The sequence below is a fragment of the Bufo gargarizans genome, chromosome 2, assembly GCF_014858855.1.
Source record: "Bufo gargarizans isolate SCDJY-AF-19 chromosome 2, ASM1485885v1, whole genome shotgun sequence".
Lineage (NCBI taxonomy): Eukaryota > Metazoa > Chordata > Amphibia > Anura > Bufonidae > Bufo > Bufo gargarizans.
This window is the reverse complement of record NC_058081.1, coordinates 718,988,079-719,132,257: the sequence shown is the minus strand read 5'-3', so window position 1 is coordinate 719,132,257 and position 144,179 is coordinate 718,988,079. Positions and strand designations below refer to the sequence as shown.

Genomic DNA, 144,179 nt, shown 5'->3' with positions numbered 1-144,179 from the left:
ACTCGTGAGAAAAATCGGCATTGGCGGCATGGTGATGGATCATGTGACAGACCATGTGATGAGCACAGTGACGTCACCACTGGTATTTTTCCTCCTGCACAGCAAAGAAGAAGAAAGAAGAGAAGCCGGGCTGCGCGAACAAGTGGATGAGGTGAGTTAATTTTTATTTATTTTTTTAACCCCTCCAGCCCTATTGTACTATGCATTCTGTAGTAAGAATGCTATTATTTTCCCTTATAACCATGTTATAAGGGAAAATAATAATGATCGGGTCCCCATCCCGATCATCTCCTAGCAACCATGCGTGAAAATCCCACCCCATCCGCACTTGCTTGCGGATGCTTGCGATTTTTACGCAGCCCCATTCACTTCTATGGGGCCTGCGTTGCGTGAAAAACAAACAAAATAGAGCATGCTGCGATTTTCACGCAACACACAAGCGATGCGTGAAAATCACCGCTCATGTGCACAGCCCTATAGAAATTAATGGGTCTGGATTCAGTGGGGGTGCAATGCGTTCACCTCAGGCATTGCACCCACGCGGAAATCTCGCCCGTGTGAAAGAGGCCTAAAAGATTTGAGGTGCGGGCCTGCTGGTGAGCTGAGGTGGAACCGACAAACCCAACTCGAATTTGATGGCTGCATTAATCTGTAGGTGACCGTCATACAGCTCTACAGATTGTTGCCATCTGCATCTTTCTAAGCAATCGGTGGCCTTAGTCTTTTTTCCAGACTCAGTCATTGTGCCACTATGTGGCCTCCTCATGCTGCCATCCCCACACCATGTCACCTTGCCACTCATTTTTATCACCATGCTGCTGCTGATGCTGCTTAAAAGGCCTTAAACTGATCACCAGGCCCACAATTTAATTAGGGTTTTGTAATTGATAAACCCAACTTGCTTTTGTGGGCTGCATCAGTGGCGTAGCTAGAATTGACTGGGCTTCACAGCAAATTTTTGAATGGGGCTGCATCCCACAGTAATTTTTAAGCGACCCCCCCCTTTCATGCCACCCCCATTCCTGTGGCTAGTAAAGATCGCGCTCTCAGACCAGGGCCGGCTGCTGTTCCATCAGTTTTATAGGCTGTCTATACTGTCACTGTATCTAATTTTATTGTGTAATACTGTTGAGGGGGCGTTGAGGGGGCCCTGACCAAATCCTTTAGTCCTCCTACTCCTCGATGGGCCCCTTCTGGTTCAGGGCCCCAAATCTGCAGCCTCCCCTGCTTCCCCTATAGCTACGGCTCTGGTCTGCATTACTCTGCAGGTAACCGTGATACAGCTCCACAGATTGTTTCAATCTGCATCTTTCTAAGCAATCTGTGGCCTTAGTCTTTTATCCAGACTCAGTCATTGTGCCACTATGTGGCCTCCTCATGCTGCCATCTCCACACCTTGCCACTCATTTTTATCACCATGCTGCTGCTGCTGCAGCTTGAAAGGGCTTAAAGTGATCACTAGGCCCACAATCTAATTAAGGTTTTATGCACAAAACCAAAGTAAAAAAAAAAATTTTTATAGGAAAAATTTAATTCAAACATTCTTTCATGTATATTTACTTGTATATAAAGTGGAAGTGCTGCCAAAAATTACAATGAAGAGGCACTCCGATACAACCTGTATATCACATAAAGGAGGGCCTCATTCACATTGAGTTGCGGGCCTGCAGGCGAGCTGACCAAGTAAATGATTTTAGGTGTGGGCCTGCTGCTGAGCTGACCCTCTAAAAAATTAGGGGCGAGGGCCTGCTGCTGAGCTGACCCTCTAAAACATTAGGGGCGAGATCCTGCTGCTGAGCTGATGCTCTAAAACATTATATGCGATGGCCTGCTGCTGAGCTGACCCTCTAAAACATTATGGGCGAGGGCCTGCTGCTGAACTGACCCTCTAAAACAGGCATGCTCAACCTGCGGCCCTCCAGCTGTTGCAAAACTACAACTCCCAGCATGCCTGGACAGCTTACAGCTATCAGCCTACAGCAGGGCATTGTGGGAGTTGTAGTTTTACAACAGCTGGAGGGCCGCAGGTTGAGCATGCCTGCTCTAAAACATTAGGGGCGAGGGCCTGCTGGTGAGCTGACGCTCTAAAACATTATGGGTGAGGGCCTGCTGCTGAGCTGACCATCTAAAACATTAGGGGCGAGGGCCTGCTGCTGAGCTGACCCTCTAAAACATTATATGTGATGGCCTGCTGCTGAGCTGACCCTCTAAAACATTATGGGCGAGGGCCTGCTGCTGAGCTGACCCTCTAAAACATTATATACGATGGCCTGCTGCTGAGCTGACCCTCTAAAACATTATGGGCGAGAGCCGGCTGCTGAGCTGACCCTCTAAAACATTAGGGGCAAGGGCCTGCTGCTGAGCTGACCCTCTAAAACATTATATACGATGGCCTGCTGCTGAGCTGACCCTCTAAAACATTAGGGGCGTGGGCCTGCTGCTGAGCTGATCCTCTCAAACATTATGGGTGAGGGCCTGCTGCTGAGCTGACCCTCTAAAACATTAGGGGCGAGGGCCTGCTGCTGAGCTGACCCTCTAAAACATTATATACGATGGCCTGCTGCTGAGCTGACCCTCTAAAACATTATGGGCGAGAGCCGGCTGCTGAGCTGACCCTCTAAAACATTAGGGGCAAGGGCCTGCTGCTGAGCTGACCCTCTAAAACATTATATACGATGGCCTGCTGCTGAGCTGACCCTCTAAAACATTAGGGGCGTGGGCCTGCTGCTGAGCTGATCCTCTCAAACATTATGGGTGAGGGCCTGCTGCTGAGCTGACCCTCTAAAACATTAGGGGCGAGGGCCTGCTGCTGAGCTCACCATATAAAACATTTTAGGGGCGAGGGCCTGCTGCTGAGCTGACCCTCTAAAACAATATGGGCGAGGGCCTGCTGCTGAGCTGATGCTCTAAAACATTATATGCCATGGCCTGCTGCTGAGCTGACCCTCTAAAACATTAGGGGCAAGGGCCTGCTGCTGAGCTGACCATATAAAACATTTTAGGGGCGAGGGCCTGCTGCTGAACTGACCCTCTAAAACAATATGGGCGAGGGCCTGCTGCTGAGCTGATGCTCTAAAACATTATATGCGATGGCCTGCTGCTGAGCTGACCCTCTAAAACATTATCGACGAGGGCCTGCTGCTGAACTGACCCTCTAAAACATTAGGGGCGATGGCCTGCAGTTGAGCTGACCCTATTAAAAAAATTTAAGTGGAGGGACTCTAGACAATCTGGATGAGGACGAGGAGAAAAGAATATTCAACCATATACTCTTTTTTGTGGTGGAAAAGGTGCATGGGAATACACTACAGTAGATTGAGTACATTATAAATGATAGATTGAAGTTACCTTTATGTTCATTAGCTGAATGTTCCTCTTGTGGAGTTGAGAAATCTGGGGCAATACAGGCCTTGTTCATTTTTATCTGAGTCAACCTGTCAGCAATGCTAGTGGACAAGCAGATAACTGTTATAATGCCCCCAGCAGCACTAAATACACGCTCAGACAAAATGCTGGTGGCAGGGCAGACCAGCACCTCCATGGCATAGAGCGCAAGTTCATGCCACGTGTCCAGCTTGGACACCCAGTAGTTGTAAGGCACTGAGGGATCATTTAGGATGCTGACACGGTCTGCTATGTATTCCTTCACCATCTTCCAAAAACTTTTCCCTAATTGTACCACTAGGCCACGCTTTAGGGTAAGATTGCTGGCGGGGTGTCATGAAAGTGTCCCATGCCTTGGAGATTGTTGCCCTGCCTTTGTTGGAACTGCTGTGTATTCCCCTTGTCTCCCTTCCTCGGTTGCCTAAGGAAGTACGGACTCTGCCACCAGCGCTGTCAGATGGAAAATTTTGGAGCAATTTTTCAACAAGTACCTTCTGGTATTGCACCATTTTGCTCATCCTCTCCACCAGAGAAATGAGAGATGAGAAGTTCTTTTTGTAGCGGGGGTCGAGAAGGGTGAACACCCAGTAATCCGTGTTATCTAAAATGCGTATAACGCGAGGGTCGCGGGAAAGGCAGCCAAAAATGAAGTCAGCCATGTGTGCCAAGAGGCAAGATGTCGATGTCAACATCAGAATGACTCTCTATCTCCTCATCCTCCTCCTCTTCGGCCCATCCACGCTGAACAGATGGAATTAAAGTTCCATGGGTACTACCTTCTGTAGCAGAGGCAACTGTCTCCAGCTCCTCCTCCTCCTGAGAAGACAAACTGTGGGTGGTCTGGGTATGACCCTGTGTGATGTCCTCCCCTATTTCCTCATCTGCCACATTCAGAGCGTCATTCTAAATTGTGAGCAGCGATCGTTTGAGTAGACACAGCAGTGAGATGGTTAAGCTGATAATAGCATTATCGCCATTAACCATCTGTGTGGATTCATCAAAGTTTTTTAAAACCTCAGAGGTCTAACATCAATGTCCACTCCTCGCTTGTGAATAGTGGCAGCTGACTTGAAAGGTGACGACCATGTTGCAGCTGGTATTCCATAACTGCCCTCTGCTGCTCACAAAGTCTGGCCAACATGTAGAACGTAGAGTTCCAGTGTGTGCTCATGTCGCACAACAGTTGGTGAGCTGAAAGCAGTTGCTGCAGCGTTGACAGACCGGGTGAAGCTGTGGACGACTTGCGGAAATGGACACACACGCGGCACGCCTTCACTAGTCGCTCTGGTAAATTGGGGTAGGTTTTGATAAACCGCTGAACCACTAAGTTTAAGACATAGGCTAGGCATGGGATGTGTGTCAGGTTGCCGAGCTCCAAAGCTGCCACCAAGTTACGGTCATTGTCAGACACAACCATGCCTGGTTGTAGGTTGAGTGGAGGTGGAAGTGGAGGAGGAGGCGGTGGAGGAGGAAAAGTAGGGATTAGAGCCAGTAATATAGCTGCTGGCAGAGACCCTGATGGATGTAGGGCCCGCAATCCTGGGCGTGGGTAGCACCTATGCCATCCCAGGGTACGACTCACTCCCGGCCTCCACAACATTCACCCAGGAAAATGTAGCGTCCTTGGCCTCCAGTACTTGTCCATGTGTCAGTGGTGAAGTGGACCTTCCCAGTAACTGCGCTGGTCGGGGCACGGGTGATGTTCTGGGACACATGCTGGTGTAAGGCGGGCACGGCACACCATGAAAAATAGTGGCGTCTGGGGACTGCGTACTGAGTGACTGCCGCCGACATCAGGCTGCGGAAGGTCTCAGTGTCCACAAGCCTAAATGGCAACATTTCAAGGGCCAGTAATTTTGAAAGTTGCGCATTTAGTGCTATTGCCTGTGGGTGGGTATTTGCATTGTGTTATGGACATTTGGACGCTGCGCTAAGACAGGGAAGTGGATGTTGTTGCTGATGGTTCATGCGAAGGTCCAGGTGCAGGGCGAGGGGAATACGGGCTTGCGCCTTCTGCAGGGGATTGGCCAGCAGTGCGTAACACAGGGGAAGAAAGGGCAGTGGTGTGACCTGCAGACCCAGATTGTGGACCCAGGCTTTTGGCCCACTTATTAGCGTGCTTGGATGCCATGTGGTGGATCATGCTGGTGGTGGTGAGGTTACTAGTGTTCATGCCCGGCTCATTTTTGTATGGCACAGGTTGCAAACTACCACTCTTTTGTCGTCTGCACTTTCCTCAAAAAAGCACCATACTGCGGAACACCTACCCCTTGGCAAGGTAGATTTATGCATTGGGGTTCTCAGTGTAACGGTTGTGGGCCTGTTTGGTGTGGGCCGACTTCTCCCTTTTGCAACCCCACTGCCTCTTCCAGCCTGTTGTGGTGCTGCGGATCCCTCCCCCTCTGTACTGTCCTCGCTCGGCTTTTCACCTTCCCATGTTGGGTCAGTGACCTCATCATCAACCACCTCCTCTTCCACTTCCTAACTCTGCTCATCCTCCTGACTTGACCTAACCACATCCTCAGTGATTGGTAACTGTGTCTCATCATCATCCACCTCGTGAACGAATGATTGCCGTTCACCACTGTCATCTTCTTGAGACTGTGAAGGCGCAAGAGGTTGGGAATCAGGTCCCTCTTCAAGCATGCTGGGCGCGATGGCCAAATGTAATAGTGGCGCTGGATAGAGCTCCTGGGAATATCCGAGTGTGGGATCACTCGTTTGGCAAGCCTCTCCATGGTGGGAGGAAGAATGACCAGAGAGTGTTTTTGGTTGACCAGACTCTTGGCTACAGAGACTGGACTTGGTGGAAGAGAGGGTGGTGCTTAACCAACTGGAAGCATTATCTTCATCAATCCAACCGACCAACTGTTTGCACTGGTCAGACTTGGACAGTGTTGTCCTGCGCCGCCCAGCTAAGTTGGACATGAAGCTGGGTCCAGTGGATGTTTTATTTTTTTCTGGTTTACCTGCAGCAGGCACAGTTTCATTGCGCCCAGGGCCACGGCCTCTGCATGCACCATCAGCATCACACCCAGTTCCCCGTCCCTTAATGCTCGCCTTCTTCATGTTAATTGTTTTGTCACTAGATGTGGCGCAGAATTTTTTTACAGTCCGCTAAAGACACAGTTTTCTGATGCCGGACAGTATATGTCACAGAAACACACAAAATATGGACACTAGATTAGGCACAGATTTTTGGATTTTGCTCTAAAGAAACAGTTTTCTGATGCAGGACAGTATATGTCACAGAAACACACAGAATATGGACACTATTTTAGGCCCAGATTATTGGAATCTGCAGTACAGACATTATTTTCTGATGTAGTTTATATTTATATTTTTCACCGTATCTGGCCCTGACAACCACACAATGTATTGAAGCGCAGATCACTGATTGCACCGTTGACAGCAAAAATGTGAATAGATTATGCGGGGAAAAAAGTGTTTTCTGTATTCTAATTTGTTCCCTACATCTGGCCCTGACAAGCACAACATGTATTGAAGCGCAGATTACACAATTCACGGATTGCACCGTTGACAGTAAAAATGTGGATAGATTATGGGTAGAGTTGAGCGAACACCTGGATGTTCGGGTTCGAGAAGTTCGGCCGAACATCCCGGAAATGTTCGGGTTCGGGATCCGAACCCGATCCGAACTTCGTCCCGAACCCGAACCCCATTGAAGTCAATGGGGACCCGAACTTTTCGGCACTAAAAAGGCTGTAAAACAGCCCAGGAAAGAGCTAGAGGGCTGCAAAAGGCAGCAACATGTAGGTAAATCCCCTGCAAACAAATGTGGATAGGGAAATGAATTAAAATAAAAATTAAATAAATAAAAATTAACCAAAATCAATTGGAGAGAGGTTCCATAGCAGAGAATCTGGCTTCCCGTCACCCACCACTGGAACAGTCCATTCTCAGATATTTAGGCCCCGGCACCCAGGCAGAGGAGAGAGGTCCCGTAACAGAGAATCTGTCTTCATGTCAGCAGAGAATTAGTCTGCATGTCATAGCAGAGAATGAGGCTTCACGTCAGCCACCACTGCAACAGTCCATTGGCATATATTTAGGCCCAGCACCCAGGCAGAGGAGGGAGGTCCCGTAACAGAGAATCTGTCTTCATGTCAGCAGAGAATTAGTCTGCATGTCATAGCAGAGAATGAGGCTTCACGTCAGCCACCACTGCAACAGTCCATTGGCATATATTTAGGCCCAGCACACACACAGGCAGAGGAGAGAGGTCCCGTAACAGAGAATCTGGCTTCATGTCAGCAGAGAATCAGTCTGCATGTCATAGCAGAGAATGAGGCTTCACGTCAGCCACCACTGCAACAGTCCATTGGCATATATTTAGGCCCAGCACACACACAGGCAGAGGAGAGAGGTCCCGTAACAGAGAATCTGGCTTCATGTCAGCAGAGAATCAGTCTGCATGTCATAGCAGAGAATGAGGCTTCACGTCAGCCACCACTGTAACAGTCCATTGGCATATATTTAGGCCCAGCACCCAGGCAGAGGAGGGAGGTCCCGTAACAGAGAATCTGTCTTCATGTCAGCAGAGAATCAGTCTGCATGTCATAGCAGAGAATGAGGCTTCACGTCACCCACCACTGCAACAGTCCATTGTCATAAATTTAGGCCCAGCACTAGTGTTGAGCGGCATGTCCCATATTCGAATTCGCGAAATTTTGTGAATATTCGAAAGAATATTCGTAAAATATTCGCCATTATTCAAATTCGTTATTATTTCGCATATGCGATAATTCGAATTTTCGCATCGCATAATACATATGCTATGCAAAATTCACATGTGCGCTAATGAAATCGCCTTACGAAGATTCGCAACTCAATTCAATCACTAATGTATGAATGCAATGGCCTTTGCCTCTGTTCTGGGACAAGTGTAGATATTCGCATGTGCGCTAATAAAATCGCCTTACGAAGATTCGCACCTCAATCACTTTCTAGGGAATGTAAGACTTTTGGGAATCAATCGAGATACAGTGGGGGGTGATGACAGTAGTTGACAGAGTACAGATCAATGTAATCTGTAAGGTGGAAAGTAAAATAAAAAATACGAATATTCGTAAATCGAATTTTACGAAGTTCTACGTATTCGCGAATATGGTGCTATACTATATGAATGCACAGGCCTTTGCCTCTCTGTTCTGGGGACAAGTGTAGATATTTGCATTTGCGTTAATAAAATCGCCTTACGAAGATTCGCAGCTCAATTCAATCACTAATGTATGAATGCAAAGCCCTTTGCCTCTGTTCTGGGACAAGTGTAGATATTCGCATGTGCGCTAATAAAATCGCCTTACGAAGATTCGCAACTCAATTCACTAATGTATGAATGCAAAGCCCTTTGCCTCTGTTCTGGGACGTGCCGATATTCGCATGTGCGCTAATAAAATCGCCTTACGAAGATTCGCAACTCAATTCACTAATGTATGAATGCAAAGCCCTTTGCCTCTGTTCTGGGACGTGCCGATATTCGCATGTGCGCTAATAAAATCGCCTTACGAAGATTCGCAACTCAATTCACTAATGTATGAATGCAAAGCCCTTTGCCTCTGTTCTGGGACGTGCCGATATTCGCATGTGCGCTAATAAAATCGCCTTACGAAGATTCGCGCCTCAATCACTTTCTAGGCAATGTGAGTAAGATCTGAGCTGTTGGACCTTTGGGAAACAATCAATTATATGTGTACTGTAATTTTGTGGGGGGGGGGAAAAAAACAAAAAACGAATATTCGTTTTTACGAATATATAGCACTATATTCGAAATATTCGCGAAATCGCGAAGTTGCGATATTCGCGAAAAAAAATTTGCTTTTCGAATATTCGCGCTCAACACTACCCAGCACCCAGGCAGAGGAGAGAGGTCCCGTAACAGACAATCTGGCTTCATGTCAGCAGAGAATCAGTCTGCATGTCATAGCAGAGAATGAGGCTTCACGTCAGCCACCACTGCAACAGTCCATTGGCATATATTTAGGCCCAGCACCCAGGCAGAGGAGAGAGGTCCCGTAACAGACAATCTGGCTTCATGTCAGCAGAGAATCAGTCTTCATATCATAGCAGAGAATCAGGCTTCACGTCACCCACCACTGTAAGAGTCCATTTTCATAAATTTAGGCCCAGCACACAGGCAGAGGAGAGAGGTCCCGTAACAGAGGATCTGGCTTCATGTCAGCAGAGAATTAGTCTGCATGTCATAGCAGAGAATGAGGCTTCACGTCACCCACCACTGCAACAGTCCATTGGCATATATTTAGGCCCAGCACCCAGGCAGAGGAGGGAGGTCCCGTAACAGAGAATCTGTCTTCATGTCAGCAGAGAATTAGTCTGCATGTCATAGCAGAGAATGAGGCTTCACGTCAGCCACCACTGCAACAGTCCATTGGCATATATTTAGGCCCAGCACACACACAGGCAGAGGAGAGAGGTCCCGTAACAGAGAATCTGGCTTCATGTCAGCAGAGAATCAGTCTGCATGTCATAGCAGAGAATGAGGCTTCACGTCAGCCACCACTGCAACAGTCCATTGGCATATATTTAGGCCCAGCACACACACAGGCAGAGGAGAGAGGTCCCGTAACAGAGGATCTGGCTTCATGTCAGCAGAGAATCAGTCTGCATGTCATAGCAGAGAATGAGGCTTCACGTCAGCCACCACTGCAACAGTCCATTGGCATATATTTAGGCCTAGCACACAGGCAGAGGAGAGAGGTCCCGTAACAGACAATCTGGCTTCATGTCAGCAGAGAATCAGTCTGCATGTCATAGCAGAGAATGAGGCTTCACGTCAGCCACCACTGCAACAGTCCATTGGCATATATTTAGGCCTAGCACACAGGCAGAGCAGAGAGGTCCCGTAACAGACAATCTGGCTTCATGACAGCAGAGAATCAGTCTGCATGTCATAGCAGAGAATGAGGCTTCACGTCAGCCACCACTGCAACAGTCCATTGGCATATATTTAGGCCCAGCACCCAGGCAGAGGAGGGAGGTCCCGTAACAGAGAATCTGTCTTCATGTCAGCAGAGAATTAGTCTGCATGTCATAGCAGAGAATGAGGCTTCACGTCAGCCACCACTGCAACAGTCCATTGGCATATATTTAGGCCCAGCACACACACAGGCAGAGGAGAGAGGTCCCGTAACAGAGAATCTGGCTTCATGTCAGCAGAGAATCAGTCTGCATGTCATAGCAGAGAATGAGGCTTCACGTCAGCCACCACTGCAACAGTCCATTGGCATATATTTAGGCCCAGCACCCAGGCAGAGGAGGGAGGTCCCGTAACAGAGAATCTGTCTTCATGTCAGCAGAGAATTAGTCTGCATGTCATAGCAGAGAATGAGGCTTCACGTCAGCCACCACTGCAACAGTCCATTGGCATATATTTAGGCCCAGCACACACACAGGCAGAGGAGAGAGGTCCCGTAACAGAGAATCTGTCTTCATGTCAGCAGAGAATTAGTCTGCATGTCATAGCAGAGAATCAGGCTTCACGTCAGCCACCACTGCAACAGTCCATTGGCATATATTTAGGCCCAGCACACACACAGGCAGAGGAGAGAGGTCCCGTAACAGAGAATCTGTCTTCATGTCAGCAGAGAATCAGTCTGCATGTCATAGCAGAGAATGAGGCTTCACGTCAGCCACCACTGCAACAGTCCATTGGCATATATTTAGGCCCAGCACCCAGGCAGAGGAGGGAGGTCCCGTAACAGAGAATCTGTCTTCATGTCAGCAGAGAATTAGTCTGCATGTCATAGCAGAGAATCAGGCTTCACGTCAGCCACCACTGCAACAGTCCATTGGCATATATTTAGGCCCAGCACCCAGGCAGAGGAGGGAGGTCCCGTAACAGAGAATCTGTCTTCATGTCAGCAGAGAATTAGTCTGCATGTCATAGCAGAGAATGAGGCTTCACGTCACCCACCACTGCAACAGTCCATTGGCATATATTTAGGCCTAGCACACAGGCAGAGGAGAGGTTCATTCAACTTTGGGTAGCCTCGCAATATAATGGTAAAATGAAAATAAAAATAGGATTGAATGAGGAAGTGCCCTGGAGTCCAATAATATATGGTTATGGGGAGGTAGTTAATGTCTAATCTGGACAAGGGACGGACAGGTCCTGTGGGATCCATGCCTGGTTCATTTTTATGAACGTCAGCTTGTCCACATTGGCTGTAGACAGGCGGCTGCGTTTGTCTGTAATGACGCCCCCTGCCGTGCTGAATACACGTTCAGACAAAACGCTGGCTGCCGGGCAGGCCAGCACCTCCAAGGCATAAAAGGCTAGCTCTGGCCACGTGGACAATTTAGAGACCCAGAAGTTGAATGGGGCCGAACCATCAGTCAGTACGTGGAGGGGTGTGCACACGTACTGTTCCACCATGTTAGTGAAATGTTGCCTCCTGCTAACACGTTGCGTATCAGGTGGTGGTGCAGTTAGCTGTGGCGTGTTGACAAAAGTTTTCCACATCTCTGCCATGCTAACCCTGCCCTCAGAGGAGCTGGCCGTGACACAGCTGCCTTGGCGACCTCTTGCTCCTCCTCTGCCTTGGCCTTGGGCTTCCACTTGTTCCCCTGTGACATTTGGGAATGCTCTCAGTAGCGCGTCTACCAACGTGCGCTTGTACTCGCGCATCTTCCTATCACGCTCCAGTGCAGGAAGTAAGGTGGGCACATTGTCTTTGTAGCGTGGATCCAGCAGGGTGGCAACCCAGTAGTCCACACAGGTTAAAATGTGGGCAACTCTGCTGTCGTTGCGCAGGCACTGCAGCATGTAGTCGCTCATGTGTGCCAGGCTGCCCAGGGGTAAGGACAAGCTGTCCTCTGTGGGAGGCGTATCGTCATCGTCCTGCCTTTCCCCCCAGCCACGCACCAGTGATGGACCCGAGCTGCGTTGGGTGCCACCCCGCTGTGACCATGCTTCATCCTCATCCTCCTCCACCTCCTCCTCATCCTCGTCCTCCTCGTCCTCCAGTAGTGGGCCCTGGCTGGCCACATTTGTACCTGGCCTCTGCTGTTGCCAAAAACCTCCCTCTGAGTCACTTCGAAGAGACTGGCCTGAAAGTGCTAAAAATGACCCCTCTTCCTCATCCTCCTCCTCCTCCTCCTGGGCCACCTCCTCTTCCATCATCGCCCTAAGTGTTTTCTCAAGGAGACATAGAAGTGGTATTGTAACGCTGATAACGGTGTCATCGCCACTGGCCATGTTGGTGGAGTACTCGAAACAGCGCAACAGGGCACACAGGTCTCGCATGGAGGCCCAGTCATTGGTGGTGAAGTGGTGCTGTTCTGTAGTGCGACTGACCCGTGCGTGCTGCAGCTGAAACTCCACTATGGCCTGCTGCTGCTCGCACAGTCTGTCCAGCATGTGCAAGGTGGAGTTCCACCTGGTGGGCACGTCGCATATGAGGCGGTGAGCGGGAAGGCCGAAGTTACGCTGTAGCGCAGACAGGCGAGCAGCGGCAGGATGTGAACGCCGGAAGCGCGAACAGACGGCCCGCACTTTATGCAGCAGCTCTGACATGTCGGGGTAGTTGTGAATGAACTTCTGCACCACCAAATTCAGCACATGCGCCAAGCAAGGGATGTGCGTCAAATTGGCTAGTCCCAGAGCTGCAACGAGATTTCGCCCATTATCACACACCACCAGGCCGGGCTTGAGGCTCACCGGCAGCAACCACTCGTCGGTCTGTTGTTCAATACCCCGCCACAACTCCTGTGCGGTGTGGGGCCTGTCCCCCAAACATATGAGTTTCAGAATGGCCTGCTGACGTTTACCCCGGGCTGTGCTGAAGTTGGTGGTGAAGGTGTGTGGCTGACTGGATGAGCAGGTGGAAGAAGAGGAGGAGGAAGCCGAGAAGGAGGAGGTGGCAACAGGAGGCAAAGAATGTTGCCCTGCGATCCTTGGCGGCGGCAGGACGTGCGCCAAACAGCTCTCCGCCTGGGGCCCAGCTGCCACTACATTTACCCAGTGTGCAGTTAGGGAGATATAGCGTCCCTGGCCGTGCTTACTGGTCCACGTATCTGTGGTTAGGTGGACCTTGCTACAGATGGCGTTGCGCAGTGCACACTTGATTTTATCGGATACTTGGTTGTGCAGGGAAGGCACGGCTCTCTTGGAGAAGTAGTGCCGGCTGGGAACAACATACTGTGGGACAGCAAGCGACATGAGCTGTTTGAAGCTGTCTGTGTCCACCAGCCTAAATGACAGCATTTCATAGGCCAGTAGTTTAGAAATGCTGGCATTCAGGGCCAGGGATCGAGGGTGGCTAGGTGGGAATTTACGCTTTCTATCAAATGTTTGTGAGATGGAGAGCTGAACGCTGGCGTGTGACATGGTTGAGACGCTTGGTGACGGAGGTGGTGGTGGTGGTGTTGGTGGTACATCCCCTGTTTGCTGGGCGGCAGGTGCCAACGTTCCTCCAGAGGCGGAGGAAGAGGCCGAGGCGGCAGCAGCAGAATAGGCCGAGGCGGCAGCAGCAGAAGAGGTAGCAGGGGGAGCCTGAGTGACTTCCTTGGTTTTAAGGTGTTTACTCCACTGCAGTTCATGCTTTGCATGCAGGTGCCTGGTCATGCAGGTTGTGCTCAGGTTCAGAACGTTAATGCCTCGCTTCAGGCTCTGATGGCACAGCGTGCAAACCACTCGGGTCTTGTCGTCAGCACATTGTTTGAAGAAGTGCCATGCCAGGGAACTCCTTGAAGCTGCCTTTGGGGTGCTCGGTCCCAGATGGCGGCGGTCAGTAGCAGGCGGAGTCTCTTGGCGGCGGGTGTTCTGCTTTTGCCCACTGCTCCCTCTTTTGCTACGCTGTTGGCTCGGTCTCACCACTGCCTCTTCCTCCGAACTGTGAAAGTCAGTGGCACGACCTTCATTCCATGTGGGGTCTAGGACCTCATCGTCCCCTGCATCGTCTTCCACCCAGTCTTGATCCCTGACCTCCTGTTCAGTCTGCACACTGCAGAAAGACGCAGCAGTTGGCACCTGTGTTTCGTCATCATCAGAGACATGCTGAGGTGGTATTCCCATGTCCTCATCATCAGGAAACATAAGTGGTTGTGCGTCAGTGCATTCTATGTCTTTCACCGCTGGGGAAGGGCTAGGTGGATGCCCTTGGGAAACCCTGCCAGCGGAGTCTTCAAACAGCATAAGAGACTGCTGCATAACTTGAGGCTGAGACAGTTTCCCTGGTATGCATGGGGGTGATGTGACAGACTGATGGGGTTGGTTTTCAGGCGCCATCTGTGCGCTTTCTGCAGAAGACTGGGTGGGAGATAATGTGAACGTGCTGGATCCACTGTCGGCCACCCAATTGACTAATGCCTGTACCTGCTCAGGCCTTACCATCCTTAGAACGGCATTGGGCCCCACCATATATCGCTGTAAATTCTGGCGGCTACTGGGACCTGAGGTAGTTGGTACACTAGGACGTGTGGATGTGGCAGAACGGCCACGTCCTCTCCCAGCACCAGAGGGTCCACTAACACCACCACGACCATGTCCACGTCCGCGTCCCTTACTAGATGTTTTTCTCATTGTTATGGTTCACCACAACAACAAATATATTATTTGGCCCAATGTATTGTATTCAAATTCAGCGGGATATAAATTTGAGGCCTAGTATTTAGGCGCTGGGTGACCGGTATGGATTTAGTGACAGAATTAGACTTGGAAATGCACAGAAGCGTGTGTGTGAAGTTATTCTGAATGACCCAATGTGCACCTTGAATATTATATACCCTTTTTGGGATAGATTTCAAATAGCTCTGATATAGCAGGAACCACTAAATTATGAAATTGCTAAATTGGGAATTGTACTTCAACCCAGAACAAAAAATGTGCTTTGACGGGCACTAAATAACTTTCCCAGCCACAACAGGACAGCGGTAACGAGAGATTTAGCGGGATATAAATTTGAGGCCTAGTATTTAGGCGCTGGGTCACCGGTATGGATTTAGTGACAGAATTAGACTTGGAAATGCACAGAAGCGTGTGTGTGAAGTTATTCTGAATGACCCTATGTGCACCTTCAATATTATATACCCTTTTAGGGATAGATTTCAAATAGCTCTGATATAGCAGAAACCACTAAATTATGAAATTGCTAAATTGGGAATTGTACTTCAACCCAGAACAAAAAATGTGCTTTGACGGACACTAAATATCTTGCCCAGCAACAACAGTACAGCGGTGGGTAACGAGAGATTTAGAGGGATTTAAATTTGAGGCCTAGTATTTAGGCGCTGGGTCACCGGTATGGATTTAGTGACAGAATTAGACTTGGAAATGCACAGAAGCGTGTGTGTGAAGTTATTCTGAATGACCCTATGTGCACCTTCAATATTATATACCCTTTTAGGGATAGATTTCAAATAGCTCTGATATAGCAGAAACCACTAAATTATGAAATTGCTAAATTGGGAATTGTACTTCAACCCAGAACAAAAAATGTGCTTTGACGGACACTAAATATCTTGCCCAGCAACAACAGTACAGCGGTGGGTAACGAGAGATTTAGAGGGATTTAAATTTGAGGCCTAGTATTTAGGCGCTGGGTCACCGGTATGGATTTAGTGACAGAATTAGACTTGGAAATGCACAGAAGCGTGTGTGTGAAGTTATTCTGAATGACCCTATGTGCACCTTCAATATTATATACCCTTTTAGGGATAGATTTCAAATAGCTCTGATATAGCAGAAACCACTAAATTATGAAATTGCTAAATTGGGAATTGTACTTCAACCCAGAACAAAAAATGTGCTTTGACGGACACTAAATATCTTGCCCAGCAACAACAGTACAGCGGTGGGTAACGAGAGATTTAGAGGGATTTAAATTTGAGGCCTAGTATTTAGGCGCTGGGTCACCGGTATGGATTTAGTGACAGAATTAGACTTGGAAATGCACAGAAGCGTGTGTGTGAAGTTATTCTGAATGACCCTATGTGCACCTTCAATATTATATACCCTTTTAGGGATAGATTTCAAATAGCTCTGATATAGCAGAAACCACTAAATTATGAAATTGCTAAATTGGGAATTGTACTTCAACCCAGAACAAAAAATGTGCTTTGACGGACACTAAATATCTTGCCCAGCAACAACAGTACAGCGGTGGGTAACGAGAGATTTAGAGGGATTTAAATTTGAGGCCTAGTATTTAGGCGCTGGGTCACCGGTATGGATTTAGTGACAGAATTAGACTTGGAAATGCACAGAAGCGTGTGTGTGAAGTTATTCTGAATGACCCTATGTGCACCTTCAATATTATATACCCTTTTAGGGATAGATTTCAAATAGCTCTGATATAGCAGAAACCACTAAATTATGAAATTGCTAAATTGGGAATTGTACTTCAACCCAGAACAAAAAATGTGCTTTGACGGACACTAAATATCTTGCCCAGCAACAACAGTACAGCGGTGGGTAACGAGAGATTTAGAGGGATTTAAATTTGAGGCCTAGTATTTAGGCGCTGGGTCACCGGTATGGATTTAGTGACAGAATTAGACTTGGAAATGCACAGAAGCGTGTGTGTGAAGTTATTCTGAATGACCCTATGTGCACCTTCAATATTATATACCCTTTTAGGGATAGATTTCAAATAGCTCTGATATAGCAGAAACCACTAAATTATGAAATTGCTAAATTGGGAATTGTACTTCAACCCAGAACAAAAAATGTGCTTTGACGGGCACTAAATAACTTGCCCAGCAACAACAGTACAGCGGTAACGAGAGATTTAGCGGGATATAAATTTGAGGCCTAGTATTTAGGCGCTGGGTCACCGGTATGGATTTAGTGACAGAATTAGACTTGGAAATGCACAGAAGCGTGTGTGTGAAGTTATTCTGAATGACCCTATGTGCACCTTCAATATTATATACCCTTTTAGGGATAGATTTCAAATAGCTCTGATATAGCAGAAACCACTAAATTATGAAATTGCTAAATTGGGAATTGTACTTCAACCCAGAACAAAAAATGTGCTTTGACGGACACTAAATATCTTGCCCAGCAACAACAGTACAGCGGTGGGTAACGAGAGATTTAGAGGGATTTAAATTTGAGGCCTAGTATTTAGGCGCTGGGTCACCGGTATGGATTTAGTGACAGAATTAGACTTGGAAATGCACAGAAGCGTGTGTGTGAAGTTATTCTGAATGACCCTATGTGCACCTTCAATATTATATACCCTTTTAGGGATAGATTTCAAATAGCTCTGATATAGCAGAAACCACTAAATTATGAAATTGCTAAATTGGGAATTGTACTTCAACCCAGAACAAAAAATGTGCTTTGACGGACACTAAATATCTTGCCCAGCAACAACAGTACAGCGGTGGGTAACGAGAGATTTAGAGGGATTTAAATTTGAGGCCTAGTATTTAGGCGCTGGGTCACCGGTATGGATTTAGTGACAGAATTAGACTTGGAAATGCACAGAAGCGTGTGTGTGAAGTTATTCTGAATGACCCTATGTGCACCTTCAATATTATATACCCTTTTAGGGATAGATTTCAAATAGCTCTGATATAGCAGAAACCACTAAATTATGAAATTGCTAAATTGGGAATTGTACTTCAACCCAGAACAAAAAATGTGCTTTGACGGACACTAAATATCTTGCCCAGCAACAACAGTACAGCGGTGGGTAACGAGAGATTTAGAGGGATTTAAATTTGAGGCCTAGTATTTAGGCGCTGGGTCACCGGTATGGATTTAGTGACAGAATTAGACTTGGAAATGCACAGAAGCGTGTGTGTGAAGTTATTCTGAATGACCCTATGTGCACCTTCAATATTATATACCCTTTTAGGGATAGATTTCAAATAGCTCTGATATAGCAGAAACCACTAAATTATGAAATTGCTAAATTGGGAATTGTACTTCAACCCAGAACAAAAAATGTGCTTTGACGGACACTAAATATCTTGCCCAGCAACAACAGTACAGCGGTGGGTAACGAGAGATTTAGAGGGATTTAAATTTGAGGCCTAGTATTTAGGCGCTGGGTCACCGGTATGGATTTAGTGACAGAATTAGACTTGGAAATGCACAGAAGCGTGTGTGTGAAGTTATTCTGAATGACCCTATGTGCACCTTCAATATTATATACCCTTTTAGGGATAGATTTCAAATAGCTCTGATATAGCAGAAACCACTAAATTATGAAATTGCTAAATTGGGAATTGTACTTCAACCCAGAACAAAAAATGTGCTTTGACGGACACTAAATATCTTGCCCAGCAACAACAGTACAGCGGTGGGTAACGAGAGATTTAGAGGGATTTAAATTTGAGGCCTAGTATTTAGGCGCTGGGTCACCGGTATGGATTTAGTGACAGAATTAGACTTGGAAATGCACAGAAGCGTGTGTGTGAAGTTATTCTGAATGACCCAATGTGCACCTTCAATATTATATACCCTTTTAGGGATAGATTTCAAATAGCTCTGATATAGCAGAAACCACTAAATTATGAAATTGCTAAATTGGGAATTGTACTTCAACCCAGAACAAAAAATGTGCTTTGACGGACACTAAATATCTTGCCCAGCAACAACAGTACAGCGGTAACGAGAGATTTAGAGGGATTTAAATTTGAGGCCTAGTATTTAGGCGCTGGGTGACAGGTATGGGTTTAGTGACAGAATTAGACTTGGAAATACACAGTAGCGGGTGTGTGTGAAGTTATTCTGAATGACCCAATGTGCACCTTCAATATTATATACCCTTTTTGGGATAGATTTCAAATAGCTCTGATATAGCAGGAACCACTAAATTATGAAATTGCTAAATTGGGAATTGTACTTCAACCCAGAACAAAAAATGTGCTTTGACGGACACTAAATATCTTGCCCAGCAACAACAGTACAGCGGTAACGAGAGATTTAGAGGGATTTAAATTTGAGGCCTAGTATTTAGGCGCTGGGTGACAGGTATGGGTTTAGTGACAGAATTAGACTTGGAAATACACAGTAGCGGGTGTGTGTGAAGTTATTCTGAATGACCCAATGTGCACCTTCAATATTATATACCCTTTTTGGGATAGATTTCAAATAGCTCTGATATAGCAGGAACCACTAAATTATGAAATTGCTAAATTGGGAATTGTATTTCAACCCAGAACAAGAAATGTGCTTGAACGGACACTAAATAACTCGCCCAGCTACAGCACTAGGGACAGATTTAGCTGGATATAAATTTGAGGCCTAGTATTTAGGCGCTGGGTGACCGGTATGGATTTAGTGACAGAATTAGACTGGGATATGGCCAAAAAATAAACAGACTATTGCTGGTTAAATGCACTTGGTGTGACAGCTTCACCCTGATGTAGGCTTTAGCCAAAAAACAACCACACCATTGAGGGTTAAATGCACTTGGTGACAGGCGCAGCTTGCCCCTGATTTTGTATATGGCCAAAAAATGAACAGACTATTGCTGGTTAAATGCACTTGGTGTGACAGCTTCACCCTGATGTAGGCTTTAGCCAAAAAACAACCACACCATTGAGGGTTAAATGCACTTGGTGACAGGCGCAGCTTGCCCCTGATTTTGTATATGGCCAAAAAATGAACAGACTATTGCTGGTTAAATGCACTTGGTGTCACAGCTTCACCCTGATGTAGGCTTTAGCCAAAAAACAACCACACCATTGAGGGTTAAATGCACTTGGTGACAGGCGCAGCTTGCCCCTGATTTTGTATATGGCCAAAAAATGAACAGACTATTGCTGGTTAAATGCACTTGGTGTGACAGCTTCACCCTGATGTAGGCTTTAGCCAAAAAACAACCACACCATTGAGGGTTAAATGCACTTGGTCGCAGCTTGTGCTGGCGCACCACAAGACACAAAATGGCCGCCGATCACCCCAGAAAAATGAGACTGACAAACGGTCTGTGCAGCCTAAAAACAGTGAGCAATTGAGGATCAGCAGCTCAATGATCCACAGCTGCAGATCGATCAGTTAATCAAGTCCTTTGGAGGAGTTAATCTGCCTAATCTCGCCCTACTGTCGCAGCCGCAACCTCTCCCTACGCTAATCAGAGCAGAGTGACGGGCGGCGCTATGTGACTCCAGCTTAAATAGAGGCTGGGTCACATGGTGCTCTGGCCAATCACAGCCATGCCAATAGTAGGCATGGCTGTGATGGCCTCTTGGGGCAAGTAGTATGACGCTTGTTGATTGGCTGCTTTGCAGCCTTTCAAAAAGCGCCAAGAAAGCGTCACAAAAGCGCGAAGAAAGCGACGAACACCGAACCCGAACCCGGACTTTTACGAAAATGTCCGGGTTCGGGTCCGTGTCACGGACACCCCAAAATTCGGTACGAACCCGAACTATACAGTTCGAGTTCGCTCATCCCTAATTATGGGGAAAAAAATTGTGTTTTCTGTATTATAATTTTTTCCCTATATCTGGCCCTGACAAATACACAAGGTATTGCAGCGCAGATCTGACAACTCACGGATGACACCATTTACAGCAAAAATGCTGATATATTATGGGAAAAAAAGGTATTGTTTTCACTATTATTCTTCCTATCTCTGCCCGTGACACACAGAAGGTATTGTTGCACAGATGTCACAAGTCACTGCAGACACCTTCTATATAGCAACAGAATCGCTATTTTGCAAAGTATGCAAAAAAAAATTTGAGTACAACTTTGCTAAAATAAATTGCTGCCACCACACACAATAGTCCTTAAAATGACTTTGGGTCTTTGAAAAATTATTCACTTGAATAAAATACGATCACAAACTCCCTACACTATCTGTCCCTTCCGAAGCGCAGCTCTCCTTGACTCGCAATGAGCCGAACCCGTTCCGGCCAGCCAATCACAGTAATGCCAGTAGCCAAAATGGCTACTGCCATTACAATGATGGCAGTACTTACCTGCACTTTTATTGGCTGCTTAGCAGCCGCAAAACGTGCTGGGAGGAAACTCGAGCATGGCGCTCGAGCACATGTGGTACTCGGCTGAGTACCGCCATGTGCCGAGCATAGCGATGCTCGAGCCGAACAAGTATTAGGCCGAGCATGCTCACTTATCACTAGTCACTATTAGTAATAAATTCCAAACAGGACACTTCTATATCACTGAAGTTGGTAGATATGTTAAAGGCAAAAGGATTAGGTGTAACACGGGTCTTTCCTTATTTTACAGCACAAGGTTTTTCTGGTACATCTTTAAACATCTTATAGAGATATAATTTGCGTATAGCCTTGAACATATCTATATCAAAGGTAACAGGGTCAAATTGCTCAACGAGGCTGTATACGAGGCCCTGAGAGAGGACCCGGATACATCCTGGAGGCAATTCGCAACCTGTAAGGATTAATCACCAAATTTTCAGTCCCAGAGGAATATTCTGTCTCTGAGGCAGGAGTCACCATCTCCATGAGACCTGTTTTCTCCTGCGTAATGACTTTCTTGTGTCTCTTTTTCTTTCCCATTCCCCTTTTGATCCTCCTTCTAAAGGGATCCTGGGTATGGGCCATTTCTGCAGGTGCAGCCTGATTACTTGACTCCTCTGAGAGGCTAGTATCTGAGTCTGTTGTCCAGAAATCACTCCTACTACGGCGTTGATATCTCTTTTTACCACGTTGTTTCTTCTTGTTCCAATAGAACACTCTACCAGTGTCATAGTCCTGTTTATCTCTGAGGAACTTATCTTTTTTCCTTTCTTTTACCTCTGCTTGGGTAATTACAATTTTGCTGTTAGATTTCTTATTGAAATCACATAACTGACTCTCGCTTAGTCTTGTTTGCAGCTCATTTTTAGCTTTGTTCAGTTCCTCTTTTATTTGATTATATTCTATTTCATCTCTATGCAAGACCATATCTAGTATTTTTAAGGAGAGACTCGCATGCAGCTCCTGCCACTCCGCCATGAAGATGGTGTCACATTCATATTGTATGGGTTCGTTGTAAACTCTAAGTCCTTTGGGAACCCTGCTGCTCTCTTTGTATGACTTCTGAGAGTTGAACAGTCCAGAAGAGGCGAACCACTTTATCTGCAAGTTGCGATACTTTAGTTTCCAGTGGCTTTGTGCTCAAATTCTGCAATGTGTCTTTACTGTTGCATTGTATAAAGAATACGTCCGCCCCTTTTCTGCCCTCGTCCAGACTTCTGACATCTTTTATAATATAATGTGTTCACGGTGTAAAAGCAAGGAGTGAACAATCAGCGTGCTCAGCCCAAAAACAAGAATCAATAGTGTGCACATAGTAGAGGGACCGGGCGGCACAGCTATACACTCCCTTTTCAACACTTCATGCACTGGATACAAACACAGACATCTAGAGGACCACCCCGTCTTACACTGCAGTCCTATGGTGCAACGTCACTCCAGACATGTAAGTATAGATTCCAACAGTAGAAAAGGATAATGAGGCGGCACTCACCAGCAGAATTAACAGGGGCGGACACCAGAAGGGTGATAGTGTGTTATACGTTGGCATGACAACCTCCCCCTGGGTGTGTTAAAAGTCAACGCGTTCATACGTGCTCACGTCAGCGGCCTTAGGAAGGGCATTTTTTCGCGAAACAGCCGTTGCCGCTATGCATGGAAGATTCGCTGTCCGCCACTGTTAATCCTGCTGGTTATTGTTACTCGCATCCCGGATCAATAAAGGATCATTTTATGAATTACTGCTGGGTGAGTGCCGCCTCATTATCCTTTTCTACTGTTGGAATCTATACTTAAATGTCTGGAGTGGATTTGCATCATAGGACTGCAGTGTAAGACGGGATGGTGTGCTAGATTTCTGTGTTTGTGTAACACCCCAGAGTTGTGTTACGAAACTCTTTTTACGCCGCTTCAACCTGTTAAAAGCATTCACCTTGTCATCTTGTGTAATTTTACATAACATCCTCACAAATGTGCATTGAAAGCCTTGATAAATGTATATTGCTGTAATTTCTATGTTCACCAGCAGGTGGCAGCAATGCATTAGCATGGACTTAATTCAGTTTAGTGTCTTTGAACTGGAATAGTTCATTCCAGTTCAGCTCCCCCCTCTATGAGCAGAGTGGCTGCGCCCATTTCCTGCTTCATGGGAAGAGAAGGAAGTTAAGTTAGAGTGTAACCCACCCTCTGCTAGGAGTAGGATGTGCATGCTAGGAGCTCCCAGATATAGGGATCCAAGCCAGGATCTTGTCTCAGCTGAGACAGTGATCATCATCCCCAGCCTGCGCCTTGCAGCCTCAGCTGGATGAAGCAAGCAGACAACTCCAGTTCCAGGAAGAAGCATACCCTGAGACAATAGCTGTGAGTATAGTCCAGAGACCCAGGAGAAGCCATATTCCTCCTCAGCTAGTCAGTCCCCAGACAGCAGAAGATAGAAAGCGCAGAAGCCAAATTCCTGCCACAGTTTAGAGATACTAAGCAGACGTCCTTTCCTGCAAAGCTCCAGGTACATGATAGAGCAGAAGCATAAATTCCTGCCAACCATTGCCAATACCTGCTGGGACCAAAGACTAATGCTCTATCTTGCTTGGATGAAAATCACTATCAGTAAAGACAAGTTTGAACTTTACCCAAGGTCTGGATCTCAATATCTGCTGCAAATTCCTCTATTACTCCTACTAGCACTACACTCATTTTATTGCAAGTGAGCCAGGATCCAGGAGTCCAGCCGTACTCAGGTAGGAGACACCGTTGACACTATTACCACTACCATACAGAGACATTACACCACTCTGGCATTCCTAACCTGGTACGTGAGTTACAACACCTTAAAGGGCCCTGCAACAGTACCCTGCGCACGCTGCAATTGGCGTCACAAACAAAACTATAGACTATCACTTACACCTGACCCAGCCATTGCATATTTTGGTGTCAAAGTGCATACCCCGGTCCAGCTCTATTGCATTTGGATCCGGTGCATGAAGTGTTGAAAAGAGAATGTATATCTGTGCCGCCCGGTCCCTCTACTACGTGCACAATATGGGGGCATCTAATGAGGCCACAAAGAAGGAGTATTTTATATGGGGGGCTCTGTATAGGTGCATTTTATACTGGTATACATTATGCTGGGTACTATGGAGAAGGGGGGAGAGGAGTACTATGGGGTCATCTACAGGGGCACTAAGAAGGGGTATTTTATACTGCAAATTATGGGGGAAACTGAGGGTATCTACTGGGGCATTTTAAACTGGTACATTATGGGGTCACTAGGAGGAAGGGGGCAGAGGAGCACTATGGGGGCATTTACTTGGGGCACTATATAGGGGTATTTTATACTGGCACATTATGGGGGCACTATGGGGACATTAGTTCAACTGGGGGCATTAAAAGGGGGTATTTTTTTGCACTGTCACATTCTAAGGAGAATTATTACTACTAGGGGCATTATGATGGGCTTTATTACTACTGGGGGTCTATGTGGAACATGATTACTACTATAGGCACTATGGAAGCATTATTACTTCTGGGGGACAGTGGGGACATGTTGCGGGCACTGTAGGAGCACTATTACTACCATGTGTGCTCTAGCAGAGAATTATTCCTATTGGTGGGACTTTTGGGAGAACTATTGCTGTTGGGGGCCCCTTGGCACAGTATCAGCTTACCACTATTATTTTTTGGGGAAGTTATGTTGGCACTATTAGTGTCAGGGGCACTATTTGCTGGGCGCAGTTATATTAGGGCATTGTGTGCCAATAATTATTGGAGGACACTATCTGCATTGTACTATTATTATCAGAGGGTTTATCTGTTTCTGCAGTTAAGTATTGGGGAGCACAGCAGGCAGAATATTGGGGGTGGTAGGAAGATTTGTCCAGAAGATGGGAGAATGATAGAAAAGTTGTAAACTAAGATTTTTTTTGTCAAACTGCAAAGACGAGAAGTGGCTGAAAAATGGTGGATAGTCTGAAGGTCTGAAGGAGAAGATGAGGAAAGAAATATGTACATCAAAGGAGACATCACTGGATGTAAGAGTTATCGGGTGCTGTATTACCCTGTATGTTCTGCAGTGATGGGAGGGTAGATATAGAATTTTCGCCCACACTATAGCAGCCTGGCCCCAGACTTCAGGTCACACTGTGTGTGTTCTGAAATCTGGGACCTCACACCCATCTACTACATTATCTGTACACAGAGAGTTATTACTGTGTTATCTGTGGTGTTACATAGGACTGCAGGTGATATCTACTACATTATCTGTAAAAAGGTGCGTGGCCACAGGATGGGGGGGGGGGGGTCAATTCTTGGCTTGCCCCGGTTGCTGGCAACTCACGCTATGCCACTGGACACAAGGCACACTGCAGAGGAATAAATCATACAGTTTTTTATGTACTGTAGCTAAGCAACCATTCTGGCTCCATACACTGTACAGTTTGCGGCTCCAGTGGTTGTTTAAAACCGCTGATCATGGCATTGTGGTGTGTCGGACCCCAGAAATATGATATTGATGATTGTTCTGTTATAATGGCCTTTCACTTATTGTAGCAGGCACAGCACTATGAAGTGCCTTTTGCGCTGTGGCATTAGAAGAATTTTTATATCTCTGACTTTTAGTTTAACCAGACTGTATATTACTCTGCAATTCCTCTAGCGCCGTTCTATGGAAACAGTAGGTTTAAAGAGCACACCAAATGCTTCAAATAACTTCTTTATTAACTTCAACTTTTCTTCATATCTAACACTGCCGCCTCCACAGCAGATAGTCCATGTACAAAACACATGTTGAAAAGAGATCACAAAATGGCGGTATGCATAAGATGGGGGTTCAACTGTTCAATCTTGTCATTTAACATAAAATGGTGGATATATTTCTCTCTTGAGTATCTGTACTCTCACTTTAAGTTATTTAAGCACTTTATGATCTCTCTGAGAGGTATATCTGAGGTCTAACTAATAGTTCTACTTGCAGTATGCAGTTAGCAGTGACTATTTGCAGATTGGTTGAGTATGATCTGGTATGGTTGTATGCAATTTGGATTGCAATATGGAATCTAAATGCTTGCAATTTGAAACTTGCAATTGAGTTTGTATGGTATTTGTAGGAGTTCACAGTTTGCAACTGTAGCTTGCAATTTGCAATTTGTATTTGTACTTTGCAATTGGTGGAACTGTAAGTAAACACATATATATCTAGTTCAGTATACAGTTCTAAACACAATACTAACAATATGAACATTATATAACTTGTGTTAAATACCTACATTGGCCTCTTGTTCCCATAAAACTCAGCTCTCGTGGAGTGAATTTCTCTGTGTCCAGAAGAAACAGGCCGTCTTACCCTGACTCCTAGTCCAGGGACCGGTCAGAGGGTGAGTTAGGGATCTGAGGTTCCTGAGCATGGGTCCTCCTACCTTAAAGGTCGGCCCATGCAGCTAGGAGTTAGGGTCAGATTAGGGATGCGATTAGGAGGTGACCTGCTCCCTAATTCTGTCGTCCTGGCCGAGCAGGGGTTAACATCATCTGGCATCGCACGGCTGAGGATTTTCCCCGTCCTCAGCCGTGACAGTATGACCAGAGTGACTCCTCACGTGGCCCTCCCTCGAAAGAGGGTGAAGCATGTACCGCCATCTGCGGAAGGGGTGCATGCGCGTTCTCCGGAGGGAGAGCGTTGTGGGGGTTTCGACGCGGACGGCGCGGTGAGTGGCTTTTCCCCGCCATTCCTTCACCGTGTTCGCTCTTGGTGTCCCCTGATTTTTTTATTGCACCGTGTTGTTTGTTTGGTGTGCGGGTGCACACCTTTGAAAGAGGGTGCAGCATGCAGTGCCATCCTCTTGTGGCCTGCATGCGCGTTCTCCGGAGGGAGAGCGTTCCGGGGGGATCACCGTTAACGGCACGGTTGGTGGCTTATTCCCCGCCACCTTACCTTCTGTGTCCGTGTTGGTGATCCCTCGTCCCTCTCCATTTTCCCATCTCTGGTCGTTTGCTGGCAGCATTCCGTTAGTGGTCCGGCTGCATGCTGGTTAGGAGTGTCTGCTGGCAGCGACTGGAGTGGGGACGTGAGTGGAGAGTCCCCTCGTCCATTCTCAGTGGTTCTCTTCCCGTGTCGGTGTGGCTGGCTGCAGGCCTCTTGGACTGGCTTAGTGTGTGCTGGGAGAGGATGCAGCTGGCAGCGACTTTCTGGGAACCATTTCTTGGGAGTGGACATTCCCTTCTCCTATCCGCTTGTGTTAGTCCCTCACTAGTTTTCTTTTTTTTGGTGGGGGGGGGGCTTTAAAGGGTCATGTTCATGTTTATGGCCGTGACTCCTTGGGAGCCGCATACAGTTGCCCGCGGTTTGGGTTGTTGTGTCAACCGCAGCTGGAGGCATTTTGCTGTTTGCCTCAGGTGCGGTTGCCGCGGACAACAGGAATATGTGCGGTTGCCTTGGAGTTTGTGTGCGTGTATGTATTCACTTTTGTATGTCTGTGTGCACTCTGTTTTATGTTTGGTGTGCACTGACATCTTCCCTTCTCTGTGGTTGCCCGTGGCAACGTTTGGTTTCCATGTGTACATGTGGCGGCAGTGTCCCGGCCTATGGGCTGACTCCCAGGACATGGTTGCCACCCATGTCGTTGCCAGCGGCAACAGCCACAGTGTGTTCTTTAGTTGGACACTTTCCCTTTAAGTTGTGTTTTCCCTTCTTTGGTATTGGAAGGGTTAACTCCCTTTCTGTGTGTGTGAGTCACGGGGTGTGTCTGACTGTTGGGTGTGGCTTCTTGGCCCTATAAAGCCTCAGTTGAAGGCAGTAGTCAGGATGGGTGCTTCAGCCATGCTTGCTGGAGACATCCTCCTGGCTATTTACCAACTGCCAGTGGGGGCCTCCCTTTTGGTCATAAAAATAATGTTTTTTGGTGTTTAGAAGATGTGTTTGTCTTTATGCTTCTTTATTGCAGCTTATGGATCTGAGTTCCTGTGCGTGGATGTGTGGTTGCTGGGTTCATCTCAGGTTGTGTGGACATCAGATTGCCAGCACAGGGATCCAGTCCGCAAGGCTGTGGCAGGTAGGTGGAACTAGTTTGGTTCACCTGCCATATCCGTAAGACTGTTTGTGTTTCCCCTTTTCCCTGCAGCTTGGCCAGTGAGACCCCTGTTCCTCCATGTCCAGAAGGAACAGGCCATCTTACCCTAACTCCTAGTCCAGGGACCGGTCGGAGGGTGAGTTAGGGATCCGAGGTTCCTGAGCATGGGTCCTCCTACCTTAAAGGTCGGCCCATGCAGCTAGGAGTTAGGGTCAGATTAGGGATGCGATTAGAAGGTGACCTGCTCCCTAATTCTGTCGTCCTGGCCGAGCAGGGGTTAACATCATCTGGCATCGCATGGCTGAGGATTTTCCCTGTCCTCAGCCGTGACACAACCAAGAACAGGTCTTAGCTGGCCAGCTACACTCCCACCAAAATTACCTATAATTCTAATTTCTTAGTGGTTAGGACTTGAACATGAATTTGAGGAAATTTCCATCAGGTTCTCAACTTCCAGGTGTCTTTTATCACTCTCAAGTAAAACAACTAACTTCTGTATAGGATGTTCCAACTTGAGTAGAGTAGCGAGGCATTTTCCTTTTTTGTCAAGTTTTGAGTCTCCTATTTGTAACAACACTCTTCTTACTAGTTTGTCTGCATCCTTTTGAACCTCTAGAACTTTGGCCAATTTCAATTGACTTCTAGGTAAATCTTCTTTCACTAACGCTATGTCACCAACTTGGACATTTTGTCATGGAACCATGAACCAGACGTACAACAAGAGATAAGTGGAAATAAGAAGGCTTTATTGAAAATCAAGCTGTGAGGCAAAAGTCCAAACGGATGGCTAAACCGAAGCAGGGTCTTGCAAAGCCAGAGGTCAGGAACCAGAAGGGTAGTCAGACGAAGCCTGGATCAGGAACCAGCAGGGTAGTCAGACGAAGCCTGGATCAGGAATCAGCAGGGTAGTCAGACGAAGCCTGGATCAGGAACCAGCAGGGTAGTCAGACGAAGCCAGGATCAGGAACCAGAAGCAGCAGCAGTCTTGGAAGCATGTGAACACAGGAGGACCAAGCAAGGAACTGAAGCCACAGACCTCCTATATATATGAGCTAGGCATCCAGCTCCTCCCAGTGGGAAGGAGAAGCCGCAGGGTAGGAGGCTACAAGAAACCCAGAAACCAAGATGGCCGCCAGCACATGTCAAACGAAGGAGAACAGCCAGAAGGTAAGACCATGACAGTACCTCCCCCTCAAGGACCCCTCCTCCGCGGAGTAAAGAACGGTTTCTGAGGGAAGCGTGCGTGGAAGGCTCGGAGCAAGGCAGGAGCATGGACATCTGCGGAGGGAACCCAGGAACGCTCCTCTGGACCATAACCACGCCAATGGACCAAAAACTGCACCCGACCGCGGACCAGGCGTGAGTCCAGGATATTGCTCACCTCATACTCCTCACGATTGCCCACTTGGACCGGACGAGGCCGAGGAACCGAGGAAGTGAAACGATTACACACCAGTGGCTTCAACAGGGAGACATGAAACACGTTGGAGATCCGCATGCCAGGAGGAAGCGCAAGGGCATAGGCTACCGGGTTTACCCTGCGAAGCACTCGGAAGGGACCAACAAAGCGAGGCGCCAGCTTGGGAGTGGGCACTCGAAGGTTGAGGTTGCGGGTGGACAACCATACGCGGTCTCCGACCTGGTAGGAAGGAGCGGGCGCTCGTCTGCGATCAGCCTGGAGTCTCTGGCGCTGCGCAGAGACCTCAAGGTACCTCTGGATCTGTACCCAAGAAGCACGTAGGACGGAAAGGTGATCCTCCACGGCCGGAATATCCTGGGGAGAGAATACCTCCGGTAACACGGCAGGTTGGAACCCATAATTGGCCATGAAGGGAGACGTCCCAGAGGAAGAGTTCACCGCCGTGTTCCTGGCAAACTCAGCCCAAAGCAGGAGGTCAACCCAATTGTCTTGGTGATCGGAGACATAGCAACGAAGGAATTGCTCCAAGGCCTGATTGGATCGTTCTGCGGCCCCATTGGACTGAGGGTGGTAGGCCGAGGAGAAAGAGAGATGAATCCCCAACTGGGAGCAAAAGGAGCGCCAGAACCTGGACACAAACTGACTCCCCCGATCCGACACAATCTCCCTGGGCAAACCGTGCAACCGGAAGACCTCCCTGGCAAAAATCGTGGCCAACTCTTGTGCAGAGGGTAACTTCTTGAGAGGAACACAGTGGCACATTTTGGAAAACCGATCCACAATCATGAGAATGACCGTATGGCCTCGGGATGCAGGGAGGTCCACAATGAAATCCATCCCCAGGTGTGACCATGGACGCTCCCCGGTGGCTATGGGTTGCAAAAGGCCCAACGGACGGTGCCGAGGGGACTTACTCTGGGCACAAACGGAGCATGCCGCTACATATGCGGTGATGTCGGAACGTAGAGAAGGCCACCAGAACAGACGTGAAACAGCCCAGGACAGCTGATTCTTTCCAGGATGCCCCGCGGCCTTGGAGTTATGGTAGGTTCGCAACAACCGAGTGCGCAACTCCTCAGGCACAAAACATCTGCCGTTGGGTCTCCCAGAAGGAGCACCAGATTGAGCCGCCAAAATCTGCTCACCCAGGGGAGAAGTCAGGCTGGTGCGAATGGCGGCCAGGATCTGATTCGGAGGTATGACCGAAGTCGGAATCGACTCCTCCCCGGACAGCTCGGAGTACTGCCGTGATAAGGCATCCGCTCTGATGTTCTTGGAACCGGGTAGGTAGGAGACCACGTAATTAAAACGTGACAAGAACAGAGCCCATCTGGCCTGACGTGGTGTCAATCTCTTGGCCTCAGAGAGGTAGGTCAGATTCTTGTGGTCCGTCAGGATGAGAACCGGAACCACCGAGCCCTCGAGCAAGTGCCTCCATTCTTTAAGGGCCTGCACGATGGCCAATAACTCCCTGTCACCAATCTGATAGTTGCACTCCGCGGACGACAGTTTCCGGGAGTAAAACCCACAAGTAAGCAGAGGGCCCTCTGGTGTTCTACGCTGAGACAGAAGGGCGCCTACTCCCGTCTCAGACAGACGCGTCCACCTCGAGGACGAAAGGCAACCCAGGGTTGGGGTGCGACAGAATCGGAGCCGACACAAAGGCGGACTTTAGAGCCTCAAAAGCTCGGATGGCCTCGAGCGGCCAGACCTGGGGATTACTGCCCCTCCTGGTCAGATCCGTGAGAGGCTTGGCTAGCATGGAAAAGTCCCTGATGAACTTCCGATAATAATTGGCGAAGCCCAAAAAGCGCTGGAGGGCACGAAGTCCACTGGGCTGGGGCCACTGTAAGACAGCCGAAACCTTCTCAGGATCCATGGAGAACCCCTCAGCGGAAATGATGTAACCTAAGAAGGTTACCTGGGATCGGTGAAATTCACATTTCTCAAGCTTACCGAACAGCTTGTTCTCTCGTAACCGTTGCAACACTCGTCTGACATCCAGAATGTGGGCCTCCATGGATTCAGAATATACCAAGATGTCATTCAAATAGACCACCACACACTGCTGCAACAGGTCACGGAAAACATCGTTGATGAATTCCTGGAAGACTGCGGGCGCATTGCACAACCCAAAGGGCATAACCAAGGATTCATAATGACCGGTCCTGGTGTTAAACGCGGTCTTCCACTCATCGCCCGCCTTGATCCTTACCAGGTTATATGCCGCCCTCAGGTCGAGTTTGGTAAAGACCGTGGCCCCTTTGAGGCGATCGAACAGCTCGGAAATCAATGGTATCGGGTAAGCGTTCTTGATCGTGATGCGATTGAGACCCCTGTAATCGATGCAAGGCCTCAACTCACCGCCCTTCTTTTTCACAAAGAAAAATCCAGCCCCTGCCGGGGACGAGGATTTGCGAATGTGTCCGCGTGAAAGCGCCTCCCTCACGTACTCCTCCATGGCCTCATTCTCCGCTACCGACAGTGGATAGACTTTGCCACGAGGAGGAACGGCACCAGATTGTAACTCTATGGCACAATCGTATGGGCGGTGCGGAGGTAGGGCAACCGCACGCACCTTATCGAATACATCCCGGTACTCCTCGTATTCAGGAGGCAACAGAGAGTCCGAGGAAGTACACAGCAACTTGACAGACCCATGGATGCAACTGGCCCCACACTGCGGTGACCACGAGAGGATCTCGGCCGATCTCCAATCGAAAGTCGGATTATGCTTCTGGAGCCAGGGGTACCCCAAGACCACCGAGTAGTGTGGAGACGAAATAACCTGGAGACAGACCGACTCTCTGTGAACGGCACCAATGGCCATCCCCACTGGAAGGGTCTCATGAGTCACGTGTGGCGGCAGAAGGGGTCTGCCGTCTATCGCCTCAAGAGACAGTGGGGAACCTCGAGGCTGCAGAGGAATGGAATTGGCGGCAGCGAACACACTATCAATGAACAAACCACCAGCACCAGAGTCCACCAACGCCTGGGTCGTCACCGAGGCCCCGACCCAGGAGAGGACAACAGTAATCAGTGGTTTGTCAACACGGGAAACCGGGGACGAGGAGACTCCACCCAAGATCTGCCCCCGACAGGATCTCAGGTGCGAGCGTTTCCCGGACGGTTCGGGCATGCCAACCGAAAATGCCCACCGAGACCACAGTATATGCATCGGCCCTCGCGTCTCCGGAGTGCCCTCTCCCCCTCGGACAGGCGAGCAAACCCCAGCTGCATGGGTTCACCCCCAGACAAGTCATCCCCAGGAGGCGTGGGAGGAGAGGGAGGCACGGGTGGGACAGCAAACGTAGGCGCCAATCTGTTAGAAGGCCTCCGCAGGCTCTCCTTAAAGGAAGGTCTCTCCCTGAGTCTGGTGTCAATCAAAATCAGGAAAGAAATAAGGGACTCGAGCTCCACTGGTAGGTCCTTAGCTGCAACCTCATCCTTCAAGGCATCCGAGAGACCATGAGAGAAAGCAGCGACCAGAGCCTCATTATTCCAGCCCACCTCTGCTGCCAGAGTACGAAACTCAATGGCGTATTCAGCTACGGATCGTGAACCCTGTCTGATGGACATAAGGAGCTTCGCAGCAGAGGCAGCACGAGCCGGCACATCGAATACCTTCCGAAGAGAAGCAACAAAACCGGAAAACTCGGCAACCACCGGATTGTTGTTCTCCCATAAAGGGCTGGCCCAGGCCAAGGCCTTGTCCGAGAGCAGCGAGATCAAGAAGCCCACCTTTGATCTCTCAGTGGGAAAGGCATGTGGCAGCAACTCGAAATAAATGCCCACCTGGTTAAGGAAACCTCGGCACTGGGTTGGCTCTCCCCCAAAGCGCTGTGGAAGGGGGGCAGAACCGGTCATACCCCGAAACACCGCAGGCGCAGCAACAGGTGTCGGGGTAGACTCTGGCGCAACAACCGGAGCGGCAGTAGGAGCGGGCCCAGGAGCGACAACCGACCCATCGGCAACGGAAGCTAAATGAGCCGTGCATTCAAGCAGGGTTTGCAACGCCACAGCGAACCGACCCAACAGGTGACCCTGCTGATCAAGTCTGGCAACCAGCGTAGGTAGCGAGGATGGCCCTGTACCGTCAGAATTCATGGCTTGGTCCTAATGTCATGGAACCATGAACCAGACGTACAACAAGAGATAAGTGGAAATAAGAAGGCTTTATTGAAAATCAAGCTGTGAGGCAAAAGTCCAAACGGATGGCTAAACCGAAGCAGGGTCTTGCGAAGCCAGAGGTCAGGAACCAGAAGGGTAGTCAGACGAAGCCTGGATCAGGAACCAGCAGGGTAGTCAGACGAAGCCTGGATCAGGAACCAGCAGGGTAGTCAGACGAAGCCTGGATCAGGAACCAGCAGGGTAGTCAGACGAAGCCAGGATCAGGAACCAGAAGCAGCAGCAGTCTTGGAAGCATGTGAACACAGGAGGACCAAGCAAGGAACTGAAGCCACAGACCTCCTATATATATGAGCTAGGCATCCAGCTCCTCCCAGTGGGAAGGAGAAGCCGCAGGGTAGGAGGCTACAAGAAACCCAGAAACCAATATGGCCGCCAGCACATGTCAAACGAAGGAGAACAGCCAGAAGGTAAGACCATGACACATTTCTTCTGGGTGTTTTCCATTTACTTCTTAGCATAAGATTGGCTAAGTACTTTTTCCTCCATCTATTCCAAAACTGTTCTGATAGATATTGAACTCTTCGCCATCTCCTTCTGGCATATAAATCCTCTTTGGTGAACTTGCTAGACGGTGGCTGTATGTAATCAGACATAAGGTGAAGTAGATGGTTGGGAGTTAAAGGGTCCAAACTTGTTGGGTTGTTGATATTATTAACTGTAAGTGGACGACTGTTAACAATAGACATTACTTCATAGAATAGGGTGCTAAGTGAAGCATTATCTATTCTTCCGGCGTTCATTTTCAACACTGAACTTAACACATTTCTCACAGTTCTGATTTGTCTTTCCCAAACTTCTCCTGTATAGCTTGCATGTGGAGCATTCATATGAAAATCACACTGTTTCTTTAACAAATACTCAGTTACTTTTTATTTATCAATCTGTTTTAGAGCTTTCTTCAATTCATTCTTTGCGTCGACAAAATTAGATCCTTGGTCAGATCTAAGCTCTCTGATGGTACCTCTAATGGCTATGAAACATCTTAAGGCGTTGATGAATGCGTCAGTTGACATATCCTCTAACATTTCCAGGTGTATTGCTCTGGAGCTCAGACATGTAAATATTAGTCCATATCTCTTGTACTCCTTGCGGTTCTGTTTGGTGATAAATTGGCCAAAACAATCCATTCTGCTATAAAGAAATGGTGGGGATGGGTTTACACGATCCACAGTAAATCTAACATTCTTAGTTCTTCTGTAGGTCTACGTGCCTTTCTGCAAACTACACATTTACTTATATAATTTTCTATAACTTTGCTTTCTTTCACAATCCAGTAACCACCTTCTCTCAAACAGCTTTGGGTAAAGCTTCTTCGTTGATGCAAGGATATGTTGTGGTAGTGATTAATAATCAATCTTGTGAAGGTAGAGTTTTTGGGTAGAATTGCTGGATGCTTCACTCTGCTAGGTAACGATGCATTTTCAAGTCTCCCTCCCACCTTCAGTATACCATCCTGCAGAACAAGATTAAGCTTGTACAATGGGTGGTTGTTTGGAAGCCTTTTAGGTTCACTGTAGAATCTCTGTTGAATGAGTCTTATGAATGTTTCTTCAGCTTTCATTCTTTCTTCTGTATTCAACAATTCCTTCTTTCTGATTCCCTTTAACAAACATTGAATTTGAGCTACTATGTTTATGACTGTATTCCATTTTGAACAGCTGGCTAGTCTTTCATGTATGTCATCTTGACACTTGGCAGCAGTGCTCAATGTTTGTACAACTTTTACTTCTGGATCACCCATAGACAATTCTGTGTAACCTTTACTGGGCTTGATTTCCATTTCCCAAAGGAACTCTGGACCGGTGAACCAGTTTGAATTTTTCAATTCTGTTACATTCATACCTCTTGAAGCATGATCTGCTGGGTTATGCTTTGAGTCAATGTGATGCCAATGTTCTGGATTTGTTATTTCCCGAATTTTCTCAACTCTGTTGGCGACAAAGATATGGAATCTTCGAGCTTCGTTGTTTATGTATCCTAGGACAACTTGTGAGTCTGTCCCAAAAAATTCTTAATCTATTTTCAATCCCAATTCTTCTCTCAGAAACTTGCTTACTGATGATGAAACTACAGCTGCTGTCAGTTCAAGTCTTGGTATTGTCTGAATACTGGTAGGTGCAACTCTGGCCTTCCCCATAACCAGGGCACAATGTATCTTTTCTTCTCTTATTACTCTGATGTAGGAGCACTGACCATAACCATAACTATTTGCATCTGAAAAGAGATAAAATTCTATTTTCTTGTACTTTCCGAAATCATGAGGTACAAAACATCTGAGTATTCAAACATCTCACTTATCCAACTCTCCCACCTTGGCCTTAAATTTTCAGGTATGGGCTCATCCCATCCCAACTTCTGTCTGCATAATTCTTGCAGTATTTCTTTTGCTCTGAGGATTACTGGGGCCAAGAATCCCAATGGATCAAATATAGAAGCCACTGAGGAAAGAATGGTTTGCGTAGTTGCAACTTTCTCTTCAATAGATACTTCAAAGAAAAACTTGTCGTTCTCTATATTCCATTCCAATCCAAGTACGTTCTCAACTGGAAGATGATCATAATTGAGATCTACTTTCTTTATTGTTGCTGCACGTTCAGAGTCACTGATAGATTTCAGTACCTCTCTGTTGTTTGAGATGAATTTGTGAAGGCGCAGGTTTCCTTTTGCACATAACTCTTGGCTTTCTTTCACTAGTTTGATTGCAGATTCTGTAGTCTCTAGAATTAAGAGACCATCATCTACATAAAAGATTTTCTTCAGAAAATTTGCTGCTGATGGGCAATCTTTTTCATTCTGATTAGCCAGGTACTTCATACCATAATTGGCGCAACATGGAGATGATGCTGCTCCAAACAAGTGTACTTTATTTCTGTATTCTGCTGGCTCTGTATCTGTTTCTCCATCCTCCTACCATAGAAACCTCAGGAAATCTCTATCTTCATTCTTCACATGAAACCGGCGGGTTGGCAATCCAAGGCCGTCGGCCGTGTGCACCCCGCATCACGGATGCGGACCCATTCACTTGAATGGGTCTGCAATTCCGGAGATGCGGAACGGAGTCACGGAACGGAACACCGGAAGCACTATGAAGTGCTTCCGTGGTGTTTCTTTCCGTTGTTCTGCACCGCAAAAAAATATGACATGTCACATTTTTTTGCCGTGCGGACTGACCACTGACCCATTCAAGTTGAATGGGTCCGGCCCACTGCACGGATGTTGCCCATGCACTGGGGACCGCATTGAGTACAAGACAATATTGTACTCAAGCCACCAAATAACGCGTATTTCCTCTACTTAGGCTTTGTATTTTTCAACCAATTCTGCTGCTCTCTCCTCTTTCCCTATTATTTGGGAGGCTCATAAAACATTTATAAGGGGTGAGTTTATGTTTGTGGTTTCCAATAGTGATGAGCGGCAGGGACAATATTCAAATTCGTAATATTTTGCTTATATTTTGGAGAATATTCATCATATATTCGCGAATTCGAGATTATAGTCTTGATTGCGAAAATCGGCAATGTATTATTTGCGTAATGTGCGCAAAATACCTGCGTGAGTCACTTATGCTACATTTTTCAAGCTGGTATACGTTTCCTGAGACTGGAGAAAATGGTTGGCACGGCAGAACATTAGAATAGCTTTATATGCAGACAGAGTGCTCCAATATATTTACGCTTGCGAATTTTCGTCAATTATTGATGCGCATAATTTTTCGAAACTGGAATCAGCTACACTATAGATCAATCTAACCTACACTGACTATCTCCCCCTAACTATCTGAATTATATACAGGTCCTTCTAAAAAAATTAGCATATTGTGATAATGTTCATTATTTTCTGTAATGTACTGATAAACATTAGACTTTCATATATTTTAGATTCATTACACACAACTGAACTAGTCCAAGCCGTTTATTGTTTTAATATTGATGATTTTGGCTACAGCTCATGAAAACCCAAAATTCCTATCTAAAAAAAATAGCATATTTCATCCGACCAATAAAAGAAAAGTGTTTTTAATACAAAAAAAGTCAACCTTCAAATAATTATGTTCAGTTCTGCACTCAATACTTGGTCGGGAATCCTTTTGCAGAAATTGACTGCTTCAATGCGGCGTGGCATGGAGGCAATCAGCCTGTGGCACTGCTGAGGTGTTATGGAGGCCCAGGATGCTTCGATAGCGGCCTTAAGCTCATCCAGAGTGTTGGGTCATTCGTCTCTCAACTTTCTCTTCCCAATATCCCACAGATTCTCTATGGGGTTCAGGTCAGGAGAGTTGGCAGGCCAATTGAGCACAGTAATACCATGGTCAGTAAACCATTTACCAGTGGTGTTGGCGCTGTGAGCAGGTGCCAGGTCGTGCTGAAAAATGAAATCTTCATCTCCATAAAGCTTTTCAGCAGATGGAAGCATGAAGTGCTCCAAAATCTCCTGATAGCTAGCTGCATTGACCCTACCCTTGATAAAACACAGTGGACCAACACCAGCAGCTGACATGGCACCCCAGACCATTACTGACTGTGGGTACTTGACACTGGACTTCAGACATTTTGGCATTTCCCTCTCCCCAGTCTTCCTCCAGACTCTGGCACCTTGATTTCCGAATGACATGCAACAGTCCAGTGCTGCTTCTCTGTAGCCCAGGTCAGGCGCTTCTGCCGCTGTTTCTGGGGAATGCGGCACCTGTAGCCCATTTCCTGCACACGCCTGTACACGGTGGCTCTGGATGTTTCTACTCCAGACTCAGTCCACTGCTTCCGCAGGTCCCCCAAGGTCTGGAATCGGTCCTTCTCCACAATCTTCCTCAGGGTCCGGTCACCTCTACTCGTTGTGCAGCGTTTTCTGCCACACTTTTTCCTTCCCACAGACTTCCCACTGAGGTGCCTTGATACAGCACTCTGGGAACAGCCTATTCCTTCAGAAATGTCTTTCTGTGTCTCACCCTCTTGCTTGAGGGTGTCAATGATGGCCTTCTGGACAGCAGTCAGGTCGGCAGTCTTACCCATGATTGCGGTTTTGAGTAATGAACCAGGCTGGGAGTTTTTAAAAGCCTCAGGAATCTTTTGCAGGTGTTTAGAGTTAATTAGTTGATTCAGATGATTACGTTAATAGCTCGTTTAGAGAACCTTTTCATGATATGCTAATTTTTTGAGATAGGAATTTTGGGTTTTCATGAGCTGTATGCCAAAATCATCAATATTAAAACAATAAAAGGCTTGAACTACTTCAGTTGGTGTGTAATGAATCTAAAATATATGAAAGTCTAATGTTTATCAGTACATTACAGAAAATAATGAACTTTATCACAATATGCTAATTTTTTTAGAAGGACCTGTATATATATATATATATATATAATCAGTTGTTGGCCCTTGTATTGCGAGCCTGTGATGCCAATAAATATAGCATGGAAAAGGAGTCGTACAGATGTGTCCTTGACATTTGCTCTTGACGCCATATACACTGAGGCATGTGGTGTGAGATAACCAATTTAACAACAAAAAATACATGATTTCTCAATATTTTGACAGCCTACATCTATCATCCTACAGAAGGACATCATGGGAGTTGTAGTTTTACAACAGCTGGAGGGCCATAGGTTGAGCATGCCTGCTTTAATATATCTGCCCTATTGTATGCTTTGCCTAGCTCTAATTTTTTGTGGTTTTTTTTGTTTGTTTTTTGTCCTACTACTGCCATTGTTCCTTTCTTTTCATTGGAGACAATTGTTATATGACTTCTGCACTTAGATATTTTCAAGCCAAGGTTTATTAAAAAAGTAACTGACAATGAAAGGAAATTAAGGAACAATATGAAACACACAACGATATATACATCTTTGTCATTTATTTTGGCCACATTCCTCCAAGAATCCTAGAAGAGCAATTTCAGCAGGAGACACACAATGGCTTAAGTCAAGACGACTTTATGGACACTCATGCTGCCTCTGTTGCTACCGCTGGTGCTGGCTCTCGTGCAGTTAATCATAACCTCAGTGAATAATCCGGTCTTATTTTGGGGCTGACTGCCAAGATCACACATAGACATTGTTGCGCACCCTCGAAAGGTTGTTGAGCCTGCAAAGATCCACAGAAGGACTTTCATTTAAAACAATATTAGACCTGAAATATGAAGACTTTCTAAACTAAATACATATATATATATATATATATATATATATATATATATTGTGGGGTTTCGCTCTGGTAGATAGGGTAAGCAGACGCAGTACAGAGGCAAAATACAAGTTCTTAACTCAAACTTCAGTGTTTATTCACACTTGCGGCAGGTGCACAAAACAACACGTCACTTTGCAGTCTTTGGTGTTAATTCACACTCAATGGAAATGTCATATTGCACAAGTCACCTTGTTGGCAGTTCTGCCTCCAGTAGTCCACAGCAGGCTTTAGGGGGCCTGTTCTCCCTGCACATGGGTCTCAGCCCTTCAGTCTGGCATCAAACCTCAGATCCCAAAACTGAACCCAGCTGCCAATTTAAGGACAGCCAGATGCGGCCAAAACCCGGACCGGCACTTAAACTCTGGTCCGGGATTTGACCTCACCCGGCTGTAAATCCTCCCAGAAGCAGATGCTGGGAGGAAAATACCTGCCTTCCCAGACAATATATATATATATTGAGGGGACTCGCTCTGCTAGACAGGATTAGCGGACGCAGTATAGAGGCAACAACAGGTTCTTGGTATCAAACAGTTCAGTATATTATTCACACTTTAGGCAAGTGACAAAATAAGCAGTCATATTCAAACAAAAAGTTACTTTGCGGTGTTGGTGGTAATTCACATCATGCGACAATTCTGCCTCAAAGAGTCCTTGCTGATAGCAGCACCAACATCCTGTTTTTACACCAAACAGGTAGCAAGCCTTCATCCAGACACAAGGCTTCCAGATCCCAAAACAGAGACCTGACTTCTTAACCCAGGTGCCTGTTTAAGGACAGCCAGGTCCTGCCAAAACCCGGACCGGCATTTAAAATCCAGTTCGGTATTTGACCTCACCTGGCTGTAAATTAGCCCAGCACCACATGCTGGGAGAAAAATACCTGTTTTCCCAAACCAAACCTCTCACTGTGTCACTATATATATATATATATATATATATAATCAGTTGTTGGCCCTTGTATTGCGAGCCTGTGATGCCAATAAATATAGCATGGAAAAGGAGTCGTACAGATGTATCCTTGAGATTTGCTCTTGACGCCATATACACTGAGGCATGTGGTGTGAGATAACCAATTTAACAGCAAAAAATACATGATTTCTCAATATTTTGACAGCCTACATCTATCATCCTACAGAAGGGCATCATGGGAGTTGTAGTTTTACAACAGCTGGAGGGCCATAGGTTGAGCATGCCTGCTTTAATATATTTGGCCTATTGTATGCTTTGCCTAGCTCTAATTTTTTGTGGTTTTTTTTGTTTGTTTTTTGTCCTACTACTGTCATTGTTCCTTTCTTTTCATTGGAGACAATTGTTATATGACTTCTGCACTTAGATATTTTCAAGCCAAGGTTTATTAAAAAAGTAACTGACAATGAAAGGAAATTAAGGAACAATATGAAACACACTACAATATATACATCTTTGTCATTTATTTTGACCACATTCCTCCAAGAATACTAGAAGAGCAATTTCAGCAGGAGACACACAATGGCTGAAGTCAAGACGACTTTATGGACACTCATGCTGCCTCTGTTGCTACCGCTGGTGCTGGCTCTCGTGCAGTTAATCTTAACCTCAGTGAATGATCCAGTCTTATTTTGGGACTGACTGCCAAGATCACACATAGACATTGTTGCGCACCCTCGAAAGGCTGTTGAAGTTGACATTGAGCCTGCAAAGATCCACAAAAGGACTTTTAATTAAAACAATATTAGACCTGAAATATGAAGACTTTCTAAACTAAATATATATATATATATATATATATATATATATTGTGGGGTTTCGCTCTGGTAGATAGGGTAAGTGGACGCAGTACAGAGGCAAAATACAAGTTCTTAACTCAAACTTCAGTGTTTATTCACACATGTGGCAGGTGCACAAAACAACACGTCACTTTGCAGTCTTTCGTGTTAATTCACACTCAATGGAAATTTCATATTGCACAAGTCACCTTGTTGGCAGTTCTGCCTCCAGTAGTCCACAGCAGGCTTTAGGGGGCCTGTTCTCCCTGCACATGGGTCTCAGCCCTTCAGTCCGGCACAAAACCTCAGATCCCAAAACTGAACCCAGCTGCCAATTTAAGGACAGCCAGATGAGGCCAAAACCCGGACCGGCACTTAAACTCTGTTCCGGGATTTGACCTCACCTGGCTGTAAATCCGCCCAGCAGCAGATGCTGGGAGGAAAATACCTGCCTTCCCAGACAATATATATATATTGAGGGGATTCGCTCTGCTAGACAGGATTAGCGGACGCAGTATAGAGGCAACAACAGGTTCTTGGTATCAAACAGTTCAGTATATTATTCACACAGGCGCGCGCGTTCACAGGATCGGAAGGTAAGCGAGTGGATCTCCAGCCTGCCAGCGGTGATCGTTCACTGGCAGGCAGGAGATACGATTTTTTTTAACCCCTAACAGGTATATTAGAAGCTGTTTTGATAACAGCGTCTAATATACCTGCTACCTGGTCCTCTGGTGGTCCCTTTTGCTTGGATCGACCACCAGAGGAAACAGGCAGCTGTGTAATAAGTAGCACCAAGCACCACACTACACTACACCCCCCCTGCTCACTTATTAACCCCTTATTAACCCCTGATCACCCCTGATCACCCCATATAGACTCCCTGATCACCCCCCTGTAAGGCTCCATTCAGACGTCCGTATGATTTTTACGGATCCACGGATACATGGATCGGATCCGCAAAACACATACGGACGTCTGAATGTAGCCTTACAGGGGGGTGATCAATGACAGGGGGGTGATCACCTCATATACACTCCCTGATCATTCCCTGTCATTGATCACCCCCCTGTAAGGCTCCATTCAGACGTCCGTATGATTTTTACGGATCCACGGATACATGGATCGGATCTGCAAAACACATACGGACGTCTGAATGGAGCCTTACAGAGGGGTAAACAATGACAGGGGGGTGATCACCCATATAGACTCCCTGATCACCCCTCTGTCATTGATCACCCCCCTGTCATTGATCACCCCCCTGTAAGGCTCCATTCAGACATTTTTTTGGCCCACATTAGCGGAAATTGTTTTTTTTTTTTTTTTTCTTACAAAGTCTCATATTCCACTAACTTGTGTCAAAATATAAAATCTCACATGAACTCGCCATACCCCTCACGGAATCCAAATGCGTAACATTTTTTAGACATTTACAGTCATGTGAAAAAATTAGGACACCCTTTGAAAGCATGTGGTTTTTTGTAACATTTTTAATAAAAGGTTATTTCATCTCCGTTTCAACAATACAGAGAGATTAAAGTAATCCGACTAAACAAAGAAAACTGAAGAAAAGTCTTTTCAAGATCTTCTGTAAATGTCATTCTACAAAAATGCCTATTCTAACTGAGGAAAAAGATAGGACACCCTTGCCCCTAATAGCGAGTGTTACCTCCTTTGGCTGAAATAACTGCAGTGAGACGGTTCTTGTAGCCATCTACCAGTCTTCGACATCGGTCTGAGGAAATTTTACCCCACTCCTCAATGCAGAACTTTTTCAGCTGTGAGATGTTTGAGGGGTTTCTTGCACGTACAGCCCTTTTCAAGTCACCCCACAGCATCTCAATGGGATTCAAATCTGGACTTTGACTTGGCCATTCCAGGACTCTCCATTTCTTCTTTTTCAGCCAATCTTTGGTTGATTTACTAGTATGTTTTGGGTCATTGTCATGTTGCATGGTCCAGTTCCGCTTCAGCTTTAATTTTCTAACTGATGGTCTCACATGTTCTTCAAGCACCTTCTGATACACAGTAGAATTCATCGTGGATTCTATGATGGTGAGCTGACCAGGTCCTGCTGCAGCAAAGCAGCCCCAAACCATGACACTTCCACCTCCATGCTTCACAGTTGGTATGAGGTTCTTTTCTTGGAATGCTGTGTTTGGTTTACGCCAAACATGTCCTCTGCTGTTGTGTCCAAATAATTCAATTTTGGACTCATCTGTCCAAAGAACATTATTCCAGAAGTCCTGGTCTTTGTCAACTTTATCTCTGGCAAATGTCAGTCTGGCCTCGATGTTTCTCTTGGAAAGCAAAGGTTTCCTCCTTGCACACCTCCCATGCAAGTTAAACTTGTACAGTCTCTTTCTGATTGTAGAGGCATGTACTTCTACATCAACAGTAGCCAGAGCCTGCTGTAGTTCTCGAGATGACACTTTAGGGTTTTTGGAGACCTCTTTTAGCATCTTGCGGTCTGCTCTTGGGGTGAACTTGCTGGGGCGACCAGTCCTGGGCATGTTGGCAGTTGTTTTGAAAGCCCTCCACTTGTAGACTATCTTCCGGACAGTGGAATGGCTGATTTCAAAATCTTTTGAGATCTTTTTAAATCCCTTCCCAGACTCATAGGCTGCTACAATCTTTTTTCTGAAGTCCTCTGACAGCTCTTTTGCTCTCACCATGGTGCTCACTCTCACTTCAACAGTCAGGAGCACACCAAACTAAATGTCTGAGGTTTAAATAGGGCAAGCCTCATTCAACATGCAGAGTAACGATCTACTAATTATGTGCACCTGGTGTGATATACCTGTGTGAGATCTGAGCCAATTTAAGAGGGAATACATGTGAGGGTGTCCTATCTTTTTCCTCAGTTAGAATAGGCATTTTTGTAGAATGACATTTACAGAAGATCTTGAAAAGACTTTTCTTCAGTTTTCTTTGTTTAGTCGGATTACTTTAATCTCTCTGTATTGTTGAAACGGAGATGAAATAAACTTTTATTAAAAATGTTACAAAAAACCACATGCTTTCAAAGGGTGTCCTAATTTTTTCACATGACTGTATATTCCAGACTTCTTCTCACACTTTAGGGCCCTTAAAATGCCAGGGCAGTATAAATACCCCACATGTGACCCCATTTCGGAAAAAAGACACCCCAAGGTATTCCGTGAGGGGCATATTGAGTCCACGAAAGATTGAAATTTTTGTCCCAAGTTAGCGGAAAGGGAGACTTTGTGAGAAAATACAAAACAAAATCAATTTCCGCTAACTTGTGCCAAAATTTTTTTTCTATGAACTCGCCATGCCCCTCATTGAATACCTTGGGTGTCTTCTTTCCAAAATGGGGTCACATGTGGGGTATTTATACTGCCCTGGCATTTTAGGGGACCGAAAGCGTGAGAAGAAGTCTGGGATCCAAATGTCTAAAAATGCCCTCCTAAAAGGAATTTGGGCCGCTTTGCGCATCTAGGCTGCAAAAAAGTGTCACACATGTGGTATCGCCGTACTCAGGAGAAGTTTGGCAATGTGTTTTGGGGTGTCATTTTACATATACCCATGCTGGGTGAGATAAATATCTTGGTCAAATGCCAACTTTGTATAAAAAAATGGGAAAAGTTGTCTTTTGCCAAGATATTTCTCTCACCTAGCATGGGCATATGTAAAATTACACCCCAAAACACATTCCCCAACTTCTCCTGAGTACGGCGATACCAGATGTGTGACACTTTTTTGCTGCCTAGGTGGGCAAAGGGGCACACATTCTAAAGAGCACCTTTAGGATTTCACAGGTAATTTTTTACACATTTTGATTTCAAACTACTTACCACACATTAGGGCCCCTAGAATGCCAGGGCAGTATAACTACCCCACAAGTCACCCCATTTCGAAAGAAGACACCCCAAGGTATTTTGTGATGGGCATAGTGAGCTCATGGAAGTTTTTATTTTTTGTCACAAGTTAGTGGAATATGAGACTTTGTAAAATAAAATAAATCATCATTTTCCGCTAGCTTGTGACAAAAAATAAAAAGTTCTATGCCCATCAGTGAATACCTTAGGGTGTCTACTTTCCGAAATGGGGTCATTTGTGGGTGTTTGTACTGTCTGGGCATTGTAGAACCTCAGGAAACATGACAGGTGCTCAGAAAGTCAGAGCTGCTTGAAAAAGCGGAAATTCACACTTTTTGCACCATAGTTTGTAAACGCTATAACTTTTTTTTTACCCAAACATTTTTTTTTTATCAAAGACATGTAGAACAATAAATTTAGTGAAAAATTTATATATGGATGTCGTTTTTTTTGCAACATTTTACAACTGAAAGTGCAAAAAAAATTGTTCAATTTAGATTATTAACAAAAAAAGTACAAATGTCAGCAGCAATGAAATACCACCAAATGAAAGCTCTATTAGTGAGAAGAAAAGGAGGTAACATTCATTTGGTTGGTAAGTTGCATGACCGAGCAATAAACTATGAAAGTAGTGTAGTGCAGAAGTGTAAAAAGTGGCCTGGTCATTAAGGGTGTTTCAGCTAAGGGGGGTTGAAGTGGTTAAGGACAGCCAGGTCCTGCCAAAACCCGGACCGGCATTTAAAATCCAGTTCGGTATTTGACCTCACCTGGCTGTAAATTAGCCCAGCACCACATGCTGGGAGAAAAATACCTGTTTTCCCAAACCAAACCTCTCACTGTGTCACTATATATATATATAATCAGTTGTTGGCCCTTGTATTGCGAGCCTGTGATGCCAATAAATATAGCATGGAAACGGAGTCATACAGATGTGTCCTTTACATTTGCTCTTGACTCCATATACACTGAGGCATGTGGTGTGAGATAACCAATTTAACAACAAAAAATACATGATTTCTCAATATTTTGTCGCAAGATCTCTAATTTTATATGTGCGAATACCCAATGGTTGTGGTATGCATTGCAGCCTGGTAAGGGTTTTGTTAGCATGTCACATTAATTAATCAAATTAAAACAAAGGTAAGATTGGACATATCTGCATGTTGGTCCGTCCTTATTTCTTAACACATTGTGCTCACTAGTTCAGGAGAGGATATTTCAATATTTGTCAATGGTTTTCTTTAAAGTAAAATAAAATAAATAATAACAAAATGATACCTGATTCTTGTGTTGTCTGCAGAAGAAGACACATAGTCTCATCCCCTCTGCACTGTAGGGTTTCATCAGTGTGACACCAGGTAGAGTTAACAGATAAGCAGGATGGGCAGCCCAGTCCATTGAGGGGAGAGTTTTCAGTTGGCACTAGAATCAGATTGGAGAAAGAGAAATGAAATGTTGTTAATACATGAACATATGCAGTTCTCTCATAAGCCACTATTCTCTTTGATAAAGGGGTGGTGCTTCTGTTAGAGCCTATTGAAAGCACAATCATTTAGTTTTGTCTAAAGAACTTGTTGGGCAGTGGTCATCTTTTCATCAGTGGTCATCTTTTCTGTGGATTGAAATCAGTGAATTTCCAAGCAATACATAGACAATACATCACAAAAAAAGTATCTGCTCTACCTATGAAATACTAGATAGGCCACCTTGTCAAGATCGGGGTTATGGGACCACTGTGCCAACCAACCAGTGTGGTTGGCTGATGAACTTTGGGAATCACAGACACCAGTGTGAAGTACCAAGAGATCAGGCTATAGTCGTACTCAGCAATCTGGTACAGATCAGAGCAATTCGAGTTTTTGCAAATCCATATTTCAGTTCAGAGGTCAGGGCAGACATCTCAGGATCATCACGGTGAACAGACATGGGTCGGGTCAGGCGCCAGAGAGGCAGAGTCCAGGAATCAGGCCCAAGTCGGTACACAGGAGGAGAAATGGATTATAGCTCTTTAGTATGGACTTGCAAACTAGCAGAATTAAACAGGCACTGGCAGGATCTATGGAGACATATTGCTTAGGCACAGGGTGGAGCAAACTGCCTAGTATATGTAGGAGGGCTGATAAGCACATTAAAAATCAAGATATAGATGTGGGAGGCACTCGGTATCCAGGTTGAATATGTGTGGTTTGTGGAAATATTAAGGGGTTGGTGGTAAAGGTGTGGGTTGTGTTCTTGAAGTGGTATATAACGGTATATAATGATCACACCATAATTGTTGCTATTAAAAATGTTAATTTATTAATAAAATTATAAAGATATAATAAAAATTAAAAAAATTAAAAAATCTAAGAATATAGAAAAATCGAAGAATATAGAGAAAAAGGAGAAAATTATCTTTGGTCCACTTAATGTGTTAGGTAGGGATGAGCGAACTCGAACTGTATAGTTCGGGTTCGTACCGAATTTTGGGGTGTCCGTGACACGGACCCGAACCCGGACATTTTCGTAAAAGTCCGGGTTCGGGTTCGGTGTTCGTCGCTTTCTTGGCGCTTTTGTGACGCTTTCTTGGCGCTTTTTGAAAGGCTGCAAAGCAGCCAATCAACAAGCGTCATACTACTTGCCCCAAGAGGCCGTCACAGCCATGCCTACTATTGGCATGGCTGTGATTGGCCAGAGCACCATGTGACCCAGCCTCTATTTAAGCTGGAGTCACATAGCGCCGCCCGTCACTCTGCTCTGATTAGCGTAGGGAGAGGTTGCAGCTGCGACAGTAGGGCGAGATTAGGCAGATTAACTCCTCCAAAGGACTTGATTAACTGATCGATCTGCAGCTGTGGATCATTGAGCTGCTGATCCTCAATTGCTCACTGTTTTTAGGCTGCCCAGACCGTTTGTCAGTCACATTTTTATGGGGTGATCGGCGGCCATTTTGTGTCTTGTGCGGTGCTGCGACCAAGTGCATCCAAGCTGCGACCAAGTGCATTTAACCCTCAATGGTGTGGTTGTTTTTTGGCTAAAGCCTACATCAGGGTGAAGCTGTCACACCAAGTGCATTTAACCAGCAATAGTCTGTTCATTTTTTGGCCATATACTAAATCAGGGGCAAGCTGCGCCTGTCACCAAGTGCATTTAACCCTCAATGGTGTGGTTGTTTTTTGGCTAAAGCCTACATCAGGGTGAAGCTGTCACACCAAGTGCATTTAACCAGCAATAGTCTGTTCATTTTTTGGCCATATACTACATCAGGGGCAAGCTGCGCCCGTCACCAAGTGCATTTAACCCTCAGTAGTGTGGTTGGTCAAGCTGTGACACCAAGTGCATTTAACCAGCAATAGTCTGTTCATTTTTTGGCCATATACTACATCAGGGGCAAGCTGCGCCCGTCACCAAGTGCATTTAACCAGCAATAGTGTGGTTATTTTTTGGCCATATCCCAGTCTAATTCTGTCACTAAATCCATACCGGTCACCCAGCGCCTAAATACTAGGCCTCAAATTTATATCCCGCTAAATCTCTCGTTACCGCTGTCCTGTTGTGGCTGGGAAAGTTATTTAGTGTCCGTCAAAGCACATTTTTTGTTCTGGGTTGAAGTACAATTCCCAATTTAGCAATTTCATAATTTAGTGGTTCCTGCTATATCAGAGCTATTTGAAATCTATCCCTAAAAGGGTATATAATATTCAAGGTGCACATAGGGTCATTCAGAATAACTTCACACACACCCGCTACTGTGCATTTCCAAGTCTAATTCTGTCACTAAACCCATACCTGTCACCCAGCGCCTAAATACTAGGCCTCAAATTTATATCCCGCTAAATCTCTCGTTACCGCTGTCCTGTTGTGGCTGGGAAAGTTATTTAGTGTCCGTCAAAGCACATTTTTTGTTCTGGGTTGAAATACAATTCCCAATTTAGCAATTTCATAATTTAGTGGTTCCTGCTATATCAGAGCTATTTGAAATCTATCCCAAAAAGGGTATATAATATTCAAGGTGCACATAGGGTCATTCAGAATAACTTCACACACACCCGCTACTGTGTATTTCCAAGTCTAATTCTGTCACTAAACCCATACCTGTCACCCAGCGCCTAAATACTAGGCCTCAAATTTATATCCTGCTAAATCTCTCGTTACCGCTGTCCTGTTGTAGCTGGGAAAGTTATTTAGTGTCCGTCAAAGCACATTTTTTGTTCTGGGTTGAAATACAATTCCCAATTTAGCAATTTCATAATTTAGTGGTTTCTGCTATATCAGAGCTATTTGAAATCTATCCCTAAAAGGGTATATAATATTCAAGGTGCACATTGGGTCATTCAGAATAACTTCACACACACCCGCTACTGTGTATTTCCAAGTCTAATTCTGTCACTAAACCCATACCTGTCACCCAGCGCCTAAATACTAGGCCTCAAATTTATATCCTGCTAAATCTCTCGTTACCGCTGTACTGTTGTTGCTGGGCAAGATATTTAGTGTCCGTCAAAGCACATTTTTTGTTCTGGGTTGAAATACAATTCCCAATTTAGCAATTTCATAATTTAGTGGTTCTGCTATATCAGAGCTATTTGAAATCTATCCCTAAAAGGGTATATAATATTCAAGGTGCACATAGGGTCATTCAGAATAACTTCACACACACCGCTTACTGTGTATTTCCAAGTCTAATTCTGTCACTAAACCCATACCTGTCACCCAGCGCCTAAATACTAGGCCTCAAATTTATATCCTGCTAAATCTCTCGTTACCGCTGTACTGTTGTTGCTGGGCAAGATATTTAGTGTCCGTCAAAGCACATTTTTTGTTCTGGGTTGAAATACAAATCCCAATTTAGCAATTTCATAATTTAGTGGTTTCTGCTATATCAGAGCTATTTGAAATCTATCCCTAAAAGGGTATATAATATTCAAGGTGCACATTGGGTCATTCAGAATAACTTCACACACACCCGCTACTGTGTATTTCCAAGTCTAATTCTGTCACTAAACCCATACCTGTCACCCAGCGCCTAAATACTAGGCCTCAAATTTATATCCTGCTAAATCTCTCGTTACCGCTGTCCTGTTGTTGCTGGGCAAGATATTTAGTGTCCGTCAAAGCACATTTTTTGTTCTGGGTTGAAATACAATTCCCAATTTAGCAATTTCATAATTTAGTGGTTCCTGCTATATCAGAGCTATTTGAAATCTATCCCAAAAAGGGTATATAATATTCAAGGTGCACATAGGGTCATTCAGAATAACTTCACACACACGCTACTGTGCATTTCCAAGTCTAATTCTGTCACTAAATCCATACCGGTCACCCAGCGCCTAAATACTAGGCCTCAAATTTATATCCCGCTAAATCTCTCGTTACCGCTGTCCTGTTGTAGCTGGGAAAGTTATTTAGTGTCCGTCAAAGCACATTTTTTGTTCTGGGTTGAAATACAATTCCCAATTTAGCAATTTCATAATTTAGTGGTTTCTGCTATATCAGAGCTATTTGAAATCTATCCCTAAAAGGGTATATAATATTCAAGGTGCACATAGGGTCATTCAGAATAACTTCACACACACGCTTCTGTGCATTTCCAAGTCTAATTCTGTCACTAAATCCATACCGGTCACCCAGCGCCTAAATACTAGGCCTCAAATTTATATCCCGCTGAATTTGAATACAATACATTGGGCCAAATAATATATTTGTTGTTGTGGTGAACCATAACAATGAGAAAAACATCTAGTAAGGGACGCGGACGTGGACATGGTCGTGGTGGTGTTAGTGGACCCTCTGGTGCTGGGAGAGGACGTGGCCGTTCTGCCACATCCACACGTCCTAGTGTACCAACTACCTCAGGTCCCAGTAGCCGCCAGAATTTACAGCGATATATGGTGGGGCCCAATGCCGTTCTAAGGATGGTAAGGCCTGAGCAGGTACAGGCATTAGTCAATTGGGTGGCCGACAGTGGATCCAGCACGTTCACATTATCTCCCACCCAGTCTTCTGCAGAAAGCGCACAGATGGCGCCTAAAAACCAACCCCATCAGTCTGTCACATCACCCCCATGCATACCAGGGAAACTGTCTCAGCCTCAAGTTATGCAGCAGTCTCTTATGCTGTTTGAAGACTCCGCTGGCAGGGTTTCCCAAGGGCATCCACCTAGCCCTTCCCCAGCGGTGAAAGACATAGAATGCACTGACGCACAACCACTTATGTTTCCTGATGATGAGGACATGGGAATACCACCTCAGCATGTCTCTGATGATGACGAAACACAGGTGCCAACTGCTGCGTCTTTCTGCAGTGTGCAGACTGAACAGGAGGTCAGGGATCAAGACTGGGTGGAAGACGATGCAGGGGACGATGAGGTCCTAGACCCCACATGGAATGAAGGTCGTGCCACTGACTTTCACAGTTCGGAGGAAGAGGCAGTGGTGAGACCGAGCCAACAGCGTAGCAAAAGAGGGAGCAGTGGGCAAAAGCAGAACACCCGCCGCCAAGAGACTCCGCCTGCTACTGCCCGCCGCCATCTGGGACCGAGCACCCCAAAGGCAGCTTCAAGGAGTTCCCTGGCATGGCACTTCTTCAAACAATGTGCTGACGACAAGACCCGAGTGGTTTGCACGCTGTGCCATCAGAGCCTGAAGCGAGGCATTAACGTTCTGAACCTGAGCACAACCTGCATGACCAGGCACCTGCATGCAAAGCATGAACTGCAGTGGAGTAAACACCTTAAAACCAAGGAAGTCACTCAGGCTCCCCCTGCTACCTCTTCTGCTGCTGCCGCCTCGGCCTATTCTGCTGCTGCCGCCTCGGCCTCTTCCTCCGCCTCTGGAGGAACGTTGGCACCTGCCGCCCAGCAAACAGGGGATGTACCACCAACACCACCACCACCACCTCCGTCACCAAGCGTCTCAACCATGTCACACGCCAGCGTTCAGCTCTCCATCTCACAAACATTTGATAGAAAGCGTAAATTCCCACCTAGCCACCCTCGATCCCTGGCCCTGAATGCCAGCATTTCTAAACTACTGGCCTATGAAATGCTGTCATTTAGGCTGGTGGACACAGACAGCTTCAAACAGCTCATGTCGCTTGCTGTCCCACAGTATGTTGTTCCCAGCCGGCACTACTTCTCCAAGAGAGCCGTGCCTTCCCTGCACAACCAAGTATCCGATAAAATCAAGTGTGCACTGCGCAACGCCATCTGTAGCAAGGTCCACCTAACCACAGATACGTGGACCAGTAAGCACGGCCAGGGACGCTATATCTCCCTAACTGCACACTGGGTAAATGTAGTGGCAGCTGGGCCCCAGGCGGAGAGCTGTTTGGCGCACGTCCTTCCGCCGCCAAGGATCGCAGGGCAACATTCTTTGCCTCCTGTTGCCACCTCCTCCTTCTCGGCTTCCTCCTCCTCTTCTTCCACCTGCTCATCCAGTCAGCCACACACCTTCACCACCAACTTCAGCACAGCCCGGGGTAAACGTCAGCAGGCCATTCTGAAACTCATATGTTTGGGGGACAGGCCCCACACCGCACAGGAGTTGTGGCGGGGTATTGAACAACAGACCGACGAGTGGTTGCTGCCGGTGAGCCTCAAGCCCGGCCTGGTGGTGTGTGATAATGGGCGAAATCTCGTTGCAGCTCTGGGACTAGCCAATTTGACGCACATCCCTTGCTTGGCGCATGTGCTGAATTTGGTGGTGCAGAAGTTCATTCACAACTACCCCGACATGTCAGAGCTGCTGCATAAAGTGCGGGCCGTCTGTTCGCGCTTCCGGCGTTCACATCCTGCTGCTGCTCGCCTGTCTGCGCTACAGCGTAACTTCGGCCTTCCCGCTCACCGCCTCATATGCGACGTGCCCACCAGGTGGAACTCCACCTTGCACATGCTGGACAGACTGTGCGAGCAGCAGCAGGCCATAGTGGAGTTTCAGCTGCAGCACGCACGGGTCAGTCGCACTACAGAACAGCACCACTTCACCACCAATGACTGGGCCTCCATGCGAGACCTGTGTGCCCTGTTGCGCTGTTTTGAGTACTCCACCAACATGGCCAGTGGCGATGACACCGTTATCAGCGTTACAATACCACTTCTATGTCTCCTTGAGAAAACACTTAGGGCGATGATGGAAGAGGAGGTGGCCCAGGAGGAGAAGGAGGAGGAGGAAGAGGGGTCATTTTTAGCACTTTCAGGCCAGTCTCTTCGAAGTGACTCAGAGGGAGGTTTTTTGCAACAGCAGAGGCCAGGTACAAATGTGGCCAGCCAGGGCCCACTACTGGAGGACGAGGAGGACGAGGATGAGGAGGAGGTGGAGGAGGATGAGGATGAAGCATGGTCACAGCGGGGTGGCACCCAACGCAGCTCGGGTCCATCACTGGTGCGTGGCTGGGGGGAAAGGCAGGACGATGACGATACGCCTCCCACAGAGGACAGCTTGTCCTTACCCCTGGGCAGCCTGGCACACATGAGCGACTACATGCCGCAGTGCCTGCGCAACGACAGCAGAGTTGCCCACATTTTAACCTGTGCGGACTACTGGGTTGCCACCCTGCTGGATCCACGCTACAAAGACAATGTGCCCACCTTACTTCCTGCACTGGAGCGTGATAGGAAGATGCGCGAGTACAAGCGCACGTTGGTAGACGCGCTACTGAGAGCATTCCCAAATGTCACAGGGGAACAAGTGGAAGCCCAAGGCCAAGGCAGAGGAGGAGCAAGAGGTCGCCAAGGCAGCTGTGTCACGGCCAGCTCCTCTGAGGGCAGGGTTAGCATGGCAGAGATGTGGAAAACTTTTGTCAACACGCCACAGCTAACTGCACCACCACCTGATACGCAACGTGTTAGCAGGAGGCAACATTTCACTAACATGGTGGAACAGTACGTGTGCACACCCCTCCACGTACTGACTGATGGTTCGGCCCCATTCAACTTCTGGGTCTCTAAATTGTCCACGTGGCCAGAGCTAGCCTTTTATGCCTTGGAGGTGCTGGCCTGCCCGGCAGCCAGCGTTTTGTCTGAACGTGTATTCAGCACGGCAGGGGGCGTCATTACAGACAAACGCAGCCGCCTGTCTACAGCCAATGTGGACAAGCTGACGTTCATAAAAATGAACCAGGCATGGATCCCACAGGACCTGTCCGTCCCTTGTCCAGATTAGACATTAACTACCTCCCCATAACCATATATTATTGGACTCCAGGGCACTTCCTCATTCAATCCTATTTTTATTTTCATTTTACCATTATATTGCAAGGCTACCCAAAGTTGAATGAACCTCTCCTCTGTCTGGGTGCCAGGGCTTAAATATATGCCAATGGACTGTTGCAGTGGTGGCTGACGTGAAGCCTGATTCTCTGCTATGACATGCAGACTAATTCTCTGCTGACATGAAGCCAGATTGTCTGTTACGGGACCACTCTCCTCTGCCTGTGTGCTGGGCCTAAATATATGCCAATGGACTGTTGCAGTGGTGGCTGACGTGAAGCCTCATTCTCTGCTATGACATGCAGACTGATTCTCTGCTGACATGAAGCCAGATTCTCTGTTACGGGACCTCCCTCCTCTGCCTGGGTGCTGGGCCTAAATATATGCCAATGGACTGTTGCAGTGGTGGCTGACGTGAAGCCTCATTCTCTGCTATGACATGCAGACTGATTCTCTGCTGACATGAAGCCAGATTCTCTGTTACGGGACCTCCCTCCTCTGCCTGGGTGCTGGGCCTAAATATATGCCAATGGACTGTTGCAGTGGTGGGTGACGTGAAGCCTGATTCTTTGCTATGACATGCAGACTGATTCTCTGGTGACATGAAGCCAGATCCTCTGTTACGGGACCTCTCTCCTCTGCCTGGGTGCTGGGCCTAAATTTATGACAATGGACTGTTGCAGTGGTGGCTGACGTGAAGCCTGATTCTCTGCTATGATATGAAGCCTGATTCTCTGCTGACATGAAGCCAGATTGTCTGTTACGGGACCTCTCTCCTCTGCCTGGGTGCTGGGCCTAAATTTATGACAATGGACTGTTGCAGTGGTGGCTGACGTGAAGCCTGATTCTCTGCTATGATATGAAGACTGATTCTCTGCTGACATGAAGCCAGATTGTCTGTTACGGGACCTCTCTCCTCTGCCTGGGTGCTGGGCCTGAATTTATGACAATGGACTGTTGCAGTGGTGGCTGACGTGAAGCCTGATTCTCTGCTATGACATGCAGACTGATTCTCTGCTGACATGAAGCCAGATTGTCTGTTACGGGACCTCTCTCCTCTGCCTGTGTGCTAGGCCTAAATATATGCCAATGGATTGTTGCAGTGGTGGCTGACGTGAAGCCTCATTCTCTGCTATGACATGCAGACTGATTCTCTGCTGACATGAAGCCATATTGTCTGTTACGGGACCTCTCTCCTCTGCCTGTGTGCTAGGCCTAAATATATGCCAATGGATTGTTGCAGTGGTGGCTGACGTGAAGCCTGATTCTCTGCTATGACATGCAGACTGATTCTCTGGTGACATGAAGCCAGATCCTCTGTTACGGGACCTCTCTCCTCTGCCTGGGTGCTGGGCCTAAATTTATGCCAATGGATTGTTGCAGTGGTGGCTGACGTGAAGCCTCATTCTCTGCTATGACATGCAGACTGATTCTCTGCTGACATGAAGCCAGATTGTCTGTTACGGGACCTCTCTCCTCTGCCTGTGTGCTAGGCCTAAATATATGCCAATGGATTGTTGCAGTGGTGGCTGACGTGAAGCCTGATTCTCTGCTATGACATGCAGACTGATTCTCTGGTGACATGAAGCCAGATCCTCTGTTACGGGACCTCTCTCCTCTGCCTGGGTGCTGGGCCTAAATTTATGAAAATGGACTGTTGCAGTGGTGGGTGACGTGAAGCCTGATTCTCTGCTATGACATGCAGACTGATTCTCTGGTGACATGAAGCCAGATCCTCTGTTACGGGACCTCTCTCCTCTGCCTGGGTGCTGGGCCTGAATTTATGACAATGGACTGTTGCAGTGGTGGCTGACGTGAAGCCTGATTCTCTGCTATGACATGCAGACTAATTCTCTGCTGACATGAAGCCAGATTGTCTGTACGGGACCTCTCTCCTCTGCCTGGGTGCTGGGCCTAAATTTATGACAATGGACTCTTACAGTGGTGGGTGACGTGAAGCCTGATTCTCTGCTATGACATGCAGACTGATTCTCTGCTGACATGAAGCCAGATTGTCTGTCACGGGACCTCTCTCCTCTGCCTGGGTGCTGGGCCTGAATTTATGACAATGGACTGTTGCAGTGGTGGCTGACGTGAAGCCTGATTCTCTGCTATGACATGCAGACTAATTCTCTGCTGACATGAAGCCAGATTGTCTGTTACGGGACCTCTCTCCTCTGCCTGGGTGCTGGGCCTAAATTTATGACAATGGACTGTTGCATTGGTGGCTGACGTGAAGCCTGATTCTCTGCTATGATATGAAGACTGATTCTCTGCTGACATGAAGCCAGATTGTCTGTTACGGGACCTCTCTCCTCTGCCTGGGTGCTGGGCCTAAATTTATGAAAATGGACTCTTACAGTGGTGGGTGACGTGAAGCCTGATTCTCTGCTATGACATGAAGACTGATTCTCTGCTGACATGAAGCCAGATTGTCTGTTACGGGACCTCTCTCCTCTGCCTGGGTGCCGGGGCCTAAATATCTGAGAATGGACTGTTCCAGTGGTGGGTGACGGGAAGCCAGATTCTCTGCTATGGAACCTCTCTCCAATTGATTTTGGTTAATTTTTATTTATTTAATTTTTATTTTAATTCATTTCCCTATCCACATTTGTTTGCAGGGGATTTACCTACATGTTGCTGCCTTTTGCAGCCCTCTAGCCCTTTCCTGGGCTGTTTTACAGCCGTTTTAGTGCCGAAAAGTTCGGGTCCCCATTGACTTCAATGGGGTTCGGGTTCGGGACGAAGTTCGGATCGGGTTCGGATCCCGAACCCGAACATTTCCGGGATGTTCGGCCGGACTTCTCGAACCCGAACATCCAGGTGTTCGCTCAACTCTAGTGTTAGGACAAACAAAGTTTGCATATTCAATGTTCCTTAAAGTCCTCGATTTGACATTTGTGTCCAGTAGAGGGAGCTAAAGATGGTTACAGCTGAGGGTGATTACAGCAGGGAACGATGAATATGCCGGATTCGCTGGGTGAAAACTGTAAGTGCACATGTAGCAGGATCGACATATGAATAGCCTCTAATTTCGTAGCTTTGTATCGATACGGGTTAGGTATGTCGAAAGAATAAAAAACGTTGCAAATATAAATGTGCGGCTAAAAAAAGGTGAGGAACATAGACAGGTGATCGATGTAGATGCACCCTATTAGTGTTACGTTACCCGTTATGCTGCTTTGTTATTCGCTGGCCTTGCTCTACCTGCCCGTGATTAAAAATCAGCTGGACACAGATAAAAGGGAAAGGTTAACCTTTGCAGTGCTGTAGAAAAGTATAAGAATACAGAAACCAAGGGAAGTTTAAAGAACCTCTGTCAGATTGATCAACCCTATTAAACCAAGCATACTGTCTGGTAGTGGTGATCATGCTGATTAAAATTATATATTTCTTAGATATCTGCATTTGTATTCATATGCAAATGGAGCACCAGGGGGTGGGGCTGAATTTGTCGAGTGCTGATTTGTAACACCCCTGCACAATCCCCTCTCCCTTTTATTGCAAGGGCTAGAGATCAGCATATTGAGGACAGAAGCAGCAAATCGTGTTTTTCATATGTGACACTCAGCTCTGGCTTAGAATTTGCCTTTACACAGAGAAATAACTCCTCATATAGATATAGGGAGTATTATCTATAGATATCAGGAAAAAGTAAAGTTGAGTAAAAAGAAAGTTGTATTATGAACTACAGCATTACTTTCATCAGGCCATTTTACCATACACATAAGATTTTATATCAACTTTTATTATGAGTTAAATGAGGGGGGGGGGGGGAATAACTGAAGAAAGAACTCTACAAGTCTTTGGTGGGACTAAAACCTGAAAACTGCTACAGTATATGTAAAGAAGAAGACATTACCTCCAGGCTATAGCCTTACCATATTGATAGCACAATTTTTGTTATACTTAGAAAGCTAATACATAGTATTTGCAATGGAAACCAATGCTATATACCGGCTTTCTAAGTATAAAAAAAACATACCTATCAATATGGTAAGGCTATAACCTGGAGCTAAGGTCTTCTGCCTTGCATAAAGCAGTCTCAGGTTTGAATCCCATGAAAGACTTGGAGATTTCTGTCTTCAGTTAATTTTAATTCTCTTTCATTTAACCCATAATAATCTTACAGTATGTGTATGGTAAAATGGCCTGATGGAAGAAATGCTGCAGTTCATATCACGTTATGACGCCATTTAAGAATGAGTTTTCCTTCTTTCCTGATACCTATACATCTGAGGAGTAACCAGGGGCAAATCTCCTCAGGTGGTGCCATCTAGTGAGTAGAGAAGGGTGGCAACAGCACTGACATACTGTAGAAGTAGCCAGTCCGAGAGCTCCCACCTCTAGATAAAGGCAATTGCACTGGCTTTCAGGATGTTTCTGCCAGATAGGGGAGGATGCAGGAGTATTACAGTGAGAACCTTCCAATGTTGTTCAGCTGCCTGCCCTTTAGTGGAAGTGAGTGGATGGGCCACTGAACAACAGTGATAGATCCTCCTTTAACAATCACTGATCCAGTGTAGGGTTAATCTGCATGTGGAGGCGGAGCGGTGCCCTTTGCAGAAGGATTCTCAATGGGATTTAGGTCTGGACTTTGACTAGGCCATCCTAACACATACAGGTGAAACTCGATAAATTATAATATCATCCAAAAGTTCATTTATTTCAGTAATGCAACTTAAAATTAGAATTTTGTAAAAAGGTTCAATATGCTAGGCTCAAAGTGTCACACTCTAGTCAGCTAATTAATCCATACCCCCTGAGAAAAGGGTAACATAGTAACATAGTAACATAGTACATAAGGCCGAAAAAAGACATCTGTCCATCCAGTTCGGCCTGTCATCCTGCAAGTTGATCCAGAGGAAGGCAAAAAAAACCCTGTGAGGTAGAAGCCAATTTTCCTCACTTTAGGGGAATAAAAAATTCCTTCCCGACTCCAATCAGGCAATCAGAATAACTCCCTGGATCAGCGACCCCTCTCTAGTAGCTATAGCCTGTAATATTATTACGCTCCAAAAGTTTATACATATAGAGAAAATGAAAAAATATAATTTGAACTTGAAAACAGTGTTTACTGTAAATCCCATAAATTTCCAGTAGGGGGAGCAGTTATATAAAAGTTCTATATAGTCCAAGTTCATTCACCCTATTTCATGAATAGATATCCCAGTGGTGAACAATAACGGTATCGCAAGAACCTGTATACGTCAGAGAGCTTCCCGTAAGTTTTGTCGTTCTTCCTTTTTTTTTATTCATTTATCAGTGACAGTGTGCGCCTCCGTATATTAGAGAGAACACGTCCCAGTACATCTGATATTTTCCGTAGATAATGGTAATGCGTTTAATGCTCAGAAAAGCCTGCAGTATAATAATAATGATGTTTAAAACTGTAGCTCTATCCTGCGTGGGGTGAACACAATTACGGATGTCTGCTGTATTAGCGGTGTCTCGCTCCAGAGACAGAACACTTGTTAGACTGATTGGAGCAAAGATTAATGCTTTGACGATCTTCCTTTTTGTTTCTCAGTGACAGTGTGCGCCTCCGTATAACAGAGAACGTCACAGTACATCTGATGTGTTGCGGTAAGTTATGGTAATATATAACTGCAGTGTAATAATGTTAAGAACTGCAGCGCTATCCTGTATGTGATACACGCAATAAGGGTGTCTGCTATGTTAGCGATGACCCGCTCCAGAGACAATATGCTGGTTAGATTGATTGGAGCATAAAACAAATTTTGTGGATAACAATGTTTTGGTTACATTACCAGTCCGAATGTTCGCAGCGAAAGATAGTGTTGATCAGCCAAGCACTACCTGCCTGTGACGTAGCGTTCCACGTGGGAGCAGCGGGAGCTTTGGTTGATGCTAGTTGCAGCAGGAGCTTCGGCGTGGTGCTAGTTGCAGCGGGAGCTTCAGTTGATGCTAGTTGCAGCGGGAGCTTCAGTTGATGCTAGTTGCAGCGAGAGCTTCGGTTGATGCTAGTTGCAGCGGGAGCTTTGGTTGATGCTAGTTGCAGCGGTAGCTTCGGTTGATGCTAGTTGCAGCGGGAGCTTTGGTTGATGCTAGTTGCAGCGGGAGCTTCGACGTGGTGCTAGTTGCAGCGGGAGCTTCGGTTGATGCTAGTTGCAGTGGGAGCTTCGACGTGGTGCTAGTTGCAGCGGGAGCTTCAGTTGATGCTAGTTGCAGCAGGAGCTTTGGCGTGGTGCCAGTTGCAGCAGTAGCTTTGGCGTGGTGCTAGTTGCAGCGGGAGCTTCGACGTGGTGCTAGTTGCAGCGGGAGCTTCGGTTGATGCTAGTTGCAGTGGGAGCTTCGACGTGGTGCTAGTTGCAGCGGGAGCTTCAGTTGATGCTAGTTGCAGCAGGAGCTTTGACGTGGTGCCAGTTGCAGCGGGAGCTTCGGTTGATGCTAGTTTCAGCGGGAGCTTCTAAGTATAAAAAAAACATACCTATCTGTCAAGGAACCATGAACCAGACGTACAACAGAGATAAGTGGAAATAAGAAGGCTTTATTGACAATAAAGCTGTAAGGCAAAGTCCAAACGGATGGCTAAACCGAGGCAGGGTCTTGCGAAGCCAGGGCAGGAACCGGAGGGGTAGTCAGACGAAGCCTGGATCAGGAACCAGCAGGGTAGTCAGACGAAGCCAGGATCAGGAACCGGAAGGGTAGTCAGACGAAGCCAGGATCAGGAACCGGAAGGGTAGTCAGACGAAGCCAGGATCAGGAACCGGAAGGGTAGTCAGACGAAGCCGGGATCAGGAATCAGAAGCAGCAGCAGTCTTAGAAGCATGTGCACACAGGAGGACCAAGCAGGGAACTGAAGCCACAGACCTCCTATATATATGAGCTGGGCATCCAGCTCCTCCCAGTGGGAGGGAGAAGCCGCAGGGTAGGAGGCTACAAGAAACCCAGAAACCAAGATGGCCGCCAGCACATGTCAAACGAAGGAGAACAGCCAGAAGGTAAGACCATGACACTATCAATATGGTAAGGCTATAACCTGGAGCTAAGGTCTTCTGCCTTGCATAAAGCAGTTTCAGGTTTGAATCCCATAAAAGACTTGGAGATTTCTCTCTTCAGTTAATTTTAATTCTCTTTCATTTAACCCATAATAATCTTACAGTATGTGTATGGTAAAATGGCCTGATGGAAGAAATGCTGCAGTTCATATCACGTTATGACGCCATTTAAGAATGAGTTTTCCTTCTTTCCTGATACCTATACATCTGAGGAGTAACCAGGGGCAAATCTCCTCAGGTGGTGCCACCTAGTGTGTAGAGAAGGGTGGCAACAGCACTGACATACTGTAGAAGTAGCCAGTCCAAGAGCTCCCACCTCTAGATAAAGGCAATTGCACTGGCTTTCAGGATGTTTCTGCCAGAGAGGGGAGGATGCAGGAGTATTACAGTGAGAACCTTCCAATGTTGTTCAGCTGCCTGCCCTTTAGTGGAAGCGAGTGGATGGGCCACTGAACAACAGTGATAGATCCTCCTTTAACAATCACTGATCCAGCGTAGGGTTAATCTGCATGTGGAGGGGAAGTGGTGCCCTTTGCAGAAGGATTCTCAATGGGATTTAGGTCTGGACTTTGACTAGGCCATCCTAACACATACAGGTGAAACTCGATAAATTATAATATCATCCAAAAGTTCATTTATTTCAGTAATGCAACTTAAAATTAGAATTTTGTAAAAAGGTTCAATATGCTAGGCTCAAAGTGTCACACTCTAGTCAGCTAATTAATCCATACCCCCTGAGAAAAGGGTAACATAGTAACATAGTAACATAGTATATAAGGCCAAATAAACACATCTGTCCATCCAGTTCGGCCTGTCATCCTGCAAGTTGATCCAGAGGAAGGCAAAAAAAAAAACTGTGAGGTAGAAGCCAATTTTCCCCACTTTAGGGGAATAAAAAATTCCTTCCCGACTCCAATCAGGCATCAGAATAACTCCCTGGGTCAACGACCCCTCTCTAGTAGTTATAGCCTGTAATATTATTACGCTCCAGAAACACATCCAGGCCCCTCTTGAATTCCTGTATTGTACTCACCATCACCGCCTCCTCAGGCAGAGAGCTCCATAGTCTCACTGCTCTTACCGTAAAGAATCCTCTTCTATGTTTGTGTACAAACCTTCTTTCCTCCAGACGCAGAGGATGTCCCCTCGTCACAGTCACAGTCCTGGGGATAAATAGATGATGGGAGTGATCTCTGTACTGACCCCTGATATATTTATACATAGTAATTAGATCTCCCCTCAATCGTCTTTTTTCTAAAGTGAATAACCCTAATTTTGATAATATTTCAGGGTACTGTAGTTGCCCCATTCCAGTTATTACTTTAGATGCCCTCCTCTGGACCCTCTCCAGCTCTGCTATGTCTGCCTTGTTCACAGGAGCCCAGAACTGTACACAGTACTTCATGTGTGGTCTGACTAGTGAACCTGAGATTGTGACTTTTGGGTTTCATAAGCTGTAAGCCATAATCATCCAAATTACAACAAATAGAGGCTTGGAATATCTCGCTTTGCCTGTAATGAGTCTCATATATTAGTTTCACCTTTTAAGTTGCATTACTGAAATAAATAAACTTTGCACGATATTCTAATTTGTCGAGTTTCACCTGTACAGTTCCTGCCCATTCCATTGTAGCTCTGGCTGTATGCTTAGGCCCTTTTCACACGGGCGAGTATTTCCGCGTGGGTGCAATGCGTGACGTGAACACATTGCACCCGCACTGAATCCGGACCCATTCATTTCTATGGGGCTGTGCACATGATCGGTGATTTTCACGCATTTCTTGTGCGTTGCGTGAAAATCGCAGCATGCTCCTCTTTGTGCGTTTTTCACGTAACGCAGGCCCCATAGAAATGAATGGGGTTGCGGGAAAATCGCAAGCATCCGCAAGCAAGTGCGGATGCCGTGCGATTTTCACGCACGGTTGCTAGGTGATGATCGGGATGGGGACCTGATCTTTATTATTTTCCCTTATAACATGGTTTTTTTTACAAATAATTTAACTCACCTTAATCCACTTGTTCGCGCAGCACACCTCTTATCCTAAAGTGCTAATGCACCATCTCACACCTTTTCTATCGTGGCTACCGACTGCGGCATAGTGTCTGACGAAGGCCTACGTGCCGAAAACGTTAACACGAAACTGCCACATGTCTATCTAATGCATTCAAGTAAATAAAAGCATTCCAACTGAAGCTCATTTGCTGTGATCTTTAATCAATTGTATACCGGGGTAGGAACCCTTTACACAGCAACACCAATACGGAGTGCGACAAAGCTTTTACAATAGTATTCCCTAACAAACACCCCCAACGTATGTGAATGTAAAGCCGTACAGCAGCATATATCAGCCATTGGTTAGGTAATAAATAAAACGGTGAGTAGGTAAGGTTTTTTATTTTTATGGATATTGGATCTAGGGTCGTATACATTAACCACAATGTGAGTGATGCTGTAAATGATTTATTATATTAACAATCCAGACTACTTTGTGATAGAAGGATAACTAATATAGAAGATATTATGATGATTATCTAGGATAGATTAAAAAAAATATTAAGAAAATTAGGAAAAAATTAATAATTGGAAAAGTAAAAAATATAAAATAAAAAAAACGTTCATATAAAATTTATATGTATGAAAAAGTTTATACATATAGAGAAAATTAAAAAATATAATTTGAACTTGAAAACAGTGTTTACTGTAAATCCCATAAATTTCCAGTAGGGGGAGCAGTTATATAAAAGTTCTATATAGTCCAAGTTCATTCACCCTATTTCATGAATGGATATCCCAGTGGTGAACAATAACGGTATCGCAAGAACCTGTATACGTCAGAGAGCTTCCCTTAGGTTTTGTCGTTCTTCCTTTTTATGTATTCATTTATCAGTGACAGTGTGCACCTCCGTATATTAGAGAGAACACGTCACAGTACATCTGATATTTCCGGTAGATAATGGTAATGTGTTTGATGCTCAGAAAAGCCTGCAGTATAATAATAATGATGTATATAACTGTAGCTCTATCCTGTGTGCGGTGAACACAATTACGGATGTCTGCTGTATTAGCGGTGTCTCGCTCCAGAGACAGAACACTTGTTAGACTGATTGGAGCAAAGATTAATGCTTTGACGATCTTCCTTTTTTATTTCTCAGTGACAGTGTGCGCCTCCGTATATTAGAGAACGTCACAGTACATCTGATGTGTTGCGGTGAGTTATGGTAATATATAACTGCAGTGTAATAATGTTTAGAACTGCAGCGCTATCCTGTATGTGATACACGCAATAAGGGTGTCTGCTATGTTAGCGATGACCCGCTCCAGAGACAATATGCTGGTTAGATTGTTTGGAGCATAAAACAAATTTTGTGGATAACAATGTTTTGGTTACATTACCAGACTGGATGTTCTCAGCGAAAGATAGTGTTGTTCAGCCGAGCACTACCTGCCTGTGACGTAGCGTCCCACGTGGGAGCAGCGGGAGCTTCGGTTGATGCTAGTTGCAGCGGGAGCTTCGGTTGATGCTAGTTGCAGCAGGAGCTTCGGCGTGGTGCTAGTTGCAGCGGGAGCTTCGGCGTGGTGCTGGTTGCAGCGGGAGCTTCGGCGTGGTGCTGGTTGCAGCGGGAGCTTCGGCGTGGTGCTAGTTGCAGCGGGAGCTTCGGCGTGGGGCTGGTTGCAGCGGGAGCTTCGGCGTGGTGCTGGTTGCAGCGGGAGCTTCAGCTGATGCTATTTGCAGCGAGAGCTTCGGTTGTTTTTTCATTTATTTTATAGATTTGCTTGTCTATATAATTTATTATTTACATCATATTGACTACATAAGCCCTTTAAACACCTACTTTAAATATTTATTCAATTCTCTCTTTTTATATGCTCTTTTTTAAATGATTTCTTTTTAAATGATGTTTTACATATGTGCCATGGAGGATCCATTCCATGTTTCCAGTATCATCTTTGTGTTTCTGACCAGACTCCTCGCCTGAGAAAAGAAACTACCCTATAAAAGTCCTATAGAAGTCATATACTTCAGACCACTGAGGAAGAGGAAATGAGCCTCGAAACGCGTATGGTATCTCTGCAGTAATAAAAAGTTTTTACAATCGCAGCAGCCCTTGGATTAAGACCAGGCAACGTTCCCAAGCTCCGCTATCCTATTCAAGACACGGGCGGTGCAATACAGATCATTTTCCAACTTGAGCAACCAGCACGACACCGAAGCTCCCGCTGCAACTAGCTTTAACCGAAGCTCCCACTGCAACCAGCACCACGCCAAAGCTTCTGTTGCAACTAGCACCACGCCAAAGCTTCCGCTGCAACTAGCACCACGCCAAAGCTTCCGCTGCAACTAGCTTTAACCGAAGCTCCCGCTGCAACCAGCACCACACCGAAGCTCCCGCTGCGCCCACGTGGGATGCTACGTCACAGGCAGGTAGAGCTCGGCTGATCAACACTATCTTTCGCTGCGAACATTCGGACTGGTAATGTAACCAAAACATTGTTATCCACAAAAAAAAAAATGTATGCTCCAATCAATCTAACCAGCATATTGTCTCTGGAGCGGGTCATCGCTAACATAGCAGACACCCTTATTGCGTGTATCGCATACAGGATAGCGCTGCAGTTCTAAACATTATTACACTGCAGTTATATATTACCATAACTCACCGCAACACATTAGATGTACTGTGACGTTCTCTATTATACGGAGGCGCACACTGTCACTGAGAAACAAAAAGGAAGATCGTCAAAGCATTAATCTTTGCTCCAATCAGTCTAACAAGTGTTCTGTCTCTGGAGCGAGACACCGCTAATACAGCAGACATCCGTAATTGTGTTCACCGCACACAGGATAGAGCTACAGTTATATACATCATTATTATTATACTGCAGGCTTTTCTGAGCATCAAACACATTACCATTATCTACCGGAAATATCAGATGTACTGTGACGTGTTCTCTCTAATATACGGAGGTGCACACTGTCACTGATAAATGAATAAATAAAAAGGAAGAACGACAAAACCTAAGGGAAGCTCTCTGACGTATACAGGTTCTTGCGATACCGTTATTGTTCACCACTGGGATATCCATTCATGAAATAGGGTGAATGAACTTGGACTATATAGAACTTTTATATAACTGCTCCCCCTACTGGAAATTTATGGGATTTACAGTAAACACTGTGTTTTCAGGTTCATATTATATATTTTTTTTTTCTCTATATGTATAAACTTTTTTATACATATACATTTTATATGAACAATGTTTTTTAATGTTATATTTTTTTATTTTTCCAATTCCCCCCCCCCCCAAAAAAAAATTTCTTAATTTTCTTATCTATCCTAGATAATCAATCATTAAATTATCTTCTAATTTTTTATCCTTCTTTCACAAAGTAGTCTGGATTGTTAATATAATATATAACATCACTCCCATTGTGGTTATTGTATACGACCCTAGATATTTTGAGTGCCTCCCAGATCCAATATCCATTATAATCTATTTTCTCTTGCAACATTGTGGTGAGTCGCCTGCGTAGAGTACCTAGCCATAGGTTTTCCAGTTTGGGCTTTACTACGGTGAAGGTGGCACAATGGGCATTTCTAGCATGGAGGGGGCACAGAGGGCATTATTACTACAAAGGGGACACAGAGGGCAATACTACTACAAAGGGGCACAGAGGGCATTACTACTACAAAGGGGCACAGAGGACAATACTACTATGAAGGGGGCACAATGGGAATTACTACTGTGGAGAGGACACAATGTGGATTACTACTGTGGAGGGGGCACAATGAAGATAACTAGTGTGGAGGGGGCACAATGGCCTGGAGAGGGCACAAGGGGCACAATGGGCGTTGCTATTTTAAAGGGGCACAACGGGCATTTTTACTATGAAGGGACACGATAGGCATTACTACTTTGAAGGGGTTACAATGGGCATTACTACTGTGAAGTGGGCACGATAGGCATTTCTACTACAAAGGGGGCACAGAGGGCATTACTACTACAAAGAGGGCGCAGAGGCCATTACTATTATGAAGAGGCACAATAGGCATTACTACTATGAAGGGGGCACAATGGGCATTACTACTCTAAAGGCTGCACAATGGGCATTACTACTGTGAAGTGGACACAGAGGGCATTATTCCTGTGAAGGGGGCACAATGGGCATTACTACTACAAAGGGGGGCACAGAGGACAACACTACTGCAAAGGGGCATAACTACTGTGAGCGGGCACAATGAGGGTATAACTACCATAAAAGTTGTAGAGTGAGGGCAAAAATACTGTGAGGGGGCACAGTGTGGGCATAACTATCATAAGGGGGGGCAATATGGTCATAACTACCTTGATGGGGCACAAATCTGGACAAAACTACTGTGAAGGTTGTACAATGAGGCTAATACTACTGTGAGGGACTATGCGGCAATGCCCATGTTGTGAGGGGGCACAATATGGTCATAACTACCTTGAGGGGTCACATATCTGGACAAAACTACTGTAAAGGTTTCACAATGAGGTCAATACTACTATGAGGGGGTACAATTTTTTAAAAGTATTGGGAGGAGTGCCAGAGAAAGTACCCACCTGGGTGCCAAACACCCTAGGCATGCCACTGGATAGAAGCCTAGTGGTTAAGGTTGAAAAATATAGAGATTTGTCTCCTCCCTTACTTTCCTCTTTTCTCCATATCTGTCCTTATTTAACGAGACAGGTTTAGAAACTCATTACAGTCTATTCCTGCCTCAGTTAGGGTATTTAGAAGTGTCTATTGTTGTTATAGCACCATCTAGCAGTGTTAAATTGTATTACACTTTGTTTGCCTGTTACAAAGACTACTGCATTGTGGGAGTGCAAGGCATCCTGGGAAAGATAAGTCTCCAGTCTACAGGAGACATCATCAGAGCTGCCCTGTGCATGTCTCCTTCTCAAACTCCACCATCCTTGTAAAATCATATCTGGTGAGAGATCTAACTTTGTTTCAGGGACATTGTGTTATGCAGAGCTCTTTAGTTAGTTGTTATTCAGGGAGTTATAATTGTCAGCTAGCCATGCAATCTTATGTATAGGCAGCCATTTTACCATGTGCTTTTACTGTGATTGTAAATATTATAGTACATGCTATCCTATGCTTTATACTTATATATGTTATTTGCATTCTTGTAGTACTTGTACCACATATGTACAATCTCTCCCTCACGTGCATCGCACAGAGAGTACAACCTGTTTACCAATAAAAAAGGTAGGCTACAAAAAACAATCCTCTTATTTGGAAGACAGGAATGGTTTATGCTGAATGTCAGACTGCACAATGTGTATGAAGATAGAACAGTAAAACAGATGCTAGTCACCAGCAATAGTGGATCTGACTATACGGAGTCGCCGTCAGCCACGCGGTCCTGCGCACAAGATTGTAGCAGCTGCCATACAGTCACAAGAAGTTAGAGTGCAGCCCCCCAGCAAGTGTAGCACAATCCAGACCACGCCGAAGTCTGTTCCTACCTAGACTGGGTCTGCACAGAGACATTAAGCAGCCAGCAAAGGTACACAATGTCCACTAGCCAAGCTTCATCATTCAGGACACGGTGACAAGCAAGCCGCTCTAGCAAGTCCTCAATAACACTGCGCAACAATGATTTTGCTACCGAGAGAAAAACTTGTGATTTATACGAAAATGAGCGAGCTGATTCCAAATATGAACTTGGAATTTGCCTGACACGTCTACATTTTAACTCTTTAAGGACCCTGGGATTTTCCATTTTTGCGTTCACTCCCTGCCTTCCCATACTCCTAACTTTTTTATTTTTATCACATAGCCTTATGAGGGCTTATTTTTTGCAGGACAAGTTGGACTTTCTAATTGTACCTTTTACGGTTGCATACCATGTATAAGGAAGTGGGGAAAAAAATTCCAAATGGTGTAGAATTGGGAAAAAACACAATTCTGATAAAGGTTTTTATTTTATTTTTTACACTGTACACTGTGAAGTAAAATTTATGTTATCTGCATTCTCCAGGTCAGTACGGTTACAACGATACCACACTTGTATATTTTTTCTTGCGTTTTAATACTGAAAAAAAATATTAAAACCTTTGAGGAATTTTTTTTTTTTTATAACCATATTCTGAGCCCTATAACTTTTTGGCAGTTATGTGTACGGGGCTGTTTGAGGGCTCATTTTTTACAGGCCAATCTGTTCTTTTCAGTGATACCAATTTGAAGTGTGTGCAACTTTTTGATCACTTATAAACAAATTATTGGGTAGTTGAAGTGACAAAAAATGTCAAATTGGCTGTTTTTATTTTTTTTCCCGTTATGCCATTTGCTGTATGCCATTGATATTGTTATATTTTAATAGTATGGGCGCTTTCTTTCACGCGGCAATGCCTATTATGTTTTTTTTTATTGTTTAAGTATTTTATTTTAAGGAAAAGGGGGTGATTGAAACTTTTAGTTGTTTTATTTTTTTAGATTTGCAAAAACCTTTTTTTTAACTTTTCTTTTTACTTTTTTCTAAGTCACCTTGGGTGAGAATAACTGGCAATCAGATTGCCTATTGTGTTCATTTTTGTCTATATAGACACCATTGAACACTTCATTTGCACTATACTAATACAATGCTGCCACCTAGTGGCCTGTAATGGTATAGTGATCTAATAGGCACCGAAGCCTGCTTGAGGCTTCAGCATATTAAATCAATGTAACAGATTCCCCGATCTTAGCCGGGGGACGCTGTTACCGGAGCGGAAGTGCGCGACTTCCACTTCTGGAATGCACAGATGCCGTGGTAACATTTCACCACGGCATCAGAAAGGAAAAATGTATGCGATCAGCCTTATGGCTGATCGCATACAGATAAAACTCGAAAAATTTGAATATCGTGCAAAAGTCAATTTATTTCAGTAATGCAAATGAAAAGGAATTGCATTAATGCAGCTTAAAGAGGACCTTTCATGGGTCCAAAGAATATGAACTAAGTAGCAGGCTACATAGAGCGGCGCCCAGGGATCTAAGTGCACTTACTATTATTCCTGGGCACTGCTCCGTTCGCCCGCTGTGGCCCCCGGTAATTTTTTCAACATTTGGTGCAAGTAGACGCCAGTGTCTCTCCTTCTCCCTGACAGCCACACTGTCCAATCGCAGCTCAGAGCCAGGGAGGTTTTTTTCTCCCTGGCTCTGAGCTCTGTGCTGCGATTGGACAGCGCTGCTGTCAGGGAGAAGGAGAGACATTGGCGTCCTCTCCTACTTGCACCAAATTTTGAGAAATTACCGGGGCCACAGCCGGCGAACAGAGCGGCGCCCAGGAATAATAGTAAGTGCACTTAGATCCCTGGGCGCCACTCTATGTAGCCTGCTACTAAGTTCATATTCTTTGGACCCATGAAAGGTCCTCTTTAAAATTAGAGTTTTGTGAAAAGGTTCAATATTCTAGGCTAAAAGAGTCAAATTCTAGTCAGCTAATTAATCTATGTCCCCTGAGCAAAGGGTACCTCAAAATTGAGACTTTGGGGTTTCATAAGCTGTAAGCCATAATCATCCAAATTATACCAAATAGAGGCTTGGAATATCTCGCTTTGCATGTAATGAGTCTCATATATTAGTTTCACCTTTTAAGTTGCATTACTGAAATAAATGAACTTTGCACAATATTCAAATTTTTCGAGTTTCACCTGTACATGTGCCGCGAGTCTCTGCTATTTAAAACAGCAGAAACCCAGCGGCTATGGCGCCTGCTGCACGTGCGAGCGTGTGCCAAGTTTGGGACGGACTTCCGCCGTACATGTATGGCGGATGTCCTTAAAGGGTTAAGTTATACATGCAAAGCCTATTCAGTTACAATATTAATGCATTATATTGGAGATATTCCAATGGACATGTCCAGACCTGTCCGGACGCACTCAGGCTGATGTCAGCAGTAAGTATATAAGGCAAGCTCGACAGATTTTGATAAAGTGATCTGTTATAGTGCTATCAGTTTTGAAACTTAAGATGGATAAACTTAAATGTGTTAACAATCCAGACAATTTCTGCTACATATGTGGTAAAAACACTACTTATGATCAGCGCAAGAATCTGACAAAGCGAGTGCATCTTGCAGATTGGGATGCATTTGTGCTAGTAGTGCAGAACTTCCTTGGGAACAGACGAGCTGCAAACTATGCTGAATTAGTAGACAACATGCTTACAGCGTATGAACAACTTGGCTGCCGAATGTCATTGAAAGTGCATTTCTTACATTCCCATCTTGACTTTTTCTCACCCAATTTGGGACACGTAAGTGACGAACATGAAGAGCGGTTCCATAAAGATATTTGTACAATGGAGAAAAGGTATCAAGGCCGCTGGAATCCCAACATGATGTGGGACTAATGCTGGTTTTTGCAACGGGAAAAATGCAAAACCAGATGTCTGAAGCACTTTTAACAGTACTGGGCCTTGCTCAAATAAAACTTTTAAACTGAAAAATGAGACTTTTTGAAATTTTGTTATTCCATTACATTTTCATACACTGTTTACTATGCAAACTTTGATGTAGATCAGGTAATTGTTGGAGTAAAACTCATTCTGTTCAAAATTATCCATTGTTTTTAAGTGCTTAATTCCTTTTGCATAGCAAAATTTTGTGACTTCGTATTTGTAAGCTGCACACTCGATTTAGTATGGGAAGAATAGTTTTTGCCCAGTAGCAAAGTTTTTTTTGTTGCGAGGTGAAATAGAAATGGCTGCTCTCGCCCGCGCAGAAGCTGAGGCAGCAAAAGTAAGGTCTACCTTTGCCACACAGGAAATGCATCTAAAGCTAAGGCAAGAAGATCAAGAAAAAGAGAGAGTACGCCTGCAAGCGTCACTGGAAGAAGAGAGAGTATGCCTGCAAGCATCAATGGAAAAAGAGAGAGCATGCCTGCAAGCGTCACTGGAAAAACTCACTGCAGAAAAAGAAGCAGCAGCTGCAATAGTCAAAGCAGAGTATCTGGAAGCCATGGAGTTCCCTGAATCCGAGAAACACAGCAAAGTACTTGGGCCAGACCTAGATCAAGAAGATCTAGCACAGCGAGTCTCAGAATATGTCCATCAGCATCCTAAGACAGATGACGACTATGATCCAGTATATCAGCCAGCTTATACAGAGTGTCAAAGATCCTACCTTGAACCGCAGTGCCTCGAACAGGACGGCATATGACAAAGCAATGCCAGCCACAAGTACTGCCCTACAGAACAAAAGCTAAGACCCTCGCTTCGACGTAAAGGGACACCCTTCGCATCAGAACGGTATTATTCAGACTGTCCTAAGCCAGAAACCCCTAAAAAGGTATGGTGATCCACCACACACACACAGCATAACAACAGCACATCAGTTAGTATCGGTGCTAACCAGGCTGCCTTGTACTTCGCTACGTTCTTTGCTAAACGGGAGATAGTTACCAAAGGACTTACAAGGTTCACCGATCAGACCGAGAACTACAGGGCATGGCAAGCCTTCTTCCAGAACGTCATAAGGGACTTAGATCTTTTCTGTACTGAGGAGTTATATCTCTTGGTAAAGTGGCAGCTAGTCTGCTGAACACACCAAAAGAATCAGAGACATTAACATAAACTATCCGGGCAAAGGCCTAAAGATGGTGTGGGAAAGACATGATCAGTGTTATCGGTCAATAGAAGCTATAGAAAATGCTTTATATAAGAGAATTGATCATTTTCCCAGAATAGTGGGTAGGGGTTACCAGAAGCTGAGGAAACTCAGTGACTTGTTGATAGAGGTACAGATTGCTCAGGCAGAAGGATATCTGCCAGGGCTAGCATTCCTGGACTCTGCCAGAGGTGTCAATACGATTGTCCAAAAATTCCCTTATAACCTACAGGAGAAGTGGCTCACGCATGGTTGCCTTTACAAACAGGTTCATAATGTACCATTCCCTCCTTTGTGGTGTTTGTAGACTTTATCGCTCAACAGGCAAGGATCAGTTTTGACTTTACTCTGTAATGTCCCACTCACTACTCCTGGTGTCAAGCCTCATAAAACACCAGTGGCAGTCCACAAAACCAACGTTGCCTCCACAGATTCTGCTTACAGGCCATTTAAGTCTTCTCAAGAAGAGAACATACCAAAAGATCTTACCAAACAATGCTCCCTGCAGAAGAAACCACATTCTCTACTAAAATACAGAACCTTCAGGGAGAAGTCTTTAGAGGACCGCAACGATTTCCTGAAAGAAAACATCTGCTTCAGTTGCTTGCCTACAACATCACACTTCGCCAGGAATTGTAAGGTCAGTGTGACATGCACAGAACACAACACGGCTTTACACCCTGAACCACCCTCTCAGGTATCACTGCAAGCAGAGGAGCATGACGGAAAGCAGTGGCGTAGACACCGCAGTAGTCACTTCTCACTGTATAGAGATCTGTAAAGGACTGGTAGGAGGGAAGTCCTGCTCAAAACCCTGCCTTGTCAGAGTTTATCCAGTCGGCCACCGAGATAAGGCGATCAAGGTATATGCAATCTTAAATAATCAAAGCAACAGGTCTTTAGCTTCTTTGAGACCTTCAACATCGTATGGCCCGGTTATCCTTACTCCTTAAGGACATGTGCTGGTACAGTCGAGACAGCAGGGAGAAAAGCAACTGGGTACCAGTTACAGTCCATGGATGGTCAGAACAGATTGGCCCTGCCAACCATTCTAGAGTGCAATTAAATTCCTGACAATCAGTCTAAAATACATACACCAGAGGTAGCAGCATACCACCCCTACCTGAAGCGTATAGCTCACCTGATACCAGAACTGGACCCAAAAACTCAGATAGTCTTGCTCCTTGGAAGAGACATACTACAAGTTCATAAGGCTAGAAGAAAGTTTAACGGTCCCCAAAACTCTCCATATGCCCAGAGACTTGATGTAGGATGGATAATCATAGGAGGCATCTGTCTAGGAGGAGCACACAAGCCGATCTCAGTTAACAGTATGCTCACCAACACATTTGAAAATGGATGTCCTTCCCTATTCCAGCCATGTCAGAGCAGTTTCCTAATAAAATAATTGCCACACAGCGCTCCTGTGCCTTGTCCTTTCACAGATCCCTCCTTTGAAGACCACGTCTGTGATGGTGAGCAAGATCACTTAGGGTGCACAGTAGTGTTGATCGGGCATGCTCGGCCAAAAACCAGTTCGGCTCGAGCATCTCGATGCTTGGCACATAGCTGTATTCGGCCAAATACCGCATATGCTCAAGCGCAATGCTCGAGTCTCCTCCCTGCACGTTTGTTGGCTGCTATGCAGCCAATAAACATGCAGTTGATTAATTGCCCTTCACTGTAATGCCGTAGCCCTGTTGGGTACTGGCATTACAGTGATTGGCTGGCCGGAACACGTCATCAGGTGCTATATAGCACCCGATGAAACGTGTTCGGCTCAGTGTTAGTCAGGGAGAGCTGTGCTGAGGGAGAGAAATATAGAGTAGCGAGTGAAATTTTTTTTCTGTAGAAAAACTTGTCAGAGACCCAAAAGTCCTTTTAAGGACTATTGTTGTGAGTGGCAGCAGCAATATATATTTTTAGCGCAAGCTGCACTAAATTGCTAAAACTTTACAGACCCAAAAGTCCTTTTAAGGACTATTGTGTGTGGCAGCGATATCTATTTTTAGCGTATCCTACGCTAAGTAGCGTGCAATAGTTAGGCCGCTGCGGACAGCGACATTATCTGCGTTACAGACCCTTATTTGCGGACTCTATACTGACAGGAAATGTCCCACAGGAATGGCGCATGGCAAATGTGGTGCCAATATTCAAAAAGGGTCCAAAAACAGAGCCTTGATCTTGTAGAAGGCTTGCATAGTAAAGTATCAATTTTCGCAGATGACACTAAACTGTGTAAAGTATATAACACTGAAGAGGACAGTATACTACTACAGAGCGATCTGGATAGATTGGAGGCTTGGGCAGATAAGTGGCAGATGAGGTTTAACACTGACAAATGTAAAGTTATGCACATGGGAAGGAATAATGCAAGTCACCCGTACATACTAAATGGTAAAACACTCGGTAACACTGACATGGAAAAGGATCTAGGAATTTTAATAAACAGCAAACTAAGCTGCAAAAACCAGTGTCAGGCAGCTGCTGCCAAGGCCAATAAGATAATGGGTTGCATCAAAAGGGGCATAGATGCTCGGTGATAAGAACATAGTCCTACCACTTTACAAATCGCTAGTCAGACCACACATGGAGTACTGTGTACAGTTCTGGACTCCTGTAAACAAGGCAGACATAGCAGAGCTGGAGAGGGTTCAGAGGAGAGCAACTAAAGTAATAACTGGAATAGGGCAACTACAGTACCCTGAAAGATTTTCAAAATTTGGGTTATTCACTTTAGAAAAAAGACGACTGAGGGGAGATCTAATTACTATGTATAAATATATATGGGTTCCGTACAGAGATCACTCCCATCATCTATTTATCCCCAGAACTGTGACTGTGACGAGGGGACATCCTCTGCGTCTGGAGGAAAGAAGGTTTGTACACAAACATAGAAGAGGATTCTTTACGGTAAGAGCAGTGAGACTATGGAGCTCTCTGCCTGAGGAGGTGGTGATGGTGAGTACAATAAAAGAGTTCAAGAGGGGCCTGCATGTATTTCTGGAGTGTAATAATATTACAGGCTAAGGCTATAGCTACTAGAGAGGGGTCGTTGATCCAAGGAGTTATTCTGATGCCCGATTGGAGTCGGGAAGGAATTTTTTATTCCCCTAAAGTGGGGAAAATTGGCTTCTACCTCACAGTTTTTTTTTGCCTTCCTCTGGATCAACTTGCAGGATGACAGGCCGAACTGGATGGACAAATGTCTTTTTTCGGCCTTATGTACTATGTTACTATGTTACATCTTCTGTGTAACGTGTGCGCATCCCAAAAATATCAGTGACATACATTGTACTTTTTCCGTAGACGGTGTCCACTGCGGACAGTGACATTTGCTGCACTACATCTCCTGTGTAACGTGTGCACATCCCAAAAATATCTGTGACATCCAGTGTACTTTTTCCGTAGACAGTGTCTGCTGCGGACAGTGACATTAGCTGGGGTACATCTCGTGTGTAACGTTTCCACATCCAAAATACCTGTGACATTCCCTGTAATTTTATATTAGCCGCTGTTGACATCAGCAACATTATCTGCAGTATTTCTCCTGTGTAACGTGTGCACATCCCAAAAATATCAGTGACATCCAGTGTACTTTTTCCGTAGATGGTGTCCACTGTGGAAAGTGACATTAGCTGCGCCACATCTCCTATGTAATGGTTCCACATCCAAAATACCTGTGACATGCCCTGTCATTTTATATTAGCCGCTGCTGACATCAGCGACATTATGTGCGGTATTTCTCCTGTGTAACTTGTGCGCATCCGAAAGATATCAGTGACATCCAGTGTACTTTTTCCGTAGACCTGCACTAAATTGCTAAAACTTTACAGACCCAAAAGTGCTTTTAAAGACTATTGTGTGTGGCAGCGATATCTATTATTAGAGCATCCTGCGCTAAGTAGCGTGCAATAGTTAGGCAATTGCAGACAGCGACATTATCTGTGCTACATCTCCTGTGTAACATGTGCGCATCCCAAAATATCAGTGACATCCTGTGTACTTTTTCCGTAGATGGTGTACGCTTTGGACTGTGACATTAGCTGCGCTACATCTCCTGTGTAACGTTTCCACATCCAAAATAGTGTACCTGTGACATTCCCTGAAATGTTATATTAGCCACTGCTGAAATCAGCAACATTATCTGGGGTATTTCTCCTGTGTAACGTGTGTGCATCCCAAATACCTTTTTAATTTTTTTGCGCATGCACTTACAAATTCTACTCTACTTTATGTGTGACATACTTTCAAGCATATATAACATTTAATATGAAGAAGGCGAGCAGTAAGGGACAGGGAAGTGGCCGTGATGCTAATGGTGCATGCAGAGGCCGTGGCCCTGGGCGCTTTAAAATTGTGCTTGCTGCCAGAGCACAAGAAAAACAATCATCCACGATACCTAGCTTCATGTCCCAGTTTTCAGGGCGGCGCAGGACAACGCTCTCGAAGTCAGACCAGTGCGAACAGGTGGTCAGTTGGATTGCAGCAGATAATGCTTCCAGTCAGTTAAGCACCACCCTGTCTTCCACCAATTCCAGTCTCAGTAGCCAAGAGTCTGCTCAACACAATACTCACCCTGATCCTCCTTCCTCCCACCATGGAGAGTCTGGGCAAACAAGTAACCCCACACTCGGATATTCCAAGGAGCTCTTTTCAGTGCCATTGCTTCATTTGGGCCTCTCGACAAGCCCACTTGAAAAGGGACATGAGATCTTGTGCCCTGATTCCCAAATTCTTGAGCATCTACAGTCACAAGAAGATGATGGTGGGGAACGGCAATTAGTGTTTCACGAGGTGGATGATGATGATGAGACACAGTTGTCAATAACTGAGGTTGTTGTTAGGGCAACAAGTCAGGAGGATGAGCAGAGTGAGGGGAAGAGGAGGTGGTGGACGGTAAAGTCACTGACCCAACTTGGGAAAGTGGCAAGCCGAGCAAGGTCAGCAGTACAGAAGGGGAGGTATCCTCAGCACCGCAACAGGCTGGAAGAGGCAGTGGGGTGGCAAAAGGCAGAAGGCGGGCACCACCGAACAGGCCTGAAACTGTTCCTTGGAGCACACCCTTGCGGAAATCTCCCTTGCCAAGGCGTAGGTGTTCTGCAGTCTGGCGTTTTTTTGAGGAAAGTGCAGACGGCAAAAGAATTGCAATTTGCAACCTGTGTCATACAAAAATGAGCAGGGGCGGAAACACTAGCAACCTCACCACCACCAGCATGATCCGCCACATGGCATCAAAGCACTGTATTAGGTGGGCCAAACGCCTGGGTCCACAATCTGTGTCTGCGGGTCACACCACTGCCTCCTCTTCCCCTGTCGAAGGCGCAGGCCCGGATGCCTCCCGCCCTGACCTGGACCTTCGCAAGCACCATCAGCGACCATATCCACTTCCCTGTCCCAGCGCAGTGTACAAATGTCCTTAACCCAGGCATTTGAACGCAAGCACAAATATCCAGCCACCCACCCACAGGCCATAGCACTAAATGCTCAACTTTCCAAATTACTGGCCCTGGAAATGTTGCCATTTTGGCTTGTGGAGACTGAGGCCTTCCGCAGCCTGATGTCGGCAGCTATCCCTTGTCACGCAGTCCCCAGCAGCCAATATTTTTCACGGTGTGCCGTGCCTGCCCTACACCAGCATGTGTCCTGTAACATCAACCGTGCCCTGACCTAACGCAGTTACTGGGAAGGTCCACTTAACCACTGACAGATGGACAAGTGCTTGTGGCCAGCGACGCTGCATTTACCTGTCGACACACTGGGTGAACGTTGTGGAGGCCGGGAGCGAGTCATACCCTGGGATGGCACAGGTGCTACCGACGCCAAGGATTGCGGGCCCTAATTCCATCAGGGTTTCCGCCACCAGCTACTGTACGTTAGTGGTTCCAACCCCCACTTCTCCTCCTCCACTTCCTCCTCCACTTCTATCTCAGAATTATCTTCTTGCAGCACCCGTCAGCCATCATTCGGTAGCTGGAAGCAGTGTAGCACTGCAGTGGGGAAGAGTCAACAGGCCATGTTTAAGCTGATCTGCTTAGGTGACAAACAGCACACCACCGCAGAGCTATGGCAGGGGATAAGAAACCAGACTGAGCTGTGGCTCTAGCCACTCAAACTAGAACCAGGCATAGTTGTGTCTTATAATGGCCGTAAATTGGTGGCGGCTTTGGAGCTCGAGAAGCCCACACACATCCCATGCCTTGTCCACGTCTTGACCTTAGTGGTTCAGTGGTTTCTCAAAACGTACACCAATTTGCCAGTGATACTGGTGAAGGTGCGCCGTGTGTGTGCCCATTTCCACAAGTCACCAACAGCTTCAGCCGGTCTGTCAACACTGCAGCAGCATTTACAGTTGCCAGCTCACCAACTGTTGTGCAAAGTGAGCACGTGCTGGAACTTCACGTTCCACTTGTTGGCCAGGCTTTGTGAGCAGCAAAGGGCAGTAGTGGAATACCAGCTGCAACATGGTTGTCACCTTTCCAGTCAGCTTCCGCTCTTCACAAGCAAGGAGTGGGCATAGATTTCTGACCTCTGAGGTTTTAGGAAACTTTGAGGAATCAACAAAGATGGTGAGTGCCGATAACGCTATTATCAGCGTCTACTCAAACTCTCGCTGCTCAGAATTATGGACAACGCTTTGCATGTGGAAGAGGTGTAAATGGGGGAAGACATTACACAGGGTGATAGCCAGACCACCCTAAGTTCATCTTCTCAGCACAAATTGGACAATGAAGAGGAGGAGGAGGAGTAGGAGCAGGAGACGGTTGCCTCCGCTACAGATGGTAGTACCCATGGAAGTTTAATTTCCTCTGTTCAGCGTGGATGGGCAGAAGAGGAGAAAGAGGGTGAGGAGATTGAGAGTCATCCTACTGATGAGGACAGCAAAGTCTTGCCTGTTGGGACTCTGGCACACATGGCTGACTTTATGTTAGGCTGTCTTTCCCATGACCCACACGTTTTACGCTTTTTGGACAACACGATTACTGGTTGTTCACCCTTCTCGACCCCCGCTACAAAGAGAACTTCTCAGCTCTCATTTCTGTGGTGGACAGGATGAGCAAAATGGTACCAGAAGGTCCTTGTGGAAAAATTGCTCCAAAAATTTCCAGCTGACAACGCTGGCAGCAGAGTACTTAGTTCCTTGGGCAACCGAGGAGGGGAGAAGAGGGGAACACACAGCAGTTCCAAAAGAGGCAAGGCAACACTATCCAAGGCCTGGGACAGTTTCATGACACCCCAGCAGCACCCTCACCCTGATGCGTGGCCTAGTGTCACAAGGAGAGAAAAATTTTGGAAGATAGTGAAGGAGTACGTGACAGACTGTGCCAGCATCCTCAGTGATCTCTCAGTGCCTTACAACTACTGGGTGTCCATTCCAAGCTGGATACGTGGCATGAACTGGCTCTCTGGAGGTGCTGGCCTGCCCTGGCGCCAGAGTTTTGTCAGAGCGGGTATTTAGTGCTGCTAGGGGCATAATAGCTGATAAGCACATCTGCCTGTCAACTAAAAATGCTGACAGGTTGACTCTTATAAAAATGAACAAGGCCTGGATTGACCCTGACTTCTCTACTCCACCAAAGGAAAGTGGCTGAGCATAAAGGCACTTTAAATGTATTTTTTATAATGTACTGAATACACTGTATTCCCATGCACCCCTTCCAACACAAAAAAGGGTATATGGTTCAATCTTCCTTTTCTTGTCGTCCTCCTCCTCTTCCATCATATCAACATGATTATTAGTCTGCCCTCGCTCCTAATGTTGTAGATGGTCAGCTTACCTGCAGGCCCTCATATATCTTTTAGAGGGTCAGCTCACCTGCAGGCCCTTGCATGTAATGTTTTAGAGGGTTAGCTCACCAGCAGCCCCTCACATGCAATGTTTTAGAGGGTCAGCTCACCAGCAGCCCCTCACATGCAATGTTTTAGAGGGTCAGCTCACCAGCAGGCCCTCACCTACAATGTTTTAGAGGGTCAGCTCAGCAGCAGGCCCTAGCCCGTAATGTTTTAGAGGGCCACCAGCAGGCCCTTGCTCCTAATGTTTTTGAGGGTCACCAGCAGGCCATCAATCATAAATTCAGTCTGTAAAAGTGGCATACTACTGGGACAACATCGTTCCCAGCAGCGACCTCGGAGTCCAAGATGCATCCAGCCATCCTCTCCATGCTGTTCCCAAACCATTTTGGTGGTCTTTCCATCAATTTCTGACCTTTTCCTATGAACCAGACACCCGACCCTCTTCTGAGCAAGGGGTGCCTAGTTTAATGCTCGGGTTCTCCCATTGATTTCCATTGGGTTCAGGTGCTCAGTAGAGCACTCGAGCATCCCGAGGTGTTCGACCCTGGTGCTCGATCAACACTAGTGCACAGTCTTTCACAGGACAAGAGAAGACAACAGGGTCGCAATGTCCATAGAAGACTATTCTTGGATATCATGGATCAAGGAATAGTAAAAGACAAGTAAAAAATCTGGGTCACACCTTTACCGTCTAAACCCCAGAGACAACCTAACACCTAACAACAAAGAATTTGTCTACAGCAGAATTATCTCCCTCAAACACAAACTTCAGAGGACACCAGAGACGAAAGAACATTTCTTTCCTTCATGAAAAGAATATTCCAGAACAACCATGCAGAAATTGCACCCGTGCTCCAAGACTCTGAGGAGTGTTGGTACTTAGCCATATTCGGTGTCTATCATCCTAAAAAACCAGGGCAGATAAGAGTAGTATTCGACTTGAGCGCCAGGTGCGAAGGCATCTCGCTAAACGAAGTCTAACTGTCTGGTCCAGACCTCAAGAACATACTTCTACAGGTACTTCTCTGCTTCCGCAGAGATTCAGTAGCATTTATGGACAACATACAGCAGATGTTCCACTGCCTCCTCTTCAAGGAAGAACACAGAAACTACTTGAGGTTCTTCTGGTACCATAGAATGAACCCAGTGAAGACATTGTTGAGTATCAAATGAGAGTGCACATCTTCAGAAACAGTCCTTCCCCTGCAGTCGCCATCTACGGTCTTACACATTCAGTCTGAGAGGGTCAAGCAAATTATGGGTCGGATGTCAGGTCCTTTGTGGGAAAGGATTTCTATGTGGATGACTGCTTGAAATCCATGAATGAGACTGCAATCAGTCTCTTGAAAAGGGCCCAATAAATGCTTGCTCTATCTAATTTAAAGGGGTTGTCCGAGTAATTTTTTTGTTCTTTCTATGTTTCTAACTAGGCAAATGTAACAGCTTTCTAATTAACTCACTTTATCTCCAGTTGCTGGTTCCTCAGATTTCACTGAGGGTCACATGACCTGTGATGTCAGCTTCTCTCCCTGCTCTGATAATGTTCCTGCAAGCCTGAGAGATCTGTACACCAGACTTCACTGTGCTGGCCACTCTCTCCTGCACTGCCGACTGCTGCTTATTTCTCTCTCCCAGGATTCTTAACCCCTTCAGCTGCACAGACTCAGGGCTGAAGTGTTTACTGTGTAGCTGCAGGCAGTAAGGAGACAAATGCTAGGCACAGGAGCTGAAAGAGAAGTTCTGCAGAGCATTGGAGGTAGGAAGAAAATCCTGTGTGTATTAGCAGTGTCATTGTACAGGTGGGACTTGTAGTTCTACACACACAACATGCTGCTGAGTCTCTCAGCAGGCAGACATGTCACTCAGGGCATCACTTGTATTCACTCCCTTAGCAGTGTCATTATACAGCTGGGACTTGTAGTTCTACACACACAACATGCTGCTGAGTCTCCCAGCAGGAAGACATGTCACGCAGGGTAGCATTTGTATTCACTCCTTTAGCAGTGCAGGGGGAGGAGCAGAGATTGTTTTTATTGCAAGTAAATAAAGAGCCAAAAGAGAACAATTTTTTTGGGCCTAAAACTTGCTTACCTTAGTTATATATCACTGACCATCAGATTTACAGTGCTATTATTATTTTTTTTCCATAACTCGGACAACCCCTTTAAGGCTGCTCAAAATCGCCTACGACAGCCGCGAGTTAATGCAGGCCTTCTAACCCTAAGACCATTCAAATGATCTAAAAGACTTGGATCTCAACACTGACTCCCATCCCATGCAGCGGAGTCTCGGTTTGCTCTGGGATTTAAAAGCAGATACATTCACCTTCCAAATCAGCAAAGGTGAAAAGCCCTTCACACGCAGAGGAGTCCTGTCCACCATAAACAGCTTATATGATCCTCTGGTATTCGTAGCGCCTGTTACTATCCAAGGTAAAATGATGTTATCTCTTTACCACAGAGACGTTTGATTGGGATGATCCACTTCCCATGGAGAAAAAAGACCTGTGGACAGTTTGGAGGAAGTCTCTCGAAGCTTTGTCCAGGTTTCATGTGGAATGAACGTATGCTTCCGTGCCATCAACTGAAGTCAAAATGCAAAGACTGTATATCTTCTGCGATGCTTCAGTCAAGGCGATTGCAGCCATAGCATACCTAAAGACCATTGACGTCAAAGAACGATGCCATATAGGGTTTGTTATGAGCCGGACCAAACTAGCACCACTCCGTGAACACACTTTACCCAGATAGGAACTCTGCTCTGCTTTCAGTGGAGTGTGCTGAACTTATAACAACAGGAATGAACCTGGAAATTGAGGAAGTCGAGTTTTACACTGACAGCAAGGTAGTCCTAGGAAATCATTGCTTTTATGTCTATGTCAGCAATCAGGTGCTAAGGATCAGGAGATCCACTTGTCCTAAACAGCGGCACTATGTGCCCACACACCATGATCCTGCAGACCACGCAACTAGATCTGTTGCAGTGAGCCACCTTAAGGACACTACATGGTTTATACCGTAGGTCCTGCATTCCTGTATTGTTCAATGTCTTGCAGTATCATATATGACACGTTTGAGTTGGTAGACCCAGATGCAAATGAATAAATCCGACCTGAAGTATCTGTTCTACGTACAGTGACTTAGGACCACCAACTCAAATCCCATAGTTTAAGCAGGTTGTCCACCTGGATGTCACTCATTCGTGCTATAGCCTGTCTAGTTCATATAGCTTAGTCTTAGAAGTCGACATTACCTGTGAGCCAAAAGCCCTGCAAAGAAAGGCATCACTAAAAACACACCTTTTTAGCTACTAATCTGGAAATGTCCAAGAACATAATAATTTACACTATACAATGTGAATGTTATGCTAAAGAAATAGACTACCTCAGCAAAGGCCAAACAGTCTCCAAAGATAGCTCTTTGAAAAAGCTTGATCCCATCATTGACCAAAATGGGTTGCTAAGAATGAAGGATCCAGTAGTGGCATCTTTTGATGTCAGGTGGGGAGTGTTCTGCCTAGCAGGTTTAGAAACTCATTACAGTCTATTCCTGCCTCAGTCAGGGTGTTCAGAAGTGTTAAGTGTGGTTATAGCACCATCTAGTGGTGTTACATTTTGTTTGCCTGTTACAAAGACTACTGCATTGTGGGTGGTGCACTGCATTGTGGGAGTGCAGGGCATCCTGGGAAAGAGAAGTCTCCAGTCTCCAGGACACATCATCAGAGCTGCCCTATGCATGTCTCCTTCTTAAACTCTACCATCCTTGTGAAAGCATATCTGATGAGAGATCTATCTTTGTTTCATGGACATTATGTTATGCAGAGCTGTTCAGTTAGTTATAATTGTTATTCAGGGATTGTAACTGTTAGCTAGCCATGCAATCTTATGTACAGTATAGGCAGCCATTTTACCATGTGCTTTTGTAACAACCCAGGGTGGTGTTACACTCCTGTACCCTGCTACTGTCTTTTGCTATGTATTTTGTACAGTTTCTCTGCTGAAGTTAAGTCAGACTACAGAGTGAAAGGCAGCATAAAGAAGAAGCCATTATCCAGTCAGCCTGTCAGTACTGCAGTGAGAGAAACAGATATTGCAGAGTTGAGTTTGCCTGCCAGTTTAATGCTAAAGCCTGCTGGAACCAAGACAAAGCTTGTAAACTGTTGGAAGAAACGTTTATGCAAGTAAAGCTACTGATGAACTTCATCTCAAGGTCTGCAATCAAGTAATTTTTTCAAATCCCTCAATTATTCCCCCTATTTATTGCTTCGGAGCCAAAGCCTGGGGTCCAGCGGTATCCAGGTAGGAGCACCGTGGCACACATAAAGAGACATTAGAGCGCCCTAAGGGGAGGCCGCCAGTTGCACTTTCACTGTCATTGTAAATGTCATAGTACATGCTATCCTATGCTTTATACTTATACATGTTATTTGTATTCTTGTAGTTTTACCACACATGTACAATCTCTCACGCACATCACGGAGAGTACAACCTGTTGACCAATAAACAAGTTAGACTACAAAGAACAGTCCTCTTATTTGGAAGGCAGGAATGGTTTATGCTGAATGTCAGACTGCACACTGTGTGAACGTGTATGAAGACCAAACAAGTGATGCAAGATAATCAGCTTGCAAAAATAAAACTTTCAGGTTACTTACAAAGCCCTGCAGAGCTAGACAGACATGTTTTTTTTTTTTTTTTTAAACCGACCATCTTGTTCTCTCAGGATATGTCGAGCCAAGAGGAAAGATAGGGAGAGTCGCATCAGAATGTCAATTCACTTATGTGGAATCTAAAATTGTGCTGTGCTTGCGGTTTTCTTTTTTAAATGACAAGTACAGAACACATATAAATAGCCAGGAATATATGACTCACAATTGCCGATCATAGTGCATTCGGGATCGCTATAACATATTGTGCCCATGCTGATTTGTAGTTGCTGTAGGCGGATGCTGCCCAAGAAGTTACATTCAGATGCACATTTATATGTCCTGGCCAAAATGTCAGCCATCTTATCACCTGCAAATAAACATAACAAAGTTTTGAGGTTAAAGCGGTTCTCTCTCCACTGGACCTTCTTGTTAGTGGTTCTTTGACAAAATAAAAATGATCACACGATACCCCCTGCTGGGACCTCCAGCAATCAGCTCTGTGGGCATTCAATTTTCCATCAGCGCCTCCGCAGGGAAAAATCAGGTATTACCCAGTGTCCATTCTAATTGGTGGAATGTCTGTTTAATAGAAGACAGGAGAGGTCCTCCAGAGTAAGAGATCATCTTAACCCCTTTTTGAAGAGCTGGCTGTGGACTAAAGATTCTGCAAATTGCGAAACGCAGATGGGCCGGTGTACGTGTTTTGCGGATCCACAATTTGCAAATCCGCAAAACACTACGGTCGTGTAAATGTGGTCTAAGACAGCGTCAGAATGGCCCATCAGAGCGCAGGAGAATCTGCTGACACTGTCACGTGACTGCCTGCTGTCCATTCAGGCCCCTGCGTGAAAATAGGCACAGCAGGCAGCAGCCCTCAATTGCCCCCCTCCCCGAGCTGGTGGTGCGGCCCGGCCCTGGACCCCGTCCCTGCTGAAAACTTAAATTAGGGGGCGGCGTGCCGGCACAGGGAGATGAGCGCTTCCATTGTGGAAGCGCTCATCTCCATCTGTATCGCTGTCCTCAGGACAGCGATACAGATGGCTGTGCTGCAGCAGGGCAGGGGAGAGGCCTGTCCCTCCCCTGTGTCTCTGATAGGCTGCCATATATAGAGATAATCCACGGCACACCGATGTCTTTTTGGTTTGCAAATTTATTACAGAAAATACAGAAAAAATTGTCAATATATGACTAATTGCGCCATAGTAATAGTATAAGCATATGTATCATATGTTAGGCCATAATATATCCCAACGTTTCGGTCTTCTTGAGACCTTTCTCAGGGGATCATGGCCAGACTGCAAACGTATGTTTGCAGTCTGGCCATGATCCCCTGAGAAAGGTCTCAAGAAGACCGAAACGTTGGGATATATTATGGCCTAACATATGATACATATGCTTATACTATTACTATGGCGCAATTAGTCATATATTGACAATTTTTTCTGTATTTTCTGTAATAAATTTGCAAACCAAAAAGACATCGGTGTGCCGTGGATTATCTCTATATATACCACGACTGAAGTCCTCTGCGAGCACACACCATTGCACAAAGGTGTGCGGACTCCACAATTTTGTTTAATTTATCTGATAGGCTGCCAGCCTAGTGCCTGCAGCCTATCAGAGGCCGGCCCAGGCCGCGCAATGACATCATCGTGCCACCTGAGCCGTACAGTGCGGGACACAGGCCAGAAGAGGCCTGCATCGCATCGCTGACATGGAGGTAAGTATACGTTTTTTATTTTTTTTATGTATCACAATACTTTTAAGAAAAGTCTTTTACTGGCTCATGATGGGGGGTGCCTCTTTTTACTGGCACATTATGGGGCATGGGGGGGCCCTCCTGTTACTGGCACATGATGGGGGGCTCTCCTGTTACTGGCACATGAAGAGGCATGGGGGGCCTCTTGTTACTGGCACATGATGGGGGGCCCTCTTTTTACTGGCACATGATGGGGGGCATCTATGGGGGCACATTTTACTGGCACATTATTGGGGGTCATCTATGGTGGCACTTACTACTGGCACATTATTGGGAGCACTTTTTACTGGCATATTATTGGGGGCACTTTTTACTGGCACATTCCTGGTGGGCACCATAGGGGCATCTACGGAGGCCACAGTAGCATTTTATACTGGGGCACATTATGGTGGGTACTGTTGGGGAGAGGAGTACTATGGGGTTATCTACGGGGGCACTAAGACGGGGTATTTTATACTTGCAAATTATGGTGAACACTGAGGGCATCTACTGGGGGCATTTTATACTGGTAAATTATGGGGTGCACTAGGAGGAAGGGGGGATAGGAGCACTATGGGGGCATTTACTGGGGGCACTATATAGGGGTATTTTATACTGGCACATTATGGGGGCACTATGGAGACATTAGCTCAACTGGGGGCATTATAAGGGGGTATTTTTTGCACTGTCACATTATAAGGAGAATTATTACTACTGGGGGGGGGGCATAATGGTGGGCTTTATTACTCCCCCATGGTATGACCCCCTAGCAGCAGCACCAGCCTCTCTGCTATCCCTCTGCCCCTTCTCCAAATCCTTATTATGAAATCTTTCTCATTAGGATAAAACACAACATCAGCTCTGCCGAGCCCCCGGCCAAAGTGTGGAAGTGACGTCCGAGATCCCCAAGGGCCAAGTAATTGTAAGTTTTCATGTGAAATATGTTTGTTATACACATATAGCCTACACTGTGCCACACAATATACAGTATACCGCTACACTGTGCCCCACAATATACAGTATGCCGCTACACTGTGTAGTCTGTTCTATAAGCACCATTGTTTTGTGGTGGCAGACAGAAAATAATCTGGAAGTGCCCATCCCGAGACCAGGCTCTGGATCTGCCACTGCCTCGGCCTCGCTGAAGTCACCTGGCAGCCGCCCCGCTACCCAGTTAGAGGGCCTGGGCAGACTGTCAGATGATGACAGTCAAGGTGTAATCTCCCAGGCCGGCCCTTTACAGAACTCACCGGGAAATCTTCATCACCAGGCCCATCATGCTCTTAATCCAGCCCTGGCCCCACTGTGTAATCTGTGGTGTTACATAGGACTACAGGTGACATCTACTACATTATCTGTACTCAGAGAGTTATCACTGTGTTATCTGTGGTGTTACATAGGACTGCAGGTGACATCTACTACATTATCTGTATTCAGAGAGTTGTCACTGTGTTATCTGTGGTGTTACATAGGACTGCAGGTGACATCTACTACATTATCTGTATTCAGAGAGTTGTCACTGTGTTATCTGTGGTGTTACATAGGACTGCAGGTGACATCTCCTACATTATCTGTACTCTTCAAATCCTTCCTTTTGATGCCTCCATTACTATAATTTGAAAGTACTCGATCCCTCCGATTATTTGTGCTTGTGAACAGTATTTGCGATCCAGCGCTGGAACGCATCAGCTGACACTTCCGAACCGTGACACATCTGGATCGGAAGTAATGTGGATGAACTTCCGCGTGGATGCACATGGGGGACCAGATTACCTATACCTATAACTATATATATATATATGTAAGTAATTTTATGTATTTTATATGGTCCTGAGGAAGGGGACCTCTATGGTAATCCCTGAAACACGTCAAGCTTATTTCCTCATTAACTACTTTCCTTTTATTGGAGTCATCTGATCCATCTTGCTGAATGGACAGGTGATTGATATTCTACAGGCGACCTCGGCGAGGTAGGTGAGGGATGCAAGTGTCTTGAGTTTATCTTGCACCCCCTCCCTGGTGAAGTATTCCATGTGGTATACTGTAATTTTAACTCCAAGTTCTCTGACTGGTTAACAGATAAACGAGTCTACCACTTTTATAAGCATCCCTAGCGTTTTTACCACTTAGTTACTTTCTATGTGGGCACTTGGTGTATATTGGCGCCTCACGCCTTTTTTGCTTTCTATTTTATCACAGTCTCACACTGATTAATGAAGTCTGTTTAATTCTCTTTAGTAGGTTGCTGCCTCGTCTTCCACCACTCTGCTCATCTATCCTTTACAACAAGGACTTACTACCAGTGAACATCACCTTCTTTTGTCTCATTGGTGTCCCTTCCCACCCCTTTCCTTTACTCCCAATATCTTTCCTCCGCCTGACTTATACCCTTTTTGCTTTTATGAATTTCTTCTAACTCAGAGTGGGCAGGGACAGCCTTCCACCTACTGAGTAGGGGAAAAAACACTTAGCAGCTTCAAGTGTCCTGTCAGAAAGGACCTTCAGTGCAGCAGGAGGTATTGTCACTGAGAAGAGAAGTCGCCTAGGTCAAAAAAGTCTAGATTACCTCACCTTTATTAAGATGAATGAGGGATGGATCCCGAAGGGACTGACAGTGGGCGATACATTCGACTAAAAAGGCCTGGTGATAAGATTATCTGCCTTGGGCTAAAAATGGTCCACACGCTGCTGTATTTTATCTCTGAATGCCGGATGACTTGCATGACTTACCCCGCCACCAACTAGGGTTCAAGCCGCAATGTTTTAGGGCACTTTCTGCCTGGGAAACAAACATCAATTTTTTCTGGCTGCTGCTACAGCAGCGGCTGCAACAATACCAAATTTTTCAGGCATGTGTACATGCCTAATTTTTCTGGCCTCTGGTGCTGCACTGTGGCTTCAAACCCCCCCCCCCCCCCAAGTGTCAATTCCCCTTCGCGATCGTTACCTTGTTGTGGTGAAGGGGCTTGCGTATCACAATGAAGCAACCACCTCTATGAGTGTGTTGGCAATGGCAATGTTGGCACACCCCAGAAAATTAATGTTTTTTCTATGCAAAATTATCCATCCAATCGCTTTTGGTCTGTTCACAATGAAGCAATACGGAGTGCTTCCGTGGGATTTATCTCTGTGCCTCCACACCGCAAAAAAAATGATAGAACTTGTTTTTTTGCTGTGCGGATGTATCACGGACCCATTCAAGTTGATTGACCCACTCAAGTCCCCAATGGACAGAACAGCCGAGCATCAGCTGTGTGCATGAGGTCTTAACCCCTTAAAGACCGGGCCTATTTCCATTTTAACGTTTTGGATTTTTCCTCCCCACATTCCAATAGCCATAACTTTTTTATTTTTCTATTCACATAGTTATATGAGGGCTTATTTTTTGAAGGATAAGATGCATTTTTTAATGTCAACATTTAATTTACAATGTCTTGTATTAGAAAACGGGAAAAAAATTCTGTATGTGGAAAAAAATAAATAAATAAATAAATCCGGCAAGTTTCTTGGGGTTTTGAGATCACAGCGTTCACAATGCACTTATTCTGTGGCGAATACAAATGCAGCAATACCAAACTTGATTTTAGTTTTTTTACTACTTTTAAAAAAGTAAAAAGCTTTGGAAAAATTAAAATTTTCATTGCATTACAATTTTCTGACAACCATAACTTTTATTTATTTCAGTCTACTGAGCTGTATAAAGGCTTGTTTCTTGCATAACAAACTGTAGTTTTCATTGGTTCCATTTTTGTACTATGTAAGACTTTTTGATCACCTTTATTAATTTTTTTCAGGCGACAAGATGACAATAAAAATGGCAAATTGTGTGTTTTTCATTTTTGTTTTCGTTATGGCGTTCACTGCACAGGAATTTTTTATTTTTTTTTAAATAGTTTAATAGACATTTTCAGATGCAGTGATACCCAATATGTAAAACATTTTTATTGTTTATATATTTTTATATGTAAAATTCGGAAAGGGGGAGATTTAAACTTTTAATATATTTTTTTAATTATTTTAAAACTTTTTACTTAATTTTTTAATAACTATTAGTCCCCTTAGGAACCTAGTACATGGGATCTTTTGATCCCCTCTCCTATTCACCCTAATAGATCTTATTAGGGTGAATAGGATTTTTACAGTCCCCATTATGAGCTGTGCCTCGTACATAGCTGAGTATGGAGATAGCCATGGCAGGCCTGGAGTGCTTTAGCGTCCAGTCTGCCATGACAACCGATTGTAGCACTGCGATTTCACTGCTGGGGCTCCAATCGGAAGGAAGAGGGAGCCTTATCGCTCTGCCGTTACTCACAAGTCCACCAATTAGCAGTGATCGCAGCACCTGAGAGGTTAAATGACAGGGGAGGCGCGATCGCCGCTTCCTGTCAGTACGGGCGGGTGTCGGCTATATGATACAGCCAGCGACCGCCGTGTATGGAGTGGGCTAGCTGCAGAGACCCGCTCCATACACGCGCAGGCACATTACTCTGTATATATACAGTCATGTGAAAAAATTAGGACACCCTTTGAAAGCATGTGGTTTTTTGTAACATTTTTAATAAAAGGTTATTTCATCTCCGTTTCAACAATACAGAGAGATTAAAGTAATCCGACTAAACAAAGAAAACTGAAGAAAAGTCTTTTCAAGATCTTCTGTAAATGTCATTCTACAAAAATGCCTATTCTAACTGAGGAAAAAGATAGGACACCCTTGCCCCTAATAGCGAGTGTTACCTCCTTTGGCTGAAATAACTGCAGTGAGACGGTTCTTGTAGCCATCTACCAGTCTTCGACATCGGTCTGAGGAAATTTTACCCCACTCCTCAATGCAGAACTTTTTCAGCTGTGAGATGTTTGAGGGGTTTCTTGCACGTACAGCCCTTTTCAAGTCACCCCACAGCATCTCAATGGGATTCAAATCTGGACTTTGACTTGGCCATTCCAGGACTCTCCATTTCTTCTTTTTCAGCCAATCTTTGGTTGATTTACTAGTATGTTTTGGGTCATTGTCATGTTGCATGGTCCAGTTCCGCTTCAGCTTTAATTTTCTAACTGATGGTCTCACATGTTCTTCAAGCACCTTCTGATACACAGTAGAATTCATCGTGGATTCTATGATGGTGAGCTGACCAGGTCCTGCTGCAGCAAAGCAGCCCCAAACCATGACACTTCCACCTCCATGCTTCACAGTTGGTATGAGGTTCTTTTCTTGGAATGCTGTGTTTGGTTTACGCCAAACATGTCCTCTGCTGTTGTGTCCAAATAATTCAATTTTGGACTCATCTGTCCAAAGAACATTATTCCAGAAGTCCTGGTCTTTGTCAACTTTATCTCTGGCAAATGTCAGTCTGGCCTCGATGTTTCTCTTGGAAAGCAAAGGTTTCCTCCTTGCACACCTCCCATGCAAGTTAAACTTGTACAGTCTCTTTCTGATTGTAGAGGCATGTACTTCTACATCAACAGTAGCCAGAGCCTGCTGTAGTTCTCGAGATGACACTTTAGGGTTTTTGGAGACCTCTTTTAGCATCTTGCGGTCTGCTCTTGGGGTGAACTTGCTGGGGCGACCAGTCCTGGGCATGTTGGCAGTTGTTTTGAAAGCCCTCCACTTGTAGACTATCTTCCGGACAGTGGAATGGCTGATTTCAAAATCTTTTGAGATCTTTTTAAATCCCTTCCCAGACTCATAGGCTGCTACAATCTTTTTTCTGAAGTCCTCTGACAGCTCTTTTGCTCTCACCATGGTGCTCACTCTCACTTCAACAGTCAGGAGCACACCAAACTAAATGTCTGAGGTTTAAATAGGGCAAGCCTCATTCAACATGCAGAGTAACGATCTACTAATTATGTGCACCTGGTGTGATATACCTGTGTGAGATCTGAGCCAATTTAAGAGGGAATACATGTGAGGGTGTCCTATCTTTTTCCTCAGTTAGAATAGGCATTTTTGTAGAATGACATTTACAGAAGATCTTGAAAAGACTTTTCTTCAGTTTTCTTTGTTTAGTTGGATTACTTTAATCTCTCTGTATTGTTGAAACGGAGATGAAATAACCTTTTATTAAAAATGTTACAAAAAACCACATGCTTTCAAAGGGTGTCCTAATTTTTTCACATGACTGTATATGGCGCTATGTGTTAAGGTGGCAGGCAGAAACCTTTCTAGCAGTGGTCCAATTAATTATTAACCCTTCTAGCAGTGATCCACAGGGTCACTGTAGTGACACTAGCATAGTTGACAAGGTTATAAAACAACATAGATTGGTCTCCTTTCATCTTTATGTAATATAAGGCGTGAAAACTTTTATGCTTCTCGCAGAAGCCTTACAGAGTCACACAAATTATTTATTTAAAACCGGTCATCTTGCTCCGCTCATTTCACGATATGTCAAGTCAACAGGAAAGGTTAGGAAGGGCACATCAGTAAGTACAATTAAAATATGTGGTATCTAAAACTGTGCTGTGCTAGTAAACCTGGAGCCCTAGAGTCAAGGGACAATTTTCTTTGCCAAACTACAAGTATATGTATAAAAAGACAGAAATAAATAACTTACATGCAGGACTATAAAGATTGCAGTCATCCGTGTTACAACATGATTTGATTTTCCTGATTTTTCCTTGCGCGCTCGTGCTTTCGAAGGGGCTACATCCAGATGACCATACACGTGGCTTGCCCAGAAATACAGCATTCCTACTACCTACAAAGAAACATAACAACATTTTTTTTTTCCAAAATCATAAAAGGAATTCTTTAACAGGTTTTCCTGACAAGAGGCTGATCACAAAGTGCCCCACTGCTGGGCGCTCCAGTAATCAGCTGTAATCTGTGGGGAAACTTAACAACACAAGTTCAACTTCCCTGCAGCACCTCTACAGAAGGTATTAGCCAATCTCCATTCACAAAAATGGACTGTATGTGCAACGAGCCCCTAGGGAGCAGTCCTAAAGGATGGAAGTGGTAGTGACCCTGAAGTAGTGATGTGGTGTTGCAGTGTCCTACCTCAGGCTGTTGCTCCCAGGGGTTCAATGCAGTGTGAAAGAGGATGGAGAAAGGAACCAGGCAGAGAGGGTTGAACAAAGAACTTTTAGCAATACACTGAAAAACTTGCTAGCTGATGGGGTCTCTCTCTGGATTCTTTCCCCTAGGACTTTACATGGGAACCTAGTGAATCCCTAATCCAAGCCCTGACTACTATCTGTATGAACAGACCTCGATGATAGGAATGTTCATACGCAGGAACCTAAAGCCCTATTTCACCCTAAAGGGCCCTGAAAATAGTGTCAGGACAACAGATAACCTGTTCCTTCCCAGCTGAAGGAACAGGAGACTCCCTCAGGCCTAATGCCAAAAGATCAGGTAATACAACAAACTAGAAATAGGAAAAAGACACTTAACTCTGACATGGACGAGCAGGAACTCAGTGGAGATCCAAACACCAGCACTTCCACAACCAGAATAGAGCTATCAACTGCATAGCATGATGGGTGTGACCAAACTAAACAGAAGAGTTGGAATGGCCACATAAGCTACAAATGAGACAATAGGGTGGTCATAACCAGCAACAACACTTAAACAAGTGAAACCCAAAGAGGCTGTCAGATCACATCACGTGCAGACAGTCTCTTAGATCTTCTGTCATGGGAGAGACCGTGACAGTTTGTCCTGGACAAGCTTTCCTGCCCGGCCAGCAGTGTGGCATTGGAATGGGAGTATAGTGGGAGAAAACTCACCTTTCAATACAAAATGTTGAGAGATTATCCTTTGTAAAGGTGAATCAGGTGTGGCTCAACCAGGATTTCCATACACCAGTGCTTGATGCATCAGACTAGATCATTCTGGCAGTAATGTTATGACTGCGGTGTGCTGCCACACCAGAACATTGTGAAAAATGGCCCTTTACTTCTGCCCACCTGCTTCAGCCACTATTCTAATGCTATCACCTGCTTAATGCCACATACCTGTTGCCATCTTCTCCTACTGCCACCATCTTGTGCTGTTACTGCCATTGCTGTTGCCAAACGCTCTACTCTGTGACTGGTTCACTATGTTGCTTCCTCTTGGGCTCTTTTCACAGTTTATTTGCAAACATATAAAAGTTTTTTGTTTTTTTTCTTCAAAACTGCAGCAGTCATAATTTGCACAATGGTATATTTCTGACCTGCTGTAGGAGACCTCCAATAACAAGTAATTGGCTCTATGGAGATAATCCTGGTGACATAGATTGAAGGGATATACTAGTGTGAGATGGGAGACCACCGAAGATGATGTTGCAGTAGTCTAGTTGGGAGATAATGAGGACATGCACTAGCACTTTAGATGATTTGCAATTGAGGAAGGATCAAATATGAGAAATATTTATTAAACTATAAACACTATAGCCTAAGTGCACCAGGGTAAAATACATATAAAAAGCATATAAAAAAACATATAAAAACATATGGCATATATATCAATCCTGAGAAATATATCTCTAAGGTGCAGAGATCTGAGTGCTAAGCACAGGACGCTGCATCCGTGTCCCCCCTTGGGTAGGCTATTGGATCACAGTCGTCTGTGGCAGAGCAGAACTGATTCAATAGTATATTTCATGTATATTCAACAGTATATGTCCTCCTGCAGATATCACATAGGTGCATACAGCTGAGTTCTTATATCGCCGTATGAGATGTAGAATAGAGGTATTCAATGATGGTCTATGTTTTAAACCATGATTAGATTATCCAACACCTATCGTGGTCTTAGAGTCTGAGTATGCAGTATGCGTGAAGTTAGTTATCCAACACGTGTGTTATCGCCGTGCTTATGCTGGCTCTCGTGCAGCGTAGTTCCACATATATTTATGCTACTCACTGTGTCCCGTATAAGTTCACTCGATCGGGTCTGCGGAAGGATTCCTGCCGTGGCGTCCCACGCTTCAGCCTTTCACCGCTATATCTGTCCCGGATCAGGTTTTTTACTTGGGTCCCGTCTCTGTTCTCGTGAGAGATCCAAGTTCGCTGTTTCACTTCTGTGAGTCTTACGACACTTCTTTATCTTGCGTGAGTAGGTGGATAAATTTTAGTACCATCATTGAATACCTCTATTCTACATCTCATACGGCGATATAAGAACTCAGCTGTATGCACCTATGTGATATCTGCAGGAGGACATATACTGTTGAATATACCTGAAATATACTATTGAATCAGTTCTGCTCTGCCACAGACGACTGTGATCCAATAGCCTACCCAAGGGGGGACACGGATGCAGCGTCCTGTGCTTAGCACTCAGATCTCTGCACCTTAGAGATATATTTCTCAGGATTGATATATATGCCATATGTTTTTATATGTTTTTTTATATGCTTTTTATATGTATTTTACCCTGGTGCACTTAGGCTATAGTGTTTATAGTTTAATAAATATTTTTATGCAATTTCCACGGATATTCCGATTGGTTTGAGTGCCGGTTCCACATAAACTATACTATATTTATTAGAATCAGGGGGTGTTTCTCTGAACTTGTGCACCTGTCGTGTCTAATCAGAGTGAGCCATCTACTTAGTATTTTTTGTAAACTATTCACATACCCCTACCCAAGTAGTTAGAGCTCCTCTGATTTAGTCATGGACTTTTGGAATCACGTGGAATTGAAACGGCAGACAGCTGAAGCTTATAATTTCGAAGGGAATGGCAATAATGAACAACACAATAAACCCACAATAGCGGGGACATTTAAGGAATTAGAGTACCTGCTACAAAAACAGCTGAGACAGCATTGGGAGGTACGATCACTTAGACAATTTATAGAACAAGGAAAAATCCCTAGAGGGCTGATGCTCAACAAAACGCCAGCACAAGATCTATGCTGTGAATCTTTTAATAAAGAACGGGAGAATTTATTATTCTCACAATCTATTGCATTGATTCATATAATAATAAAAAGGAGAATGGAAATTTTAGAAAATCTAAACCTTGAAATAGCCAAATATAAACAGCTGCTTGAAAAATTCCCCAAAGACAGAGAATTTGAGGAATGGGAAGAAAAATTATGCAAAGGCCTAGATAGGACAGAATTTGAAATAATGAATAAAAAAACAAAGAAATACAAGAACTACCCCAAATCTCGATCTGATCCACCACAGATGCAAGAGGTAGTATCAGATGTAGAGAGAGAACCATATTCACAGGAGGGAAGATTGGAGGGGGGACAAAATAACAACTACAGTCAGGGAGGATATAACATACCAACACACAATAGATATGAAACTTTACAAGACAAATATTTTTTAGACAGAACCCCACCACATCACAAACCACGGATAAGACACAGATCACCCTCACTAAGACTCAACCAACACTCACAGACACCATTAAGGAATCACACACGACAAACCCCACCAGTTCATCCGTACAATTTGAGACAGCGGAATGTATCCCCAGTATACCACCAACAACCATACAAACGACCCTACAGGGGACAACACCATCAACACCAATACACAAAATCAGAGATAGAAAAACAAGGAGAGGACAGAGAAAGAAGGGGAAGAGACAGAAGGAGAAACTAATAACCATACCAGATTCAATAGTTAATATAAGCTCCATAACACTCACAAATACACAGATAAAACTCCTAGACAAAGGACTGAAATTTGCACCCACATCCAAACTTAATAAATTTGACACATACATAGGACTGCAAAAATTTATGAGGAAATTATGCCTAAGGAAATATTTCCAAAAGAATCCCATAACAGTAGAAACTCAAATGCGAGATGATAATGAAAATGGGGGAGGAATACAACACACCAATTTGAAGAACAAATCAAGAAAATTCCCAAAAAATGAGATTGGCCATGATATGGCAACATTTCAAAGATCAGTTGAGAATGATCTGAGTAAGATCAAGGATAGACAGAGCCAAAGGAATAATCTAACAGGGGGAGAAATTCGGGCCATCAAAGAACTGCAGAAACAGGAAAACATTACAATACGCCCCGCAGATAAGGGGGGGCCATAGTGGTCATGAATACCACACAATATATTGATGAGTGTCTCAGGCAACTGGGAGACACTACTACATACAAAAAATTAAAGGCAGATCCAGGACAGGAATTCAATAAGAGTCTTACAAATTATTGTGATGGAGGTGTAAGGGACAATATATTGTCCGATCAAGAACGTAATTTTATTTTGGGCACGCAGGGAAGACTTCCAGTCTTCTACTGCCTACCCAAAATTCATAAATGCTTGGAACAACCACCTGGACGCCCCATAATATCTGGGATAGGTTCAATGACCTCGAATCTTTCCCAATACATTGACGTATTATTACAGCCTGTAGTGAGGAAGACTAAATCATATATTCGAGATACCACAGATATTATTGGGACGTTAGAGGGTCTGGATGTAGAACCAGGTTGGATCATTGGGACCTTGGATGTCCAGTCCCTCTATACCAGCATAAGACATGACCAAGGCATAGCAGCAGTCAAATTACAATTAGAAATGGACGGGACTTTATGCACCAAACAGATTGAATTCCTGATGGAGGGGATTCAATTTATACTCCACCACAATTACTTTTATTTTGAGGGCGACTATTTTTTGCAGCTGTGTGGGACGGCCATGGGGACCAGGTTCGCCCCCAGTTATGCAAATTTGTTTTTGGCTCTGTGGGAGTATGAGAACATCACCCCTAAACTGGGGACGAACCTGGCCCTATGGCGCCGCTACATAGATGACGTCCTGTTTGTATGGAGAAAAGACGAACATCAATTGCAAGAATTCCTAGAGGCCCTGAATCACAATGATAAAAACTTGATCTTTCTGTCCAAAATCAAGGAAACATCTATAGAGTTTTTGGACATTCAGATCACACAGCGTGATAATAGATATAGATGTAACACTCATTATAAGCCAACATCGAAAAATAGCTTTATACCATTCACGAGCTGCCACCTACCCCAGTGGCTGCTAAATATTCCCTCAGGTCAGTTCCGCCGTATAAAACGAAACTGTACCAAGGAAGGAGACTTTGAAATTGAGGCCCAAAAAATGAAACAACAACTGGAATGTAAGGGTTACCCCGAAAAAGTCCTGACAGACACTCTGAAAAAAATAAAAGAAACAGAGAGAGAGACCTTCTTTCAGCCAAATACCCACAAGAATATAAATAAGGAAGGAGAATTGAGATTAATTTTACCTTACAGTTCACAATTCAAACAAATACGACACATTATAAATCAACACTGGCACTTCCTATTAAGAGACAAGGTCATCGGACCTATGTTACACACTTCCCCTTTAATCACCTTCACTAAGGCACCTAATTTAGGTTTAAAAATAGCACCCTCAATAACTAATCACAAGAAAAAAGTGGCACCTACACTCCAAAAATGGCTGAACATGAACGAGTTCTATAGATGTGGGAGGTGTTCGGGGTGTAAAAATTCAACATTCCCAAAAAAGATAAGTAAGGTCCAATCCACCCAAAATCAATTTGAGTTGGATATTAAGGGCTGCCTGACATGTGATTCCTCCAGTGTTGTCTACCTTTTCCAGTGCCCCTGCCAGAAACAGTACATTGGCAGAACTAAAAGACCCTTGAGAGTGAGGATCACGGAACATCTAAACAATATTAGAAAAGGATATGAAAACCACTCTCTATCCAAGCACTTCAAAATGGTGCATAATAGTGACCCCAAGGGTTTTTCTTTTGTGGCCCTGGAAAAGGTGGACATACACTGGAGAGGAGGAAATCACATCATGAGAATGTCACGAGCTGAGTCCAGAAGAATTTATGATTTTGGTAGTCTTCTCCCTGCGGGGTTAAATTCAGATTTGGAAATCTTTGGCTTTATTTGAACTATAAGACCGAAAATAGAATTGAGCATAATCATAAATTCACTTATAGCAGTATAGATGGAAAATATAAATTGACTATAGTAATGATTTTCATATATAGAAAAATGAAAAATTAATATCTCCTATTGAGGTGAAAGATTTCTCAAATAGAAGAGAGATAAGATTATTTTATATAAAAACATAAATTAAAAAATTTCTTTTTAAATTTTTTTAAAAATCTCTATTGAAATTTAAAAAAAAAAAAAACGCATCTTTAAAATAATCGCAAAGAAAAAACGCAAAAGAAAAAACGCAAATGAAAATCGCAACAAAAAAACGCAGCAGTAAAAAGAAATTGCAAGATAGTTGCTGATAGAAATTAAATTAAATTATATTGAAATCGAGGAATAAAGATTATAGAAAAAGTTAGATATAAGAAAGAGAAATAAATTGACCATTCCTTGAAGAATAATAAATAAAAAAGGAACAATAAAATAGTAACAGCATTTTAAATACTGAGTTAATCAGCCCTCAAGAGGATGGTGATCGATACCTCTCTTCCAAGATTATAATTCCTTTTGAGATTATTATGGATAGCTACATCTTAAAATCAAAGATCCGGTATTTATTCCGGAGTATGTGGGTATAAAATTATTGGCCACATAATGCTGATACATAAACATCTCCCATGCATTTTGGGATAGTAAATGTCTGATAATACTGTTTTTATATTTTAATAGTGTCCCTTTTTAGACACATGTTATTTATTATGTATTTATTATTTTCTATATCTGATTATATAGCCGATATATGTGTGTATATATATATAGTTGCAGAGAGATTTGACATCATTATAATGGTATCGCAAGTGCGCTATTGAAAGAGGTTATCAAGAGAGAAATACCATATGAAAAAGTAAAGGTGAATGAAAAACAAGGTCCCTATTTTTTCCACACAAGCTTTGGAACAGGTGAAATCAATTAGCCAATTGAGATGAGAGCATATAAAATGCGGGTCTAGTGTTCACAGGTATACCCACTGAGGAAGAGATAGGATATCTCGAAACGCGTCTGGGCGTATTACCTGTGAAAGAATCATCCCAGTAGTACATGGCCATGTACTAAAATTTATCCACCTACTCACGCAAGATAAAGAAGTGTCGTAAGACTCACAGAAGTGAAACAGCGAACTTGGATCTCTCACGAGAACAGAGACGGGACCCAAGTAAAAAACCTGATCCGGGACAGATATAGCGGTGAAAGGCTGAAGCGTGGGACGCCACGGCAGGAATCCTTCCGCAGACCCGATCGAGTGAACTTATACGGGACACAGTGAGTAGCATAAATATATGTGGAACTACGCTGCACGAGAGCCAGCATAAGCACGGCGATAACACACGTGTTGGATAACTAACTTCACGCATACTGCATACTCAGACTCTAAGACCACGATAGGTGTTGGATAATCTAATCATGGTTTAAATCATTGAATACCTCTATTCTACATCTCATACGGCGATATAAGAACTCAGCTGTATGCACCTATGTGATATCTGCAGGAGGACATATACTGTTGAATATACCTGAAATATACTATTGAATCAGTTCTGCTCTGCCACAGACGACTGTGATCCAATAGCCTACCCAAGGGGGGACACGGATGCAGCGTCCTGTGCTTAGCACTCAGATCTCTGCACCTTAGAGATATATTTCTCAGGATTGATATATATGCCATATGTTTTTATATGTTTTTTTATATGCTTTTTATATGTATTTTACCCTGGTGCACTTAGGCTATAGTGTTTATAGTTTAATAAATATTTTTATGCAATTTCCACGGATATTCCGATTGTTTTGAGTGCCGGTTCCACATAAACTATACTATATTTATTAGAATCAGGGGGTGTTTCTCTGAACTTGTGCACCTGTCGTGTCTAATCAGAGTGAGCCATCTACTTAGTATTTTTGGCAAATATGAGAAATGTTTGTGGAGGCTGTAAGAGTGATATGGGCTTAGGGGTGAAGGTAGAAAGTGTGGAGTCAATAACTGCGATTACAAGTATGGTGACGGGCTTGAACGATATGAGGGAAAGAGAATTAATTTGTTTTTCTCTATGTTGAGTTTTTTTAAGCATCAATTAGTATCTAGTCAGAGCTACTGCCATTCCCTTTCTCCGCTTTGTCTGCCATCAGGGGTTTGCTGCACCAGAACAGAGCCTTGAGGGACATATTACTCACCAGTAACGCCTTTTGTGTATGAGAATCCACACCTCTCTCCTGATGGGCAAGTGTTGTTGTTGCCTGAGCATTTCCAGTTCATAAAACTACACTGAGAACATGAGTAAGAGTAACCTAAAAAAGATGTCAAACAGTCAGCACACTGGTCACTTATTACAATATTTGCCATTATTTTTATTTTATTTTGCATTGTTAATGAGATCAGTGGCGTCTGAGAATGATGTTCAATATAGCCCAGCTCACACCATGATCAGGAGAAAGGTAAGATCTGTCCTACACATGACTGTTATCATTGACAATAATATGAATAAATCCATAACAAAACAAAACAACTAAATAGGAAAAGACAAGTAATTCAGGTCTCACAATGTTTCCACAAACTTACTTGTTGCTGCAGGAGCCGAGAGGAGGCAGAGTATTCCAAACAGGGAGCTCATGGTTCTGCTCTTGAAGACAGGACGTAATGTGAAGGTTTTTGGGTGGAACATGGGAGGATCTTAATTATGTTGATAAAATGAAAACTCCCCCCAGTAACAAAAAAAAAGTTAATGTTTTATAAATAATAAATCCCTGGCAAAATTAAAAAAATGGAAAACAACAAATGCACAGGAGGCTGCAGTGCCAAGTACTTACTGGTCGTGCACTTACAGTATAAATTGCTACGTAATTAAACTGAAACAGGCTCGCTCTCCCCCTTAACTAGACGCAGCAGAAAAGCATTATATACACATGAGGAATGTGCTACGAAGCCGTTAAAAAGGAAATGTCACCGACACACCGTTCCAAGAAAAAAAAAGAAAAGAAAGATATTTATAAATCCTACCAGTGTGCCAACCTTCTCTCCGGTCTGAGTGAGACACTGTCCTCTGGGAAGCAAGGTTACAGTGTGATCACTCTGCAGCCGGAGGATTGGTGGGATGCAGAGCAGAGTGCTGTGATGCAGAGAAGTGAAATGACTAGGAAGATATCTGTGTGACGTGCCCGATGCTGGGGGCCATAAATGAAGAATGGGTAGGGGTTCTGTACATAGATATGACTGAGAGATTGCCATGGTCATGGAAGCATGGAAAACTAGAATATATCCATCAATATCTCAGGTTCTTGTTAACCCTCTTGTAGATTGTAAGCTCTCGCGAGCAGGGTACCCCCCTCTGTGCCATTTAGTTATGGGTACTTTCACACAAGCGTTAAAGTTTTCCGGTATTGAGTTCCGTCCTAGGGGCTCAATACTGGGAAAAAAAATGCATCAGTTATTCCTGATGCATTCTGAATGGAAAGCAATCAGTTCAGTATGCATCAGGATGTCTTCCGTTCCGTCTCTTCACCGTATTTGGACGGAGAAAATACTGCAGCATACTGCGTTTTTTTCTCTGGCCAAAATTCCAGAACACTTGCCGGAATTCTGGATCCTGCATTAATTTCCATTAAAATGTATTAGTGTCGCATTGATAAATACGGTCTGCGCATGCGCAGACCTTTTAAAAATGTGGAAAAATTAAATACCGGATCTATGAGAATAGCAATCTAACAATTGCTTGTTATAGTTCCCTATGGGAACTATTAAAAAGTGTACAAAGAAAAAAAAATATAACATTTTTAAAAAGATAAAAACATAAAAATTCAAATCACCCTGCCTTTTCCCAAAATAAAAATAAGAGAACTAATAGAATTTCAAAAATACACATCATGGGTATCGCCATGTGCGAAAAAGGCCCATAGTATAAAAATATAAAAATATATTCCCCATATGGCAAACAGCAAAACTGAAAAAAGTGTCAAAATGGCTGATTTGCCGTTTTTGGTTGCTTCACTTTCTACCTTTTTTTTTTTAATAAAAACTGATCAAAAAGTCATACACAAGCCTGAATTATTTACCTTGCAGTCAATTCTTGAGAATTAAACGTATAGTAAAAAATCCTAAACAACGACCTTTTAGAGACCAGCAAATGGCACAAAAGTTTAAACAAAGAGGTTATCCCTCTAAAGTTATAGATAGACATTTGACAAATACATTAAAACAATAAAGTCCTGTTATTATATTATTTCCACCTTTTCTGAACAGAGTAATCACATTAGTAGCATCATTAGGAAACACTGGCCCATTTTAACCAGTAACCTTAAACATATTAATGAATTTACTGTTCCTCCACTTATGTCATATCGACGTCCCCCAAACGTACTTGATTAACTTGTTAAGGCTAAAGTACTGGCGAAGAAAAAGGTTCAGGCATATATTGGCTCCAAAAGATTGAGATGTTATCCCTGCTTGAGTTGTGTCAATTGTCCATACATGCTCAAGAGTGACAGTTTTAGGCTACTTTCACACTAGCGTTCGATCGGATCCGTTCTGAACGGATCAGATCGAACGAATGCAGACGGAGGCTCCGTTCAGAACGGATCCGTCTGCATTAAACTTAGAAAATTTTTCTAAGTGTGAAAGTAGCCTGAGCGGATCCGTTCAGACTTTCAATGTAAAGTCAATGGGGGACGGATCCGCTTGAAGATTGAGACATATGGTGTCATCTTCAAGCGGATCCGTCCCCATTGACTTACATTGTAAGTCGGAACGGATCCGCTCGCCTCCGCACGGCCAGGCGGACACCCGAACGCTGCTTGCAGCGTTCAGGTGTCCGCTCACTGAGCGGAGCGGAGGCTGAGCGCTGGCAGGCGGATGCATTCTCAGTGGATCCGCCTCCACTGAGAATGCATTACGGCCAGACGGCTGCGTTCAGGGCCGCTTGTGAGCCCCTTCAAACGGAGCTCACGAGCGGACACCTGAACGCAGGTGTGAAAGTAGCCTTACTCACCCCACTTTGGGGACACACCATGATATTTTTTACTTTTTAGCTTGTGACAGTACATTTGTGGTATATCTCCTTCAATGCCCTAGTGGTCTGCTCTATGTTGGAGTGACCACTTGGTACTTGAAGACGAGATTAAACCAACATAGATATACTATTCGTCAAAAGAGAAAAGACTGGAGCTAGCGCCGGACTGAGATGGCAGCTTAGTTCCCTGCTGCGTAAAGGTGATCGTCCCTAGCACCAGCAATTATCAGCTTTACTGAGTGAGGATGGTAAAAATCGGGAACCCCAAGCTTGGTGACCACGCAGGGACCCCCAAAGGTCAGATCCCAGGCGGCGACATGGACAAATTCCTGAAAAAAGCAGCTGCTACGATCGCAGCACGAGAACCCAAGAGGGCGCCGGCCCCGACGCCTAAGGCCCTAAAGCGTGTCCCCGCACACTCTGGCGGAGACAGCGACTAGGAAGATTGCCAGCCCAGCTCTGACCTACCGCTAACCAGACGATACCTGGACCGATCGCTGAGCAGAGTTATGGAACCTATCCTCACCAAACTTTCTGCTTGCAGGCAAGAGGTGAGGCACATCGGGGAACGGGTGGAAACACTTGAGTCGCATCAAGCCGCATCCGTGAATCACCAGGCAGCGGTCAGCGCTTCCCTCCATCGTTGCACGGCGCACCTTAATGAGTTACACAACGCCCTGGAGGACCAGGTGAATAGAGGGCGCCGCAACAATTTGAGATTCAGAGGCATACCCGAAGCGATTCTGCCGGGCGAAATTTCCACCACCATCATATCGATTTGTAGCTCCTTGCTAGGCCCCGATTATCCGCAGGAAATCGCCATCGAACGCGCACATAGGGCACTACGCCCTAAACCCAAGCCGACTGAACCACCGCGCAACATCATTTGTAGGTTCCTAAACTTCCCAGCTAAAGCGGCCATACTGGATGCTGCGCGTAATCGTGCCTATCTAACTTACGAAGATGCCAAGCTGGAAGTGTATCAAGATCTTGCTCCTTCCACCCTCAAGAAGCGGAGAGCCCTGAAGCCCCTGACGGACTGGATGAGGTCCAATAAAGTCCTGTACTGCTGGTCCTTCCCATTTGGACTCTCGTTCTCAATAGCAGGCAAGCGATTCAACATCACATCATATGCGGACGTTGCGCCCATCCTAGAAGAGCTGGACATTCCTTCCTTGCAAATTGAAAACTGGGAACTTTACAGCGACCTTGGAGACCTGCCAGATCTCCCCAAAATTATTCCGTTTGAGGTCCAGCGCACCCCAAAATCTTCCAGGTCCAAGAAGAGAGGGCACCAGCTCACACCTAGGAGCCTCTCCCGGAAAACCTCAAAGGTCCATCTTAACAGCTCTGTTTCACTCCTGTTAGAACTGTCATATCACAGTTTTTTGCTGTCTCTTTAGAATTGACATTTTTTGTATTTCAACCTGCTTCCCTCTTCCCACCTTCTAGAACCTGTAGTATATCTCATCCTCACTCCTTACCCTATGGCCCCCTCCAAGGTGCTATACGGTCCCTAGCCGGGTCATTTGTCCTACCATCCCCCCCCATGCTCATAGCGTGCTCACGTATGCTTGATATGCATTCTCGTTTTTGTTACCCTTCTTCCCCCACCTTCAAGGTACTCGCCGTTTCCACAAAAACACAGTGAGATCTTCATCATCCTAACCCGCATCCTGAACCTGATGAAAGTGCTTCTCATGGAAGCCGTACTCTCCTGGAGGACACATCATTGGCTACAAGGTACCCTAACCCGCACAGCTTACTATGGCTGACCTTAATATAGCTTCGTACAATGTAAAAGGTTTCCAATCTCCCTCAAAACGCAGCCAAATTTTTACTATTCTCAGGAAAGCCGGGGCTAATGTAATGTTCCTCCAGGAAACGCACTTTCGCTTTAATCACTACCCCAATATGCAATTTTCCCACTATTCCCAATGGTGCCACTGTGGAGGTGGCTGATCTGCCTCTTGCGGAGTCAGCATAGGTTTCCAAAGGAAGACCCCCTTCTCTTATATATGTCATTTACAAGATCCCGATGGGAGATACATACTGGTGAAAGGCACCATAGGCCCGCAAACATACACTTTTATAAACCTTTATGTCCCCAACTCCAATCAATCCAGTTGGTTCTCAAAAATCTGCCCCCTAATCAACTCATTCAAGGAGGGAATAGTAGTCCTGGGAGGAGACCTAAACATAGCTTTACACCCCCTTATGGATACATTTTCCAAGAAATCACATCACTCCTTCAGATCCCTCAAAAGCTTCCGAGACAATCTCTGGATTCTTCACCTAATTGATGTGTGGAGGTCACACCATCCAAACACCCGGGACTATTCATTTTTCTCCCCAATGCATGGTTCTTATCACCGCCTGGACTATCTTTTTATTTCCAAAGAACATCTCCACCTATGTAATGAGGCCTCCATAGGTTCCATGCATCTCTCCGACCACTCCCCAATCTTTCTCTCTGTATTGGCCCCCAATAGTACCCCCTGCACGTTTCAATTGGAGACTAAATGAATCCTTATTGGGACACCATTTCACGATTGATTTGATCTCCAAACACATGAAAGAATACTTTTCAATTAACAAGAGCCCCGACCTCTCGGCTAACTCGCTTTGGGATGCGCACAAACCCTATATCAGGGGCCAATTCATCAGTATCGGTTCCTATCAGAAAAAATTGAGGGAAAAAGCAATAGACGATGCTAAGAACATCCAAAGGCTTGAATCCCACCACAAAAGTAACCCCACAGATGCCCATCTCCAAGAATTGTCGAAGTTCAGAGCAGAGCTCAAAGCCCTCCTTCAAGCTAAATCAGCCAAATTCTATTTGAATTCCCAGCACAAATTTTTTATGAGTAGGATAAAGAGTAGGAGAGCTCCAAATTATATCAACTCACTTCTCCAGAAGGCAAACCCATCTTTTCTGCCGCCCAGATTGCTGGCCAGTTCCGTTCCTTCTATGAAAATCTCTACAACCTCCCCTCCAACGCTGCACCAGATACACGAGCTCCCCTCATATCAACTTTCCTTAATTCCTCCAACATCCCTACCATAACGCCAAAACAAAAAACGTTCTTAGAAGCTCCCTTCACTCTAGTTGAACTTAATAAAGCACTAAATCAAATGCCGAAAGGAAAGAACCCTGGCCCAGATGGCTTACCAGTGCCATATTACAAAACCTTCAGAGACCCTTTTACCCCACCTTCTTGAGGTCGGCAATTTATCCCTTAAAGGGGTCCCACTATCCAGAGATATGACTGTAGCCCACATCACGCTCATCCCTAAAGAAGGGAAAGACCCCAAACTGTGCTCCAAATATAGGCCTATATCCCTCCTAAATATAGACCTCAAACTCCTGGCCAAAATGCTGGCCAACAGATTGGCTACTCTTCTCCCCTCTCTTGTTCACATGGATCAGGTGGGCTTTATCTGCAATAGGGAGGGCAAAGACAACATCTCCAGAGTGATTAATGCTCTCTGCCACGCTAACCGCACCTGCTGAGAAGGCATTCGACAGAGGGAATTGGTTATATCTGAAGCATGCATTGCTCAGGTTCGGCCTCCCTGATCCCTTTGTTCAAGCTACCTTTACCATGTACGACCAAGCATCAGCTCGGTTCATGGTCAATGGGAACCTCTCCTCTCCATTCACCATAAAGAACGGGACGAGACAGGGATGCCCTCTGTCTCCACTCTTATTTATCCTAGCCCTAGAACCGCTCTTATCTGTCATAAGGTTGGACAGGAAAATTGAGGGTCTATATTTGGGAGGCAGGGAACAAAAACTTGCAGCGTTTGCGGATGACGTTTTAATGATGAAGGTTAATCCTTCAGTCTCACTCCCTTGTATCCAGTCCCATCTCAACCTTTATAGTGGGATCTCCGACTTCAAGATAAACGCCAACAAATCCCTAGTTCTGTGCTCAGGTAACCCTACTACCAAACGACACCTCATGGAAAACTCGCCCTTTAACTGGTCCTCCCCCACCATTACCTACCTGGGCGTAATAATTAGCCCCAAGATAAACTATTTATTCTCCCTTAATTATGTCCCCCTAAAGTCTTCAATCTTCAAAGCCATAGATAGCCTGGCCCAATCCAACCCCACCTTGTCGTGGTTTGGCCGCAAAAATTTGCTCCCTTCCCTTTTCCTCCCCCGCCTTACTTATTTACAACAGGTTCTCCCAATTCCTGTACCCAAACATTATTATGTAGCACTTCAAAAAAAAATCAGATCCTTTATCTGGAATGGGAGGAAGGCCAGACTAGCCTTCTCCCTCCTCACTAGGCCTAGGGGGGACGGGGGGATAGGCCTGCCTAACCCGGAGCTATATGGCAAAGCTATTCTCCTCGCTCGTGCAGTGGCCTGGCTACGTCCATCTACGCATTCTTCTGTAGTGGAAATGGAACTTGAGATACTAGGGAAGCCAACTAGGGCCCTCTTATTAGGTAGCCAAAACACCGTAATTGAAACACTTTCTCACTATCCTATTGTCAAAGCCACTCTCGAGGCTTGGAAGTGGTTTTCTACCTCCCACTGCTCCATACCTTTCCCCTCTCCACTTCTTACAGTAAAGGATGCATTGGGCACGGCTCCCCCAGCTCTGAGAGTGACCACATCACTAGGACTGTCCTCTTCTGCAATCACTCTCTCATCGCTGATGGACCTCTCTGGCAAACCACTTGATTTGGACGCCATGAAAGGCCTTCTTAACCCTCGCCCATGTGATATGTTCTCAGTAATATATCTCAGAGCTTACATAAACCAGCACATTCAATTAGGTGCCCTCCCTCGTCCCATAGTTTGGTTCGAATCAGTGATCTCCCTCCCCTCAGCCCCCAAAAAATTGATCTCACAAATCTACATTAAACTACACTCGCCCCCTATGCTGGCCAAACCAGCCTTCTTGAAACAATGGGAAGCAGACCTAAATATTACTATCCCCTTCACATCCCTCCCTAAGCTCCTCGAGTCTCCCCACAGGACCACCCGTTGTGTCCGTGTCCAGGAAAATGGGTACAAAATCCTCACAAGATGATACAATACTCCTGATAAGACGGCTCTTTTTTCTCCTACTGTCTCAGACACATGCTGGAGGTGCCTGCAGGGGAAAGGTGACTTCCTCCATATCTGGTGGTCTTGCCCCCTTATAACCAAATGGTGGTCCGAAATATTCTCCTTGGCAAACAATATCTGTCGCACCTCCATCCAACCCTCACCCCAACTAGCCCTACTGTCCATCAATCAGGAAATTACTCCCTCACGACTCCCCTTTGTCTTCACTCAAATGTTATTAGCTGCCCGCCTCATACTCCCTACCTACTGGATGCAAACTCAAATCCCCTCTTTAGAAAAGTGGATTCTAAAGGTGGACCAGTTGCACAGGTTTGAGGAAATGTCATCATGGGAAGCCCGCACGCATTCCACATTCCTTAAAAAGTGGCTCCCATGGTCGGCCTTTAGGTCTCCCAACAGGAAAGTCACCCCTTGTTCAGGTTCCTAAGCTCCAAGATATTGTTAGACACATTTAACTTTCCATCGAGATTACTACCTCCTCCACTGAATACCACCCTCTCATAACGTTAGGTCTCTCACCTACTATACTGCCCACTAGTCTATCACTAAGCTTCACTTTGTAGCCTTTGGCCTACGGTAGTGACCCACAAACACTACCCTCCCTCAATTCGCTACCCATGCCACAGGATGTTGTACTCATCACCGAATTGCCGGTCTGATCGACCACTCTCAATATACAGGGAGTGCAGAATTATTAGGCAAATTAGTATTTTGACCACATCATCCTCTTTATGCATGTTGTCTTACTCCAAGCTGTATAGGCTCGAAAGCCTACTGCCAATTAAGCATATTAGGTGATGTGCATCTCTGTAATGAGAAGGGGTGTGGTCTAATGACATCAACACCCTATATCAGGTGTGCATAATTATTAGGCAACTTCCTTTCCTTTGGCAAAATGGGTCAAAAGAAGGACTTGACAGGCTCAGAAAAGTCAAAAATAGTGAGATATCTTGCAGAGGGATGCAGCACTCTTAAAATTGCAAAGCTTCTGAAGCGTGATCATAGAACAATCAAGCGTTTCATTCAAAATAGTCAACAGGGTCGCAAGAAGCGTGTGGAAAAACCAAGGCGCAAAATAACTGCCCATGAACTGAGAAAAGTCAAGCGTGCAGCTGCCAAGATGCCACTTGCCACCAGTTTGGCCACATTTCAGAGCTGCAACATCACTGGAGTGCCCAAAAGCACAAGGTGTGCAATACTCAGAGACATGGCCAAGGTAAGAAAGGCTGAAAGACGACCACCACTGAACAAGACACACAAGCTGAAACGTCAAGACTGGGCCAAGAAATATCTCAAGACTGATTTTTCTAAGGTTTTATGGACTGATGAAATGAGAGTGAGTCTTGATGGGCCCGTGGCTGGATTGGTAAAGGGCAGAGAGCTCCAGTCCGACTCAGACGCCAGCAAGGAGGAGGTGGAGTACTGGTTTGGGCTGGTATCATCAAAGATGAGCTTGTGGGGCCTTTTTCGGGTTGAGGATGGAGTCAAGCTCAACTCCCAGTCCTACTGCCAGTTTCTGGAAGACCTTCTTCAAGCAGTGGTACAGGAAGAAGTCTGCATCCTTCAAGAAAAACATGATTTTCATGCAGGACAATGCTCCATCACACTCGTCCAAGTACTCCACAGCGTCGCTGACAAGAAAGGGTATAAAAGAAGAAAATCTAATGACATGGCCTCCTTGTTCACCTGATCTGAACCCCATTGAGAACCTGTGGTCCATCATCAAATGTGAGATTTACAAGGAGGGAAAACAGTACACCTCTCTGAACAGTGTCTGGGAGGCTGTGGTTGCTACTGCACGCAATGTTGATGGTGAACAGATCAAAACACTGACAGAATCCATGGATGGCAGGCTTTTGAGTGTCCTTGCAAAGAAAGGTGGCTATATTGGTCACTGATTTGTTTTTGTTTTGTTTTTGAATGTCAGAAATGTATATTTGTGAATGTTGAGATGTTATATTGGTTTCACTGGTAAAAATAAATAATTGAAATGGGTATATATTTGTTTTTTGTTAAGTTGCCTAATAATTATGCACAGTAATAGTCACCTGCACACACAGATATCCCCCTAAAATAGCTAAAACTAAAAACAAACTAAAAACTACTTCCAAAATATTCAGCTTTGATATTAATGAGTTTTTTGGGTTCATTGAGAACATGGTTGTTGTTCAATAATAAAATTAATCCTCAAAAATACAACTTGCCTAATAATTCTGCACTCCCTGTATATGTCCGACAATGCCATGTATCTGATTGTATCTGTACTCTTATTGTGCCTTCATGCATGGCGTGCGTGCCTGTACCTGTAACCCTGTTACTTCTTGTTTTTTATTAGAAACCAATAAAAAAGTTAAAATAAATAAATAAAAAAAAAGAGAAAAGACTTACCGGTTCCGAAACATTTTGTTGAATTTGGACACAAAGAGAAGGATTGGAAATTTAGAATCCTTGATCACGTTCCACCTTTAGGAAGAGGTGGGGATAGTGAATTAATTCTCAAACCAAGAGAGCTTCAATAGATTCACCGATTACAGACCCTTAGACCAAAGGGCCTGAATACGGAGTTCAAGTGCGGCCTCTTTGATTAAGGTGTGGGGTTTGCCATAGCTCATTGTGGTTGAATTTTCTCATCGTGATTATCTATAGGATATTATGAATGATGTCATTGTCATCATTCTCGATATTATGCATTAAACTTACACCTTTTTTCTTTTTTTATCTAGAATGATACCATCTTTGTCATCTTATCACCACTGCAGTTTGTTGGCTCCGTCTTGTGATCCAGTATTATAATATTCACATCTCTACTGGTCTGGCCTTCTAGGAATCACCATAAGAAAAATGTATACACTATCAGGACATGTTATAGCATTTTTTAGTTATATTCGTTATATATAAAAAAAAAATTCTACAATCTGGTTTCATTTTGTGCTAATACTGTACTTGATGTTGTTGAGGTTTTACGTGGGGAGTTTGGGATGAGAATTTGGTCTCGTGTTGATGGACATGAACCTGTGCCCTTCTTCATGGGACCATAATTGGTGTTTATGATTTGGCTATCTACAATGGCGAATTTTCGCACCCAATCCCGTTTTCTCCTATTTATCTCACTAGTGGGAGCATCCTGCTCATGAATAATGATCAGTATCTCCCTCTTTCTATCATTTTCTGTTCTTCCTTTTGGGGGATTTAATTATGCACATATAATGGAACCCTTATGTTTATATAGTTAAGGAGCCACTTATGTTACTAAATCTACTTAAAATTTGTGTGTCGGTTCTGATAAATACTTTTTATTTTTTTCTATTTGATATTCAGTTTTTGTCCTATTCTTGTGTGTCCTATTGGTGCCATACCAGCTTTAAGCATACCTTGATCTTTATCGCTAATTTGCGTTTACATGTATGCGTGCCCCGATCATGTGACTGTGTCAGTCAGGTGATCTTGTATGGATTTCTCTCCTCCTTCCCCCAGACACGGTCGCTTTACCTTTAGAGCGGCAGAGATTATTTTGAATGAAATGTGGGATAAACCAATCATGTTATAACACTACAGTAACATTTTAATGAATGTAGAATCATGTTTTGTATGGATTTATACTTTATTTAGAGCACTGGCAATTAATTATACAATCATGTCTTCATTAATCACTGTGGGTGTTTAAGTATGTACTTGACATCATTTGTTTGCTTGACAAAGGCCCCATTGAGTTGGGCTGAAATGTTGCTACAGGGGAAATAAACGGGTCTGACACCCTTTATTCACGTTAGAGTGCTGCCTCATCATTTGCCTTTTGGAGATACTTTGTTGCCTACAGTACATGAGATATTGCACCCGTTTTTCACAACTGCTGCGAGCACAAGGCTGGAGATCATTATGTCAGGCTGATTGGGTTAACCACCTCAGCTCCCCTAGCTTAAACACCCTTAATGACCAGACCACTTTTTACAATTCTGCACTACACTAATTTCACAGTTTATTGCTCGGTCATGCAACTTACCACCCAAATGAATTTTACCTCCTTTTCTTCTCACTAATAGAGATTTCATTTGGTGGTATTTCATTGCTGCTGACATTTTTACTTTTCTTGTTATTAATCGAAATTTAATGAAATTTTTGCCAAAAAAATTTATTTTTCACATTCAGTTGTAAAATTTCTCAAAAAAATGACATCTATATATAAATTTCTCTCAAAATTTATTATTCTACATGTCTTTGATAAAAAAAAAATGTTTGGGTAAAAAAAAAAAATGGTTTGGGTAAAAGTTATAGCGTTTACAAACTATGGTACAAAAATGTGAATTTCCGCTTTTTGAAGCAGCTCTGACTTTCTGAGCACCTGTCATGTTTCCTGAGGTTCTACAATGCCCAGACAGTAGAAAAAACCCACAAATAACCCCATTTTGGAAAGTAGACACCCTAAGGTATTCGCTGATGGGCATAGTGAGTTCATAGAACTTTTTATTTTTTGTCACAAGTTAGCGGAAAATTATGATTTTTTTTTTCCTTACAAAGTCTCATATTCCACTAACTTGTGACAAAAAATAAAAACTTCCATGAACTCACTATGCCCATTATGAAATACCTTGGGGTGTCTTCTTTCCAAAATGGGGTTATTTGTGGGGTTTTTCTACTGTGTGACACTTTTTTTCAGCCTAGGTGGGCAAAGGGGCCCACATTCCAAAGAGCACCTTTAGGATTTCACAGGCCATTTTTTACAGATTTTGATTTCAAAATACTTCTCACGCATTAGGGCCCTTAAAATCCCAGGGCAGTATAACTACCCCACAAGTGACCCCATTTTGGAAATAAGACACCCCAAGGTATTTCGTGATAGGCATAGTGAGTTCATGGAAGTTTTTATTTTTTGCCACAAGTTAGTGGAATATGAGACTTTGTAAGAAAAAAAAAAAAATCATCATTTTCCGCTAACTTGTGACAAAAATAAAAAAATTCTAGGAACTCGCCATGCCCCTCACGGAATACCTTGGGGTGTCTTTTTTCCAAAATGGGGTCACTTGTGGGATAGTTATACTGCCCTGGCATTTTAGGGGCCCTAATGCGTGCTCTTTGGAATGTGGGCCCCTTTGCCCACCTAGGCTGCAAAAAAGTGTCACACATGTGGTATCGCCGTGCTCAGAAGAAGTAGGGCAATGTGTTGTGGGGTGTCTTTTTACATATACCCATGCTGGGTGAGAGAAATATCTCGTCAAAAGACAACTTTTCCCATTTTTGGCATTTGACCAAGATATTTATCTCACCCAGCATGGGTATATGTAAAATGACACCCCAAAACACATTTCCCAACTTCTCCTGAGTACGGCGATACCACATATGTCAGGAAGAAAAGGAACATCCCTCGGCGCAAGGAACAAACCAGAGGTGGACGGTGAATCTTCAAGAGTTTTATTGCAATCACACAATGCGTTTCGGGGAAAGGGTCCCCTTAATCAGGTGAAGAATATTGCATAGAGAGTGGACAAACATGCTGGATATATACAGGGGAGCACCCAGGAATTTTGTCTAGGGGGGGTCCGAAAGGCAAAAAAAATGGCATGTGTAGTGCGCTGTGCTAATTCAATTTTTCGAAGCCCCCTTTATATTTAAAACTGCAGGGACGGGGCGTAGTGTGTTGTGCTGATTCTTTTACTTGGCGATTCTAAAAGCTCTGTAGGAAATTAACACTGCGGCGCGAATCGCGTCACAATTTTTTTGGCCCCGCCCATTATTAAAAGCCCCTACATATAATAGGCCACTCCCAACAAACACTGTACAGCTGACATTCTATAGTTACGGCCTGTCTCTACACATCATACGGAGAGAGGGGGAAGCGCTCATCTCCTACGGCCCCCGCCCCACCACCGCCGCAAATGCCCGCAATTTACATCCAGAGCTGCGTCGCCTGTGGTGATCAGCGGTGCGGCCCTGAAGGATAAAAAAAATCAAATTGGGCTGGTTGTTCTAGGGGGGGTCCAGACCCGCTGGACCCCCCCTGTAGGTGCGCCACTGGATATATATATACACAAAAATGGTCACATGCAAACAAGGTCAGAGGGGAGGTGGGCGTTACCTCAAAGCAGAAACAAAATCATTGATACATAAAATAATGCAAATAGGTACACAAATGAACAAACTAACCCTTTGGGTTTACAGACTAATTCATAAGTGAATTTATAAAACATTAACATGAAGAAGCATCGCCTCTAGATGCAGCCCATGGCTGGGGAGGAGGAACAGCATCACACAGAGTCACATGATCGCAGTTCCGATCATGTGACTTGTGATGCAATGCTTGTTGCTGGGTGACAGGATGCTGAACAGCCGGCTTAGAAGGAAACTCGGCATACTGAAAGGTCCTGCGTCATGCTGCTTTCTTGATATGATCGGCAGCGCTACAGAAAGAAGAGATGTGACGCCCTACTTCACTAAAAATAAAAACATTAGCAGAAAGATTACGATAGATAGATAAATAAATGAATACATGAATGCATGAATCTAACAGCATTAGTCCAAGATACAAATTAATGATTTGAATGCAGAAAAAGGAAGCAATTCAAAAGCAAATATCTTGGATGTAAATTTATAATATGACATATATATAAAAAATTCATTAATCCCACAAATAATTCCACAAACAAACGCCATAAAATTAAATAGGTGATATCAGATCTGTACGTATGGGACTCTGTATACATGTACATATGGGACTCTGTATACAAAAAATAAAAATTATTTTATATGATATATGAATATATATATATATATATAAATAAATGCATATCTATAAAAATAGTGCATAATAGACATTACAGACTAAAAAAAAAAAAAAAACAAATTAGATAATAAAGATCGAAATTTATATATATATAAATAAATAAATAATTATGAACATGATTAAAACAACAATATTGATAATATAAAAAATCGATAATAAATAATCTATAATATCAGTAACGGTAGTCATGTGACCCTAAAAGTTTATTTCAAAAGCCTCATTCAGACCGTTTGGATTGAGACAGTTGAGTTTAAAAATCCAATACATTGTCAAGAAACCATGAACCAGACGTACAACAAGAGATGAGTGGAAATAAGAAGGCTTTATTGACAATAAAGCTGAAAGGCAAAAGTCCAAATGGATGGCTAAACCGAGGCAGGGTCTTGCAAGGCCAGAGGTCAGGAACCAGAAGGGTAGTCAGACGAAGCCTGGATCAGGAACCAGCAGGGTATTTAGACGAAGCCAGGATCAGGAACCGGAAGGGTAGTCAGACGAAGCCAGGATCAGGAACCGGAAGGGTAGTCAGACGAAGCCGGGATCAGGAACCAGAAGCAGCAGCAGTCTTAGAAGCATGTGCACACAGGAGGACCAAGCAGGGAACTGAAGCCACAGACCTCCTATATATATGAGCTGGGCATCCAGCTCCTCCCAGTGGGAGGGAGAAGCCGCAGGGTAGGAGGCTACAAGAAACCCAGAAACCAAGATGGCCGCCAGCACATGTCAAACGAAGGAGAACAGCCAGAAGGTAAGACCATGACAGTACCTCCCCCTCAAGGGCCCCTCCTCCGCGGAGTAAAGAACGGTTTCTGAGGGAAGCGTGCGTGGAAGGCTCGGAGCAAGGCAGGAGCATGGACATCTGCGGAGGGAACCCAGGAACGCTCCTCTGGACCATAACCACGCCAATGGACCAGAAACTGCACCCGACCGCGGACCAGGCGTGAGTCCAGGATATTGCTCACCTCATACTCCTCACGATTGCCCACTTGGACCGGACGAGGCAGAGGAACCGAGGAAGTAAAACGATTACACACCAGTGGCTTCAACAGGGAGACATGAAACACGTTGGAGATCCGCATGCCAGGAGGAAGCGCAAGGGCATAGGCTACCGGGTTTACCCTGCGAAGCACTCGGAAGGGACCAACAAAGCGAGGCGCCAGCTTGGGAGTGGGCACTCGAAGGTTGAGGTTGCGGGTGAACAACCATACGCGGTCTCCGACCTGGTAGGAAGGAGCGGGCGCTCGTCTGCGATCAGCCTGGAGTCTCTGGCGATGCGCAGAGACCTCAAGGGACCTCTGGATCTGTACCCAAGAAGCACGTAGGACGGAAAGGTGATCCTCCACAGCCGGGATATCCTGGGGAGAGAATACCTCCGGTAACACGGCAGGTTGGAACCCATAATTGGCCATGAAGGGAGACGTCCCAGAGGAAGAGTTCACCGCCGTGTTCCTGGCAAACTCCGCCCAAGGCAGGAGGTCAACCCAATTGTCTTGGTGATCGGAGACATAGCAACGAAGGAATTGCTCCAAGGCCTGATTGGATCGTTCTGCGGCCCCATTGGACTGAGGGTGGTAGGCCGAGGAGAAAGAGAGATGAATCCCCAACTGGGAGCAAAAGGAGCGCCAGAACCTGGACACAAACTGACTCCCCCGATCCGACACAATCTCCTTGGGCAAACCGTGCAACCGGAAGACCTCCCTGGCAAAAATCGTGGCCAACTCTTGTGCAGAGGGTAACTTCTTGAGAGGAACACAGTGGAACATTTTGGAAAACCGATCCACAATCATGAGAATGACCGTATGGCCTCGAGATGCAGGGAGGTCCACAATGAAATCCATCCCCAGGTGTGACCATGACGCTCCCCGGTGGCTATGGGTTGCAAAAGGCCCAACGGATGGTGCCGAGGGGACTTACTCTGGGCACAAACGGAGCATGCCGCTACATATGCGGCGATGTCGGAACGTAGAGAAGGCCACCAGAACAGACGTGAAACAGCCCAGGACAGCTGATTCTTTCCAGGATGCCCCGCGGCCTTGGAGTTATGGTAGGTTCGCAACAACCGAGTGCGCAACTCCTCAGGCACAAAACATCTGCCGTTGGGTCTCCCAGAGGGAGCACCAGATTGAGCCGCCAAAATCTGCTCACCCAGGGGAGAGGTCAGGCTGGTGCGAATGGCGGCCAGGATCTGATTCGGAGGTATGACCGAAGTCGGAATCGACTCCTCCCCGGACAGCTCGGAGTACTGCCGTGATAAAGCATCCGCTCTGATGTTCTTGGAACCGGGTAGGTAGGAAACCACGTAATTAAAACGTGACAAGAACAGAGCCCATCTGGCCTGACGTGGTGTCAATCTCTTGGCCTCAGAGAGGTAGGTCAGATTCTTGTGGTCCGTCAGGATGAGAACCGGAACCACCGAGCCCTCGAGCAAGTGCTTCCATTCTTTAAGGGCCTGCACGATGGCCAATAACTCCCTGTCACCAATCTGATAGTTGCACTCCGCGGACGACAGTTTCCGGGAGTAAAACCCACAAGGAAGCAGAGGACCCTCTGGTGTTCTACGCTGAGACAGAAGGGCGCCTACTCCCGTCTCAGACGCGTCCACCTCGAGGACAAAAGGCAACCCAGGGTTGGGATGCGACAGAATCGGAGCCGACACAAAGGCGGACTTTAGAGCCTCAAAAGCTCGGATGGCCTCGAGCGGCCAGACCTGGGGATTACTGCCCTTCCTGGTCAGATCCGTGAGAGGCTTGGCTAGCATGGAAAAGTCCCTGATGAACTTCCGATAATAATTGGCGAAGCCCTAAAAGCGCTGCAGGGCACGAAGACCACTGGGCTGGGGCCACTGTAAGACAGCCAAAACCTTCTCAGGATCCATGGAGAACCCCTCAGCGGAAATGATGTAACCTAAGAAGGTTACCTGGGATCGGTGAAATTCGCATTTCTCAAGCTTACCGAACAGCTTGTTCTCTCGTAACCGTTGCAACACTCGTCTGACATCCAGAATGTGGGCCTCCATGGATTCAGAATATACCAAGATGTCATCCAAATAGACCACCACACACTGCTGCAACTGGTCACGGAAAACATCGTTGATGAATTCCTGGAAGACTGCGGGCGCATTGCACAACCCAAAGGGCATAACCAAGGATTCATAATGACCGGTCCTGGTGTTAAACGCGGTCTTCCACTCCGCCCGCCTTGATCCTTACCAGGTTATATGCCGCCCTCAGGTCGAGTTTGGTAAAGACCGTGGCCCCTTTGAGGCGATCGAACAGCTCGGAAATCAAGGGTATCGGGTAAGCATTCTTGATCGTGATGCGATTGAGACCCCTGTAAACGATGCAAGGCCTCAACTCACCGCCCTTCTTTTTCACAAAGAAAAATCCAGCCCCTGCCGGGGACGAGGATTTGCGAATGTGTCCGCGTGAAAGCGCCTCCCTCACGTACTCCTCCATGGCCTCATTCTCCGCTACCGACAGTGGATAGACTTTGCCACGAGGAGGAACGGCACCAGATTGTAACTCTATGGCACAATCGTATGGGCGGTGCGGAGGTAGGGCAACCGCACGCACCTTTTCGAATACATCCCGGTACTCCTCGTATTCAGGAGGCAACAGAGAGTCCGAGGAAGTACACAGCAACTTGACAGACCCATGGATGCAACTGGCCCCACACTGCGGTGACCACGAGAGGATCTCGGCCGATCTCCAATCGAAAGTCGGATTATGCTTCTGGAGCCAGGGGTACCCCAAGACCACCGAGTAGTGTGGAGACGAAATAACCTGGAGACAGACCGACTCTCTGTGAACGGCACCAATGCCCATCCCCACTGGAAGGGTCTCATGAGTGACGTGTGGCGGCAGAAGGGGTCTGCCGTCTATCGCCTCAAGAGCCAGTGGGGAACCTCGAGGCTGCAGAGGAATGGAGTTGGCGGCGGCGAACACACTATCAATGAACAAACCACCAGCACCAGAGTCCACCAACGCCTGGGTCGTCACCGAGCCCCCGACCCAGGAGAGGACAACAGTAATCAGTGGTTTGTCAACACGGGAAACCGGGGACGAGGAGACTCCACCCAAGATCTGCCCCCGACAGGATCTCAGGTGCGAGCGTTTCCCGGACGGTTCGGGCATGCCAACCGAAAATGCCCACCGAGACCACAGTACATGCATCGGCCCTCGCGTTTCCGGAGTGCCCTCTCTCCCTCGGACAGGCGAGCAAACCCCAGCTGCATGGGTTCACCCCCAGACAAGTCATCCCCAGGAGGCGTGGGAGGAGAGGGAGGCACGGGTGGGACAGCAAACGTAGGCGCCAATCTGTTAGAAGGCCTCCGCAGGCTCTCCTTAAAGGAAGGTCTCTCCCTGAGTCTGGTGTCAATCAAAATCAGGAAAGAAATAAGAGACTCGAGCTCCACTGGTAGGTCCTTAGCTGCAACCTCATCCTTCAAGGCATCCGAGAGACCATGAGAGAAAGCAGCGACCAGAGCCTCATTATTCCAGCCCACCTCTGCTGCCAGGGTACGAAACTCAATGGCGTATTCAGCTACGGATCGTGAACCCTGTCTGATGGACATAAGGAGCTTCGCAGCAGAGGCAGCACGAGCCGGCACATCGAATACCTTCCGAAGAGAAGCAACAAAACCGGAAAACTCGGCAACCACCGGATTGTTGTTCTCCCATAAAGGGCTGGCCCAGGCCAAGGCCTTGTCCGAGAGCAGCGAGATCAAGAAGCCCACCTTTGATCTCTCAGTGGGAAAGGCATGTGGCAGCAACTCGAAATAAATGCCCACCTGGTTAAGGAAACCTCGGCACTGAGTTGGATCTCCCCCAAAGCGCTGTGGAAGGGGAGCAGAACCGGTCATACCCCGATACACCGCAGGCGCAGCAACAGGTGTCGGGGTAGACTCTAGCGCAACAACCGGAGCGGCAGTAGGAGCGGGCCCAGGAGCGACAACCGACCCATCGGCAACGGAAGCTAAATGAGCCGTGCGTTCAAACAGGGTTTGCAACGCCACAGCGAACCGACCCAACAGGTGATCCTGCTGATCAAGTCTGGCAACCAGCGTAGGTAGCGAGGATGGCCCTGTACCGTCAGAATTCATGGCTTGGTCCTAATGTCAAGGAACCATGAACCAGACGTACAACAGAGATAAGTGGAAATAAGAAGGCTTTATTGACAATAAAGCTGTAAGGCAAAAGTCCAAACGGATGGCTAAACCGAGGCAGGGTCTTGCGAGGCCAGAGGTCAGGAACCAGAAGGGTAATCAGACGAAGCCTGGATCAGGAACCAGCAGGGTAGTCAGACGAAGCCAGGATCAGGAACCGGAAGGGTAGTCAGACGAAGCCAGGATCAGGAACCGGAAGGGTAGTCAGACGAAGCCGGGATCAGGAACCAGAAGCAGCAGCAGTCTTAGAAGCATGTGCACACAGGAGGACCAAGCAGGGAACTGAAGCCACAGACCTCCTATATATATGAGCTGGGCATCCAGCTCCTCCCAGTGGGAGGGAGAAGCCGCAGGGTAGGAGGCTACAAGAAACCCAGAAACCAAGATGGCCGCCAGCACATGTCAAACGAAGGAGAACAGCCAGAAGGTAAGACCATGACATACATTTCACGTTTGCGAAGGGTCTGAATGGTATTCCGACAGCTGTCATTTACCTGTTCGATGGGTGTGACCTTAAACCCGGAGAAGCACCCATCGTGATGTTCTGTCGCATGGCGGGATATACTGTGCTGTAAAAATGTATTTTTTACATTAGACCTGTGCTTGTTAAGCCTATTCCGTAGGGTTTGGATAGTGCGACCTACATACTGTAGGCCGCATGGGCATTCCAACAGGTAAATGACATTCTGAGAGCCACAACTAAGATGTTTTTTTATAGAAAAGGAATCCCCAGTAGATTTGCTGCGAAAGGATGATGTAGTGTTAATGGTCAAACAGCACAAACACCTCGATAAATTACATTTATAACTCCCCAAGGGTCTTGAGACTAGATTGCTCACAGTCGGCTTCACACACTGTGAGGGTAAGCGTCTAAGTCTACTGGGGGCCAGGACACTCTTAAGGGTTTGCGCCCTCCTAAAAGTCAGTCTTGGCTGACCGGGTAGCATTTGCCTCAGGTGTGGGCCCCTTTTTAATATGTGCCAATGTTTGGACAAAACGTCTCTAATAGCGTCATGATTGTTCCCATACGTCGTCAGAAAATTCATACAAAAGCGTTCATTGTCAACATGTGTTTTTTTACTCTTAGTTAGACACCTACTTTGGGATAGGCCCTTTGCTCTTTCATACACAGCTTCGACTATCTTTGGGGGATAGCCCTTCTTCAGAAACCTATCACGAATGGTTTTACTTTGACAAATGAAGTCCCTTTCAAGGGAACAGTTGCGTCTGACTCTTTTGAACTGACTAATCGGAATATTCACCTTCCATTTCTTATAGTTGGTGCTGGAATAGTCCAAATAGCTATTACAGTCAACCCTTTTAAAAAAGGTTTGTGTGATGATGGCCCTCCCGCTGGCTTCCAGTTCCAAATCAAAGTACTCTATCTTGATACGATTGGATGTCCCTATCAGATTTATTCCCCAATTCGTGGACCTCATCTCATCAAAAAAAGAGGAAATCGAGGCATCATCACCATTCCATATGAGGATCAGGTCATCTATGTATCTACGATAGAAGACAATGTTATCAGTCCAATACCTAGAGCCATAGATGAACTGATCCTCAAAACGCCTCATAAAAAGGTTTGCGAAACTGGGCGCAAATTTCGTCCCCATTGCGGTTCCCTTCGTCTGCAGATACAGGGAGTCCTTAAAGGTAAATATGTTATGTGTCAGTATGAATCTAATGCAGTCCTGTAGAAAGACTGCTTGTCCTGCCGGTAACAGAGGGTCGTTATCCAAATACCACTTAAAGGGCTTCTGTCACCCCGCTAAACCTTTTTTTTTTTTTTGCTTACTTATAATCTCTACACTGTGATTTATGGCTACATGATCAAATTAATAATTTTGGTCCTGTAGATTTAGTTTAAAACAAGCTTTTAAAATATGCTAATTACCTTGCTACCAGCAAGTAGGGCGGCTACTTGCTGGTAGCAGCCGCATCCTCCGATCGTAAAGACGCCCCCTCCACATTGTGATTGACAGGGCCAGGGAACGGGATCGTTCTCTGCTGGCCCTGCCTGTTTGCATTTAAAATCTTGCGCCTGCGCCGCGGCGTACCTGTCTTCAATTGGCGCAGGCGCACTGAGAGGCAGCCGCTCGCTCAAAATGATTAATTTGATCATGTAGCCATAAATCGCAGTGTAGGGATTATAAGTAAGCAAAAAAAAAAAAAAAGGTTTAGTTGGGTGACAGAAGCCCTTTAATGCATTCAATTCCTTTAGTATGGGAAATATTCGAATACAAAGCCGTCACGTCCAGTGTGACCCAATTATAAGTGTTCCTCCACTCAATATCTTTAATAGACTCTATCAAAGCTGTTGAGTCCCTTAAATAGGAGGGTAGTTTGGTAACGTAATGCTGTGACAGGATCCGATACTAGGATGAATGCTTTCTCCTTTTTATCTAGTATATGAGATGCTGATTCAATAAGGTCTTTGAATTCTGAAATATGTGACTCAGTGGGGTCTGTGACTAGAGGTACATAATATTCTGGATAGGATACGGAGTGCCTCCTTAGTATAGGTCTCCCTATCCACTCCCCCTCCCTTATCTGCACTGCGGATGGCAATATCTAAATTATTCTGGAGGCGCTTGACCGCCATTTTATCCTTTTTTGTGAGGTTCTGTCTGCAAGTTGGTTTTTGGTGTAATTTCCGAAAATCATCCAAGACTATATTATAAAAGGTATCGATAAAATTCCCCTTATGTTGCATGGGGTAGTACTTAGATGGTGGTTTAAGTCCTGTATGTACAAATTCCTGGCCTTGGATGTCTGGAGACATCACCAGTTCCACATTGACCTTAGGTCTAGATGATTTTTCCAAAATCCCAAAATGTCTTTTCAGGGTTAATTTTCGGGTGAAATGGTGTAAATCCAAAAATAAGTCAAAACTAGGGATGAGCGAACCCGAACTGTATAGTTCGGGTTCGTACCGAATTTTGGGGTGTCCGTGACACGGACCCGAACCCGGACATTTTCGTAAGAGTCCGGGTTCGGGTTCGGTGTTCGTCGCTTTCTTGGCGCTTTTTGAAAGGCTGCAAAGCAGCCAATCAACAAGCGTCATACTACTTGCCCCAAGAGGCCGTCACAGCCATGCCTACTATTGGCAAGGCTGTGATTGGCCAGAGCACCATGTGACCCAGCCTCTATTTAAGCTGGAGTCACATAGCGCCGCCCGTCACTCTGCTCTGATTAGCGTAGGGAGAGGTTGCGGCTGCGACAGTAGGGCGAGATTAGGCGATTAACTCCTCCAAAAGACTCCATCCATTGAGCGATCTGCAGCTGTGGATGATTGAACTGCTGCTATTCAATTGCTCACTGTTTTTAGGCTGCCCAGAGCGTTTTTCAGTCACTTTTTTCTGGGGTGATCGGCGGCCATTTTGTGTCTTGTGGTGCGCCAGCACAAGCTGCCACCAAGTGCATTTAACCCTCAATGGTGTGGTTGTTTTTTGGCTAAAGCCTACATCAGGGTGAAGGTGTCACACCAAGTGCATTTAACCAGCAATAGTCTGTTTCTTTTTTGGCCATATACTACATCAGGGGCAAGCTGCGCCTGTCACCAAGTGCATTTAACCCTCAATGGTCTGGTTGTTTTTTGGCTAAAGCCTACATCAGGGTGAAGGTGTCACACCAAGTGCATTTAACCAGCAATAGTCTGTTTCTTTTTTGGCCATATACTACATCAGGGGCAAGCTGCGCCTGTCACCAAGTGCATTTAACCCTCAATGGTCTGGTTGTTTTTTGGCCATATCCCAGTCTAATTCTGTCAGTAAACCTATACCTGTCACCCAGCGCCTAAATATTAGGCCTCAAATTTATATCCTGCTAAATCTGGTGTGGCTGGTCGTTATTTAGTGTCCGTTAAAGCACTTTTTTTGTTCTGGGTTAAAATACAATTCCAATTTAGCAATTTCATAATTTAGTGCTTCCTGCTGTATCAGGCCTACTTTAAATTTATCCCTAAAAGGGTATATTATATTCAAGGTGCAGATAGGGTCATTCTGAATAACTTCACACACACGCTACTGTGCATTTCCAAGTCTAATTCTGTCAGTAAACCTATACCTGTCACCCAGCGCCTAAATACTAGGCCTCAAATTTATAGTCAGCTAAATCTGTGGTTACTGCTGTGCCTGTATTAGTGTAATACGGTACCTAAATAGATAGCCAGATAGTGTTAGTTGTCTTTAAAAAAAGGCCTGAATTTGAATTCAATACATTGGGTCAAATTATATTTTTGTTGTTGTGGTGAACGATAACAAGGAGGAAAACATCAAGTAAAGGACGCGGACGTGGACATGGTCGTGGTGGTGTTAGTGGACCCTCTGGTGCTGGGAGAGGACGTGGCCGTTCTGCCACAGCCACACGTCCTAGTGTACCAACTACCTCAGGTCCCAGTAGCCGCCATAATTTACAGCGATATTTGGTGGGGCCCAATGCCGTTTTAAGGATGGTAAGGCCTGAGCAGGTACAGGCATTAGTCAATTGGGTGGCCGACAGTGGATCCAGCACGTTCACATTATCTCCCACCCAGTCTTCTGCAGAAAGCGCACAGATGGCACCTGAAAACCAAGCCCATCAGTCTGTCACATCACCCCCATGCATACCAGGGAAACTGTCTAAGCCTCAAGTTATGCAGCAGTCTCTTATGCTGTTTGAAGACTCCGCTGGCAGGGTTTCCCAAGGGCATCCACCCAGCCCTTCCCCAGCGGTGGAAGACATAGAATGCACTGATGCACAACCACTTATGTTTCCTGATGATGAGGACATGGCAATACCACCTCAGCATGTCTCTGATGATGACGAAACACAGGTGCCAACTGCTGCGTCTTTCTGCAGTGTGCAGACTGAACAGGAGGTCAGGGATCAAGACTGGGTGGAAGAGGATGCAGGGGACGATGAGGTCCTAGACCCCACATGGAATGAAGGTCGTGCCACAGACTTTCACAGTTCGGAGGAAGAGGCAGTGGTGAGACCGAGCCAACAGCGTAGCAAAAGAGGGAGCAGTGGGCAAAAGCAGAACACCCGCCGCCAAGAGACTCCGCCTGCTACTGACCGCCGCCATCTGGGACCGAGCACCCCAAAGGCAGCTTCAAGGAGTTCCCTGGCATGGCACTTCTTCAAACAATGTGCTGACGACAAGACCCGAGTGGTTTTCACGCTGTGCCATCAGAGCCTGAAGCGAGGCATTAACGTTCTGAACCTTAGCACAACCTGCATGACCAGGCACCTGCATGCAAAGCATGAACTGCAGTGGAGTAAACACCTTAAAAACAAGGAAGTCACTCAGGCTCCCCCTGCTACCTCTTCTGCTGCTGCCGCCTCGGCCTCTTCTGCTGCTGCCGCCTCGGCCTCTTCTGCTGCTGCCGCCTCGGCCTCTTCCTCCGCCTCTGGAGGAACGTTGGCACCTGCCGCCCAGCAAACAGGGGATGTACCACCAACACCACCACCACCTCCGTCACCAAGCATCTCAACCATGTCACACGGCAGCGTTCAGCTCTCCATCTCACAGACATTTGAGAGAAAGCGCAAATTCCCACCTAGCCACCCTCGATCCCTGGCCCTGAATGCCAGCATTTCTAAACTACTGGCCTATGAAATGCTGTCATTTAGGCTGGTGGACACAGACAGCTTCAAACAGCTCATGTCGCTTGCTGTCCCACAGTATGTTGTTCCTAGCCGGCACTACTTCACTAAGAGAGCCGTGCCTTCCCTGCACAACCAAGTATCCGATAAAATCAAGTGTGCACTGCGCAACGCCATCTGTGGCAAGGTCCACCTAACCACAGATACGTGGACCAGTAAGCACGTCCAGGGACGCTATATCTCCCTAACTGCACACTGGGTAAATGTAGTGGCAGCTGGGCCCCAGGCGGAGAGCTGTTTGGCGCACGTCCTTCCGCCGCCAAGGATCGCAGGGCAACATTCTTTGCCTCCTGTTGCCACCTCCTCCTTCTCGGCTTCCTCCTCCTCTTCTTCCACCTGCTCATCCAGTCAGCCACACACCTTCACCACCAACTTCAGCACAGCCCGGGGTAAACGTCAGCAGGCCATTCTGAAACTCATATGTTTGGGGGACAGGCCCCACACCGCACAGGAGTTGTGGCAGGGTATAGAACAACAGACCGACGAGTGGTTGCTGCCGGTGAGCCTCAAGCCCGGCCTGGTGGTGTGCGATATTGGGCGAAATCTCGTTGCAGCTCTGGGACTAGCCGGTTTGACGCACATCCCTTGCTTGGCGCATGTGCTGAATTTGGTGGTGCAGAAGTTCATTCACAACTACCCCGACATGTCAGAGCTGCTGCATAAAGTGTGGGCCGTCTGTTCGCGCTTCCGGCGTTCACATCCTGCCACTGCTCGCCTATCTGCGCTACAGCGTAACTTCGGCCTTCCCGCTCACCGTCTCATATGCGACGTGCCCACCAGGTGGAACTCCACCTTGCACATGCTGGACAGACTGTGCGAGCAGCAGCAGGCCATAGTGGAGTTTCAGCTTCAGCACGCACGGGTCAGTCGCACTACGGAACAGCACCACTTCACCACCAATGACTGGGCCTCCATGCGAGACCTGTGTGCCCTGTTGCGCTGTTTCGAGTACTCCACCAACATGGCCAGTGGCGATGACGCCGTTATCAGCGTTACAATACCACTACTATGTCTCCTTGAGAAAACACTTAGGGCGATGATGGAAGAGGAGGTGGCCCAGGAGGAGGAGGAGGAGGAAGAGGGGTCATTTTTAGCACTTTCAGGCCAGTCTCTTCGAAGTGACTCAGAGGGAGGTTTTTTGCAACAGCAGAGGCCAGGTACAAATGTGGCCAGCCAGGGCCCACTACTGGAGGACGAGGAGGACGAGGATGAGGAGGAGGTGGAGGAGGATGAGGATGAAGCATGGTCACAGCGGGGTGGCACCCAACGCAGCTCGGGCCCATCACTGGTGCGTGGCTGGGGGGATAGGCAGGACGATGACGATACGCCTCCCACAGAGGACAGCTTGTCCTTACCTCTGGGCATCCTGGCACACATGAGCGACAACATGCTGCAGTGCCTGCGCAACGACATCAGAGTTGCCCACATTTTAACGTGTGCGGACTACTGGGTTGCCACCCTGCTGGATCCACGCTACAAAGACAATGTGCCCACCTTACTTCCTTCACTGGAGCGTGATAGGAAGATGCGCGAGTACAAGCGCACGTTGGTAGACGCGCTACTGAGAGCATTCCCAAATGTCACAGGGGAACAAGTGGAAGCCCAAGGGCAAGGCAGAGGAGGAGCAAGAGGTCGCCAAGGCAGCTGTGTCACGGCCATCTCCTCTGAGGGCAGGGTTAGCATGGCAGAGATGTGGAAAAGCTTTGTCAACACGCCACAGCTAACTGCACCACCACCTGATACGCAACGTGTTAGCAGGAGGCAACATTTCACTAACATGGTGGAACAGTACGTGTGCACACCCCTCCATGTACTGACTGATGGTTCTGCCCCATTCAACTTCTGGGTCTCTAAATTGTCCACGTGGCCAGAGCTAGCCTTTTATGCCTTGGAGGTGCTGGCCTGCCCGGCGGCCAGCGTTTTGTCTGAACGTGTATTCAGCACGGCAGGGGGCGTCATTACAGACAAACGCAGCCGCCTGTCTACAGCTAATGTGGACAAGCTAACGTTCATAAAAATGAACCAGGCATGGATCCCACAGGACCTGTCCATCCCTTGTGCAGATTAGACATTAACTACCTCCCCTTAACCATATATTATTGTACTCCAGGGCACTTCCTCATTCAATCCTATTTTTATTTTCATTTTACCATTATATTGCGAGGCTACCCAAAGTTGAATGAACCTCTCCTCTGTCTGGGTGCCGGGGCCTAAATATATGCCAATGGACTGTTCCAATGTTGGGTGACGTGAAGCCTGATTCTTTGCTATGACATGCAGACTGATTCTCTGCTGACATGAAGCCAGATTCTGTGTTATGGGACCTCTCTCCTCTGTCTGGGTGCCAGGGCCTAAATTTATCATAATGAACTGTTGCAGTGGTGGCTGACGTGATGCCTGATTCTCTGCTATGACATGCAAACTGATTCTCTGCTGACATGAAGCCAGATTCTCTGTTACTGGACCTCTCTCCTCTGCCTGGGTGCTGGGCCTAAATATCTGACAATGGACTGTTGCAGTGGTGGCTGATGTGATGCCTGATTCTCTGCTATGACATGCAGACTGATTCTCTGCTGACATGAAGCCAGATTCTGTGTTATGGGACCTCTCTCCTCTGTCTGGGTGCCAGGGCCTAAATTTATCATAATGGACTGTTGCAGTGGTGGCTGACGTGATGCCTGATTCTCTGCTATGACATGCAAACTGATTCTCTGCTGACATGAAGCCAGATTCTCTGTTACGGGACCTCTCTCCTCTGCCTGGGTGCTGGGCCTAAATATCTGACAATGGACTGTTGCAGTGGTGGCTGACGTGATGCCTGATTCTCTGCTATGACATGCAGACTGATTCTCTGCTGACATGAAGCCAGAGTCTCTGTTATGGGACCTCTCTCCTCTGTCTGGGTGCCAGGGCCTAAATTTATCATAATGGACTGTTGCAGTGGTGGCTGACGTGATGCCTGATTCTCTGCTATGACATGCAAACTGATTCTCTGCTGACATGAAGCCAGATTCTCTGTTACGGGACCTCTCTCCTCTGCCTGGGTGCTGGGCCTAAATATCTGACAATGGACTGTTGCAGTGGTGGCTGACGTGATGCCTGATTCTCTGCTATGACATGCAGACTGATTCTATGCTGACATGAAGCCAGAGTCTCTGTTACGGGACCTCTCTCCTCTGCCTGGGTGCTGGGCCTAAATATCTGACAATGGACTGTTGCAGTCGTGGCTGACGTGATGCCTGATTCTCTGCTATGACATGCAGACTGATTCTCTGCTGACATGAAGCCAGAGTCTCTGTTATGGGACCTCTCTCCTCTGTCTGGGTGCCAGGGCCTAAATTTATCATAATGGACTGTTGCAGTGGTGGCTGACGTGATGCCTGATTCTCTGCTATGACATGCAGACTGATTCTCTGCTGACATGAAGCCAGAGTCTCTGTTACGGGACCTCTCTCCTCTGCCTGGGTGCTGGGCCTAAATATCTGACAATGGACTGTTGCAGTGGTGGCTGACGTGATGCCTGATTCTCTGCTATGACATGCAGACTGATTCTCTGCTGACATGAAGCCAGATTCTGTGTTATGGGACCTCTCTCCTCTGTCTGGGTGCTGGGCCTAAATTTATCATAATGGACTGTTGCAGTGGTGGCTGACGTGATGCCTGATTCTCTGCTATGACATGCAAACTGATTCTCTGCTGACATGAAGCCAGAGTCTCTGTTACGGGACCTCTCTCCTCTGCCTGGGTGCTGGGCCTAAATATCTGACAATGGACTGTTGCAGTGGTGGCTGACGTGATGCCTGATTCTCTGCTATGACATGCAGACTGATTCTCTGCTGACATGAAGCCAGATCCTCTGTTACGGGACCTCTCTCCTCTGCCTGTGTGCTGGGCCTAAATATCTGACAATGGACTGTTGCACTGGTGGCTGACGTGAAGCCTGATTCTCTGCTATGATATGAAGACTGATTCTCTGCTGACATGAAGCCAGATTCTGTGTTATGGGACCTCTCTCCTCTGCCTGGGTGCCAGGGCCTAAATTTATCACAATGGACTGTTACAGTGGTGGGTGACATGAAGCCTGATTCTCTGCTATGACATGAAGACTGATTCTCTGGTGACATGAAGCCAGATTCTCTGTTACGGGACCTCTCTCCTCTGCCTGGGTGCCGGGGCCTAAATATCTGAGAATGGACTGTTCCAGTGGTGGGTGACGTGAAGCCAGATTCTCTGCTATGGGACCTCTCTCCAATTGATATTGGTTAATTTTTATTTATTTTATTTTTATTTTTATTCATTTCCCTATCCACATTTGTTTGCAGGGGATTTACCTACATGTTGCTGCCTTTTGCAGCCCTCTAGCCCTTTCCTGGGCTGTTTTACAGCCTTTTTAGTGCCGAAAAGTTCGGGTCCCCATTGACTTCAATGGGGTTCGGGTTCGGGACGAAGTTCGGATCGGGTTCGGATCCCAAACCCGAACATTTCCGGGAAGTTCGGCCGAACTTCTCATAGTAACATAGTAACATAGTACATAAGGCCGAAAAAAGACATTTGTCCATCCAGTTCGGCCTGTTATCCTGCAAGTTGATCCAGAAGAAGGCAAAAAAAAAAAAAAACCCTGTGAGGTAGAAGCCAATTTTCTCCACTTTAGGGGAATATAAAATTCCTTCCCGACTCCAATCAGGCAATCAGAATAACTCCCTGGATCAACGACCCCTCTCTAGTAGCTATAGCCTGTAATATCTTTAAGCTCCAGAAATACGTCCAGGCCCCTCTTGAATTCCTTTATTGTACTCACCATCAACACCTCCTCAGGCAGAGAGTTCCAGAGTCTCACTGCTCTTACCGTAAAGAATCCTTTTTTATGTTTGTGTACAAACCTTCTTTCCTCCAGACGCAGAGGATGTCCCCTCGTCACAGTCACAGTCCTGGGGATAAATAGATGACGGGATAGATCTCTGTACTGACCCCTGATATATTTATACATATTAATTAGATCTCCTCTCAGTCGTCTTTTTTCTAAAGTGAATAACCCTAATTTTGATAATCTTTCAGGGTACTGTAGTTGCCCCATTCCAGTTATTACTTTAGATGCCCTCCTCTGGACCATCTCCAGCTCTGCTATGTCTGCCTTGCTTACAGGAGCCCAGAACTGTACACAGTACTCCATGTGTGGTCTCGAACCCGAACATCCAGGTGTTCGTTTAACTCTAGTCAAAACCCTTGGTAGGTGTAGAAGGGCAGAAAGAAAGGCCCTTGGATAAAAGAGATGTTTCCTCAGTGGACAATATGTGTTTGGACAGATTGAAAATTGTGACCTCCTGTGGAAAGGGGGCACTGGGGGCTAGATTCTCCTTTTTGCTTTTGCCCCCTCTGCAGCCTCTTCTATATTTTTCTTTTGGGGCTTCTTGGGCCTAAAGGGTGAAAATAATTGGTATGTTTTAGGTATTGCCAGTTTACCCTGTCAAATGCTTTCTCCGCGTCAGTACTAAGGAGAAGCAGAGGGGAAGAAAGTCTTTTGGCATGGCAGAGGACATTAATCACTCTGGCAGTGTTGTCTTTGCCTTCTCTGGCATGGATAAAGCCAACCTGATCCCCATGTATGAGGAGGGGGAGGAGAACAGCTAGTCTGTTGGCTAACATCTTGGCCAGGAGTTTGAGGTCTATGTTTAGGAGGGATATGGGCCTGTAGTTGGAACATTGTTTGGGATCCTTCCCTTCTTTTGGTATATGGGAAATATGCGCCATGGTCATGTCTCTAGAAAGTGGGCAACCTAGCAGAGACTGGTTACAGACCTCGAGGAGATGGGGGAGGAGGAGTTCCTGAAAGGTTTTATAGTATGAGAGTGGAAGGCCGTCCGGACCAGGGCTCTTTCCTACTGGCATTTGTAACATAGCATTGTTAAGTTCCATAATGGTGAAAGGGGCTTCCAGTTTTAGTTTCTGATCAGGGGAAAGATAAGGAACATTGGAAGAGTCTAGAAAGTTTCCTATAGCAGATGCTCTCCTGTCAGTAGACTCAGGGGGGGAAAGGTTGTAAAGCTTATTATAGTAGGCCCGGAATTGTGCAGCGATCTGAGTGATAGAAAAAATCGGTTTACCACCAGGTGAAGATAATTAATGGACATAGTTAGAAGACCTCCTCCCCTTAAGCCTACTCATCAGGAATTTAGTGGCCTTATCCCCGTGAGCGAAGAACTTGTGTTGCGTGCTCATGAAATACTTTGGATGATAGTGCTCATGAAGCTACTTTGGATGATAGGAGAGATTTAAGTTTCGTTCTATATTCTGATAGCTCTTTTAAATGGGAATCAGAGGGGGATGATTTATGGCAAGACTCAAGACTCTGTATTTTTTTGAGGACTTCATCCATGACTTTCTCTTGTAATTTTTTTTTTATAGGACCCAATATTGATGAAGTGACCCCTAATAACCGGCTTATGGGCGTCCCAAAGGGTGTTAATAGAGATGTCCGAGCATTTATTCAGTGAGAAGTAGTCCGCTAAATGCTTGGAGACTTGGTCTACTAAATCTTGGGAGCCTAATAGGGTCTCGTTTAGACGCCAGTTGAAGCATGTAGGGTTTTTAGTGGGAGCTAGTACCTTAATAAATACAGGGGAGGGGTCTGACAAGTGTATGGAACCTATCGAGGCTGTGCTACATAGGTGGAGATGTTCCTTGGAGATGAACAAATAATCTAACCGGTGGTACGTGCCGTGAACTGGAGATTAAAAGGTGTAGTCAAGGGTTTTGGGAGTGATGGGAGCGCCAGGAGTCAACCAAATGAAGATTCCAGAGGTTTTTCCTGATGGATTTGAGAGATTTGCCGGAGTGGGATGATCTGTGTGATGACATGTCAAGTTGCGGGAATAAGGCAATGTTCAAATCCCCTCCCATTATCACAATTCCTTCTTTAAAAGGGTTGATAATTGGGACTATGTTGGCTATCCATTGGGACTGATTGGAATTAGGAACGTATATATTTACAAAGGTGTATGTTTGTTGGCCAATGGAACCCTTAATCAATATATACCTTCCATCTGGGTCGAGTACTTGGTCAATGAGTTTAAATGGAATCTTTCTGTGAAAACCTATGCTGACCCCACATGATGCAGAGGAGTTGCCCCCACAGTGGTAACAGTCTGAATAATAGGAAAACTGCATATTGGGGTAACGATTAAAACGATAGTGTGTCTCTTGGAGGAACACCACTTCAACTTTGGCTTTCCTTAGAATGGTAAAGACTTGGCTCCTTTTGGAAGGGGAGTGAAAGCCCTTAACATTGTAAGAAGCAATGTATAAATCAGCCATTTGGTGGAGTGTAAGTGGGATTACCTCTAAGCCGAAGATGTCTCCTCCAAGAGAGAGTAAGGGTATCGTGTGGTCTTATCTCTAGGTGAACAACCAGGATCAAAATGCAGTGAAGATCGCGTACAGCGAATGTGAGTGTCACATACCTTGGGGAAGAAGCAGGGTAAGAACATAGAACAGAACATAATAAAACAAACAATTTTTTTTTTAGCATATTTGTATATGCTACATACATGTGGGGGAAGTGTGGTCTAGTGACCGAGAAGGAGGTCGTATAACACCTCAAATGGAGCAGATGAATTATCAGGGAGGATGAATCTACCTTGGCGGTAAAGCAGGCATGTAAACATTGACATCATATCCAATATTTAGCCAATTAACAGACATGACATTCAAGAACCTGCTCAAGAAAACCTGTAAAACGAAAGCCCCAGTCATGCAGACAGGAATTACTGTAGTTTAGATTGATGGTCCTGGGAAAGGCTTCTAGGAGTGAGCTGTAGCCCTCTTTTCCTAGATCTGGAGGACTTCGGGGTACGTAGGATTTCAAAAGGGACCATTTTAAGAAGTTCTGGAAGGTCAAGTCCAAAGGGATAGGACCAGCGGTATAGGTTTAGGCTTAGGTTTCGGACGAAGGGCCCTATGCGCCCGTTCGATGACCACTTCTTGCGGGAAGTCGGGGCCCAGCAGTGAGCCACAGATAGCAAGGACAGTCGCCGGTATATCCCCCGGTAGTACCGCTTCTGGTATCCCACGGAACCTTAAGTTGTTGCGGCGCCCGCTGTTTTCTTGATCTTCAATCGCGTTGTGAAGCCCATTCAGGTAGTTTGAGCAACGGCGTAGGGCATCCGACACTACGGTTTGATGATTTAGGGACGCTGCTTGGTGCGATTCTAAAGTCTCAACCCTGTCCCCAATGTGTCGTACCTCTTGTCTGAACGCCGAGATTTCTGTGAGAATGGGTTCCATGACCCTGCTCAGGGCTCGATCCAGATATTTTCTGGTAAGGGGAAGGTCAGAACTGACCTGAGTGTCCTCTGCATCACTTTTTCCTTCCGAGAGGACTGGAGCACGCTTCAGCGCTTTAGGTTGTGGCGTCGGCGCCATCTTAGTTTCCCTCGCTGCGCCCGTTGCAGCCGCTCTCTTAAGAAACTTCTGCATTTCTCCAGGGGGAATTTGGCCTTTAGAGGTGGTGGAGTGTTCACCTTGCTTCGGGTTACCGATTTTCACCATTCTCGCCCAAATGTGCTAATGAAAGCTGGTGTTATAAACGATCCTCCTAGGAGAGCAGTGAACTATGCGGCCATCTCCGTCCGGCGATAGCTCCGCCCCCCCATCTTTATTTAACTTTTTGAACAGGACTTTTTTGCTTACCGGTGATTTTTTTTAAGCTTTATAGGACAAACCTGTCCTTCCCTATGGGACAATGTGCAAAGCGCAAATCGCCCAAACATGTGGCGAAGTACATTATGCACTTTGTCCCAGGTGAAAGGAGAGGTTTGCAGCAGCTGTGAGTGAATGGTCCCTAATAGCCCTGTGTGCCTGTCCTGTGAGATGCAATCCCTATGCTAAGTGTACCTGTGTGTGGTACTTCCGGAAACACTCTCCTAAGCATAGGGCAGGGTGGTCAGGGCAGTCAGGACAGAAATAGCGGGTGTCACGCCTTATTCCACTCCTGCTACAGAAACGACATCTTTTTCGGGGTGACGGTTGGGTTGAGGTACCAGCAACGACATTGGGGAAATGTCGCTCGTGTAGACGGCTCACTACACTGGTGGATGGGGCCACGGAACCACCTGGATACAGCAGGTTCTCGATGATCTCTTCCTGAAATTTGAGGAAGGATCCTGTTCTCCCAGCCTTACTGTAGAGAACAAAACTATTGTACATAGCCAATTGAATCAAATATACAGACACCTTCTTATACCAGCGTCTGGTGCATCGGGAAACTAAATAAGGAGCCAACATCTGGTCATTGAAGTCCACCCCTCCCATGAGCGAATTATAGTCGTGGACACAGAGGGGCTTTTCAATGACACTGGTTGCCGTGTCTGCGTGAATGGAGGAGAGCATGTAAACGTCATGCTTGTCTCTCCATTTCACCGCAAGCAGTTCTTCATTACACAAGGCAGCCCTCTCCCCCTTGCAAAAAGGGTGGTAACGAGCCATTGGGGGAAGCCCCGGCGACTAGGTCGCGCGGTGCCACAGCAGCCAATCTGTTCTAGGAACAAATGCCTGAAGAGGGGCACACTTGTGTAGAAATTTTCCACATAAAGATGGTACCCCTTGCCAAATAAGGGTGACACCAAGTCCCAGACTGTCTTCCCACTGCTCCCCAGGTAGTCAGGGCAACCGACCGGCTCCAGGGTCTGATCTTTACCCTCATAGATCTGAAATTTGTGGGTATTGCCTGTGGCCCTTTCACAGAGCTTATACAATTTTACCCTATACCAGGCGCGCTTGCTTGGGATGTATTGTTTGAAGCCAAGGCGCCCAATAAAATGTATAATGGACTCTTCTACGCAGATGTTTTGCTCAGGGGTATACAAATCTGCAAATTTGTTGTTGAAGTGGTCTATGAGGGGCCGAATTTTGTGGACCGGTCAAAAGCTGGGTGGCCTCTGGGACGGGAGTTGGTGTTGTCGCTAAAGTGCAGGAAACGCAGGATGGCCTCAAATCGTGCCCTGGACATGGCAGCAGAGAACATGGGCATGTGATTAATTGGGTTCGTGGACCAATATGACCGCAATTCATGCTTTTTGGTTAGACCCATGTTGAGGAGAAGGCCCAGAAATTTTTTTAATTCGGAAACTTGGACGGGTTTCCACCGGAAAGGCTGGGCATAATAGCTTCCCGGGTTGGCGGCTATAAATTGAGTGGCATATCGATTTGTTTCTGCCACGACTATGTCCAAGAGCTCCGCAGTCAAGATCCTGCGTTAGGCGGTCCGGAGCCAGTTACAATGGCAGACTTGACCTATTTAAAGGAGGGTGATGCTTGAAATCATTGTTCTTTCATTGTTAACCATGGTGACCTGCAAAGAAACGCGTGCAACCATCATTGCATTGCAGAAAAATGGGCAAGGATATGGTGGCTACTAAGATTGCACCTCAATCAACAATTTATAGGATCATCAAGAACTTCAAGGAAAGAGGTTCAATTCTTGTTAAGAAGGCTTCAGGGCATCCAAGAAAGTCCAGCAAGTGCCAGGATCGTCTCCTAAAGAGGATTCAGCTGTGGGATCAGAGTGCCACCAGTGCAGAGCTTGCTCAGGAATGGCAGCAGACAGGTGTGAGCGCATCTGCACGCACATTGAGGCAAAGACTTTTGGAAGATGGCCTGGTGTCAAGACGGGCAGCAAAGAAGCCACTTCTCTCCAAATAAAACATCAAGGACAGATTGATCTTCTGCCGAAAATATGGTGAATGGACTGCTGAGGACTGGGGCAAAGTCATATTCTCCGATGAAGCCTCTTTCCAATTGTTTGGGGCATCAGGAAAAAGACTAGTCCGGAGAAAAAAAGGTGAGCGCTACCATCAGTCCTGTGTCATTCCAACAGTAAAGCATCCTGAGACCATTCATGTGTGGGGTTGCGTCTCATCCAAGGGAGTGGGCTCACTCACAATTTTGCCCCAAAACACAGCAATGAATAAAGAATGGTACCAAAACACCCTCCAACAGCAACTTCTTCCAACAATCCAACAACAGTTTGGTGAAGAACAATGCATTTTCCAGCACGATGGAGCACCGTGCCATAAGGCAAAAGTGATAACTAAGTGGCTCGGGGACCAAAACGTTGACAGTTTGGGTCCATGGCCTGGAAACTCCCCAGATCTTAATCCCATTGAGAACTTGTGGTCAATCCTCAAGAGGTGGGTGGACAAACAAAAACCCACTAATTCTGACAAACTCCAAGAAGTGATTATGAAAGAATGGGTTGCTATCAGTCAGGAATTGGGCAAGAAGTTGATTGAGAGCATGCCCAGTCGAATTGCAGAGGCCCTGAAAAAGAAGGGCCAACACTGCAAATACTGACTCTTTGCATAAATGTCATGTAATTGTCAATAAAAGCCTTTGAAACGTATGAAGTGCGTGTAATTATATTTCACTACATCACAGAAACAACTGAAATAAAGATCTAAAACCAGTTTAGCAGCAAACTTTGTGAAAACTAATATTTGTGTCATTCTCAAAACTTTTGGCCACGACTGTACATATATATATATATATTAATGTGAAACTGTAAAAATTTTAATACTGTGCAAAGTTCATTTATTTCAGTAATGCAACTTAAAAGGTGAAACTAACATATGAGACTCATTACATGCAAAGCGAGATATTTCAAGCCTTTATTTGTTATAATTTGGATGATTATGGCTTACAGCTTATGAAACCCCAAAGTCACAATTTTGAGGTACCCTTTGCTCATGGGGTATGGATTAATTAGCTGACTAGAGTGTGACACTTTGAGCCTAGAATATTAATCCTTTTCACAGTATTCTAATTTGAAGTTACATTAATGCAACGTGCCAAAGGTTCAGCACCACCACCCTATAGTGAAAACTCCCAAAAAGTGACCCCATTCTGGAAACCACTAACCTCAAGGAGTTTTTTGAGGGGTGCAGAGAGCACTTAGACCCAACGATCATTTCATAGAATTTAGAAACACATAAAAATGAAAAATTATATTATTTACAATTAAAAGAAAAACACCCCAAAATGTGTAACCCATTTTCTCCTGAATACAATATATGGTCGTAAACTGATGTTTGGGCACACTGCAGGGTTCGAAAGAGAAGCAGCTACATGTGTGCATTTGAGGCATAATTTGGTGATTTATACAGCACTGGCCGACAACTGCAGAGCCTCTGAGGTTAAATACAAAAATAAATCCCATTAAATGACCCTATTTTAAAAACCACACCCCTCACAGAATTTACAAACGGGTTAGTTAGCGTTTTTACCCCACAGGTGCTTTAATAGGGTTGTCAAATATTTTTTTATTGATAACCATCAATATCATCAATATTAAGTTGGCGGTGGTCCAACTCCTGGCACGCCCTGCCGATCAGCGCCCATACGAGCACTGCCTTCTCTTTACTGTTAACCTGTTCGCCATTGCAACTGCAACTATGGCGTCAACATTTATTTTTATGGGACGGCTCTGCTCTATTCCCTTGAAGAAGAAGGATTGAAGTGAAAGGGGACACCATAGTTGTAATTACAGCTGCTCACCACTGCGATTTTGATGGCGAGCAGGTGAACAGTGAAGAGAAGGCAGCACTCTTTCTATTTAACGCAGCTGACGTTGTGTGTGTGTGGTGTGCCAGGTGTTGGACCCCCGCCGATTTGATCTTGATGACCTATCCTAGATGACCTATCAATACTAGAAAACGGACAACCTTTTTAACCACCTCCGGACCGCCTAACGCAGATTCGCGTTCCGGAGGTGGCGGCCCTGCGCAGAGTCACGCATATATGCGTCATCTCGCGAGGGCCGAGATTTCCTGTGAACGCGCGCACACAGGCGCGCGCGCTCACAGGAACGGAAGGTAAGCGAGTGGATCTCCAGCCTGCCAGCGGCGATCGTTCGCTGGCAGGCTGGAGATGTGATTTTTTTAACCCCTAACAGGTATATTAGACGCTGTTTTGATAACAGCGTCTAATATACCTGCTACCTGGTCCTCTGGTGGTCCCTTTTGTTTGGATCGACCACCAGAGGACACAGGTAGCTCACTAAAGTACCACAAAACACTACACTACACTACACCCCCCCCCCTGTCACTTATTAACCCCTGATCACCCATGATCACCCCATATAAACTCCCTGATCACCCCCCTGTCATTGATCACCCCCCTGTCATTGATCACCCCCCTGTCAGGCTCCGTTCAGACGTCCGTATGATTTTTACGGATACACTGATACATGGATCGGATCCGCAAAACACATACGGACGTCTGAATGGAGCCTTACAGGGGGGCGATCAATGACAAGGGGGTGATCACGCATATAGACTTCCTGATCACTTCCCTGTCATTGATCACCCCCCTGTCATTGATCACCCCCCTGTCATTGATCACCCCCCTGTAAGGCTCCATTCAGACGTCCGCATGTGTTTTGCGGATCCGATCCATGGATCGGATCCGCAAAACACATGCAGACGTCTGAATGGAGCCTTACAGGGGGGTGATCAATGACAGAGAGGTGATCACCCATATACACTCCCTGATCACCCCCTGTCATTGATCACCCCCCTGTAAGGCTCCATTCAGACGTCCGCATGTGTTTTGCGGATCCGATCCATGGATCGGATCCGCAAAACACATGCGGACGTCTGAATGGAGCCTTACAGGGGGGTGATCAATGACAGAGAGGTGATCACCCATATACACTCCCTGTCATTGATCACCCCCCTGTAAGGCTCCATTCAGACGTCCGCATGTGTTTTGCGGATCCGATCCATGTATCCGATCCATGTATCCATGGATCCGTAAAAATCATACGGACGTCTGAATGGAGCCTTACCAGGGGGGTGATCAATGACAGGGGGGTGATCAGGGAATCTATATGGGTGATCACCCCCCTGTCATTGATCACCCCCCTGTCATTGATCACCCCCCTGTCATTGATCACCCCACTGTCATTGATCACCCCCCCTGTAAGGCTCCATTCAGACATTTTTTTGGCCCAAGTTAGCGGAAATATATATATTTTTTGTTTGTTTTTTCTTACAAAGTCTCATATTCCACTAACTTGTGTCAAAAAATAAAATCTCACATGAACTCGCCATACCCCTCACGGAATCCAAATGCGTAAACATTTTTAGACATTTATATTCCAGACTTCTTCTCACGCTTTAGGGCCCCTAAAAAGCCAGGGCAGTATAAATACCCCACATGTGACCCCATTTCGGAAAGAAGACACCCCAACGTTTTCCGTGAGGGGCATATTGAGTCCATGAAAGATTGAAATTTTTGTCCTAAGTTAGCGGAAAGTAAGACTTTGTGAGAAAAAAAAAAAAAAAAAACAATTTCCGCTAACTTATGCAAAAAAAAAAAATTTCTATGAACTCGCCATGCCCCTCATTGAATACCTTGGGGTGTCTTCTTTCCAAAGTGGGGTCACATGTGGGGTATTTATACTGCCCTGGCTTTTTAGGGGCCCGAAAGCGTGAGAAGAAGTCTGGGATCCAAATGTCTAAAAATGCCCTCCTAAAAGGAATTTGGGCCGCTTTGCGCATCTAGGCTGCAAAAAAGTGTCACACATGTGGTATCGCCGGACTCAGGAGAAGTTGGGGAATGTGTTTTGGGGTGTCATTTTACATATACCCATGCTGGGTGAGAAAAATATCTTGGTCAAATGCCAACTCTGTATAAAAAAATGGGAAAAGTTGTCTTTTGCCAAGATATTTATCTCACCCAGCATGGTTATATGTAAAATGACACCCCAAAACACATTCCCCAACTTCTCCTGAGTACGGCGATACCAGATGTGTGACACTTTTTTGCAGCCAAGGTGTGCAAAGGGGCACACATTCCAAAGTGCACCTTTCGGATTTCGCAGGCCATTTTTTACACATTTTGATTGCAAGGTACTTCTCACACATATGGGCCCCTTAATTGCCAGGGCAGTATAACTACGCCACAAGTGACCCCATTTTGGAAAGAAGACATTCCAAGGTATTCCGTGAGGGGCATGGCGAGTTCCTAGAATTTTGTATTTTTTGTTGCAAGTTAGTGGAATATGAGACATTGTAAGGAAAAAAAAATAAAAATAAAAAATCATCATTTTCCGCTAACTTGTGACAAAAAATAAAAAATTCTATGAACTCACTATGCCCATCAGCGAATACCTTAGGGTGTCTACTTTCCGAAATGGGGTCATTTGTGGGGTTTTTCTACTGTCTGGACATTGTAGAACCTCAGGAAACATGACAGGTGCTCAGAAAGTCAGAGCTGCTTCAAAAAGCGGAAATTTACATTTTTGTACCATAGTTTGTAAACGCTATAACTTTTACCCAAACCATTTTTTTTTTGCCCAAACATTTTTTTTTATCAAAGACATGTAGAACAATAAATTTAGCGAAAAATTTATATATGGATGTCGTTTTTTTTTGCAAAATTTTACAGCTGAAAGTGAAAAATGTCATTTTTTTGCAAAAAAAACTTTAAATTTCGATTAATAACAAAAAAAGTAAAAATGTCAGCAGCAATGAAATACCACCAAATGAAAGCTCTATTAGTGAGAAGAAAAGGAGGTAAAATTCATTTGGGTGGTAAGTTGCATGACCGAGCGATAAACGGTGAAAGTAGTGTAGTGCAGAAGTGTAAAAAGTGGCCTGGTCATGAAGGGGGTTTCAGCTAGCGGGGCTGAAGTGGTTAAGATTCATTTAGAGCAGACGATGCAAAGTGAAAAGTTAAATTTTTCTACAAATATGCCATTTCTGTACCTAATATGTGATGACCGTCGTATGCCAGTGTAAAAAGTAAAAAAAAAAGTCAGCCCTCTTATAATTATGCTGTGCTTCCTGG

General features: G+C 45.4%; 1 protein-coding gene across 1 annotated transcript; it reads right to left on the bottom strand.

The window, feature by feature from the left end:
- Positions 1–41,587: 41,587 nt before the first annotated feature.
- On the bottom strand, positions 41,588–103,763 carry LOC122927108 (phospholipase A2 inhibitor NAI-like). The gene is made up of 7 exons (XM_044278691.1): positions 103,658–103,763; positions 103,220–103,280; positions 102,835–102,948; positions 94,324–94,467; positions 86,258–86,401; positions 47,038–47,181; positions 41,588–41,844 (listed from the first exon to the last, which is right to left on the bottom strand). The coding sequence occupies exons 2-7, from the start codon at positions 103,269–103,271 to the stop codon at positions 41,630–41,632; spliced, it is 813 nt and encodes a 270-aa protein (XP_044134626.1). The 5' UTR covers positions 103,272–103,280; positions 103,658–103,763; the 3' UTR covers positions 41,588–41,629.
- Between the last annotated feature and the right edge of the window lie 40,416 nt (positions 103,764–144,179).

What these genes read in the sequence shown, in the direction of transcription:
- LOC122927108 (XM_044278691.1), bottom strand. Translation starts at nt 103,271, where the DNA reads ATGAGCTCCCTGTTTGGAATACTCTGCCTCCTCTCGGCTCCTGCAGCA. An exon ending in ATACACAAAAGGCGTTACTG is followed by an intron (nt 94,468 to 102,834) that starts GTGAGTAATATG and finishes GTTTCTTTGTAG; the next exon opens with GTAGTAGGAATGCTGTATTT. An exon ending in ATGCACTATGATCGGCAATT is followed by an intron (nt 47,182 to 86,257) that starts GTGAGTCATATA and finishes ATCTGATTCTAG; the next exon opens with TGCCAACTGAAAACTCTCCC.